Raw genomic sequence first — 141,195 nt, forward strand, 5'->3', positions numbered from 1 at the left:
CACTCTGCTCCACGCTGCATGTCCTCTGCAACCCCGAAAAAAGCCCAAATCTTAATACTATTATTTCCAGTCCTCTTCTGACTGGGACGATTACGAGCCTTCCCCGCACGCCCAGCCTTCTCTACCCTGCCATTGTACAGGGCTTGCTCGACACCCACACTCTACATCAGGGCTCCTGTAGAAACTAAAAAGACCTATAATTACCTGACAAAGGCAAAAAAGAGTCTCTTCTAAGAGGCTAGTTGGTTTTTGTCCTTGTAACACGCTATGAAGAATACACCTTCCTTCACTGGCGTGGCTCTGATTTTTGCAAAACCTTTTGGGACCTTGCTGTTAAACCTGTGCTTACGCATTTCCTATACATCTAGTTTGAGTGATGCACAAAATTATAGGGTTGTAATGATGAAAAAAATGGGGAGGGGGGAGCTCGCTGCCTAAGGGGAAAAAAATTAAAAAAAGAGCAAAGCCCTATTCAGCCCCTGAGCCAGCCAACCAAGTGAACCAGCTTCGCCTGTGTGCGAACACCCTACATCTTCCCCCTAAGAGTGTTTAACTTTTGCTATTGACACAACAAGCTAAACAAACAGAAGAAACCCTAAACTCACAGAACATTTCTGGAAAGAGTCAAAGAAAATAAGATAGTTCACGCTCTTAACATGTTTCTGCTCCAGTTCTGCGACTCTAGCATTTTGCATCATGATGTATATACCCTTGCCTAAATCTTTCCACCAGCCCCATGAACTCGAAGGAAATTTTCAGTTAAGTGCCTATCCCCTTTTACTGTTTCACCTGCACGTTATTGAACAGAGTGTGAATTGTTTTTAAAGGAGATTTATTTTTGCCTACGTAGTCTCACTTGGATTGTGGAAGTGGGCCACTGGAATTTAAACCCATCAGTAACAGTGTACATTAGTGCACACTGCAGAAAAGTCAGCGTGACATTGCAACGGAGGAAGAATTTGCAATTTTTCATATTAAAGTGACTAAAATAGTGGCAGGGTGCACACATATTATCCCTCACTAAGAACTGGAATAAAACAGTATATACCTTAGAGAGAGAGAGAGCATTAGCCACACACCACATCTCCAAGTCTGTAACTATCAGCACGATTATAACTCAGTAGCCCTCGTTCCAAAGTAAACCAAGAATGATATTTACTCGCGGTGGATTCATGGCTCTTTTAAATGCAATGCTCTTAGATCTCATAAAAGAAACACGCAGAGAAGTTCTTCTGCAACAATGCAACTGAAATTAATGGGGAATGGAGCAGATGTTGAAAAAGCAGAGCAAGACTTTCTTGGGTCTGTTGTAAAAAGTTATCGACTGCTTTGCGTCAAAAGCAGAAAGATGGCTTTAGAACTTGCAGTCCTGAGCAAATAGAAACTACAAAAGCAATAAATCACAATCATAAGTCAGCTTAAATGCCTTAACGCTAGCTGTGGCTATTGGCTTCAAAACCCTGTTTCTATGAACATCTTTATTAGTATTAATGGTCAAGTTAATGCTAAAACTACTGTTTAACAATTAACTTCTTGTATGTAGTTGGAAAACTAATTGATTCTTAAGAAAAGTAACTTCTTGACATGTCGATACCTTTTACAGGGTGTGCTTTGGGAAGGCAGGAGGGTGAATGAATCTTCCTAACTTCATGATGTCCTGAATCACAACTGAAAATGATTCCCTACCATTTATTTTGGAAAATACTTTTTTTTTGCTCTAGTAACATGATTATAAGTTTTCAAATACAAACTCAAATTATCTTGTAAGTAGCAGACACTTGATTTCCCCTGCCACCCCATATATTGCTTTGTTCCTTTTCTGGACTTTCAACATTGTGTTTTATTACTCTGATGACTTGGAGACCTGAAAGACTTTCTAGAAGAAAATATGGAGCTTATCAGTAGGTCTGCTACTGATTTTTCTGTGCTTTATACACATGGCTTCGAGCTGAACTGAAATTCCAAGCTCAGTAACAACAAACAGATTTGAGTTCATAATGTGCATTCATTAAGAGTGTGCCTTTGTACAACCTCTGGCATTAATAGCCACTCTTAGCATTAATGCTATTTAAAGTTACCTTTAGTATAAATAGATTTAGAGCTTTTTAGTGTCTTTCAAGTTTACGTTTATGTCACTTGTTAAGAGGTAAGGCTATCGCTCCCATGTGGAGACGAAATGGGAATCACCATATGATACAAGTATTTATTTCCTTGCTTCCTCCGAAGATTTGAAATCTGAGGGGATGCAGAGCTGTTTACCTACATCTGTGGGTCTGATAAAGTTGGTCTTTGATCAATTTGAAGCAGATAAAAAGAATACAGTTATCTACTGCAGTCTTGTGAAAGTAGTTCTGCTGAGTCTGAGTGCTGGGACATTTTAGGAATCCAAAATATCTCTGCACGAAAGGTTATAGATACATGCCATCGTAGGAAGGTCTGGTTATTCTTTCATATTATATTTTCGCTTATAATTCCCTATCCTAAGAGTGAATGGGCATTTGCAGTGACTTTTTTCTAGTTAAGATTTAAGCAGCCCATTAAGTCAACACAAAGAGCCCTTGTAGTCCTGTAATTGATGGCTGCTTTTAAAAGGTAGTAAAATATACTAATTGTACATCAGCGTCCAAAAAATAAGCAGGTAAATCTAGCAGGATTTTAAGCCGGTGCTGTATAATCCTCCCGCCCCAGGACTGCCGAAAGACAATGCTCGCTGTGGAAGGCTTTGCACTGCTGTTGTCAGAGGAACTATCGCAGCCCGGTTTCTAACAACCCTCCGTCATTAAACACCAGCCTACGTCCGGTGCTAACAAGGCCAGGAGAGACGAATACCTGCAGCTTGGTTAGGATCCCTTCTGCTGCACGCACTCAGACAAAAGTCAACTTTGCTAACATCGCCACAGCAGCTCAGCATTTCCAGTCGCAAAACACGCAGGACTCGCTGCGGAGCTCCTCAAGGAGGAGGCAAACAAACAAGCCACGATAAGCCATCCAGCACTGAAATGGCTCCAGCCGTCTATCTCTTGGCTTACAACTTTGATTTGGGAAGGAGTAATGGACAAAGAAATTCTCAACCTCTTTCACTCTCCAAATGACTGTGCATCCTTCCTGTTCCCCATGCCTTTATAAGGATCACTCTTACTCAGGTCCCATATACTTCTTTGTCTGCCCAGACACGCGCATTCACCAGCCACAGAAGATGAATAGAGCCAATCCAGAAAAATTCCAGCTAGGTTAAATATTTATCACAACAAAAATCTCATTCCGACAGATTTTTTTCTACATGCATGTCCCAGGCAAATAGTGGGTTTTTTTTTTTTTTGTTTTGTTTTGTTTTGTTTTTTTCTTCCTAGAGGCCAGCTGCAATTGGCAAGAAAGCGTCTCACGATAGACGGCACACTCTCCCGGGTTCTTACCTCTTAAAATCGCAAAGGGTTGAACTGAACTGTTCCCGGCTTCTGTCGGCCAAGCAGATCTGCGTTTTTCGGTGCACAGGCTCTCTGTAAACAAGTAACAAACAATGCCTTAAGGAGGAGTGCAGGGGGAGGTATCTACTCGTTCACAGGCAGGACGGGGTTTGCCCGGCTCCCCGGAAAGCCGCCGCGCGGCTGAGCATGCGGGAGCGGGACGCGGGCTCCTGGCGCGGCACCCTCAAACGCTGCTTTCCACCACAGTGAAGAGCACTGCTATCTGAGAAGTAAAAGCCTTTTTTTTTTTTTTTTTTTTTTTTTTTTTTTTTTTTCGTAGACAGCTATGCCTTCTGTCTCCAAGTGTTTGGAAATATTGTCATTCCAAACTCTTGTTATATGAATGTCTGCTTTATTTTCCTCTGGGAAACCTTTGTTTAGGATCATTTAATCAAGAACAGACATTAAACACAACTAGTGGTGTTCATCTCTGTTGAATAAAGCGCGGAAAGGGTTCCAGTTTAAATGCAGGGTGTATTGTGGTTGGGCTTTTATTCAAAGAGTTAGTCCGGGCCCGATCCTGGCATCACTTACGCAATGAGAGTTTAACAATTGACTTCACTGGAAACAGAATCGGGCCCCAAACTTTTTTTTTTTTTTTTTTTTTTTTTTTTTTTTAACATTGAAAGCCATTTAGGGAGGAAAAAGAAAAGAACTCCCCCCCCCCAAAAAAAAAACAACATTATATAATCCAGTAAGACAATAGGCAGATTATTCGGGCGTAACTATGTAACTTACTGAATCACGTTTACATATAAATTTGTCAGACATAATCATGTACTCCCGTATTCATTCTCACTAGTAAAAGCCATCTAAAACATCTTAAAATTGTCAGTAAATGTAAATGCTAATAATTAAATAACACAGTTTTCGTGGAAGGATGTCATCTGAGCCTTGGAAATATTAAGTCTGTCTTGGGAGAACTTTTAGAGTAGAGACTTTGCTTTGGTAATTTAGTAGTACCATAATTACTCTAATAATTTTAAATTTGGTGTTGAACTCCAGTCTACATAAAAATCACGCAATAATAGCCTACTAAGCTGTTTATTGCCGTCTCATAAATTTTAGTGCGCTGACTGCTAAAATCTACTGGCAAACACAAAAGAAAATTGAAAGTTCAATCTAAAATCTTCGAAGCTCCAGCGTTGCTGCCTGGGCTTACTCTTAGCTCTACCTTCCACGACACTTCACCAGCTCAGAGCGGCCACAGAGGGAACCCCGTGGCACTTTAGGCTCAAACTCATACCTTACCCGTTTTGATCCCTAATCAATAGTCATGTTACAAACGCCATAAACATTGATCAAGCATGTCTTGATTGGATCGCACCACTCGTGTTAAATATGGAGTGTGTATCTGAAAACGGTGCCAGCGACTTTCTGTTATTTATTTTGGAGCTATTAAGTCACACCACCATATTTTACACTGCCACGGTCCTTTAAACTATGCTTCTTCTTGAAAGAGTTGCTAAGTAGCAATAAAGCACTTTACAAACGCTATGACATTTTTTTTTAATTTGTTGTTATCCCAAACTCTAATATTCATTGCGGCACTTTAAGTTCGTACATAAATCGTTCAGACTAATGAGTCATAGAGAAATTCGCCCATGACTTTTCCTTTACAATGCTCGCTGCCTTTCCATTGCTTTTTTGGCCCTGCATTAGGAGCCGGTGATTTATTAACGCCAGGAAAATTGAACAAAGCAGGTCCTCCTGCACTGTGGCACCCAGCCTTCCACAGTGTGAATTAGAACATTATCAAATGTGTTTGCCTCGGTAACACTTAATCACCAAAAGCCATAATGTGACCACAAGGTAGCTAAAACAAAGATTTAACATTTCTAAATATTAAACTCGTTAAGCAAATGCTCAGCAGACAAAGCAAGCACAAACAATTAAAGTCATCAAGCTAGAAATATACGCTACCTACTTACCAACACAGACCCTACTGCTTGCTTAAGAAGTTTAGAATCTTTCAAGATAAATCAGGTGGGGTTTTTTAAAGGGAAAAAAAAAGAAAAAAAAAAGAAAAAAAAAAAGAAAGAAAGGAAAACAAACTCCAGTAATAAGGAGTTGAGTTTCACTTGTGAGAGAATCACTCCTAGTGAGGACTGACGGCCACAGATCCATTCCTGACTATCTGCATTAATTATTTAATGAGTCACGTGACCATAAAGATTAAAATTTCAATATCTCCACCAGAACAGACGCAACACCTTTATCTGCGAGCGCAGGGATCCTCGTACTTGGGTTCCCGAATCTCTGGGGGCTTTGACAGCTCCTGGCCATCTGAGGAGAGTTCTTGAACTGCAGTAATGAAGATTTGTCCCGCTTCGTATGCGAAATGGGGCAGCTCTGCAATCCCCCCCCCCCCCCAAAAAAAAATAGTCGTTTGAATCTAGACCTACATTTAGCATCGTGCGTTAACACGGCAGGGGGCGGGGGTAACACTTATGGCGTGGGGAAATAAGGTCGGATCAGGGACAGTGCCCCCGGGGCTGCCCTGCCAAGCGCGGGTCAGGCTAGCTTTGCGCGGGTCAGGCTTGCCTTGCGCGGGTCAAGATTGCTTTGCGCGGGTCAGGATGGCTTTGCGCGGGTCAAGATTGCCTTGCGCGGGTCAAGATTGCCTTACGCGGGTAAGGCTTGCAGGGGAGGGGCGGCCGCGGAGCAGGGCAGCGGGAGGAGCCGGTCACGGAGCTGCCCCCGACTCGCGCAGTCCTCGGCAAACCCAGGCAGCTCTCCGCCTGCCCCCACGCCGCGCCGGGGGGCTCCGCGGGCAGGCGCGGGCGGGCCGCGACGTGCGGCCGGCTGCAGCGGAGGTGTGGGAAAGGCGGGCGGGCCCGGGGCGCAGCGGTGGGGGCTCGCAGCCCGGGGGCAGGGGGGCTGCGGGGCAGACCCCCGAGGGAAGACGGGGTTCCCTCTGTCAAGATCCCTGCCCGTGCGAGGGCTCCCCCCACTTCCGAGTTTGCAAACTAAGTGTCCAGGGGACACCAAGTAGCCTGCAAAAAAAGAAAAAAAGTCATAGCTTTGGATGACCCTCCGATGCAGAATGGTTCTAGCTATTAAATACCGCTAGGTCCTTGTCACGGCTGAGCTTCCCTTGTAGTAAAAGACCAGGTATAGCAAGAGATTGCAGGAGAAACAAGGAGAGAGATCTTGGAAAACCACAATTTTTCTGGATGGATGGAGGGGAGGTGGGTACCGGGGTTAACGGCGTGGCCTTTCCTACGGCCATTAGGTTGACTCCGAGGTGATTTTGCCTTTCTTTGAAATATTGACAAACTTCCACTCGCAACATTTTGGGTCGCGCTCGCCTTTGTGGAGAGAGTAGATAAATACGTGTGTGAGAGACACCAGGAGAGCGAGCGAGAGGGAGGGAGAGAAAGAGACCTTTAGGTCCAAGTGCCGGATAAAAAAGAATACTGTCTTTAAAGGTCAAGGGTTTGAAGGGTCAGTCTGCTTCTCTAAAAAAAACAATTAATGGGATAGAAAATTTGTCCTCTCGGTGAACTCCTGGTTGCCTTAGCAAAGGGAGCACAATGCGAGAATTTAAACTGGACGATGTAATTTTCGAAGTTATTGTAAGACGGGCGGGATGGAACCGGGAGCTGAAGGGCTCCCATCCTGGGGACGTGGTGCCGCTCTGAGAAAGGGAGAGGGGGAAGGGAGTATAAAGGAAAAATTACCTTAAAGGATGATAATCTGCCATGAAATATTTTGCAGTCCGCGGTTCAATCTTCACCAACAGAGTGTACATTTTTTTAGCAGACAGCCAAGATGCTGTGTCTTTACACATGAGCACTTTTTTTTCCAGGAAAATCCTTTACGTCTTCACAGACTTTTCCAAGAGAATGCCTTTCAGAACCGCTGTTGAATTACAAAGAAGTATTTATTGTAGGAGGTGATTAATGATTCCCGCTAAAATTGCTATTTGCAGCGTGATTTCATTTCTCTTTACAATGGGAGCAAAACAGGTTTACACGCATAGGCTTTACTCTAAAGAAATTTCGCATTGCCAGTTAATATGTTTCAACTGGATTTTCGTTCAGTTGTGCTAATTTGCTCTAATTTTGGATTTAAATGAGGGATTCTTCAGTAATAAACAAAATGGGAGTTACACGACTGCAGACAGTTACCTCACTTACAGCTATATTCTGCTTCTTTTATAAGGTGGCAGCTGGCAGCTTAGGGTTTAGTAAACAGCAATATATGAGTTTAAGCACGCTTTTCGGGCTTGTTCGTTGGTCAGTTTTGGAGACAACAATGTTTGCTAAGTGTATTTGCAACCGCCACATCTTTGATGCTGAACATACTCTGCCAGCGACACGTTAAATTTTTCACTGAGATGGTGCGTGCTTCTTGGACAGGCAGTAACGTTCGGAATATTGCTGGGGCAGTGTGATTTCTTACTGGAGAGGGGGACACAAGGCACCCTCTCCTGGTGGTCTTACCCACGTGAAAAACAAAAACAAAAATAAAAAACAAAAACACGCATCCTGATAATTATTCTCGGAGATACTTGCGTGACTAAGCGTGTCTTGGCCTTCAGTCCTTTCCTGGAAGATTTACTAGCACTTGAGTTCATATCTATGACTTTGTCTACCTAGTGCAGTGCTACTCTCGAGAAAGTGTTGTGAAAACTCTTACAGGCCAGTGTGGTACACGCTCCCGGTTAGCATTTCCACTTCGGCTGTGTTCATTAGACAGCAAGAAGCACAGTCTGAATTAGAAGCACTTGAACCCCATTATGCCACAAGCATTTCGAGAATCTCTATCAAATAAACCTCGAGTTGTACCCAATTTCATATCGCTGCTGAGAATTTCTCAACGTGTTTCGAAATTGCTTAAAAAAGAAGAAGAAGAAAAAGAAAAAGGAGAAGAAGAAGAAACAGAAACAGAAACAGAAACAGAAACAGAAAAGGCAGCTAGAGAAACTTTAGGTTACCGCCCAAGTATTTTCCCTTCAAAAGTGCTAGCCAATTTAGAAGTCATAATAGGACAAAAATGGACAAATAAATCACGGCTGGCTGAAGATTTAAAGTGTTATCATGGGGAGCATGTGTGACTTCTCCTGCAGTAAAATCCGTCACGGGAGCTTACTGGCTCCCAGTGGAAGCTCAGTTTCTCTGTAACACAGTCGAAAATAGTCATATGCACAGAGATGGAGAGACAGAATAATTCTACCATACAGACGGCTAAAAAGAATACCATTCACCTTTACGACAAAACAACACCTCTCCTTGTCCTAGAGTGCTCTTTTCCCAGATAAGCAATTAGGAGTGAGCACGTTTTTCGCTATATTTAATACAAGCATTACGTTATTGACAAGATTAGGCCAAGTTAAAACAGTATCTTAAACCGTATTTTTTCCATCCCTGGCGCCAATACCATCAAAGCACAAGGTGTACGAAACAGCACTGAGTGGACTTGTGTTTCAAGCGTTTAATTCTTTTGTACAGAATAATCTTTATTACCAGCGTTTGGCACTGTATACATTACACCAAAAATCCACAAATTGTACATGGACCCAAACAATTTAGACGGTGCCGAATATGAAAACAGCAAGAGCCTTTATAGCAATATCTTTTAAATAAATGCGATAGGGAATGTGGAGAAAAACTAATATATCACAGCTACTGCAGGGGCTATACCTAAAACCAGTTAAGTTACCTTTGATACATAAAACGTTTTCTTTTAGACAGTGTAAGGGGAGAGTTTTCGTAAGTTGTAAGCGCCTGTGAATGTGTTCGCTCTCTTCTGCGTGTTTGTGTGTGTGCATGGGTGTATGTGCACCCTCACACCCGCACCCCCTCGACAATCCACGAACACGCCACCAAACAGCGCTATTCAAGTCAATGCCTTACACAAGTGTCTCACGAGGTCTTTGCTTTGTTTTAACAGTCTTTTATTTTTTAAGTGTTCTATACAAAAAAAAAAAAAAAAAAAAAAAAAAAAAAAAAAGTCCTTCTTAGGTACAGAGAATTCGTCCGTGACAGTTTCCAGCACTCTGGTACACCGAGGGCAACAGAGTGTTTCCATAAATAGAAAAAAAATGATGGGCATGGAACCATTATCTATATACAACGCAGACAATCGTCCGGGTTTTGGTTTCAACATGTACCCGTTCTTGGGCACGTCTCTTCTTCCTTTTCTGCTTCTGTTCTGTTTTGTTTTACAGAGTTATTTGGTCCAAATGGCCAGCCACCAGCTCGGGCAGCTGGAAAACCCCAATAGATAGGTAAATATATATATATATATATATATATATTAAAAAGAACGTAATATTTATAGCGCAGCTGCGTTGGGTGTAGCCCCATCGAGGGGATGGGGGTGGCCCTGTGTCTGTGCTTTGGATTGCTGGCTCAGTGTGGACTGGTTTGAGGAGCGCATCTTGGTGTTAGGCAGTTTATGGTCTTTCTTCCATTTCATGCGCCTGTTCTGAAACCAGATCTTGACCTGGCGCTCGGAGAGGCAGAGGGTGTGCGCGATCTCGATGCGTCGCCTCCTGGTCAGGTACCGGTTAAAGTGAAACTCCTTCTCCAGCTCCAGGACCTGCTGTCTGGTGTAGGCAGTGCGAGACCTCTTGGGCTCCCCTCCGTTGTAATTGGGATTGACTGAACGTGCACACGCGCGCACACACACACACACACACACACAGGGAAAGAAAGGGGGGGGGGAAGCGATTGAACATAATCATTATATAATAACTTGACATCAGGTTCAAATAAGATACATAACGGCAAGAAAAATTGTTTCACAGCCCCCACGACAGTGGGGACAATCGAGGAGCAATAAAAAATGGTGATGGGCATTTGGGTTAGAAGAAAAGCTTCAAAGACACATGGCCCAGAGCCACTGCAGGGCAATTAAATTTATGGGGGCTATAATTACTGCCCTAACAGTTTGGCGTCTCGTAAATCTTTTGATAAAGGACCCCGGATACAAAAGGTTTCTCACATTTTTTTTCTTTTGCTTTTTTATTAGGAACGCGGAGGGATAAGGAGGAAAAAAAAACCCCACACACGCAACAACCCGTCCCGGCCCTGGGAGCACCCTCCCCTCTTCCCTCCTCTGCAGGCGCATCCCAGCCTCCCCCTGGCAAGGGCAACTCACCCGTGCTCACATGGATCTTCTTCATCCAGGGGTAGACCACGGGCTCCTTGCCCTTGAGGCCGGGCAGGCTCTTGTCGGGCAGCAGCGGGCAGCCGGGCCCGGTGCCGGCCCCGGCGGCGGGGGCCGCTTCGCAGCGGCGCTGCAGGGCATGGCCTGGCAGCAGGGGCTGGCCCGGCCCGGGGTGGCCCTTGGCGGGCGGCGGCGGCGGCGAGGCGCCCGGGGGAGGCTGCTCGGGGCCCGGGGCGGCGCTGCCGGCGCCGCTGTAGCTGTAGGGCGCCTGGGGGTAGGAGGGTGCCTGCCCGGGGTAGAGCGCCTCGGGCGGCGGCGGCGGCCCCGGCGGCGCGGCCGGAGCCTGGTAGCCGGGCTCGCGGCGCGGCCGCGGAAAGTACTCGGGCAGCGGCGGGCCCGGGTGCGCGGCGTGCAGGTGCGGCGGCGGCGGCGGCGGCGGGGCGTGCGGGTGCGGGTGGTGCGGGTGGTAGCTGGCGGAGCTGCCGGCGCTGCCGCTGTGCTGCGTGTACTCCTCGCAGGGAGGGAATTTGGGCTCGATGTAGTTGGAGTTTATCAAAAACGAACTCATGGTCATTAATTTGTGAAGTGCAAAAATACTAATTTTTCTCGCGTTGTCGTTTTTCTGGGCTCGGCGAGGCCCCTCCCCTTCCCCCCTCCCTCCCCACCCTCTCTCTCCCCCTCCCGCTACTGTCAAGTGCTCTCCGCTGCCAAAGTTTGGGCCTCCAGCTTTCCCCCCCTCCCCGCCGCACTCCCCTCCCTTCCTCTCTTCCCACCCCTGGAGCGCGCACAACACGCACACGCACACACTCACACAACACACACACAAAACACACACACACACACACACACACACACACGGCACACTATCACCACCTGACCGCCAGCGCCAATTACCGCGCGGGGCCGCGGACCCCGGATCAGGAAATGGAAGGAGGGCGAGCGGCCGCAGGGGCGCAGGGCAGGTCCGCGCCCGCGGCCCCGCGCCCGCCCCGTCGCCGCCGCCCGGGCCGTCCCGCCGCGTGGCCCCGCACCAGCATCCCCGGCTGCTCCTACCCGGAGAACTGGAGCCAGGTCGAGCGGTGTCACGCAAGAAAAAAAAATCCTCCAGATCTGACATTTTTTCCCCCAACACTTTCTCCGTCGCTGGCCGTGCGGGAGAGTGTAGAAAACGCGGTGCGAAACCAAAGAGCAGCGCGGCCGCGGGACCCGCAGGGCGGCAGGCGCTGCACAAGCCGTTGCACAGTAGTTTTAAGCGAGTTCGTCTCCAGAAAGCCCCCAGCGGGGGGGTTGCGCGCTGCGCGGCCGCAGGCGCTGCCGGGTGCAGCTGCGCGCCCTTATCCCGCGCTGGGATGTGTCCCGCGGGCGCGCAAGTCTTGCCGAGCTCGCAGAGCTAGGACTTGTTCATCCTTTTGCACCTCTGAAGCCGTGAAAACTGGAGAAATAGATGCAAAAGTTAATATGAACGTCGCGGGAAGGCCGAAGAGTCTTTTTAAGTGTCTTGCGGGGTGTGAGGGATATAGAGAGCCTGGAAATAAAGGGGAGGAAAGGGGGAAGGGAGAGGGGGAAGAAGGACGCGTTGATATCAAATGCTTCCTCCCGACGGAAGGACTGGCAGCGAGCCTCTCTCCCCGCATAGCAGCGTTTTCCAAACTACGAATTTCAGGTTGCCGGTGTGCTATGCCTCGTGTTGGCTTTATTATTAATTTTTAATTCCACGAGAAATCGCCAGCGCATTCGCCGAAGTAACTCACAAACCCTGGCGTAGGAGGGAGAGGGCACTCTGGCACTTCTGCATTGCTAAAACTGAGGCTGTTAACGATATTTGCAGCTCAGAGGGAAAAGAGGCAACCGCCCTGACCTTAGGTAATTGAAATTTGATGGTTAAACTAATTAGACTCTTATTCTAAGGGGAGAAAATAGTTATTGAACATCATCTGCTCTTGTAGAAGCGAACTTTTCGGATTTTTTTCCTTTTTAGGGAAGCATATAAACGTACAGAAATATTTACCGCACCCTTCGAGAATATAATTGCTGAGTGTGTAATCTCATCTTCTGGTATGGGAAAATACATCTAATACATCAAACGTAAATATGATACGGTTTAGATCTTCCCCTCCTAAAGATATTACATTAACAGTTACCCTGGTTTAAATTCATATTATTGTCTTTTGCAGTTTTATAGATAATGGATACATGCAATAAAATTCTATTTGAATATATATTCTATCTAACTAGACACATATCGTATCGATTTATATTTTATACACATACACACGCACATTGCAGACGGCTTGTAATATGTTAGAACATTTCCAGCACTTGGGTATACTGGGGTACTTATCTAAACAATCACTCATTTCCTGCTCATATCGAATGTCCAATTTGTTAAGAGAGTTAAAACACATTTACTTACTCATTTCCAAAAGAACATCTATGGAGCTCTTTAACTGGTGTAATAGATAAGTTTCTCTATTTACTCTGCATAGAGAGGAAATGCGGTTACACACACGGAGACAGAGACAGCCGCAACTGTTCAGCAACGCACATTTGACAGAAAAGAGGAGATTGTTTTATTTTTTTAAAATGAAAAAGAATAAAGCTCCAACCTACATTGCTGTAAAAATAAAATATTCTCAAAGACCACCATGAGGAGAGAGCATTTTCCCGGCGTAAAGAGATACAACATGCACACATACAGACACATTCGTACAAATACCTGCTGGGCAGCACCAGATGAATTACACTGGATTATCGTAAATATTATCCTCGGCAAAAGGGAAGTCCTGAGACACCGTGGCTAGAACACAGTAGTAGATTACCCGACTTCCAAGCCACAGTGAAATCAACGAAAACTGGTACCTCAACTTGTACGCTCAGTGCTGTATTTGGAGAGCTGACCAGGTTCTGTTTCACAATATTTACCGTGATTAGATCTCAAAGTATACTTGTTTAACTGCACCTCTTTCTACTGTGTGTCTCTGGTGCTCGGTTAAACAGAGAAGGATGCAATTTTGTATACGACTGTAAATCTACAAGGTGACCTGAGCTGCTGAGCTTAAGTCTGTTTTTTTCGTGTGTCTCTATTAGTCCGCAAAGATGTGCTGAGGCAGGACCTCCAAAAGGCCTGTTCCATGTCTTTGTGGTTTTGTTATCATAAACAAGAACCCAGCCAAGACCACCAAGTGTTATCTTGCACACGGCCATTTCGACATTTTACTGCAAGATTTATGGCTGTAATAAACAATCTCGGAACCTTTTTTTTCCCCCAGTACTTCCCTTTACAAACTTGTAGCATCATCCTAACCGCTTACAGGGAGAAAAGGAAAGGAAAGAAAAAGAAAAAGCAGCTCAGGTTCCTTATTTTTATAGAAGGACTGAAGGCTCGATTTCACTGGTGAAGCAGACTTTAATCAGTTAATAAAGGACCGAGGGTTTACCGGCCGCATCGGGCCGAGGAAGAGATGGGGAGTCCACTGAAATTAAGTTGAGAGTGAGAGAGTTAATTTCCATGCACCAACAAGAGCCATCCTCATACATACCCAACAGTGGGACTGGGGGATCCCCCTGTTCCTTGGGAACAAGCAAGCACATCTGCTAGCTTCCACGTGCGCGGCTAAAACGCAATTGCCACGAAAGCGAAAATAATAACAATAATCGTAGTAGTAATAATAATTCAAGTCGACCTTTCGCTGAGCCCGGGCACCCTGCGCAGAAACTGGACGGAGGAGAAAGAATCGCACTAGCAGCCTGGTTTGAATTGGATTTGAACCATTTTGAATATATTTAGCCCCAGCTTTCCCCTCTTGAATACAAGGCTGTCCCAAGTTTCAAAGTGACCGAAAAGTGACACCGTGTGCATTTTGTTTCTTATTAATCTTACACATTGACAGTCTTTGTTAAATAACAAGGCGTGCCCTTCACCAGGCGACATTTTCATATTTGTTAGACGCGGTGACCTGAAGTTCACCTCGGCCTTGGACTTAGTTTTTCTAAAAGGTCTATAACAGTGTCTTTTAGATAGCAGGGTGCTTTGCCCAGGTCACTACTTCTAAGAGAAAATTAAGAAAAAATCGCGGGAAAATGTAAACGTTATGGAATGTATCGACTGTATCCCCGCCTTTGTTCCCGGCACGCCGAAAGCTCTCAAGACAGCTACTGCCTTTCGCCTTTGGAAGCGGGTGTTTTCCATGGTCGCTACTGGGGCAAGGCTCTCACGTTTTTACCCCAAGTTCGTCATTTTACAAAAGCGATGGCTTCGCTGGCATAGGATATGTTCTTAACAACTGGATGTTGGGCGGGCTCTGCTCGCTCTGTCCTGGCGTGGTTAAATAAACACATATAAAATGTGATTTGTGCTCGGGTTTTGAATGAATGGTCTTTTGACCAGACCTTCCACGCCAGAATGCAATGTGCTGAATGCAGAGAGTGAAAAGAAAGAAATTGTTCGTCTCAAATTAATAACTGTTCTGCTCCTTATTTTTTAAAGAGATAATTTGAACGACAATTCAGAAGAGTCAATATTTTTTGAAGTTGTTGTTTTAACTTCTTTGAGAATATTCTCATTGATATTTTTATTCTAAGCTAGATTGAAAATGTGGAATTCGAGGGACTAATTGTTTTCGTAAGGAAACATGTATTTCAGTCACCTACTCTTGAGTTACCCAGTTATAGTAACAGCTTTCGTTCGAGGAGTATCAAAGACACATTGTTATTCTTGGAAACAATCTGCCTACTATTCTTTAACAAAATAGATATTTGGCTGCAATTTTTAGCTTGTTATCAGACATGGCTCTTACACCAAATAAATGCGTTAGATGTGAAAGGTTGTAGAAAATCTCCAATGAGAAAAAGGTCCCCAAATGCGTAGTGCAGGGGCTCACTACAAGTTAACAGCAGCAGTATCTTGTGAACAATGTCTACATGCCGGGTAAATACATATGTACGATTTCTATGCTTCAGCAGGTACTTCAGGCAAAATCTCCAATAATAACTTTGGCTAATCTGAAATCTAACACCTCGCATATTTGTTCTCGAGAAATATCGTTAGAATGCCATGATCCAGCTGTGTCTCTGGCAGATAATTCACGTGTACCCAATATATACAGGACGGTATAGACGCCTGCCTTTTGGATCGAAAAGGCGCTACGCATGGATGGTGGTGAGGTGCGCTCTTGCTTCCTCATTGCACTGCCCCCTCCTCCACACCCTTCACATCTGTTTCTGAATATTTTGGAATATCCTTTCCCTCTTCCACAGACCCCGATCCGTACAATTTCAGCCTGAATCCGGAAGCAGTATACAGTTGTCTCCCCTCAAAATGAAATTCCATGTTAATATTATCCAGTTCTTCTTCCAGACACGCCTAACTGAGGAGTTAAAGCTTCAGCACTGAGGTGTCTTTGGAAACAACAAAAAAAAATCCAGCAACGTGGAAATAACTCCCTGCACAAAGAAATCCCACTAAACATTTTAGAGGGGAAAGGGGGCACCCATTTCATCGCGAAGCGCCGTCTCAGGGTGCTTCCAGCAGGCTCGGGGAGCCCCCGCATCGTGGGTAGGCGCAGGGGCGCCAGGTCCTCGGCGACATTCTCCGCCGGTAGCACAATATGGCCCCATCGCTCTGCATTTTAAACGAGCTGTTTGGACTAAATGTACAACCAGGCAGTATTATCTCCAGCATGTCCTGTTTAAGCACAGTTTAGTGGTCGCTACAGAAAAAAGAGCAAAAACAAAGACGCAGCTAGGATCGATACACACGTTAATAGCTTTGCTCCTATCTTATCTTCCTGCCATTTTGCAAAGTGAGAAGGCTTAACATTAAACCTCTTTAAGCAGGTTATTATATAATAAACAAGGGTGAAACGTTTTGCTACCTGACGCTTTGAGGAAGCAGCACCAGTGGCTGGTGAGGGGTAACATGCATGTTTACCTGCAGCGCGGAACCCGAGATATTCAGTCACGAATGTGACCGATAATTCAAGATGAAATACAACGTGTATTACTCTTGAAAAGAGGAATTTTCTATCCTTTCCTCGGTAATTGAGGTCATTCAGCCAGTAGGGTTCACCTGGAGTCCATACTGTGATACACACGTAACTCAAAGCTATTTTATCTTTTGTGCTGATAGTCAAGATCTCGGCTATAACATTGACATCAAACTCTGTCTGGGCGAATGACTAAGAGCGGTGCAAAACGTAAACTTTTGACCCTCAACTTTTTGACCTGCAGTTGTAACGCCCTTAACCACAAAGATATACAAAAGCTATGCAGCTTCTTTTAGGAGTAAGAGACTCGCACTGTTTGTTTCAATAGTTCTGCCGTTTCCCCCAGCTTTCTAAGGTGTTTTTTTCCTTCTTCTTCTTGTTACTGAGAAATCGGATACTTTTGAATTTTTAATTATTGCTTTTTTTTTTAATCTCTCAGCTTGGCAAAGTGCGATTAAATCAGTTTGCACACCCTTTCGCCAGCGTTGGAGGCAAGTCTGTTACTCAAAGGCGCTTTATGGTTACAATTGCAGGTGAAATGCTGGGTAAGTTTGGGGCGTGAGGCTGGAAGGAATGTAGCGACTAGCGTTGGGGGAAATGCTGGGGCTCTCTGCTGCTAGGGTCTTAGTCATTTCGCCTTGATTTAAACATAAAGAAACAACTCTAATTGTTTGCGAAGCCTTGTCTAGGCAAACGAGTTGACTGTGAACTTGGTCTAAAGCGAGCTCTGCTGGTGATTCCTAGGGTGTGCAGATTTATCTTTTCTGCATTTACTTAACCTGGCAGTGAACTGCACGGGCTGCCATTTGTTATCCAGAGACAGACTTCACCTCAAGCAAGGACTGTTCCACAAAATTGCAATAATTACCCAATAACCTTCATAGCAAATATTATTATTGAAAAGACATTTTGGGGGGAATATAGGAAAGATTCCTTCTGTGCGTTAGAAGGCGAAATCGTTGCAAATATTACACGCTGTCTGTGTCAGATCTGATATTATTTGTGCGTGTAGCTACACGAACATGTGACTCTGATGGTCCATGAGTATTTGCCTTGCAGAGAGACATTAGTGAGGATGCTTTAATTTAAAAGGGGTAATATTTTGAAAGATGATCAGGCGGCTGTGGGAGCTGTATTTCTGACTACCAACTCTAACAATATATTGGGAATATTTTAAGGGCAGGAGAGAGAAAGAGCTAAGAAAGCAAGGCGATGTCTTAACTTGGTCAGTAGATTTACTTATATCTGCTTTCAACGCGTTAAATCTGTATTTGCGGGGAGGGAAAAGGCATTGCTCCAGTATCCAGGGTTTGAAATCGAAACCTCCTGATCCGCCCCTCATGATCTGTTCCATTCAATTTCCCATGCAGCAGATTGCAAACCCTTCTATTGTCACCCTTCCACAGATACACACTTATTAAATGTAAGGAAATGGCAGAATAATAATTTCCCCATAATGTTCTGCAATTAGAGCGTTTGCAGGGCTTAGCCGACGCTACAGAGCTGTAATTTACGGATGACTTTCAAGCGAATTGTTATACTTCTGGTTTAGAGAAAGTTATGACTTATAAAGTCACTAGTTACACACATTAAGAGAGTTGCCTAATCTTTAATTGGCCTTGCGCTCAGACATGACACACTACACTCAAGTATTTCTTTCAAAGGATTAGGTAAAGTGTATTTCAAGGCACAGAACGCCACTTGCCATGCCTTAAGTAAAACAAACTCGCACGCATTAATCCCCAAAACACAGCAGAAAAATAACGTGCACAGATAAGAACTGTCTCTTGATTCCAAGCGATTATTCTCCATGACATTTTCACTCACAAAACGATTAGGACCTGGGAATATTTTATTTTATTTATATATATATATATATATATTTAGAGTTAGACCTTCTGAAGTTGTTTGAATTTTAAATTGCGAAGTGGATTATAAAAACTTAATACTTTGGTGGTTTTAAAGGACTTAAACTGTCCTGGTTAGGACAGGGCAGGGCCAGAGATATTGAAAAGTTGTCATTTCTAGCTAACTTTATTTTGTTGTTGCAGAGTTTCTTACACTACATGCCGGTTTATTTGCCTTTGAGGTTTTCTGATATTTTTCCTTTTCTACAGTTCTTGAATTTCTGTACACATATTACATACAATGTACTCTAGAAAATATATTCAAAAAATGTGAAAACATTAGTAGAAAATCCTTTTACTCTACTCAGTGAAAAATCACAATCTGAGATGATATGGAGATTTCTAAAATGTTAGTTGAACGTGTGTGGTTTTGTTTGTGTACATATCAGATATTTCTAATAATGCAATGTTGTTGAATATTGAGTAACGGTGAATAGTTCTCAGACAGTACATTTCTATGCAACAAGCAGAGGATTTTCCTTCAGAAAATAATAACCCGTATATAAAGGAAGTCAAAACTTTTAAAGCGTTTTTATACCTTTACCTCACACTATAAAATTTTAGGCGTACAATATAATCTACTACACACCTTCATATATAACTTTCTGGTATTCCTGTTGATAAAAGTGTGACAGCTAGTGTACTATAAAATCTCCAGCTGTTTATTATGGAAATGATTTTCAAATGTGCATTTGGATATGCACTTTTCAAGCCTTTCTAATTTTTTTAATCTAAAGTATATTCATACGCGCTTTGTTTAGTGCTCGTAGAAAGATACACAAACAAAGGCCTCAGAGTCCATTTATCTTACACAGGGGGGTGAGTCTAATTATTAAAAATTTGTAAAATTATTAAATCTTTTAGATGTACCAACATCAACTATTAGTGTTTCTTTAACATTAAAGGGGAATAAATTAAAAATAGAATCAGTCTGCAATGGCATTCTTGGACCCTGTGCAGACCATATAGAGGCACATAATAATCTTAATTATTCTCCCGTACCCCCAAAGCCTTTCTCTCATTTTGCTGGCAACACCATGTATGAAGTAAATTGCAATATTCAGACAAGGGAGCACTAGTAAAATAAAATAAAGCTCATATCACTTCCAAAAACCCAATTCTTCCTCAAACTCGAGTTTATGATACATGACTAAAAACAATGCAATCTGCCCAGACGTTTGTGTTGAATCACTTCTTCTCCAAACCTGAGCAGGATGCAAGATACTGACAGCTGGTTTGCATACATATATATTGAAGCTAATTCCTAAATCTCTTCCCTAGAACCCAACTAGTCCATCCGCACCCCTTGAGATTATTTGCTTAAATAAGAGTCATGTGGGTAAGGATCAGGCCTTAATGTTACCCAGAGAAAGCCAGAATTCCTTTCACCCTTTCATTCAAGTCCTGGAAATTCAAAGACTAAAGTTAAATCCGGCCATAAAGTTTATTGCTGAGTAATCACACTCTGGTGAGAACAGTCTACTTAAATAAAAAGAATGTTGAAGTAAACATGCAGCTGGGGCCTACCCTACAATAGGCAGCCAGCAATATAAGGAGAGAGGCAAAGCACAGAGCTATGGGGATATTTACAATCTTCAATAAACCAAGCCCGTATTTCATAATTTGCAGCACTCTAATGACCTGTAGTCTCTTATATTAATGCTACAAGTTACAGTCAATTGGGTCGCTTAAAAAAAAAAAAAAAAAAAGTCGCAATAACGTATCTAAGTATACACACACACCCCCTGTATACATAAACGCACTGATATTAGATACACATACGTGTGTGCACAGATTTAAACATGCATATGCATAGACGTGTACATACGTGCACACACACATATAATTTTTGTATCTATATTTATATTTATGTATTTATTTATATTCATATATAAGATCTGGAAAAAGTTACAACAACGTTATAAATGTGCATACCGAAACACACCACACACTCACAGATGGACATATATACATAACTAAAACTTCCTGCACAACCCAATGCAGAAAAGAGGAATCTTAAGCGCTCCAGTACATTCTATTCCACTTTAATACTAGCTCTGATGTAGAACATATTTTGCCAATCCAAAGATTATTACCATATCAGCACACCTCCAACTCAATCATGCCTCCATAAGACACTGCCCAGATAATATCAAGCCCTATCTATTTTGTTTCCCTTTTCTTAATCGCCTGCAGTAACTACTCCTTGCTAAACAAAACCTATCCAAACTTGGAGAGTCTATTGGAGCAAAGGAAGTAATTATCTTCTGCGGTAGTCAAAGTGATTAAAGCTAGGCCCCAAAATCCATCTCTGCCAAAGTCGCTTATTGTGGTTTACTTTGATTTGATCGTTAAAATAGAGAGCTAGCTGCTCAAGAGTGAAGGGATGGGCGAATTTTCAGCGCAACCTGCATCATGAGTGGTTGAATCTGCCTCTCGGGCTCGATGGGACAGTCCTGAAAAGCTCGAGGAGGAGAGAAAGGGAAAGGGAAAGGGAAAGGGAAAGGGAAAGGGAAAGGGAAAGGGAAAGGGAAAGGGAAAGGGAAAGAGAGAGAGAGAGAGAGAGAGAGAGAGAGAGAGCGAACCAGCGAGCGAGAACCTCGAGTTCCCAACTGAACAAATAAACTTTAAGGAACGTGTACACAAAACTTACCTTGACTTGCAAGGAGCCATTTTTCATACAGTATTGAGAACTTGTGGTTTGGATACTTCTGTACCTAAAACTGACAATTTGAATGGCCAGGAGGCACACGTAGCCTGCAAAAGAGTCAAATGAAGTCCAGCGTCAGTGAGATTATATGTTATGTGGTATATAATGTTGGATGTCAACTCCCCAAAACCATAAAACTTACTTTAATGGCACCACGTGACTTTTTATAGCCAGTGAGCCTATCTGTCTGTGCTATGGATGATTTTACGATCTAATTCATAGACAAAACCCTATTCATTTGGCACCCAAATGTCATATAGCCGGAACTGGGGCTTATAAAGTTTACTGTTTTATAACTTTTAAGGGAAGGCATCAATGTAACCAGTCAGTAAATGTGCAAATCTTTAGTTGCTCTTAGAAGCTCAGAAGAGTTAACCATTCAAGCTCTGATGGGGTAAGTAACATTGCGTTTATAGAAAACTAATTGTAGCGAAGAAAGCCAAAAATCTGTAAAGGGTGAAAAGTGGGATTGTGGCTATCGAGTGTTACTAATAGACGCAGAGGGCTCTGATGTGGCTGTCCTGCAAATATACTTAATGAAACCACAGGAGAAATTCTAGAGCGATGCAAACACGCCTAGGAGTTAGCAGTGTGTTTTAACAAAGCACATGTTTTTTTTCAACCATCAGCAAACAGCTAACAGTTGATTCACCCACAAAGGGTGTTGATTGTGGTCCTGTAATGCAGCTTTCCACCTAACGAGAAACCATCAAGGAGGAACTTATGGCGAAACTTTCAATTAAAAATACTGGTAGCGGACAATTGCAGCTCTATCATATGCAATGTGCAGCGTAAGCCAGGTAAAATATTATTGCAAAGTCTGCACGGATTCATATTTTTAAGAGGCAAATCAGGAAGCACAACTCCTTGCTTTGCACAAACCAGATCACGAAAACTTTACAATAGAAAGTTTATTTTTTTGTTGATTTCCAGTCAGTTTTTTAAAAAACAAATACAAAAAAAAAGCTGATCACAGTTTGCTCAAACAGCCAGACTTTGACTATATTTGTAACTTTGTTCACAAAAAACATACATCACAGAAGCTGCGCTTAATAAGAGCCACTTCTAAGAGTTCGTGCAAAGAGTCATATACAAAGGCACAGCAAGGACATACTGCTTGGAATCACAGTTTTCGTCACAGATTCACTATTCACTACACGTAGGACAAGTTCAGTTGATTTCATCATTTCACCTCTACAACAGCATTAATTACACAGGAATTATATAGGTAGTTTGAATAAAAATATTTTTAACAGCTTGGAGCTATACAGACATTAACACTTGACCACACATGCACAGTTAAGCAGGTTGAGTGCAACACATAACATTTGTACTAAACCGGGGGAGGGTTTCTTTCTCTCTCTCTCTCTCTTTTTTTTCTCTTTTTCTGTTCTTTTTTTTTTGCTTTGTTTTTTTTAACAGTTACTTCAAGTAACACAGCTCGCTTCATATAAATAAGTTAAAACATCTATTATTTTTTTCAAGACAAAGCCATTCAAGACAAAGAAATGTACGATAAAAGCAGATCTACTTATACACGCGAGAGAATGGTAATAAACAGGCTCATGATTAAAAGATGAATAAGGGCGACAAGAACAGGGTTTCTTCACAGAAGTAACACAAGGAAGTTTTAGAAAGTCAACTTAGTACTGACATGAGACGCAGGGTCAGCTAATACTGCTCAGTACTTTTAATTGATCAAAAGCTTAGGGACGGAATGCCCCTCCTGCAGCTGCCATGCTCATACTTTTCAGCTTATTATCCTTTTTCCATTTCATTCTCCTGTTTTGGAACCAGATCTTTATTTGTCTCTCTGAGAGGCAAAGAGCATGTGCTATTTCAATCCTTCTTCTGCGGGTCAGGTATCTATTGAAGTGAAATTCCTTTTCCAGCTCCAAGGTCTGATATCGGGTGTAAGCAGTCCGAGCCCTTTTCCCTTCTGGTCCCCCTATGTTGTCTGGAAGAGAAAAGTACATGATTTAGATTCTCAGCAGCGACTTGGAGCCTTCATGTCTTATTGCAGCTACGAGCAACCAGGACCGTTATTCTCAGTCCTGCTTGTTTTTTGTGCTGGTTTGGATAAATGCTCAACAAGTTCCCCCCTCCAGCCCCTTTTAGGAAAGGCTTGGGGGAGGGGGTTTTAGTGGTCGTGGTAAGTTTTCGCTCGGATTTTTATTTCATTTTATTTTATTTGAGACTGATCCCCACATGCCTCCCCCCAGAGAAGCTGGTGAGGAGGATGCCTCTGATGCTAGAGCTGGGTTTCCAGGGCTGTGAGAGCAAAGCTGAGGCGGGCAGCCCTTTCCCACGGCTGGGCTGGGGAAGGCGGTGGGAGGCAGCGAGCCCCTGGCTGCTCCCCCGGTGGCGGGGGCACGGCAGGTAGCCAGGTCGCAAAGTTGCTCGGCTCCCCCGCGCCCCTCACCCGGAGTTTGGGGCTGCTGCCCCCTCCCCCCCCAACCCCAGGGCTTCCCAGCAGTGAAAACTGCCCTCCTCGCCCTCTCCTATTCTCTTTTTAAGCATGGCTCGGGAAAAATAAATGGGGTCAGCAGCGCTGTTCCCAGTGGAGGATCCCCCTTAAAAAGGAGACCCAGGAGCAGCTTACCCTCACAGTCGCCCTCGCTAAGGCGGTTTCTGCTCCCCGGGTCCCTGCAAGGCTGGGGCGAGCCCGGGCTAGCGGCGGCAGCGAGACAGGCGCTATTTTGGGGGCCGGGTGTTTTTATTTTGGGGGGCACTTGCCCAGACAACGGACCTGGCTTCCCTGCGAGCAGCGTTGTGCGCGGAAGCTGCACGCTCTCACGCCCTCCTCTCCCCCTCTCCCCGACCTTGCTTAGCGCAGACACCCGGTTTACATTAAATCCTCCTTTTCCTCCAGAGAAATAAAGAAAGAACAGGGTATTTGCTTTACCATGACTTATGTGCAGTTTTCGCATCCAGGGGTAGATCTGGGGCTGTGAAGGCTGGGCTGTGCTTTGGTCGGTCGGGGCACTTGCCTGCTCGCTGCTTGCTGGAGTGTCTTCCTCAGTCCCAGACGAGGTGCCAACCCCGTCTCTGCTTATGTGCGTGGTGCTGCTGGAATTGGACGAAGTGCTGGTGGAGTTGGCGAGGGAGTTTTTCACCCCGTGGTGACTCTCGCTGACAGGAGAACCGGCCACGGCGGTGCAGGGCAGAGGGTCAGGTGGCGGCGAGTGGGAAGACGTCGCGGGCTGGTTGTACCTGGGCTCTGTCGAGGCAGAGGTGCTGTTGGCCGGGTAACTGCGGGATCTCTCACTGGCACCAAAGTGGGTGGAAGCAGAGCGCCCGACGCTGAGGTCCATGCCATTGTAGCCGTATCCGTACCTGCCGGAATGCATGCTGCCGGAGTCCCTGTATTGCTCGCTCACCGAGCTGTGATCTCCATAATTATGTAACTGGTAGTCCGGGCCATTTGGATAGCGACCGCAAAATGAGTTTACAAAATAAGAGCTCATTTGTTTTTTGATATGTGTGCTTGATTTGTGGCTCTTGGTCGTTTTGTGCGTCTATAGCACCCTTGCACAATTTATGATGAATTATGGAAATGACTGGGACATGTACTTGGTTCCCTCCTACGTAGGCACCCAAATATGGGGTACGGCTTCAAATCACGTGCTTTTGTTGTCCAGTCGTAAATCCTGCCTGATGACCTCTAGAGGTAAACTCGTGCACTGGTGGGGGAGCTGGGAGGGCGCGGGCGGCCCGGGGCGCGCCGCCGCCGCGCGCCGCCGCCGCCGCCGCCCGCCCGTCCGCCGGCCTCGAGCGCCACCCGCTGGCGGCGCGGGGGACGGCGCGGCCGCGGGGTCGGGACCGGGTGAGAAGCCCCCGACGGCGGCGCGGCCGCTCCGCTCCGCTCCGCGCGGCGCAGCGCCGCGGCGGCGGCGGGGCCCAACGGCGGGCGCGGCCGCGGCAGCGGCAGCGGCAGCGCGGCCGCGGCCCGCGCTCCCCCGCGGCGGCCTCCGCGGCCGGGCGCCTCCTGGCCGCCCTCCCCCGGGTTGCTGGAGACCCTGGAGCGCAGAAATCACGCCGCTGCATTTCTATTTTGTCTTCCGCGAGCGGCTTATTTGCACCAGTCCAGCAATACTATATAATAAATCCTCAGATGCTGGCAACGCTTATGTCCCTTCCCCCATTTTCTTTTTCTTTCTTTCTTTCTTTTTTTTTTTTTTTTTTTTTTTTTTTCCTGTGCGAGAGCTTTCGAGAGGCAAGCGGGTCCCGCCGATCTGAAATGGCAGGTACCTATGAAAGATAAATATTGTGCAGCATTTTTCTAACTAGAGGGTAAAATTCCAGGCGGCTTTATGGTCTGTGTTATTTTTCCGCCTCCCAGAAAAAATACAAATGCGATGGTAGCCATTTTGCACTAGTATTTTCACGATGTGGCTTTTAAAATATTTAGAGCGGTAGCCCAAATTACGCTTCCTTTCAAACAAAAGAGGCTTGATGCGTCTACATGTATATTTGTACACAGCTTCACACGCACACTCACACACTAATAATATATATAATGTATATATTAATCAATATTTCCACTGCGCTCATTTTGCTTAAAGGGAACTCGAAATGGAAGCATTTTATCGCAGCTGCTGCTCTTTACATTATATATATGTATATATATTCGAGTGCTAGGAAATGTGAATGTGAATTAAGATATCACAAAAGCGGGGAAGAACATCCCCGAGTCAATATGACGAACACTTTACTTTTAATTAAAAATAGAAAGAAAAAGAAAAAGAAAGAAATAACCAAGCCCACAAGTCCTCAAGAAATGCAAGAAATGTAGTGCATAATTCGGAGCCCCTCCGTGTAGAGCGGGGCTCAGGGAAATCTCAGTGTAAGCTCAACGGGAACCACGGAAATTCACCCGCCTTAAAACCTCTTCCCTTGCTTGTCCTAAAGTTTAACGCCGAGCTTTTACTTTAATACTAGTAGTGCAGATCACAGACAGTTCAGCGGCATTTATAAATCTCCCTGCGATTAATCTTTGCTTTAACTGCAAGTTCATACTCAGATTTTTATACAACGATTTTTTAAAATAAAATTTCTTCTTTTTGCTGTTTAAATAACTCATAAGTGTGTAAAACTTTTTTTTTCATACAAACCATAAACTCCCGAACACAACAGGAGGCGGCCCGAAGTAGCGGGAATTAGTGAAAACTTAAAGCCAAGATTTTTCTAAAATCTCTCGTATTTCTACAATATGAACAATAAACAATCCTAATTAAAAAAAAAGAAAGAAAACAAAACCTCGCTTATCTGTTCTCACACAGACACGCGATGAACACTCACCCGCACACAGATGCTCACCTCAAATATTAAAAAATCTGGGCCATTTCTCAAATACTTTAAGCAAAGCCATCTATGCTTTGGAGAGGTGTTTTTTTATATATATATATGTATCTATATGTACACGACATAGCTCGGAAGCTTAGATTTCTACATATATTAAAGAAAATCACAGTTGATTGTAAATGTACATCTCTTAACCAAGCCTTTGGGGAATTAATAGACTGTGACAAACCTATAGGAGTTTAGTAGCAGAAGGAACACAAGGTAAGAAATAATAATAATAATTGTAAACGCTAAGGAAAGGCCTGGTAGCGTTTATTAAATATGATTCTACTCCCCTGACTTTTCCTCTGTTTCTTCGCTGCTGGGCTGTGCGGAATTTATGAATTTGTTTTCTTTTTTCCATTTCATCCGCCTGTTTTGAAACCATATTTTAATCTGGCGTTCAGTAAGGCAGAGAGCGTTTGCAATCTCAATACGTCGTCTTCTGGTTAAGTATCTGTTAAAATGAAATTCCTTCTCTAACTCTAGCGTTTGGTATCTGGTGTAAGTTTGCCTCCCTCGTCTCCCATGAGTTCCATATACTGTACCTGTAGAAGTAAAGACAAAATGATCGCATTGGACAGGGCCCAGTGATTTCAGGTCGGAAAGAGTGGTTAGTATGTATATTCTGCTATTCTGCCTCCTTTTGCAGGCACTCTCACACGGGGGGAGGGGGTGCTCTGGTTTCCTGGAGGCTTTTTACACTTTTTTTTTTTTTTTTTTTTTTTTTTTTTTTTTTGCTTTCCTCCTGCCTGAAGAGTTGTAAATGCGGACGTGCACCGTGCTTAGGGTCGATGGGCTAACTCTGATACAAAGAGACTGTACGATGGACCTAGGAAAAGTGCAGTAGGTAACACCCTCACAGACCGCTGAACAGTGCTTACACTCTGCATGTTGAGAGCCTGTGCGCGCACGCACACACACACGCACATGCAAACACACTCACACACTTGTGCGACCCAGGGGGCTGCACGCATGTGTGTGTGCGTGTGCGTGCATATGTGTGTATGTGTGTGTTTACACAAACACCTTATATTGCCATGGCTATGCCAACAGAGGCTCTGTAATTTAGGTATAATTATAGGCATCAGCTAAAGATCATAGAACAGCCTTTGCCATTTGCTCCGGAATTTATTGCACTGAAATGCAAAGCAGCATCAGAATGGTCTTCCTAAAAGTTAAACTTTCCCTAAAAGAAAAGCTACCCAGAGTGCAGCAAACAGAAACCCTGGAGGAGGGGAGAGTAGGGGAGTCATTAGCAAACACTGGAAGTAAACGTGTTAATGGGATTATTAAAAATAAGTGCCACTCCAGTGCAATCTCCTCCTCCCCCCTCCCCAGCACCACTCCAAGACAGAATAGTTCAATTATGTGAAGTTCACTTGGAAGTCAGGGAAAATCCGCGATGCCATGGGAGTGCGCACACGGCCCCAGAAACGTGCTCTCAATATCCAATACTCACACGCTAATGAGTTGGGGGAGGGGGGCCAGGAGGAATGTGCCACAAATGCATTGGAGCCTCATTGCAGAGAGCATATTCCCTGCATCGCTCTCTGACAATGCGGCAGCAAAGCAGGGGCTTTAGAGTGGGTTAAGGAGAGTGGTAAACCAGCCCTGCTCCTTCCTTTCTCTTTTTCCCTCCCTGCTTCCTAAGGATTCCTCAGTACGTTTCACCAATGAACCCACAAGCTGGGCTCTCGGCCACTGTTCCCAGGGTGCCAATGTGCCAGGTCTAAAATAACCTGGGAAGGTTTCGTGTTACACATTGCCCTGCAGGAGACATTTCTCTCGAGCAGTCCGGACTTTATATAAGAAAATATATATATGTATATTGGGGAAAGAAACTTTTCCTCCCTCCCCCCCATGATTTCGTTCAAATGACTTACCAGCGCAGGAGTTCATCCGCTGCATCCAGGGGTAAACAGGACTCGTGTACTTCCGGTCGGTGCCTTCGTCATTTACAATTTTGGTTTGCACGCTGCTCGATTTGTATTGCTGATCGGGAGAAAAGTGCAGATAGTCCCCGTGTCCCCTCTGTTTGCCACTGCCGGAGGGAGAGGCGCTACTAATTTCCTTGTCCGAATAAAAACAGGAGGCTCCATACTCATAGGAAGCCCGATTGCAAGCAATGACGGTGTTGGACTGCTGGTAAAAACAAGGTGAGGTGTAAGTCTTGTCCTGCAGGCTGCTTGCCCCGTAAGAAGCCGGGAAATGCCTCAGAGCATCATAGCCAGCCGGATAAAGGGGGATCTGCCCGAGGAAAGAGTCCTGGCCACTGGGCAGGCTCCCAGGGAAAGTGGGATTCACGAAATAGGAACTCATTTGCTCGCCCCTCTCCCGGACCGTGATTTGTTGTGTATTAGTACATCTGGCTATAACTATTAGTAGTCATCGAAGTGGTTTGTTTCTGGATGGCCGAGCGCCAAAAGCGACAGCAGAAAATAGGAGCAGCTGACGGCGGCGCGGCCAATGGGAGCGCGCGCAGCGCCCGCTCCCCCGGGGCCGCCGCCACCGCGCCGCCAACTTACCGGCAGCCGCGGCCCCGCCGCGCCGCCCCGCGCCCGCCGCCGCCGCCGCGCACGGCGCCCGCGGGGGCGCCAACTCATTCACGGCGGAAAGGAGCGCGGAGCGGCGCTCTCCCCCACCCCCGGGGGGGAGGGGGGGGAGGCAGCCCTTAAAAGTTGGCACCCCCCCCCGAAGGAGAGGGGGAGGCGCACGGCGCCCCCGCGGGACCGCGCTGCCCCCGTGGGCAGGGCGGCGCGGCGGCCCCCGGCGGAGGGAGGCGATGATGGATGCTGCGCAGGGAAAGTTTGGAGTCGGGGAAGCACGTGAAAAGGGGGAGCGGAGCGCCGCGCAGCGCCGCGCAGGGCACCGGGCCGGGCGCTGCCGACGCGTGGGTGCCCGTGTCCGGCACTCCGGCATTTCCCCATCCCGGCGGAGCCCGCCTGCTTGGAGGCGATGTGCTGTGATCGCCCCCAAAGCGAGGTTTCCCTTCGGAGGCTTCCTTTCGGGGTGGGGAGCTCGCCCCTTCCCGAAACCCAGCTTTTGTGCGAGAGGCTACATCGAGGAGCAGCCTCCGTGGAGAGCCCTCGTGTCCTCACGAACACTCCGATAATCACCGCAGAGGTTACGACTGGAGCAGGAAACAGCGGCCTTCGGGAGGGGGGAGTATTTTTATTTTGTAAGCAGTGCCTAGAGAGAAGCCCTCGGAAGGGCTGGGCGAGGTCGCCGGCGCCCTCCGAGAGCCTCAGATAAAGTTTCACGTGTCTGTTTTCTCCAAGCCCCCCCTCCCCCCAGCAAAGTCGATCCGAGTGTATCAAACATGCAAATTCAGACACGAACCAGTAGGACTATTCCTAATTAATATAGCCCTGCTAATAAGTGGGCAGAAGCCAATCGTTTTCGTTGTTGTTCCAAATAATTTGATTAAACACGGATGTGTTTCTTTAAGAGAGAGGAAAAGATCGCGAAACAAACATTTCCACGTTCATTTTTCAACATGGCAGTTACCCCATGGCGGAAATATAATTCTTGGCCCAGGGCAGGGACAGTAACAGTGCTGATGAAATTCGCTGAGATGCTTTTAATTCAGCCGCAACCCTGCAGTTCCTTGAGATAACGTGAAGTTGTTCATTCCAAGCTGTGTTTACTCATAGTACGTGCCCATTACCACAGATTGAATAGCCTAATTTTAAATGTGCTCTGGTGGAAAGTGACATTCGTACGAGCTCTGTTTCCTAAAGTAGCTTTAAAACGAGACTTTTGTTGTTGTTGGAAGACTATTTATCTCATTTCCGGAGGCACATTATGATACCTATAAAACAGGAGTGAGTTAAAACATCTCTCCACAATAGTTTGTATTGTTCACAGTCTCAGCTGGACTTTCGCATTCAGATGTTGATTGCCTCCAATTTTTTTTCGACTTCCTTAACCTCTTCATCCAGGCTAATCCATAAACACACCTAGTAGAATTACATCTCTCTAGCTGCAGGCTTTGGGAGGGCATTTAGGAAACATGTATTTACTGAAAGCCAGCCCTCCCCAGAAAAGTTTTTTACTCTGTGCAAATAGAGCTAAAAAAGGAGGGGGGAAACAACAGCAAACAACTACACGATATAGTAAATACAACATCATATTTAAACGAACAGATTTTTGACAACATAGGTCAGTACGAAAATGTACCATGAAAACGTACCATGAAAATTTAATAGTCAGAGCGTGTGAAACCCACGGCCCAATACTTTAAAAAGTTGTTGCTAGACGGAATTTTGATTGAATTCATCACACACACAACAAAAAAAAAAATCGCGCGAGGCTTAGTCATATTCACATTTTATAGCATCGGCTACATATTGATTTGATTTTGTCTCTTTTTTTCCTGTTCCTTTTGGTTCTTTCTTTCTCTCTTCGAAGTTATTGCTTGCGTCCAAATCAGGCTGTCGAAAGCCTGACCACAGGCGATGGAAACATTTCTTCGTTGATCCCATAATATTAAAAGGACTGACATTTGCACATTTGCCTGCCTGGGTCTTGTTAGAGTTGTTACAGTGACAGCTAAACAATCTGCACTGCAATCTTCGCTTCAGTCACATCCATGCATCCTCTCTGCTCCTCCCCCTAGCCCCAGAAACCCCCCGAATTACAATAATCTGCAACCCCCGAGCACTGCCAGGAAAATGTCCTGGCTAGGCGCATTTCACAGCAGTTTTCTTTCACCATTTCCCGCCGGAAAGCCGAAAGGCAGCCGTTGCGTTTTACCATTGCGACAAAGTCACACTTTGCAACACCCATTTATTTCATCCGCCTTTTATTTGCTTGCGGAATGCCCCGCGCAGGGAGCGCCAGCGCCTGCTCCGCCTGGCGCTGCGCCTTGCTGCCCTCGCCGCGGCTGCGGCCGGCACCTCCAGCCGCCCTCGGGTACAGGTGCGGGGGCAGTTACCCTCTTAAGCTTAAAAGCCTCCTTCTCCTCGGATATAAATCCACTTAGAAATCCTTTTCATGCTCGGCAGTGTCACAGAAAACAACCTTTAACTAATAGCTTCTAATCCAAACAGTTTGGGCAATGCGAAGCATTGTTTAGACTGGACAAGTATTAGGGACCTCACTGGGGGGACGCGAGCTCATCCTACCCAGCCGGTTCCCAGTGTGATATTTTACAGTTGACACACATCAAGGTAAAACCGGAGGGGAAAGGGAGGGGGAAGAGCCAGCCCTGCCGGAATATCTTGTCCATGGGCGACCCGCGATTCACCCTTAGGTAAGATAGGCCGATATTTTATTTTTTTTCTTTTCTTTCTTTTTCCTTTTCTTTGGGGGGGGAGAGGGAGGGAGGAAGGGGGAGAATGTCTCCAGGAGCCCTGCAGCTCCCAGCGCTGCCCTTCCCAGGGGCCGCGGGGGCCGCTGCGCGCCCGCGCCCGCCTCCGCCTTTCCGCCACGCCGTGGCAGCACTGAGCACCCGCGGCCCCGCAATAAATAATCCGGCGCTCGCTGCAGCTCCAGTCCGGCGGATACCGCAATGCAATGCAAATGCAATGCTTTATCAGCCCGGCCGGCACCCACGGCGCCGCGGCCAGCATTTCACGCGCTCCCAGCGGCTCCTTCCTAAGCGCTGCCGCGGAAAGGCGGCCGCGGGCGCCCGGGCTCCGGGGCGCCTTTCCGGCCCCGCCGCCGCCGCCGCCCCGGCGCGGCACCATGACCGGCGCAGCGCGGAGCGCAACGCGAAAGCCTCGTCGCCGGCTCTCAAACAGGGCTGACAGCGAGCTGCCCGCGCCGGGATGCACACGCTACCTATGCAGGGAAGCGCCGGGAGTGCTGCTCCGCCGGACCCGCTGCCGGGCACAGCTATTTTGCAGGCAGGGCTTTCTCGGATAAAGACAACCAACAGGCGCATTCGCGCTGCTCTCCTGCTCTAGAAATAACCTTTCCCCTGAACGTGCCAGGCAGCAAGGAGATATTGTGCTGACTGTTTTTTTTTTTTCCTGAAATAGTCAGAAATAAATGCATCTACATTTATAGCTACGCAATTTAACTTCAAGTTAACGCTGAGAAATAAAAATTAGTGTTTGGGATTTTTTTCGTGCTGGAAAAAAAATCCTCTCTGGTTCATGCTGCAAACCTGAATTATTAGAAAACAATCCGAATGTCACAGCAGCCCTCTGGCAGATACAAACAGAAATAAACTTCGTGGAAAAAAAATGTCTTCCTTACTAAACAAGAGAAAGTAGGCATTTTATTTATGATTATTTTTGCATGCACAGGTTAAGTCAAAATAAACTGAGCTGCAGGCACATCTATTTTTGGCCGGTCACAATTCCATTTGGTACAATTGTACATATCTAATATTTAAAGGCATTAAAGCATGTTTCCCTGCTTACAGTAGTGTCATATACATTTCTCACCTTTTAGGTTCTGGCTCACAGGAGCCCCTGCGACTTTGACAGCTGTCGCTTTGGCTGCACAGGAGACGAATCGCCCTCCTTTTGGTGCCAGAAGAAGCAGGAAATTAGCCAGGTTGCAAGTTGAAAATCTGCCACGCCAGTGCTTTGAATCCAATATGCCACACCTTCCAGCGGGGGAACTGGAAATTGCCATCCCGGATCTGTGTTCTAGGCGGCTGCTTATGCCGAACCTCCGCACACTTTGCTCACTATTGCCTTACAAAGAACAAATGAAATGGGGATTGAAAGCCAGAGAGATCCGAAGCAGGACAGAGCTCAGCAAAAGAATGCGGCTCTATTCTCGCAAGGGAAATTATAAAAAAGTTCATGTTCACGGTTACCATCCACATGACCGACAACGACCAATGGAAAAACCGAACAACTCATAAAGTTGTATTGCAAAGTTGTAAATTTTCATAAACAACAACGGATTTATGGCCTTTTCCTCATCACTAAGAAGAGGCAGGTCTTAGAGAGGCGCCATCTTACCACAGAGGCAGCCCTAGAGTTTTTTTAAAAAAACTAGAGTTTGTACTAATTTTATTAAAATTACAATTAGTGCGTTGACCAGCAACTGAACATGGTAGAAATAGGCAAGTTCTGCGCAAATGATGCTCGCGTTCTACCTGTATTTATCTGGCCTTATAAGAGGACTTTCTGGCCTTTTTTTATTATTATTATTAAAAATATTTAATCCCGCTGATGTTCCGTGCTACCTGGCAAAAAATTATATATTTTCTTAATCAGGGTGATTTTTCTTCTTTTCAATCCCAACCTGATGCCCCCGCCCGGGGAAAGCCACACACAGAAGCCACACGCGTACCCGAACAGATCGTTTACACTTGCAAGTTTCGTATCGCACTTTCCGTTCATTACTAAATATTGTTTGACTGTCTGCGATTTCGGCTTGGTCACGGGCCGTCTGGATGGGGCTTATGATTTCAAAAGGACACTGGAACACAGTGGAAGGAAGCCCCCCCCCATAAAGAAGGCTTTCCGCTTTATTAATCAGCTGCGGTAAGGGGGAAAAAAATCACCAAGCCGAGATAGAGAAATTGACTGATTCCTATCAATTCATCACCTTAGATTTTTTTTCTTTCTGATTACAGTGGGGAAAAGAAGAGGATTTATATGATCTATTTTCTTTATTTATCTGTGTAAATTGTATTTTTTGCTTCCTTTGAACCGTTTACCTAATAAAGAAAAATAATTAATTGTCAACAAGCATATTTATTTTCTGTGTAACGTAAAACACATTTATCGTGGGAGATACTTAAACACGGTATCACTTCCAAAGAGAGTTCACAGACATTTTTTCCACTTCCAATACTTACACGGCATATCCAAATGTTCACAACGAACACATCGAAACACATTGTAACATACAATTTTTGAATAAACTTTAGCCAAACCTTCAAGACGGATTTATACAGAGTTCTTAACAATACATCATGCTACAAAGTTTCCAAATTAATTATATACTTCCCAATTTATGACATGATCTTAAAAATGAGTTTCAAGACAAATATAAATGACAAAAAAATCGTCCAAATATACAGTATCTGCTATTGTAGGAAATTTCACGGTATTACATATTAACACATTCGGGTAATCAGGACAAACAGGTTTTCTGAAAGGTGGCAACATGGTCCTTTAAATTCACTTTTCAAACAACACTTTCCGCTATAGTAAGTAAGATAAAACTAGAATAAGAAAACGGCTTTTAACAGAGACATTCAAAAGTAGAAGCCAACGGAAGATATTAAACCGCTTTGTACAATATTGGCGTGCGTTTGCTTCCTCACTCGGAACAGTAAAGAATCGAGAATAGAGATATATTGCAGCATATGTTTTTCATTTATAATTGCTTTGGAATAAATATATTATTTAGATTTAAATATATTCAGCATTTTCGGTACCAAATTCTATACCAAAGCTATTGATGCATGCTTCTCGAGCGACTACACTTACATTTCTAAAAGCATTTTGCGATTCACATTAGTATGTTATTTTCTTTTGACTACTAAAATACTGTATACTTTCGAAGATAGGTAGGCGGAGCAAGATATATAGGTAGTCTGGAAAATAGGTAGTACAAATCATTGCTGTAGATTGTAGTGGTTTGTGTAACATCTTCCCCCACACACACCCCACTTGCAGTTTAACCTTTTGTTAGTGTAGCTGTTAGTTATGATACTATTATAACAATAATTAAAAAATGAAGAAATAAACTAGGAGTGCAGAGCTACTTATTCAAAATTAGGTAGTTTTTCTTAATGTGAGCCTAATGCACTTTTCCCCTTTACAAATAATTGGGACTATTGAGTCAGGTAGTTACTTCGGAAGATCACGGTTTACTATATGTGCAAGCAGCAGTTCTCCCACTGAAATGTCCCCTGGACAAAGCCACCCCAGCGTGGGTGAACGAAAATCAAATGATTGTTGGATGCTTTTAGGAGATACTACCAACAGGTTCGGCACGGGACAGGTTTGGGGAGGATGGGAGAGTGGAGAGAGGGCTGGAAAACCAGCCCAGGAAACGTTTTCATGTTTGCAAACGCTCACTTGCGAGATACTTATTGAAGGGAACTGATTTTTTCTTTAAAATAAAACCAGTGAGTCTCTCTCTCTCTCTCTCTCTCTTTTTTTTTCCTTTAAAGGGAGCTTTTACAACTGTCACGTGCATACATTATACTAAGGGACTGATTCCTCGAATGGGACGCTTTAGTCCTCCTCTTCCTCGTCGTCTTCCACTTTCTCCACAGACGCTGCTGCTGACGTGGGCTCGTTGGGAGCTGGAGTGCTGGAGCTCTCCTCTTTATGCTCCTTCTTCCACTTCATCCTCCGGTTTTGGAACCAGATTTTGATCTGCCTCTCCGTGAGGCAGAGGGCATGGGCGATCTCTATCCTCCTCCGGCGAGTCAGATAGCGATTGAAGTGGAATTCCTTCTCCAGCTCCAAGGTCTGATAGCGGGTGTAGGTCTGGCGCCCTCGCTTCCTATCTGGACCTGAAAGCAGGCACACACGTCCAGCAGTTAGGCAGGAAGAGAGGTGGAAAGTTTTTTTCTCCTTTCTTTCCTTCTTTTTTTCCTTTTTCTTTCTCTCTCTTTTTTTTTAGAAACAACCGAACCAAACCAAACACAACGGCCAAGCGAGAGTCAATAATCTTCTCTCGCTTCCACCCCCCCCCCACACACACTTTGCCCTAACAAAGACATTTCTGCCACACGACCTGCTCTGCTCAGGCTGGGTAAAAATTAAGTTGCTCGAAACATCGCAAAAGTGGAGAGAAAGCATTCAGGAGAGGAGGTGGGGGGAGGAAATTGCTTTTGGGAGGAGGAACTTTCCCCCAGGCGAGGTATTTCCCTAAAACCTTCCAGACTTTCGCATTTCACAAGGGAAAATAAAAAGCTGGAGGGCTGGGCTGTATTTATTTTATTTTAATGTCAGGGGCTCCGCCACACCGCCTCCCCCGCCTGGATCGTAAACAATACATCGCATTTAGCTCCAGAAGAGCGCTCTCGTTTTTCACACAGTCTCGCCCCCAACCGCCCCCCCCCCCGCGTTTTCCTGTTTAGCGAATTTCTATAGATTTTTATCTCGATGCAAAGGGCAGGGGCACGAGAGTGACATGTCTCAGTAATGTGGGCTGCAAAACTCCTTGTCAGCCCGGGCCCCGCTCCTGAACGCCCCTCTCCCCTTCGCCTTCCCCTCCTTGCAGAATTTTTTGCCCAACTTGTGCCGTGGGCAGGGGAGACACCCGTGGGGGTTCTGAGAGCACGCAGCCAACTCTCCACATTTCTATAGCAAACAGCGCAAATCAACTCACTGCTAAAATTCCATAGCAAACGGAGTTAAACAAATTTACGAGGATCGAACCCATTAATTGGGCAATAAAAAGTTTTATGATACTCATTTACATACAATGCCACGGGCTTTCTACGCAATGGCGCCTCGGCTATAATTAAAACCATAAAGGCTGTGCTGACAGTAATTTTGGCGACACGCTTTGCCTGGCTGCCACAGCTCCAGCCCTCTCCGCTTGCCCCTACCTGAAGACCTCATCCAGGGGTATATCCGGAAATTAGCCTCAGCCTGGTTGTGCAGGTTGCTTTCCTCCGCTTTCTCACAGCTGGGTTTGGTTAGGTCATTGCAGAGGACGGGAATGTTCTGATCAAAAGAGGAACAATGCAGGTTGTAGGCATCAGAGCCCAGGCTGTATCCGGAAGAGAACGGGCTTTGATATATGGTACTGTTCACATTGTACAAGCCGGGCATGGAGGAGGCGAAGGCACCCGCGCCTGGTCCATAGCCGCTTCTCTGGGAGTTGCTTGCAAAGGAGCAAGAAGTAGGCTCTGCATTTTGGAAAAGAGAAGCCCCCGCCGTATATTTGCTAAAAAGCGCATTCACATAATACGAAGAACTCATAATTTTGACCTGTGATTTGTTGTCCGGCAGGCTTCAGTGTCGGTTTTACGAGGTAGCGTGATATATGATAACATTACACCCCCAGATTTACACCAAACCCCATTTTCTTTTGGACTGAGCTGCCTCCAGCACGTGACCGGTCATATGACGCCGCCCGCCAATCCCCGCCCGCCTCACAGGTGGTGCCGGCCGGGGGCCGCCGCCGCCGGGCATGGACGGGGCCGCCGCGCCGACGGCTCGGCCCGGCCCGGCGCGGCCCGGCCCGCCTCGGCTCGGCTCGGCTCGGCCCGGCCCCGGCTCGGCGAGCCGCCCCACTGCCGCCGACGGGGGGGGAGGGGGAGTGGGAGCGGCAGGACTGAGGCCATGTGCTCCCCGTGGGGAGGGGGCGAAAAGCGTCCTGCGAGCCCTTTCGTCACCCACGCGGGATTTTTCCCGCAGTGAGAAGAGTCGTGAAATCAGCCAGCACCGGGGCGGATCCATGGAGGGTGCCCCTCTCCCTCTGCCCCCCGTCGGCCGCCGCCGCGCCCCGAGGGAAAGGACAGCCAGGGCCGAGCTCCCCTGAAACCAAGGTCCCCCAATCCCAAGGCCCGCCAAAGGGTGAAGGACCCCCGAGGGAGAGGGCTTCACCCCGCCTCCGCACGGGCCCCGCCGCAGCCCCGCTCCCGCGGCCACCAACGCGCCCGCCGCCCCGGGGGCCGTTTCTCACTCTCTGCCTGAACCTTGAAAATCAAGGCTGCAGGCGCGCCGGCTTCGCTGCGTCTCCCAGAGTGAGCCCGTCCCTTCTCGCACCGATTTCCCCCGCTGGAGCAAAAAGAAAAACAAATAATAATAATAATAATAATAATAATAATAATAATAATAATAATAATAAAAGCAAACTGTAGTGAGGACGCTACTTTCTGAGCCCCTTCCCCCCCTAAAAAAAAAAAAAAAAAAAAAAAAAAAAAAAAGAGGGAGAAAAAAAATTAAAAAGATAAATTGAAGGAATTGCCTTTATAGTGCTGATTCGGATCTCATACACCTACTTAATGCCCATTTTATCCTTCCATTGTACATACCTTATAGTCCTAAGCTCGAGAAGGCAATGTTACACTTAGATCAGGGGTAACGTTGCCGTTTTCTAAACACTCAGCTTCTCAACAATGAGAACGGCTTTCCATTGAGGATGCTGCACCGTGCCCTTCCTTTAAACGGATCGTAAAATGAGTTTCCTACCCGCAGACAGGGAGTCCTGGTAAAGACAGCTTTTACTGCCTGCCTGTATTGCACATCATAAACTGGAAGGAGCACAATGGAATTGCCCCGGAAATTCTCCTTTCAATTATAGTTTGGTGCCCTGTGTACAAAGACTTTCTCACCAGTTAAAATTGTTCTTGGCGATATTTCGCATGGACCCTAAACTTTACTTTTTGCAACCGTGGAACACCCTTTCCCGCGCATACCCCCCTCCAGCACACACACATCCCCCTTTGGGACTCTTTATGCGCGGTTATTGCAACCCTATGAATATAGGCTTCTGACAGGAGCAAATAAATTCTCTAAGGCGAGATCCCTGCTATATTTGTGCTTCAGCGTATGCAAATTTTGTCCCTGTATTTAGATACTTGACAAGTGTTAAGCAGACGAAAATGCAGTTATTATTCGCAGGCGCAAGGGAGAATCTGGAGAAAGAGCCTTTCCTTCTTGTATCTGTTTAAATTCTCCAATATTAGACAACATCCCCGCGGTTGCAAAGCGCAATGTGGGAACATTTCGTCAGAAAAGGCTACTAGAAGGGAATAAAGGCCCAAGAAGTTAAACGAATGCGAAGCAAACAAGACAACGACTAAGAAGATCAAAGAAGCTGAAGTAGATGTCATTAGACCAATAAATTGCTCCTCTGGTGACAACATACCAAGATGCAAGAAGAAAGAAACAGCAAATATAACCAGTGTCTAGACTTAAATATTGATAATGCAGGACTGAATGGAATAGCTGAGCGTTTGTATTTGGGACTTTCTGCTGCTGTAATATATACATGTTTATGTATTTATCCTTGTGCTTGTACCGCCAGGTTTTGTTATCTTTCGCTTTCAACCCTTTCTGCCGACTCCTAAGATTTCTCAAGATCTCTTCACTGAATAAAACATACCAGGAGCCCTAGACATGGGTCCCCACCACCTTCTTTACTCCCTCCGTTCCCTACTCGCTCGCCAAACACCAGGATAATGCTACCTCTGAAATAACTCTTAAATATGTCATTCTGCCGCATATAAAAAACGTTGCGTCCCCGTGTCTGAAAATACACTTTTAATCTGAACATATTTTTGCACTCGCGGAAACCGTGAGCCACCACAAATCTCACTGTTTCAGTCATCGTAATATTCTGACACGCGTTAAAAAGACTCTTCTAGGCGGGATTAATTTTATTTATTTTTCGCATGAGTCTGGACTACTCCTCTTTGCATTCCGGGTTTTTCCGGGAAGTAAAATGTAGTGATAAAATGGTGCTCATAAGTTATAAGCGACCTGGGAGCACTGCAAGATTATGGTTTGTGTGTGAAGCAGTATCTTGATTTGGCTGATACTAGACAGCATTTTGTTGTTTTGAAATCTCTTCTCGCTGTAATTTAACCACGAATATAATGGAACATACTGTGCCAAGCTATTACTTAGTATGAAGAGGTATAAACATTTTTTAATCTCAATGTAATGTTACTGCTCACGAAAAAAAATAATTAATCATAACAAGTTTAACAATGCTATTGTAGACAAACACTTGATAGGAAGGCTCTTATTAGAAAGCAGGGAGTGGCTGTTACAGTTTATCCCTAGAAAGAAGTAAATCTTTGGAATGGTGTGTGGAAAAAAATAGCACAGTGTTCACATTCCTTCCCGATGCTGAATTTCGATGTAAAGAAATTGGCTTTGATTTAAGGAAATGTAAATAAAGCACAGAGAAAGTAGTTCTGTTACAGACTACTAGGCAGCGATTTATTTACTTGTCTCGCTTTAACTTGAAAAATATAACATTCATGCTTCAGACCATATTTTATGCTTCCCTTATTCCTGCCTTTATTTTCCTTTTTATTTTCCTTCCAAATAGTTCCCTCTCTCTATTTGGCAACTAAAATCCGAAAATAGGCTACCGTTCCCCTTTAAGCTTCATTCTCAAGACGTGAAGCTTAGCACAAACAAAACGGAAAAAAATATGAAAATGGTTTTGGGAAATCAAAATAAAAGGCTAGGAGAAGTTCAGAATGACTTTGAGAAACAAGTCAAGTTTGCAGAGCATCAGGCTGTTAGCATCTGTATAATATAACTACAACGGGTCTCACAGAGCTGCAAATGCTGGGGACACAAACAGGGCTTTTTATTTGTATCAAAGACAGCTGTTGCAGAATCTCACCCGACGGTAAATAATTTTCAAATTAAGATTTCTAATGCTGCCGTTTCTGTGCACCATCCTCCACGCGGGTATGTTTTGAGCTCCTCAGGGTGGCTTCATTTATTTGGGAAAAAAAAATCATGTTCATCACTCCTCGCTCTCCATGTGAAGCTGCCCCCTGGCAGACCCACCTGGGGGGCTGGCTAGGGGGGCCCCGGGAAGCAGTGGGGAACCGGCGGTGACTTTCCTGCCATCCTGCCCGAGCCCTGAAATTTCCCCTTCTCCAAATATTACATTTCTCACCAGCCCTGCAGGAGACCAGGACATTGTCTGCAGGCGCAGAGGTTCATCAGGGAGCGGCTGATATTTTTGGAAAGGGGAAGATAAGCTGGCAGCTCGCCACTGCGCCAGAGCTCCCTCCGCGCTCTAATAAGAAGCACCTCGGTGTTTTGAGGATAATAAATGCAGGATGCGTCCACAGAGTAAGCTTTGCCTTTGCAACAGCCACCTCGCAATGCAGCAAATGCAACGCTAACCGCGGCCCGGGGAAAAGAAAAATACAGCAAAAGAAAAGGAGAGGAAAAACGGGGCGGGGGAGAATCAAGGAAACCCCCGGGGCCTTTGTTAAAATCAAATCAGCGCTTTCGACCCCAGTTATGCTCCCATAAAGTCGACATTTTAGGAGGGCGGCGGGGCGGCGGCGGCGCGCTGATGGCGGCGGCGGGCGCCGTTTCGCGGGCGCGCAGCGCCACCTGCCGCCGCGCGCCGCGCCGCGCAGCGCCGCGCCCCGCCGCGCAGCGCCCCGCGCCCCGCGCAGCCGGCGCCCGCGGAGCCGCGCCGCGGCCCGCCAGCGCGCGCAAAGATAAATGTCCACCGCCCAGCCGCGATTTAAGAAGGGGAAGGCCAATAAAAGGTTGTTATTTCCGCTCGCCCGCTTTATCTAAAACAGCCAGACAAAACAAATGAAAAGGCTTTTGTAGAAAATCTTAATTGTGGCTGGACAGTTGTAAACTCATTAAGAGCCGAATTCCAGACAGTTTGCAGACCCGTCATTTATTACACACTCTTAATGCTGATTCTTTGAAGTTGCCTCTGTCTGCAACAACAGAGGGCGTCCCAGCATCCCCAAATACTGGCTCGGGGATCAATTAGGGTCCTTTTTGTGTGTGCGCGCACCAGGACGAGATCCCTTGCACTAATTAGAACTCATCGCATCTTACCCCGGATTTCTTTTATTATTATTTTTTAAGGCGAAATAAAATTAATCCCCCCCCCCGCGGTTCTGCACATCTGTAAACATCTTGCCGGCTCCCTAAGTTTTTGTCTTCAGCCCTGCAGCGTTTTACACCCCATAAACAGTTACAGCAGTCATTTTCTTTTATTGCACTGCATGTCTCCGAATTTTCCTAACAACAACTTCTGCCAAGAACATAAATGTGTTCCGTCCTATTTTGCTTTAAATATATGTGTTTGTAGGTATGTGCCCGTATAACAGCAAGGCGTTCATCATTCGACATATTCGCAAACACAGTACGGTGTTGTGCAGGACTGTGTTGGGGATCATATTATGGAGGATAGCTGCTCTGAGCAGTAAGATGTCCGCCCAAAACAAGGGTAAATTTAAGCAAACTCACAGACTTCGCTATTTTCTCTTGTTGCTTAGATTAGTTTGGCTTGGGGCGGCGGGGGAGGGGTGGGTGCAATGAGGGTGTGTGTGGAAATCTTCCACCCGAAAGAAGCCCTTTTTATGCTTTTTTGTTTGTTTGTTTGTTTTTTACTCTTTTGCCTTCTCTGCTCTAGCCCGCTTCCTTCGGCTTAGTCAGCGAGTAAAACTGACACCATAAATTCTACGATAATTGTCAGTAAACTTTAATATACGTGTGTATATATATGAGCATATATAAGCTGAGGCGCTAGTAAAATACATGATATTTTTATTTGCCATGGGGCATTTGAAAGGGGAAAAAATCACGAATGTGAAAGCAAGGGAAGAAAAAAATGGGTGACGCTTTAAATAACATATTTTGCATGGGCAATTATCTCTAGAAGGGGATTTAAAATGGACGTAGTGGTAAGGCGAGCCTTTTGACAAAGCTTGTTGAAGCATACTTCGTTCTGGACGTTTTATCGTGGACTAATTAACCATCCCAGCTTAAATGTCGCTGTCTAATCTGATTTACATTACTGCCCACACTAAGAACATTGGACATTTTGATTTGGTCTTAAATATCCCCGCTCTGCCAGATAAATTTATTAAAAATGTGTTAACTTAAAAGCATGCTCCCCTACATATCCGAAAGGGCTTCCTTTTTATTTTGCTAAGCACCAGCTTACGAAATTATATCCGGGAGGGGCGAGCTATGCCTCCTCTCAGTGAAGTAAACACATTTAGGGCTTAAATCCGCCCAAATGATCATCTCGTCTGCGTTTATAGAGCCGTTTGCCTTGGCTTAGAAATAATAACAACAATACTCCCCTCTACAGCTGCCCTACCACTGCCTCGCCTGCTGGCTGATATTCGCAGTGATATAGAACCCCTTCTTAATAATCTTAAAACATCACAAAATATAAAAGAATCAATATATTTTATTTGGCAAAAAGTTAAATATCATTTCAACACAACGATTTGGTCAGTAGGCCATGAGGTAACTATTTCAAAATAGACAGTGTACGTTCTGCATCAACATAACTTCCCAGATTTATTTTGTTATAATCGATACAAATTTACAATAACCAAATGCAGGTTTTCATAGTGTATAATTTATTATCAATAAAATTAACCTTCATTACAATAACCATCAAATTATTTGATTAAAATTAAAACGTAAACGATAGGTAGTTACCTTTTTCACATATACGTATAGCTCCGAAATCAGATAACTCAGATGCTCACTGGTGCAAAAACAATATTTAAGCTAGTCTGCTTATTTACTTTTTTAATATATAGATTATATATACAACTGACAAAGACAGTACTATATATATCAACTGTGCATACTAAAATGACTTGCTTCGAAATATTTTGAGAACCGTAATTCCTAGACATTCCGGACAAAACTTATTTTTCTACTTTTTTGTGTTTAAATTGCTGTATATATATATAATATATATTCTTACAATCAAAGGTTAACTGTCTAATTATACAGAAAAGACTTAATACACTACAGAGCTATACTCTATGCAATTTTTATAATAAACAACCTGAGTTCAAATTGAATTCTAGCTTACACAATTACATCCGGTACAGCACCCAAGCACATAAATTGAGTCACAAACATAATTACCACAATAAAACACAGTGTTCAAGTATTAAAGCAGAGCTCTCTCTGCCGCGCAAAGAGCGAATAAAATTAACTACGTAGACTAAACTATACAGTCCGTAAATAGTTGTGCATTATGAAAAGGTAGTTTTTTTGTGATTTTTTTTGTTTGTTTGTTTTCTTTTTTTTCCATAAGTGAAGAAACAGGTAGATTTATACAAGCCAGCTAAACAGCCTTTTCGTGCTAATGCCCCCTTTTGCTTTCCTATTAGAAAATTAAAAGTCTTACTGTACCTCTCCTGGCAAACTGGCCTCTCCATGCTATTGTGACAATCAGAGTACAATCATAACCAGAATTTTGCCATGGGAAAAAAAAATGAGGCCTGGACCCAGACGCATTGTATGGAAGGGCTCGAGAGGAGGAAATTTTTTGTTGTTCTTTTTAACTTTTGTTGTTTCTTTTAATTTGTGAGGTTTCAATTTAACCCGCATATCACCATCATTCGTCCTTTGCTCGGTCTTTGTTGATTTTCTTCATTTTCATCCTCCTGTTCTGAAACCAGATTTTCACTTGTCTCTCAGTTAAGTTAAGGAGTCTGGCCACCTCGTATCTACGGTCCCTAGTGAGATACATATTGAACAGAAACTCCTTTTCCAGTTCGAGCGTTTGATGCTTGGTGTAAGGGCACCGCTTTTTCCTGGTGGACCTTGCGTGAAGCCAGTTTGCAGCTGGATTATCTACAGGAAAAATAGAAGCAGAAGTTCAGACTTGGGGTGTGGGGGGATTCGAAGTGGGGGGATTAGGGAGAGAAAACCACACAGCTCCGCAGTTTGGTGTTGTGGCTGCAAACCGTCTAGGTATCCCGATATCGGGGTTTACGACATTCCTTTCATTTCCCCAGACATACAGGACGGTGGGACACAATGGGATCAAAATACAGACGCATGGAGAGGTCACACGCAACCACACGCGGTGGAGCCCCTCTGCCCCCGCCTCCTCTTGCCTTTTTTATTGTTTGTAGGATGCAATTTTAAAATCTCCTTTTGCCTCCTCTCCCTCGCCCTGTTTCTCTCTGCCAGCTCCCTCCCTCTTTCCTGTCCTCTTCCTCCCTCTCCCCCCCCCCCACTACACACACACCTCAGACTGCCAGCCCGGGGAGTGACCAGCCGGAGCAGCATGTCATCGAAATTATTTCATTTTTTTTAATTTTGACCTTCTCCCGTGTCATCACGGGCAAAACCCAAGGAGCTGGCGACTCAGTCTACAGCTGGCATAATTAAAGCCTCGACTGCTTAGGACCCTTATTTGCATGGCGTTATTAGCAATAGCAATTCCGCGGTGCTTTACTCTCTATCTAGCAGTCCTGGGAGCATCCAGGATTTTCCACTGAGAAGAAGAGGAAGGAGGTGGGAGTACATGGTGGTGGTGCTGGGGGATGGGGTGGGTATCAAGCCACCGACGAGGTTTGTATTCTCAGCCCCAGCATAAGCACCCTCGCCCGAGAGTGGCCACAAAAGATCAGCCTCACATCCAGGGCTCCCCGAAACACTTTGCCCGCAGCCTGCCCACGTCTGTGAGCGCAGGCGAAGCAGGAGGCTGTGGACACGTCCTGCGGAGTTTGCTCTGGGCGAACGGGTCTGAGGCTGGGTAGGTTTTTATTATTATTATTATTATTATTATTATTATTATTATTATTATTATTATTATTATTTCCTAAGATGTTGTTGAAGATTTTCGCTTTCCTTTCCGCCTGGAAAGCTGGAGCCCTCCCAGTTCCCCTTTAGCAGCCTCAGAAAGACACCGCAGGCTTTCCAGACCCCGCACCGCACTCAGCGGGAGCAGCAGCAGCAGCAGCAGCAGCAGCAGCAGCCGGTGCTTAGCCACGTAATTAGCCCGGCACCTCGGCACCTCCCCGCGGCCAGCGCAGCGCCCTGAAGTCCATTACCCCTGCAGTCCCACTTACTTGGATCAATCTGTGGTTTCTCTCCGTTTGCCTCACTTTCTCCATTGCTTTCAGAGAATGCGCCTTCGTGGCTTTGCTTATCCCTATCAGCTGGAGGAGAACCACAAGCATAATCAGACAGAGACAAAGTGTGAGTGTCAAACGTGGTACAGTCACCCCTTCTGGCCGCCAGCGGTTCAGGTTTAATGCCGTAATGCCTGCTGGTAGGTAACCCGGGGAAAGACAAGGAGCCCGGCACAGGCTCAAGCCACGAACGCATGTACCTGCCGTCGGGCGGTGCCACGGGCGCCTGGTGGTGCGCGTAGGGGTGGTAGACGGCGGGGACGCCGCTGGCGCCGGCGGGGTGCGCGGGGCTCCAGGGGGGGCCGAAGACGGGCGCCTTGGGCTGGAAGCTGCAGGGGGCCAGCTCGGGGTGCTCGGCGAGCGCCGCCGGCCGCGGCGGCGGCCCCAGCGGCGCGGGCGCGTAGCGGGGCGCCGCCAGCTCGTCCCCCTCCTGCACCAGGAAGGAGTCCACGTAGTAAGTGCCGAGCGTCCCGGGAGCCGACATGGCGCGGGCGCGGGGCGCCGGACCCGCCGCAATTACGGGGCTGCGGGTTTCGCCTAACAACTTGGTCCGGGCGAAGAAGTAGAGTCACTAATAAGTTGAGGGCTGCCCGCGAGCCCATTGGCTGCGCGCGTCACGTGGCGGCGCGGCAGAACAATAAAGTATAAATCAGTCCGCAGGCTATTAATGGGTCACTGTTTTCCAGCCGTAATTTTTATAGCCAGGCCATATGTTTTTATGCAAGGGGAATATTTGAGCTACACGGCAAAGTTTGTTTTAATTGTGGCCAACCGAGATTAAAAGATCGGATTCCCTATTACAGCCACCCCCCCTTCTTTCTTTCTTTCTTTTTTTGCTTCCCCCCCCCCTTTCTTTCTTTCCTAAGCGGACTATTTTATATCATAATTAATCATCCCATCAGTGGGTCGCGTTCCCTGTGAAAAAAAAAAAAAAGCCCTTCTGATCGGAGACCTTCACATAAAATTATACAATAATTGAAGCAATAAAAAAGCAAACTAGCATTTGCGGTATACTGTATTTAAATATATATTTATTATATTTCATAAGGAGTTATTGTTTCAGGAGCCACGGGGTTGTTATTAAGTCAGTAACTATGAGCATACTCATTTGCATCGCTGTGTTTCACAGCAGTAAAAATTTACGAGTGCTTGGAAAGGTTAAATTATACTATTGTGTTTAGTTTGGGAACTCACTGTAAATAATACTGTTCCGCTTGGTTCAGAGCTAACTAGGGCCCTCGATGAAAAGTCAAATTCAACATATCCTCTTCCCGAAACTGCTCGGCAGTGCCTGCCCTCGCCACCCCGCCGGGGGACGAGCAGGGAGCACCTTCCCGAATGGATACGGCGAATTCCCACTTCGGCCGACGTCAAACTCGCCGCCGACCCGCGCGTCCTCCCCGCGCCGGCTGCCGCCGGCGGGCACCGCACTGCGCTTCCCCAGCGGGCTGAAAGCGGCAGTGACCGACCCCCCGCTCCCTCCCTCCCCGCCGCCGCCGCCCCCGCATCCTCGCCGCCGCCCGTGCCCTTGGCCGGGCCGGCGGCTCCGCGGCGCGGGGCTGCGCGGGGCTCTGCGGCGCGGCGGCAGCTGTCGGCGGCTCCTCCGTGGCTCCGCCTCGGCGCAACGGGGCTGCCGCCCGCGGCGGGACGGAGCGGGGAGCGAGGCAGCAGGGCGGGCGGGGGGGGAGGGGGGCCGCGCGCATCCAGCCTCTGCCTCCTTAAACAGGCACCAAAGCAACAGGGGGAAAGCGGGGGAAAAGCCCTGCCTTGCCCGCCGCCGTGAGGCTGTAAAAGGGGCGCTTGCTTTTGCTCGTACCGCATTCTGGTGAACTATTTCTATGTGCAAATATAATTATTTATTTGCTGGCACGTCCTTTGACTCCAGGACACACGCTAGCATCATCAGGAGCCCAGCGGAGGGTTACAGTCCTCTGCAGAAAGAAGGGAGGGTGTGCGGGGGAAAGTAAGCCGCGGCCAGATCCAAGTCCAGTGTTATGAATTAAAGTGGTGGCTGGACATTTTGCAAATACGACTGTGGACTTCGTGATTTTCGCCGGCGGACATGCACGCTGTTTATTGCCTGTTGTTTGCAAAGAAGTGTGGTCAATGAGATGCAGGGGGGGACAAAAATCTCCGTAAGAGGCTCAATTTACTAGAAAGATTTTTTATTGAAAATAGAGCCCAGCAAATGTTAGGGACGGCTGGCTAATGATTAAAATCATGTGTAAATATTGTGCATGCAAAAGTGTGTTTCTAATTAGTTTTACATCGCTATATGGGCTGCCTCTCTCTCTCTGTCTCTCCCTCTCTCTCCCCCTCTCTCCTTCTCTCTTTCTTTTCCTTTTAATGTCTTCCCAACAGTTTAATCAGAAATCTTACAGACATCCTATTTTAACAACCCTCTCTCTCCCCTTTCGGGATTGTAAACGCCCGTAATGAAACTATTATCCCTCCCTTAGAGTTAGAAAATTACGGAACTGTTAAAAGATCTCCACGAAAAAGTTGTCCGTTATTTTCTAAGAATTAAAAAAAAAGCAAATAAAGATCTCCTCGGCTATTTTTGTGGCCATTGTATAGACACGCCGTGATAGAAAAAAAATTATATTTCTTTCCTGGAAAGACGGAACTCGACGTCATTTGTATTTATTATTAAGAGTCAGCTGTGGTGAAATGTGATTGTAGAACTTCCTTTTTCCATTCAGAAAAAATAATCTTAGCTGCAGGAGTCCTGGATGTTTATATTCGAATTTGGGTTCTCAACTTGTAGCGGGTTTCATTTTTTTGGTTCCTCACCAAAAATAATAGCAAATGAATAACAATAACAATAACGTTTAAAAGAACGTGTCTGTATTTTTATTTCCCTGTGTTTTTCTTATTTTTTTCACTGCCAGCATCCAAGTGTCAGGAAAGGGTGCACAGAAAGCAAGAGTTAAAACATAGCAAATAATTACAGACATTTTTCACGCGATCAAGCTTTTGATAGCAGCATTCGAGCTTTCGCCTCTCTTTTTGTCTTTTTACAGCGAGTTTTCCCGAAGTATATTTTACATATGGGCCACGAGGCTTGTGAGGGACGGCATCAGCCTCGTACAGCCTCGTATGCGTTTCAAATAGCTTAAGGATCACGATGACTTACACAGCTGCAACAGACCACAGACAGGGCAAAAATACACGTTCAAATCAAATCGTAATATGAAATCGGAATAGTTAGGAATGAAGCACTCTTTTAGCAATCATGGCTAAATAAAAATACTCCCTGAGCTCCATCCCGGCATAATCAAATTAGCAAAGCTACAATTCCGCTGACTATTACTCCCAACTGCAACAGGAAGAACATCGTCATTTTTAAGTAAGGGGCATCAGTAAGTGCTATTTCATTAGCCGTACACTACAGAGCGAGTACATAGGCTTGGGGCTTTGGGGGAGGATTCTGCAGGCATTTGCGATCTCTATTGAACTGGAAGTTCAGGATCGCCTTTTCCCAGCGTTTCCTGCTATTGCAAACCTTTCTTACGGACTCGCCCGTTCTGCAAATATTTTGGCACAGCGGACAGAAAAAAAAAATGATTCAGATTTTTTGTGGGGTGCAATCCAAAATCAGAATGATGGGATTCAAATAGGAAATACCGCACAGAGGCAAACCTATGTACAAGTGCTATATAGGCAGGCACGTACACACATATCTACCATTAATACACTCCCTGTATGTACACAGACGTAGCAGAAACCCCGTCAGACGCGCAATGTGTATAGAGACAGACCCAGGCGGTTATATTTGACTGCAGCGCAAAGATCTGCTCCTGCCTCAAGCAAAGCGTCTCCTTTCACAAGGATCCAGCTAGGGAACCCGCTAAAATCCGCTTTCCAAACTCCTCCGAGTTTCTGCAGCTCGACTGGGAATTTTTAAAAAGTTTTTGCTTTTTTAAAAGGGTAAAATCACCATCGTGAAAAAGAAAAAAAAAAGAAAAGAAAAACCCCGAACGAGTGATTTTTTTCCTACTCTTTTTTTATTTGTTCTGCTCTTTTTTTTTTCCCCGAGGGTGTTTCCGTCTCCGAGGCTCTCCCCGCCGACCCAAGTCCTGTCCGCCGGGAGCGGTGCCGCTCGCTCGGCGTGAGCGGAGCCGAGGGCAGCTCCCGCTCCGGGGCGCGCCGCGGACACAAAAGGCGGCGGCGGCGGCGGCCGCGGGCCCGGAGAGGTCGCTGTTGCCCGTTCCGCCGCGGCGGAGCGCGGGCCGCGGGCTCGCCGCAGTCGTGATCGTCACCGAGGCCTTGCGGGCCACGGGCCGCCGCTGCGCGCGGGGCGCCCCGGGGGAGCGGGCCCGACGGGCGGCCGCGCATCGACCCGGCTCCCCGGTGCGGCCCGACCTCCCCCCCCTCCGTTTCCCATCCTCCCCCTCCCCCCCCCGCGGCGGAGGGGGCGAGGGCAATGAGCAGGGCCAAGCACGGTGGCGGCTGCCCGGCCGCTCGCTCTGCGCTCCGGGGCCTTGCTTGTGTTGGCACTCGGCGTGGGGCAGGCTTGATCTCTTTCCCCTCCACCGGGCAGCAGACAGCCTTTTGCTTTCTCTTTTTAAATAAATCCAGGCAGAACCAAAAAAAAAAAAAAAAAAAAAAAAGAAGAAGAAAAAGATACCCCCCCCCCACCCGCCACTCGGCCGCTGAAGCTCGACCCACGCCGAGCAGAATGCAAAATCGCACCTGACCTTGAATGCAGCCTGCAAGAGATATTAAAATCCCATAAGCAGGCAGGGACTCGCTTAGGAGCTAGCTAACCTTGAATAACTTGTCAGGCTTCCCCCCTTGGCTGCCGTGTTTATCTGAGGAATCAAAGGAGCCTCCGTTGCAGATGGGGAACAATGGCATTGGGACTTGACGCCTAGAGATAACTTCGGCGTTAAGATTTCTTCGGGCACAAAGGACCCTCGCACCAAGCATACCTGGTGATGATATCAACTGAAGTAATTAAGGCAGTTTCGTGCTGTAGAGAGAAAGGTGGAGCCCCAACAACATGAAACTACCTAAACCACAGAGCAGTTCTCAGGCGCTAATTATCACTTTCCCCATAGCTGTGGTCTTTAACGCAAGGATCCCGCTACGAAAATAAAACCAGAAACGTGACTAAAACATCCCTCTCGCCCGCCCGCACACCCAGCCGGCACCCCTCCGCACCCCCAGCCAGCCCTGATGGGTTAATAAAAATAAGAGAAATATAATAATAACCTCCCCTACGGGCAGCTTTCGCCTCTCCATGCAGATGCAAACGGGAAGAAAAGGCCGTGCACGACAATGTTACATCATAAAAAGCTAACGGCTCCCAATAAGCCCGGGTTCAAAGTCTATCCCCCCTCCTCCTCCTCCTCCTCCCAGCGCACACATACCCTGGAAGAAAGCATTAGCTGTCGCTCTTACCCCAGCCCTCGTTTTGCCTTCCCTTTGTGCACGACCCTACTAGACAAACATGCAGCAAAGAAGGGAGGGAGGATGTAAAAAGCAGCATCGGTTAAATAAGCTCTTCTGCATGCAGCCAGGTAGGGAACAGCCTTGTTTGAGGGGGCTGGAAGCGGCCCGGTGGCAGCAGGGAGACTCTGCTATCCCCCCTCCCCATGTGCTCACCTTTACGATTTCTTCTGAGCCCTGAGATCAAGCTAGAGTTTTGTCACTGTCCTCTGGAGTTAAAGATCTCCGCACATTTGTAGGTGTTGATTAAAAAAAAAAAATCACTTCTCTACCCTCAAGAAATAGTAATTTGCTTCCTCAGTCTATGCAGCTCCTCAGTCAACTGAAACCACTCGTTCAAGACAGCAACAATCCAGATATACTAGCAAGTCATAAAACTGAACAAAAGCCGACAAACCTTAGAGCACCATCGCTATATGGCCCAGACAAATTACGACCGTCTAGGTAATATTTAAATAGATTCCTAAAGTAATTGCAGGGGGTTTAGGCAACTATTCCTGTTGTAAAAGTTCTTGAAGACATAAAGTAGAACCTGAGGATAAACAGTCACAAAAAGAGGTAAAATTAAAAGGATTCATTCCACGTTTTTTATTCTTCTATGAGAACATAAACATCGTCTTTTTCACGCACAGCAGCATTACAATATTAATTTATTCCGATTTAAGGTAAGAACTAGATATAGCTAGAACTAACATTTATAATAACGATAGAATGCATTTGCTTAAAACAGTATCGGCATTTTCATAATAATAGACATTTATACATATCTGTATTTATAGTTTTTCCCCTTCTTTTTTTTCACCTATATGTTTGACCCTTTAATGCATGTAACTTCACAGTATAAAGGAAGATGGACATATTCTTCCTTGCTATCGTAGACTCTGGCTCAGAAAATCCTCCTAATGTTCAGGATAGAAACTTTTGAGTAAAATTACTGAGGAAAAAGTGACTATTTTTTTCTCAAGGGGGAATGTTGTGTGCTTGTCATGTGTTACCAACGGTAACGTTATTTATAGACAAAATTTCACTAATTCCACATATTTAAGCAAAACTACATTAAGTAAATATCTACAACCAGAAAGAGAGAGAGAGATTCAGAGGTAAGTGTCATAATTTAGTCCATAAGCAACACGAACTCTTTTATACCTTTAAAGAGAAGAGATTTCATTTTCCTGGCCAATTTTAAAGCTGTATTATTGACTTTAAAGGGAAAGCAGAGGGGGAAAAAACACTCTTAACACTAGGTCCCATGAAGTCCTTTTAAAGTATGCCTGCATTTCATTATTGTAAGTCCTGCTTTTCCAAGGAAAAGAGGGGGGAGGGGGAGAAAAGGGAAACAGAGGGGGGAAAGCTGAGCATCCAATATATAGAGATACGGCAAGGCTTAAATTATGAATTCTGCAGCTACATACAGTCCAAGTTACATCATCTATAATTTAAAAGAATGCACCTTTAACCGAGACTGTTTACTTTTCAGAGAGATATAGAGGGGGTAGATGATATTTGCAGCTCCTGAAATAATATTTCTTTGTTTCAAGCCTTAAAGAGGACAATTCAGACCCGGGGAAATCTGAAGGAACGAGGGAAGTTCATACATGGCATTTTGTGCATTAGCATGGCTTACCCCCCCCCCCGCGCCCCCCGCCCCCAGAAGTAGCTATAAAGAGGTTAAGGACATACTGAGAATGTCTAAAATCGTTAATCCATACAGGTGCGGATGTCTACAGCCTAGGAAAATGATACTGGCTCTTTAAACCATAAAGATGTGTTTATAGGTTCATCAAGAGAAATTAAAGTTGGCTGTGAGCTCCCGAATTCTATTCTCTCTGTTCATTTTCTTCAGTTTCATTCTGCGGTTCTGAAACCAGATTTTAACTTGTCTGTCTGTGAGGTGGACTGTGCGGCTGATCTCTAGGCGACGCTCACGAGTCAGGTACATATTGAATAGAAACTCCTTTTCCAGCTCGAGAGTTTGATGCTTGGTATAGGGGCACCGTTTCTTTCTGCCACTTTTTGCGGTTAGCCAGTTTGCTGCATTTTCTCCTTTTGAATTGCCTAGTTTTAAGAAAGTAAAAAAGGGACATTACTAGCGGGTACGAGGCAAAGAGCTGAGGAAGGAGAGGGTGGAAAGAGTGTGTGCGGATGCGCAGGGCTTCACTCTTCCAGCTGCGGCCCCGGGCATCGTTTAGATGAAGGGAGTCCGCGTGGGAACCTCGATTCCCTGGGCTTCAAAGTAGCTCTGAAAGGCCCGACAACTCGCTGGAAAAAGCTTGCCTCTGCCCCAAAACACAGGGGAGCCTCCGGCGGACAGTTCATCTCGGATCCCCCCAAAACAGGATTTTACCGGCTTCCCCTCGGCTGCTCCCAGCCCACAGTTACCGGGAGGCGGCCTGGGGGCTGGTCTGGGGGCACTTCCTTCCCCCAGACACCTGTTTCCAAAAAAACAAAGCCTGCGGATCAGAACTTCGTAAGGGTGCTCTGGTGGCGGAAAACAAGGTGAGCTGCAGAGCCGGAGCCTCCCTGTCTCTAGTCCCCCTGCCTTCCCGGAAAGCTTCGCCCTGGCTCTCTGTTTCCAAACGATTTCGTGAGGGAAAACAAACAAACAACAAAAAAAAACCTCCCTTGCAGGGTGTTTATTTCTATTACTGAAACGGGATGGGAATGAATAATACCGATCCCTTGATGGCTCAGAGTGGTTCGTGGGTTTGGGGCTGACTCTCTAGTTGTTTTCTGCTTGCCTTTTGTTTTGCTCTTGTTATTTTCCAACGGGACGCCTAAAGGAATAACAGGGAGTCTGAAATGCGGCCAGAGAGAAGCGTCTGAAAAGTCTGCAGCTCAGGGAAGGGGAGTTTTTTTTTTTTTTTTTTTTTTTTTTTTTGCCTTGAGGATCAGAAAGGGAAATACACAGGCAAATGAATAAATAACAACCCTGTTATCTAGAGTAGACGCTGAAGGATACTCGTGGTGCATTCATCAGTCTAATTTGATAGCAGTTCATAGACGGCACATTTCAGCACGGCTGTTATTCCGAAAAGCATTCTGGATCGTAAAATATAACTTACCGCGTTAATAGGTTTATTTATTGGCACTGCCTATTGCTTATTTTGGATGCCTTACAAATATCTCTGTTATCTGGTAGGCACCTTCACATCACTGGGAAAAGATAGATCTTGTTTTCCTATATGTTTAAGCTGCATGCCGGCTAAAGTTGCCCACAGCGGAGGGTCTAAGCGTTTTTAACTATAGGATGTACATTAATTTTTACTGCAACCCTATGCCCGAATATTACAAAGTTCAGAAGGTCAGTCTGAGCAGCGCTTCTTGGCAGTCTGCAGGGCTGCTGGGATCCTCCTTTTGCACTGTGATGCCACTATGATCCTCAATTACTTTTCTCTCTCTCTTTTTTTTTCTTTTTTTCGTTCCTATCATCATCACCATAATGACCACCTCCACCACCACCACCATCATCATCATTGTTTGCTTACCTATGGGCTCTTTCTCAGGAGAGGCTTTGCTGCTCTCTGACGGAGCTGGCGAGAGCTCCTCTGCCGTCGAAGATGAAGCCTGAGTCTCTTCCTCCCTCTGGGAGACGCACGCCAAGGGGCTGGGGGAGCGCTCCTCGTCCTCGGTCCTCCCGGCGCCCGGCACGGAAGGCAGAGGCGGGGGCGCCTCGAAGCGGCCCGGAGGCCGCGGCGGGAAGGGGGCGGCGGCGGCGGCGGCGGGCCCCGCGCCGCAGCTCCGCGCCGCGCCGTACGCCTGCGACAGGCGGAAATAGCCCGGCACCGGCACCCCGCCGCCGGGGCTGGCCGAGCCGGCCTCGGCGCTCAGCCGCGGGAACGGAGCGGGCTCGGCGGCGGCCGAGCCCTTGGGGCATTTTTCTGAGTCATACAGGCAGTAGGAGTTCTCCTCTTTAATGTTTTGAGCAAAGGAGCACGAGGTGGCCTGCTGGCTCTCCGGCTCTTCCATGCGGCAGGACCGCGGGGGGTCTAGCCACACTTCCATGCCGGACACGTAGGGGTGCGAGGTGGGGACCATGCTTGGAGAAGTACCTTCATTGCGTTTGCCCAAAACGGGGAAAAGTCCGCAGCTTTGCAACCCGTAGGACAGATCGGACGCTTGTGGCAGGTAGATCCCACTGTTGGGATAGTAGCCGCCTCCGCCTCCGCCTCCGCCTCCTGCTCCCGCCGCTTCCCCTCTGCCCGAGCTGATCAGGGAGTCTACCAAAAAAGAGTTTGCAGCCGGGCTCTCTGAGCATGACATTGTTGTGGAATAATTTGGCGAAGGGAGCAGATAGCCCTTTCTGGCTGACATTTCTTGTGCAAAACATGCTGAATATGATTAGAGATACCCCCGCACCACGGCAAATGCTTGCAGCCAATGGAAACCCGGGCCTCCCCAGCAACCCCTCCCAGTCTGGTTTCGTATGCACGGAGCTGCTCTCAGGTCGACCTCTGAATTTGGGATATATATGTATATAAATGTGCGATATGGATTTCTGTACACACACGCGCGCACACTTCGTGCACATGTGTGTGTGCCTGCGCCTGTGCGGAGAACTGCGCTCCGGCAAAGCGCACAGAGCGCGTTTTGGTGGCACTTACTCCAAGTTTCGCTCCCCTGTTATCACACGCACCACTATAAAATAGCCAGGCGGTCTTGATGTTTATTATACCTAGGATGAAGCGGTATACAGATGAAGCTTTTATTATCACTTCTATTCCCGCAGTCGGGCTTTCGAGAAGCAATGTATGCTCACCTCACTGCACAGCCTATGTTTGTCACGAAATTAATAAAGCCACGGCACCCCCTGCTTTGCATGCCTAGGTTCTGCGCGTTTTATTTGATTGTCTCATTTTTAAGAAATAAAAGACATGTTATTGTTTATCATGGATCATTGGAAACTGTAAACGGGCCTCGTGTCGCTAGCATTAAGCTACTGATGAATGGGCTGTTTCCAACCTAACATCACCACCAAAACCCCAGGCTAGACTTAAATTTACTAGAAATAAAATGTTCGCTGCTGCGCTGAAGAATCTATTAGGAACCGATGCCACTCTGGGAGGATTGATTGTGTGGCTGCAGCTTCCAAAGCTTTAGTTAACGCTGGACTCTTCCCGAGGTCTGATCGCCACTTAAAATATAAAGCCAGACATATGCCACAGAAAGAATCCAGACGTGAGCAGTTCAAATGGATTCTCACAGGATGCTACACACCCTGTTTATTGATGTGTTTATATTTGGGCGATCATTTTTATGTCCCCCCTCCCCATTTGGATCATTCACTTTTCGTCTCTTCAAAAGCACCGTCTCTTTCACAAGCAAAGTACTAAATAATGGAAAGAATAAGTAGATGAATCCAGAGATACTAGACATCTCTGTCCAGTCAATGTGCAATTGTGGCGGAGCTAGCAGACAGATAGCAGACAGACAGGCATGCAGACAGAGAGACAGATAGATTTTCTAATGAATCGCTAAATGATCCTTGCTTTCACTTCCCCATCATCTCTCGCTTATGCTATTCCGAAGTCGTCTAACTGCCTGGCCCGGAGGATTAAGGGTTCTTTAGTCGAAACAGTCTGGGGCTGCTCAGGGCTTTCCCAGCGTCTGCTCCCCATCCCTGCCGCCGAGCAGGGCTGGCGCCCCCGTTTCAGCCCCTCCGCCCGGAGGACCGCGGTGGCCTGGGCTCTGCTTCCAGAAGGGGGGGCGGGGGTGGCCAGAGGGGAGGGAGAGGTCGGAGCCGGGGTGGGGGGAGCCTTTGGCAACCGAGGCCTGCCGGGGCCGTGCCGGGGCTGCTGCCCGCCGCAGGCGGCTGTCCGGAGGCTGCTGCCGCCCCGCAGCGCGGCCGCGGCTCCGGCGCGGCGGGCGGCGCGGCCCCGCTCCGCGCCGCTCCGCGCCGCTCCGCTCCGCTCCCCTTGGCGTTCACACGGCCCAGCAGCACTGCTCCCGCTGCCAGCCCCGGCGGTGCTCGGGCCGCTTCCCCTCCAGCCTATCGATCTGTCAAGCCTCACGTGGTTTCCCATTTTAGTGGTTGCCTCCGACAAGCAAATTCTTTCTTTTTTTTTTTTTTTTTTTTTTTTTTTTTTTTTTTTGTTGTTTTTCCCCCCGCATTTTGACATTCCACTAGACAAGTTATTCTGAAACGTGCTGAAGACAGCGGGACGCAAATGTGAGTTTCCGTAGGCAAGTTAAGCTGGTGGGGCCCTCCCTAGGCTGCGTCCTTGTCAGATGGAAACGCTGGAGCAGAGAGAGGTTGTAACAACTTGGCAATACCCATAAAACCTTTATGGAAAGGCGTCTTATTTTTCCAGTGTTAGCAAATGCGCGTTATAGCACAGCTTACTTATGAGTGCTAAGCGGGTCTTGCCTGTCGGATGCGGTGATAGGAGTAGCTCCAACAGCCTATAGAAACCCTTCGATTTTTCCCGCATTTCCTTCTGTAATGTTGTTTGTATTTCCCAAACCCGACTTGCCCCACAATGTGTTAATGTGTGATGGACAAACCCTTATCAGATTCCTATGAGGGCCATATCACTGCTAACAAAATTAATACCATATAAGGAACCATTTTATTGGCTAGTATACAGGAAAGCTATTATCAATAGGCTTAACGTTATAAATACAGATCTAAATAAAATGAAATGTGAGCCCGAACTCCACGTTCCAAATACATTTCTCTACACAAGTCAGGTATAAAAATTACTCCGGGGAAGTCCGCTCTTGCGGTATGTTTATTTTGCATTTGCCAAATTAAATAGAAATGGATTGCAAACCTAAAACCCATACGGAATCGAGGAGTAACACTTGAAATCCTTCCAAAGCTGTTTTTAAAATAAGCAGCTCTCTTTTAAAAATTGGATTAAAGGGGGAAAAGGCCTATAAAATTACGTTACAATCCTCGTCAGCCTAAAAAAAAATAAGACTCAAAACGTATCGGAACAAATACGAGTTGGCTTCTCCTTCCTCTTTGAAAGCTGATGCAGAGAAATCAGACAAAAGACACAGTGGCTAGTGGTATTCGGAAGAAGAAAACTATTTTTTTTTTACTTAACTTTTCTTCCGCCCCCCTATAGGTTTTGTGGCAAAAGATTCGCCATGCACGGGCTCAGTTTTAGCTCTCGGTTACTTTGACCGAAAGGAGAGTGCCTGGGTCTTGCAGAAGCTGCCATCGGAAGAAACGGTCTGTGCCCTTTTTTGTTTTGTTTTGTTTATAATAATGAGCAGTGTTGGTTTGATGGTCAAGGCACTCCGTCTAGATCATGAACTCAGCTCGGCGGTGTATTATTCTTTCTTTCTTTAATCGCTAACAAGGCCAAGGCAAATAGTAACCAGCATCATCAAACCCAGTGAAGTAAAACTAATAATGTTCGCTTGATTCTTAACTATAAAAGATAATGGTCAATTCTGACTAAACTGAGCTAATTTGGCACGCTTTGTGTGTAGCTACCGCGTTTCCAGCGGTTAGCAATGCGTCCCTTGGAGCTTAACCCCTATTTAAAAGAATTTTTAAAGAATATTGTGGACGCCAGGGGACAAAAGATACTTTCTTTTAAATTCTACTTTTGTAAGTAAAGCTATCCGAGGGTCCATAAATTCGAGCAAATAAAATTCTTATAAATATCAAAACCAGAAATAAGGTGGTTTCGGGCGAATCTAAATTCATGGCGTACATTGACAACACTATCAAAATAAAACTTTATTGATCTAAGAAAAATATAATAGATGCATTAATAGAGTTGTTAACCTGCTTTATTGGTTTGACTAAAATTAAAAACAAAAAGGGAATAAATAAAACCCGACAGCTCAGCTTATGCAAACTCTGGCTGGAAATTTCAAAATGCATCATGTTAAATCATGATTTATCCATTTATTATACCCTGTATGGACCAAAAGATACTACATTGTTAATCAAGAGACGCATATTGTAGGCTAATTAAAATATGTTCTCATTTATAGACATGGGAAAACTGCAATCTGTAAAAATGTAAATGGTCTTGCAGTTTGTTATAGGAGTGCATGCGCCGCCTATCTGAGGATATGGCTACAGATTGCATTTTATACTTCGCCAAAAAATTAATGCAATCAGAGTATAGTTATTTAATATTGGAACTGTCAGTTGTCAGGAACGTGCATGTGTGCCAAAATATATTTTTTTTTCTTTTTCCCTGGATTTGCTCCAAAGAAGGCGGAATTCGAACAGGAGGTTTAGGATCTGCGTCCGTGCCAAGTTAGGTGACAAGTGACGGCTCCACTAATTTTATCTTTACTAGAAATTCTTTCAAAATGGGGGGGTGGCTTGTTGTGGCGTATTATTCTGTTAAAAATTAGGGTGAGATTTAATTTTATTCTAGCTATTCCAGCCATCCAGAGGCCTGTTCTCCTAAATATATTTTATACTATATGTGCATCATTTTACTCATTTGGATTCGGAACATATTTTGCAAGTAATTCTGGCGAGCTCCGAATTCTAGTATGCAGGGAAACAAAATACCACCCAAATAATTTAGTAAGGGTTTATCTCGTCGTCATTCCTACGTCTCTGTTAAGAAGAACGGTGATTCCTATTGTCTGTATAGCCTTAAATACCGTCCAGAAGCAACAGTGATATCAGGTTATTCATGTATGGGTAAAATCTTAAATTTATGGGCCTGTCTTTTAGGTGTACCCTTATTGAGAGAAATTAGCCATACAGCTATATTAAGCATTTGGAACTGTATCACTTCTCCCCTTTTTGTGGCAGTCTTTTCTTTAAATAAGATCTGGATACAAAAATAAATATCTTTCGGGGGTTGCATTATAGCTTGTCTCTCAGACACATACGTTGGCCTGAAGTTTCGATTTTTAGAGCCTTTAATGAAAACATTATGACAACAACAACAAAAAAAAAAAAAGACAACAAAACACAAACCCCAAAAGCTTATGAAAAAGCCTCCCAGGGGTTTGCATGTGGTATGTGAACTGAAGTTGAGTACACGATTAATTAAACACAGTGTAGACACTGAGCTGGCTTCGCCTCTTCCCTCCAAAACATGCAAACCCAAATCATGTGAAATAATAAACAGTTATTGTAAGAAGCAAGCTTGTTTTTTTAAAATATTATCCTATGACCGCGGCCGTCAGTAAACAATTCGTAACCAGAGGGCGCTTTAACTGCTGCTGGGGGCCCTTTGATTTATTCTGTTGAGCATTGAATGGGGCAGGGAAACAACAAGGGGAAAAATAAATATTTGATCAAATATGCTGAGTTTAACTTGACTGGTGTAAAATGAAATTTAGCAAAGGGTCCCTCGGCAATTGCCCTGCTCCTCCTTGAGACGTGACTTCTTAAGCCCTGACACTTCCGAGGAGAGGTCAAAAGAGATCAAAATCCCCGAGCTTTTAATGGAACATCTTTGATGAAATCGATAGGTTCCGATAACCATCTCAAAACTGCTCTCTACTGACCGAACATGTGCTTTTAACTATACTTTCAACAGTTTCTTGTAAGCACAGATTGAAAGGACATTTTCTTAAAAAAATACTGCAGGCATGTTCCATTAGTTTACAAATGAAGGCGCGCAGGGGAACAAGGACAAAATGATCCCCTTTTCGGACAGATATTTAAATATTGCATACTCTCTCGAAAGAAATGCGTGGATTAAAATATGCAGTCAAACCTGTATGTCCATATAACACCATCTCCCCCCTTCTTCTCAAATGGAGACATAAGAAAAACATGTGAAACTTTTATGGGCGAGAAAAGTAACCTAGAGTTAGAGATACTCGTAGCGAGGATAGAGTTTCAAAGCTACAACCCAGAGCAGCCCCCAGCACATGAGAATGTGTGACTATTGTTTGTTTACAACACTGGTGCTATTTGAGATAGATAGATAGATAGATAGATAGATAGATATCCAAATCTGTTTTTACCAGACTATTGACTTAATATGCAACCAAATACGTAGTTTTAGCATAAGTACGTCAAACTTTGTTTGCCACAATCTGTGTCCAGCTGCGATGAAACAACTAGACTTAAAGTTACCAAACTACCCTTATTGAACTACAGTTCAAGTCCAATAAGATCGTCAGGATTGTCTGTCATTTGCAGTCTGTGCTGCCATAGATCTATTTGATTGAAGACACCTACTGTTCCACACATAAATGTCAAGTTTCATAATATTTCCAGTGCTACGATTTTTATAACTGGAAGAAATCTACAAGTTTCTCTGAAAAAAAAAATATTTCCAGATAACGTGGATTTTCCACGCCGCTGGCCAAAACTTTACGAAGAGAAAGAAAAAGGTCAACTGAAACTCAGAAAGTTCCTTAAATATTGTTTCACCTCGTAAGTTTAATCATCAACTTTTTGAACCGCTTCCCCTCCCTATGGTTCTCTTCCAAAGTGCTTAATTGAAACAAAGTCGAAGCTGGGGCCATCCAAACTCTCTAAGAACCACTCTGATAACAGCACATTCCTCTCATTGCTCCACGCAGGGTACAGAGAAAGCACTTACCTTCGTGCATTGCCCACCCCAGAGCCAAGCGGCTCTAACTCCTCAGACAGGCCTTGGGGAAGGTTTCGCTGGGGTTCACAAACGAGCCAGCGGTCGCCGCTACTTGTGCAAACCCTGGCCCGGAAAGTGAAATAATTTAACGTGCGGCTCCTAGGATGTAAAGTGAACAAAGGCCAAGATTTTCCAGGGCTGCTCCCCTCGCCCGGGGCGGCTTTGACATTGATCTGAAGATCGCCATCTCGTGGCAAGCCGGGCCCTGCGCCGCCCCGGCCCGGGCCCGGCCCCGGCCCCGGCCCCGGCCGCGGCCCCGCGGCGGGCAGCGCCGGCCCCGCGGCGGGGCGGCCGCGGCCCCGCTGTGCGGATCTCCTTCCCAGCCGCGCAGACGCGGCTGCGCAACCTCCGCGGCGTTTATAGCCGGGCATTCGGCATATGCAAGCGGACGAGTCACGGACACTTTTTATGGCCACATTGTCACAGCGGCACAGAGGATGAGATTTTATTGGGCTAGGAAATCAAACCCCAACCAGAGAAACTCCATGGTTTAACTGTCTCCAGGATTGGCTATGAATGCCAGTTAATTTTTAACCAGGAAAGGAAGCTTTCTTGCTAAACTTTCATTGCCATTCAGCTCTTCAGCTCTCCATCCATTCCTCTGTCTCTCCCCGGCCGCCTGCCTGTGTCTGTCCATCCGTCCACCTCTTTTTAACGTGCGTGCCACTGTAGCACGCCAGACAAACAAACAAACAAGCAAAGTCCGCTTTTCCCCCCCTCGCTTTTTTAACATTTCCTTTGGCTAGACGTTGTCTGACTGGGTGGCAGTTGTCAACAAAAGCCCAAAGTCAGTAAGTCCTTCACCTCAAGGTTATGGGTGATGTCCAAGCAATACAGAAGTTCAAAGCCAGTAAACAATACGAAAACAGAATGTACTTTCTTTTCCTGATTAGAATTAGGGTCAACATTAAAGATTCAAACACTCTTCCCAAAACACATTTCCATCTCAGCTATTGTTTTCTTTGGGGTTCCCCCCCTTCTAACTTTCTCCCTGTACGCCCACCCCCACCCCCTCAGCCCACCCCCGCCTTGCCTTGGAGATCAAGGACAATTTCAAACAGACCATTTCCACCACACCGCCATGCGGAATTTTTTTTCAAAGACAACAATTTTCTTAGGGCTCTCACGCTACTAAACACACACAGCGGCCCGCTTGTACCTTTGCTTTGGTGGAGGCATTATAAAATATGCCCCAGCCGCTACGGCCACTACCAGCAATTCAAAAGTAGCTCTCCTGAACACATGTGGTCTGAAGCAAACAGCAATGTCACATCAACCCCCGGAACACAAGACCTTTCCCTGCCTGCTTCGTACAAAGGATAAGGCAAGGGCTATTCATGTAGTGAGATATGAATATTCTTTATTTCCATTTTTTCCCTCTGTAACTCGCTCAAAAGATGCTTGAGCAAGGTTGGGTTCACTTGTTCATTCCCCACTAAAACGTGAAGATTCATAAAGGAATCATAATTAGTCCCAAATGACTAAACAAGGCCATGAAGAATTTCGGATCCTAAACTTACATCATATAAAGTAATATGCAGTAAGGTAACACCAGAGTAAAAATATAAAGTTTCCATTTTTTTTTATTTTCCTTGTGCGCTGTTTCACTGTATACATGCAACCAAATACTTTCGCATATTAAAAGAAAACTGTATATACATATAGATGATACATATTGAAAACAGTGATGTCATATAAAGATATTGCATTTTGTGAACTGTGTCAAAGAAATTACATCTATTTGGTAAATTTATTGTTCAGAAAACATTCTTATCACCACGTTGTTGCACATGTAAAGAAATCCCACATCCTCTAGCCTCAAAGGAAAAAAATATGAAAAAAAAGCATTTGAACAAAATAGGTCATGGGTTCTTCTTTTATTATTTACAAGTCTTGTAAAACACCGTTCATGTATGAAATATACATTCAGATATTCTCAACAGCAAATTACCTTAACGATAGAACACCTTATCCTTTGTAAACTGATATAGAATTTTAAATATTTTCCTTTTTTTTCTTTTTCTTTTTAAATTGCATTTTTTTCACGCTTTGGTTCCTGCAGGGAAATATATATATTTATAGATATTTAAAATAACTCCAAACAACTCTCCATTCTTTGCATATGTCGACTGTGCGACAAAGTAGAGCTCGTGACATTTAAAGTAGACAACAACAAAATTACCATATTTACATTGTTTGGCTTCTGATTAAACTCCTCGCTAGTCACCTTCTAAAGAACATGCGATTCAGTTATTTTAATGATCCAATGTTAGTGCATTGCACAACTCCAAGTTTCAATTAAGTGTTGTGTGGTATTTGCCAAACTGTCGTTCTCCACAGGTATTTCCTGAAGAAAGTTTGTGAGTCAGAAGCCAGAAGGTTAGTTTCCTTTACGTATTTGTTTCTCTTAAAACATTGAAATTCACACTTTTTTTACCATTTTATTTTTAGCATTCATATATGATTTGTCTCCAAAAAGATGGCAACACACAGTCAGTTGTCATAAATAAAACGTGAGCTAATTAAAATTTGCTAAATCTTTGCTTTTTTCAGTGATTGTTTCTTTACGATATATGGCAAATTTATACCTGATATTCTTAAAGTGAATAATTAAGCCTTTCATTTACTTCTCTTTCTTTCCTCTACCCATTCCTTACCACCCTTACCCCCAAGGAAACACGATTATACCCATCACTACATCCATATTACAACTGCTAGTGACTGGCCTCATGAAGGTGTAGATATGTCATTTTTCCCTCTTTAATTCTCTTTCCCCCTCCTTTAATTCTCCTTTCAAACCAATGGTTAAGGGAGCACTGCCTCTAACACAGACATTTTCCTCTAGGAAGGACAAAATATTATTTCTCAAAGTTTGTATACTGCAGTGGTCCTCGTTACGTCAGCTCGACATGGGAAATCTCCATAAGCGTGTTCCACAGCAAACCCGGGGATTAGGACAGACAGACAGACCCCGGCTAGTCAGTGTACACAGAGGTGCCGTCCCCACTCGTGACTCCCGGAAGCCTTAGCAGGGTGAACCGCAGTGCTTGGAAAGGTAAGAGGTATGGATTTTGCACTCAGAGGTGACGTGCACGTTAGAAATGGATGCCATGTGTGTCAAAATCAAATCGATTCCAGTTGATATGTAAATATATAAAAAAATCATTAAAAGTCCAGAGTAGATTTACATTTATGTAAAACCTTGGATTCTTCTAGTCCCGTCAGATACACACCTCCTTTCTCCATGTAACCCCGTGGCTTGACCTTGTCAAGGGCGAAATCTGAATTTAATCTCGTCTTGAAAAACGCTATGAGTTTTAAAGTAGTGGATTAGCTGAGTAATATTGTAATCGGTCCCTGTTAATTTTTTTTTCTTTCATTCTTCTGTTTTGAAACCATATTTTTACTTGGCGGTCGGTCAGATTGAGCATTCGGGAGAGCTGCAGGCGTTTCTCTTTGTTTATGTAGACACTGAAGAAGAATTCCCTTTCTAGCTCTCTAATCTGATATTTGGTGTAGGGGCATCTCTTTTTACGGGTGCGTTGTCCACCTGTGGAGCGAAAAAAGGTAGAGGCGTTTGAGACTGCCGGAGGTGGGGGCTGAGCACAGCGGCGACGCGTAGGGCGAAACGCTCCCGTAGGGAAAACGCGCGTTTTGCCCGCTTCGCGGCCCGCGCTGGCAGGTCCCTCGCCGGGCGCCAGCCCTCCGCGGCCGCGGGGCTGTGGGGAGCGCGGGGCCGGGCCGCTCCCCCCCCCACCCCCCCCTGCGCAGCGCAGCGCAGCGCGGTGCAGCGCCGCGGCCGCGGGCCCCTGGAGGGCAGAGCCCGCGCGGCCCCCCGCTCCGCGCAGCCTCCCCTCGGGCGGAGGGTGCCTGCGCGGCCCTTTGTGCGCTGCTCCGCGGGGTTGCCGCGCACACCGAGCTACCCGCGGACAAGGGCGCAACCCTCACCTGGTTGCCTTCAACCAGCCGGCGCGGTATCAAGCGTAAGGGACGCGTTTCCGAGCCCTGCCTGCCTCGACACCGCACCCACACGGATTTCTTTCTCATTCTCTAAACCAAGCCCGGCTACACCTTCCCAGCAGAGAAAAAGCCACTAAGCCTGCTACTAAGTCCCTGCATTCTCCCTCCGACTGCAATTTTAAAGCACGCTCTCCACGATATCAAGGTATTCTCCTCTCGATTAGCCATTACCATTTTAAAGTTCATTAAGCAGAATATAAAAGGTTTCAAGGTTCAGAAGCCCTTTACATTAAATATAGCTGCTTTCCCTTTAAAAGCTTCCTTTTCTGGTACAGTTCATTGTCGAGGTATTTTTTCCCCGAGCTGTATACTAGCTTTGCCTTTTAAAAAGCCCACATAAAAAATCAGACTTTGACAGATTGAATAACAATTGTAAGTAACAAACTGTTGGACAGAAGGCAACACGTAATTGCCACAGTGCCTTAGTAAAATGGCTTCCTTTAGACAAAAAGGCCAGCTTTAGGTTAATTTGTTTCTTTTAATATATTGCTACAGTTCAGGCGGCTACTTTATCTGTTAAACACTATTCTAGTGCAACCGTTAAAACGGCGATGGCTTTGAATTCAGCTCCTAACTAGACTTCTGGTGCAACACATGGCTTTTATAAAATCACTGGATTACATTGATATCAAAGGAGTCAGGATCTCCTTTTTTTTGCCGAATTTACAGGCACCAAACATACGTTATTATATTTTCGAGAGTTGACCACAGAGCTCTTTTTTTTATTATTATTAAAAAAAAAGAGAGGAAGGAGAAAGATTTTTTTTAAGGCATCCATTGCCCGGTGGGTATTTCACGGCCAATTTCAGCACTAAACACGTGATCTCGCCTTTTATAACAAAGTTTTGTTGGGGGAAATCTAAAGGCCCTTCATAAACCTTATATGCTTATAAAACAGCATATAAAAATTTAACAGCGGTGGTGCGCTAGATTTCAACCTCCCTTTCATAAAGCGCTCGGGCGCTGCCTTTATACGTACTGGAGCTGCCGGATTTCTCCTCATTGTTGCCGGAAGATGACTCGGGGCTGCTGCTGCTCTCCGGCCGCCTCCGCCTCTCCTTCTCGGCGCCCGCCGCCGCCGCCGCCGCCGCCGCCGCCGCCCGGCCGCAGCCGCCCTCCGAACTTGAAGTTGCCGCCGTCGCCCCGGCGGCCGCGGGCGCCTTCTCGCCACTCTTGTCTCCTGCATAGTCCGCCGCGGCCAGGTTTTCCGTGGTGCCATAAGCCGTCTCGAAAAACTGGTCGAAAGCCTGAGGCAGGACCCCGTTCCTGCCCACCGTGCTATAGAAATTGGAGGAGACGTTGGTGCTGGGGTGGTAGACGTTAGCTGTGTTTTTGCCGAACATCTCGCCCATGCTAGCAGTGTTGGTGGAAGGCAAGCAGTCTCTGTGCATGATCTCCTCTGCGGAGTAGCAGTGGGGCAGATTGTTCCTGGGGTGCCATTTACTGGAGGGATCAATGGCATATTCCCTGAAGGTAACTTCTCTCACAGGTTGGACCTGGGGTAGGTTGGAAGAGTAGGAGTATGTCATAGGGCGAGAAGACGGGGTCTGGGGCAAAAAAGAAGGGAGGCTGGAAAAATCAGGACCCGAGACGTAGTAAGTACAACTTGGCAAATACATGTTAGAGGAACAAGGAACACGCTCATCAAAATCCATCATTAGGGCTACCTCGGGCTCTCCGCATTAGCTGAGCTTAACATGATTCTCTAATGCAGCTGCCTCTTTGAAGCAGATCCGTGAAGTAAGAAATTTGGAGACGTAAGCTGACGTGGAAAGCTATCCCCATCCTTAGCAGGGAGGTGCTGGCCACGTGACGCCGCGCTGCAGTTGACAAGCTGCGCGCACGGGCCCTCCGCTCTTTGTAGCCATCTCAGGGGAAGCAACAGATCGTCACTTCGCTAGTCTCCCCCAAAAAGCACGCAACCTCTAACGCCCCCCAGGTCCGCCTTGGGTACCCTTAGAGGACAGAAAGGCGCATGCCTCTTCCCCATACTTGGCCGCCCGGCCAGTTGCACCCAGGCGCTCTGGAGTAGAGAGAATTAGAAATTCCCACAGTGTTAGGTGAGACCTTTTCGCTTGTTTGTTTGCTTGCTTGCTTGTGTGTGTGTTTGCTCGTTGGCATTCTCGAAAAGGAGAAGAACAGGAAAAATTAGGTAACGATTTGTTCTCGAAAGCTGCTTCCGAGCTGAAAACGTTCCTTAAGAAATCGGTCGGATTTTCTTTTCTTCTTCTTCTTTTTTATTTATTTTTCTTTAATTATTTACTTTGATTTGCTTTCCACCCACCCCCCACCCCAGAAAAAGAAAAGAAAAAAAAAGAAAGAAAAAAAGCCCTCACCCTGCAGGGTTTTCTGGAAACGGTACTAGGAAGAATGTGCCAGGGTCAAGTCTGTACTGATTTTCATGGTGAATAGATTACATGCTTGCATTCATGTTCACTTCCGAAGCGCTTAGTGTCTTCCTTCCCTTACTTACATATTAACCTCAGATACCCTGCGCGGCTTCATCCAAGCTTTACTAGAGGTAGTTAACAATATCTGATCCCCAGAACGCAAGTTCTCTTTCTTCATGCCCTCCAAACCGTTCCTTGCTTTATTTGCAGTGCCAGAAAGTCCTTTAAATAGCAGACCACTGATCAAAAAAGTGTTTGCTGATCTCCTCGCCTCAACAGTGCTGCTAAATACTTGGGAAACCAGTGGATGTTGGGCTATCCCTCTTTGACAAATATTCTAAGTTTAATTGCCAGAAGCCTAGTTAAAATTATTTGACATACTATTAACCCCTAGCAACAAACTTGCAGCACAAAGATACTTTCCTTTTTGCTTCATACCGTCGCTGAAGGCTGAGACCCAGGGAGACCTATTTTAAAAACGTGGTTAAACTTTTACTATTGTTGCATGAAAGGGATGATATAGAAAGCGGATTGTACAGGGCAGAGACTAAAAAGTACTTCTCTGCCAATAAAAATGCACACCCCACCGAATGTGTAGAGCCAAAGAAAACAGAGAAATACGCCAAAGAATACAGCACCTTTAGAGGCATGGACATCCTTAGGCTGTTGGAAAAAAATATTTTTTTGCTATTCTGATGCTCGATTTCAGAAAAGAAATATTTGGGTTCCGGCTGGATTTAATCAAAATAGAAAAACAGAACTGCAAACAACTACTATGAAGCTGGTGATCTTATTAAATTAGACGTATTTCAAGACCCAAGCCATTTTGGAGACTAATGGGAGGGAAAGTAAAATGTTAAGGAAATAATATTTGGATATGACCCCCCACACCCGCTCCTCTGCAGTGCTGTAGAAGTATTTATATATCCGGAGAAAGTTCTATAGTAAATTCTGGAGAACTTCGGTATTTAAATGTCAACATCGATTTGTTTATTTATTGCTTAGCTTATCGTAACTGACTCAATAACAAATCTAATCATGTTGTGCACAGAGAAAATATTCTCATTATGTATTTTCCCTACATTATAGTTAACTATTTCATTTGGATTCAAGTTGTAAATATCAATATTATCAAGTAATTACTTTGTAGTGGAGTAAACTAATTTATTAGCATTAATGTTTATATGCCTTTTTCTTATTTTACAAGGGTTACCATTCACAAATCAAATGCTCTGGACGTATCCCTGTAATGAACTCTCTATTTTGGTTTGCTGCAAGAACTTCTTATGCTTGCTCCGTGTTTGGTTGCTGAACTTGAAATTAATGAAATAATCTTCGAGTTTGACATATTTGCTAGAAAGTGGATGGAAAGAGATCGCATGTCGTCAAAACTGCTAGCAGAAGACTGCATTGTCGTTAAGGGATTGTAAAAGTGTTTGAGGCTTTTCTCTCTGTCTGTCTGTCTTTCTGTCTTTCTGTCTCTCTCTCTCTCTCTCTTTTTTTTTTTTTTTTTTAGATGGGGGTGTGTGTTCAAGATCGCTGGCTGGCTTTTTGCTCAACGCTATAATTCTACTCGCATTTACTTTCTCCCCTAGACTTTTTTCTTTCTTTCCTTTTATTTTATTTTCTTTTTTCTTTTCTCTCTCTCTCTCCCTCTCTCTCTCTCTCTCTCTCTCTCTTTTTTTTTTTTTTTTTTTTTTTAAGGAGGATGTTGGAAGTCCTCTTTTGGTATCCGAGCACTGCTTATTTTTTCCCATCTTCACCCCACCCTTCCATATGTATATGAAAAAATCAGTGCCCCCACCCTGCTCGCACACACACACACACCCCTCCCTTCAAACAAAAAGGAATGTATAAGGATTTCAGTGACTTTGAGATAACAAAGGCGCCACCATTGCAGAGACTCGCCCCGCCTCTGTGTGATGGCAAACAAATTCTTGCACTTGTATTAGGGCTTTTAAGGCTATAATTGAACACGGCGCGTCTAGGAGAACCGAAAACAGTTCTAGACTGACCTGTGGTTTTATAGCACTTTGGCAGTCAACTTCAGCTTGTGTCAGAGCAGACACGACAGAGCTGCCCGACGGTTAATCGCGGGACGCCACCTACTTGGACTCACTGCAGTTCCCCCCTCTTGCATTAAATAAATTTCAAACCTTGGGGATAGAAATGGGGAGCAAAGCTGGCAAAGGTTTGTATGTGGCTATTTCCTGCTCCTCTTTGCACTCGGGGCTGTTGCGCCGTGCGAGGCTCTGCCTTGCCAGAGGTCGTGGCTGCCTCTGGGAAACAAAGGGAAATTAAGGCAAGGAGGGCGAAAAGGCAGCTGAAGTCCGGCGACCCTTCTGCCAAAGTAGACGCAGCGTGTGCATGTGTGCATGGGCATATGTGTGCTTGCACAGCGTGCACACGTGCAGCGCCTCTGCCCAATTTTGCATTGATCGTGCTGTGTGTGCATGCGGGTGTGTATGTGCATGTGTGTGTGCCTGTGTGTTACCCCCCACCCCACCCTCCCCCCAAAAAAGAAGAAGTGGTAGATTTGTTCAGTCCAGCTTTCCACGCGAAGGGACCCAAAAATGCCTCTTGGTTCCGTCTGCAGAGCAATTAGGGAGGGCGACGGGGAAGGCTGCGAGGGGCGCAGCTCGCCCGAGAGGGAGTAGACACCCGAGGCACAGACAGTTCTCCGCTTTATTTGCTGTTAAGTGAAACAGAGATAATGTACGCTTAAAGCCCCGGAATGTGTGGGTAATTGCAGGGAGCCTGCTGTTAAGTTGCTGTGTTCAGCACAATTATCAATGTTGATTATTTGGTCTAATGTTGAATTGCTCTTTTAATACAGTAATTGGGACTTCCGCGTTGAGGAAGGGGGAAAATCGAGCCTTCCCCTTGCTAACCTCAGTGAAAACAACATAAACAAAGGGAGGCATTTCATTTTGAGAAGCAAAATGCATTCGTTACGCCTTCCCCAGTATTTCGGCTGGATTAGAGAGGGTAACGTGGCTAAAAATGTTATGAATTCTGCAGCTCTGCTGCAGAAAATTTTGTAAAGGACAAATGTAGCCAAGAGGTGGAGAGTCTCCGAGCACATTTACCCATAGCTAAGCTAAACAAAGCGAGGAAAAAGATACATCTCTTCTTTGCAGGAACATAAACAAAGCTAGGATGCCTCGATAGCCAGCTTTTATATATACAGATCGCGTGCAAAGGGAACTGTTTAACTTACTACCGCTGTTCTTTTAAAGGTCAAGTTCTATAGTATCTAAATTGTTGTCTTTCCGTACAGTGTTTTGTTTTAAACATTTTAAGCCTACCTTGCCAAGAGGGTGGGTGTCTAATTAGCAGGAGAAGCGTGTACAGAAGGGAATTTATTTAAAGAACTAATTAAAACATTACACGAGTGTTGGTTTTAATCTTTTATATTCCATACGTATAAAAACGATGAGAATTGTTACGACTCGAACATGAGAAGATATCACAAGAATTACGATAGAGTTTTGTAAACGCACGATTGGATTACATTATACAAAGGATTGTTAGAAAAACGTAATCGTAGGGAATTTGCAACGTTTTTGCCAACGAAAATCACATCAACTTTCCCCTTTCCAAAGAAAATAACGCCTTATGGCTACAATTATTTGCAAAATGTGCCAAGAATGCAGCTTCCGAAAAGTGTGATTATTGTTTTGATTTTAAATATTTCAGACACAAAAGTTCTTAATAGGCGTTTGCTCTTTCCTGTTTGCCTTTTCGTCCGTTATGGTAAGGAGCTATACAAATTCGTCTGTATTCTTTCTTTCTTTATATGTATATATATAACTTGTCTATGTTTCCTTAACTCTGTAGTAGAATGACTTTTTGCAATATTTAGATAATTTTTTCAAATATTAATCTACTTCATGATTCAAATAATAGGTGATTTCTGTTAGCGGCAAGATGAAATCTCAGTCTTGTGATATGGACTATTGAGTACTATTGAAAACCTGAGGCAGCATGGTTGTGATTTCGCTAGGAAACTGCTGAATATGTATAAAGAGAAAGCGCTAATGTTATCAGCATTCAACTACATGTTATTCTGGCTTTTTGGTATGTTTAATCGCATTAAATTATTTCAGAGGCATGAATTTGACAAAATTCTGTGCTCATCTGGGCTGGAATATTTTAGACTGATTTTTAATATCAATTATCGAAGTCCTTTCCTTTCTTTTGCTCTGTCACCGTCTCTTCCCTTTTAAACTGCTGAGACGGAAAAGTTTGAGGGGGGTGTTGTTTTTCACGCCCTCCCCGGTTAGTTTGAACATTAGGATTAAACGCTTAGAGACCTAAAGAGATCTACCCATCTTTGGCGGCCAACCATGATATTTTATATCCGATTCAGACGATAAACATTAGAGCGCTATAGCTGAAATTAGACCCTGATTCTGATAATTGCAACAAACAGAAATATCGAAGACTTTTTTTTTTTTTTTCAAACTAGGAAGCTGATTCCAGAAAGATAACTTGTCTTTCTCAAGAACTATTTTCTTGCCCTTTTGTGGCCAAAAGATTTGTTGTTGTAACACACTCCCAGCATCTTTACAAGCGCGGAGAGTTTCTCATAACTGTGTGTGTGTTCAAAAACCCTGATTCTCTAAGCACTTTGCGCCCTAAGCTCTGTTTCCTTGAAGCCCCTCTAAATTTTGCCTTTATTTAGTGTTACTAGCTTGCCTCCAGATAGAGAGTCGGGGAGGACTCAGGAATAAGGTGGGCATAAGGAGGTATTATCTTAGACGGCCAACAATTTCGGGAATTGATTGACTGACGATGCTGCCATAAATGTCTGCTTTTCTCCCCCTTGAATGCCCCGCGAGACTTATCCCAACACTTCAAAACGTGCATTAATTCATTAATTCCTTTCCCTGTGCCCATATACAGGTGCAAGAGACCTCTAGCAAAAATATAGTGCCGAAAGGGGTGCCTAGACCAAGAGGCAGGCTCTAAAATGCCTGCAAAAGGGGATGTCTCTGGTTATAATCCCTCGATACAGAAAATCGACCATTTTCTACCGACTTTCACCCAGACCCATAGAGAACAGGAGTCATTAATATCGGTTGCAGTAATCAGGTTTCTGTCACGTTTTATGTAGGGAGTATATATATATTTTTTTTTTTTTTTTTTTTTTTTTTTTTGTGGAAATAAGCCGGGCAGTTTAGCGAATATTATATGCAAGAGCCGAGCTACTAAACAACGGCGTTATCCTATAGAAGGCAACATCTCAAGCGATGTTCCCATGCAAAATCCACACACGGGACAGAGGCTTCAGTGCTGCTTTCCTACACATAAAAACAAACAAAAAAAGTCCACCGAAACATTCCCATGCCGACTTACATCTAAAAGTATTGCTACAACTGATGCCTTGAACTTGACCTTAGATTTGTTAATCCAGGAAATATATGCAGTGAGAGAGGGAGAGAGAGAGAGAGAAAAAAAGAGGCAATTGCGTTGCTCCCAGCAAACGAGTATTTTTCTACCTATAAATTCAGAATGCTAAAACCAAGACATCTAAAATATATAATTCTCTACATTAAGAGCAGAAAGAAACACAAAGCAAAATGCCTCAAAGCCGAGACAAACTCATTCTGTTTAGATTGTTCCTGTGATGTCAAGACCCAGAGTTTGCTGCATTCGGTACAAAAACTCAAGTCCAGATAATCGACCGGGATTCACAGCTAAACTGAAATTTGTAGGATATAAATCTCTAAGGTTTATTTTTAACTGTTATTTATTGAGGCTCCCCCCGCCAGCTCACCAAGAAATAGCTCCGATTTTGCTGTACTATGCAGCTTATTTTATAGGAGAGACTTATTCACATATAGCGAAACCTACCGAAGTAGAGACATTTCTTCATCAAGAATTGTTTTAGGGGGCGGATACAGGAAGTATCACTATACCGGGGCTGTCAAATCAACGACTTTAAATCCTGAACTTTACATTTTGGATGGGCTCTTAGAACTGCATTATAATAAACGTACCTGTACTTGTGTAACTTTTACAGTAATCTGTTTGTCTGATATTGGCTTAAAACAGGATCTGGAATTCAAAATGTAGCCGTATTCCCACGCGCATATCAGCCTGCTTGTTGTCTATTCTATCATACGTTATGCAAAGATATGATGAAAATAGCTCTCCCGCTAATCCTAATATGGCTGCTTTGACTATACTGGGGTCCAAATATGCCCAATGCACCATTTATTTTTCATTCCCAGGCCTTCAAAACACACGGATTTCGACTATCGCTTTTGATTCAAATTGAGGTGCATCTACACATCAAATCCACATTGCAGAGGTCAGAGAAGTATTGGCAAAATTACTCAAATCAGATAAAGCGGGGTGTGCGGATTAAAGGTCCTTTCTCTTTCGTTTTTGTTTTCCCTTCAAGTTTCCCTTTTCCCTTCCCTTTCCAGACAGTTTTTTTTTTCGTTTTATTCAAACTGACATATATAGATATACGCCAACCATGATTGTTTTACGTTTAATACCGTCCAAGATTGCTTTACATTAAAATTTAGCTATTTGTATGCCTACTCGAGGCACCCCGAAGTCTAAAACCAGAGTGACTTAAAATACCCTGCTTTTCGATTACTCCTAACCCAAGCCGACTAGAGAGGCCGATTTATACGATCTGAAATAAATAAGAGCACTTTGCTCAATGCATTCCAATCAAGGCGATTACGACGAAGTTCAGATTAATTCAAACTGGCAGGTTACAACGCCCGGCTGGCATTTTTTCTCTCTAGATACAGTCATGCAATGGAGAAAAGCAGACAGGTTAAACAGCCACTTCGAGGGGATACCTCCTTCCCTGGTTGGCTCCACACAGAGCAGTCGACCCTGCTCCTCGTCTCATGAAAGATTAAAATTAATACATTAATACAGAGGCGAACACGTATAGACAACCGAGGATAAAATCCAGGAGCCGCTTTCCAATGCAGCCTGACCCAACTCTGCCGCAAATCCAGCGCAATAGGAATCCAAGCACCCAGTAGCTCTACCGACCAGCTTGCCCGCACCTTGGGCTCTGCCCCCAGCCTCTTCTGACCCTCTTGCCTGCCAAGAGCCCTCCTTGCTTTCCACCTAGGCGAGGCTGGGAGCAGCATCTCTGCGAAAGGTGGAGCTAGGACCCAAGCTAGCACAAGGAATCTTACTTTTCTAAACGGGCTCTTCGTCCCCTATTATCATGGTCCCAGCCTGCCTTCTTCACCCAGGTCCCCGGAGCAGCAGCTTGGCTCACACGGGAGAGAGGGAGCCGGGTGGGTGGCTGGGGATGTGGGCCGGGGAGGGGGGGGGGAGCAGGGGCCTGGGAAACCCTCCACAAAGGCCTCCCAAATGGCTCTGCTCCGGCCACGCACGGGGCTTTGCCAGGGGGACGAGGCGGTTGTTTGTTGTTTGCTTGTTTGCTTAATTCACCACCAAGCACGGGGAGAGCAGAAACATTCAGCCACTTCCAGGAAGAGCATGAAAATCTTACCCCAGCATCCAGAAGTCTCTCGCCTGTGCAAAAATATATCCCCACGGAGACTGACAGCTAGGATCCCGCGCTGGGCTGGAGACCTCCATGTCAATAAGGATGAACTGCACATTTTTTGTTTTCCTCCCCTACAGATTATATATACCCGGTCCATAAAACATTCCTTCTCGAGCTTTCAGTAACTTGGGTTGTTGTTATTTTTTTTTTTTTTTACCTTTTTTTTGTTCTAGTTGTTGTTTGTCTGCCTTTAATTGAACAGAGAAATATCTAGCCACTAGGGCACATCGTCCTTCCTACAAGCTTCAGCCTCTCTGCAAAATAAACCAATATCACAGGCTAATTATTATAATGGCTGTTATTAATACTGTTATTACTGCTATTTATTTTTCCTCTCTCTCTCTCTCTCTCTCTATCCCCTAGTATTTCCGATGGCGATTTGCACACAAACAAGGTGATTGCAGGAGGCTAAAACGCTGTCTAATTCCATGGATTCCCATCGCAGGAGAAGAAAAAAAAAAGTCCAAGTGTTTTTGATCACGGGACACCCGGCCGTTCCTCCCCAGTACACCCAGGGTCACAGTACAGTAATGACCGTGGGTTGTGCGTTGTAGGACTTGACCTTTCCTACGTAGAAGAGGGCGCTTTCTTTCCCGCTGCGGGGAGGGAAGGGAGGGGGAGCGGCAGGAGGAAGGGAGATGCTTTCTTTGGGGATGTTTAATCACAATTCAGATCTAGGAACGGGCAAATCTCCTGCCTTTCAGCACGCCATGTTGAAGCTATTCACTGGAGGAAAAAAAAATATATATATATATATATATATATATGTTTGTTTTTTTTTTTTTTTTTTTTTTTTTTTTTTTTGCAGGGGGGATGGAGAGGCGGGAGGGAGGCCGGAGGGAGGAAGGAGGGAGGAAAGACTTAATGAACATTTGCATTTCGTACCCTAGTTCATGAATCAACTGCATTCAAAGGGGAGGGGGCCAGGTCGGGGGGGGGGCAGGGACAGGCCCACGGCGCGGAGGAGCCCCCGCGGCCGCCGCTGCGGCCGGGCTGCGGGCAGCCTAGGCACCCGGCTCCCACCGCCCCCGCCGGGGGAGGGCAAGAGCCGCCTCCCGACTCCCCCACTTCTTTTTTGGACTCCTTTACCGGCCGAGTGCGCGCAAGGCCATCTCTTCAAACCGTCATTAAAGTGCATTAAAACGCATCTAAAAGTTATGAATGGCAACAAACGGCCTTTTAGCGCCTGCCAATATTTTTTTTTGTATTAAACGCTGTCTTGATTTTATTGCGAGCACTGCCCACGGAGAATGCTGAAATGTACGAGGGATGGAGTTTTGTTTAAGCCATAGCCAGCTTTTTAAAAACTTTAATTTATAGGCTAAAGGCCAAGATGCTTACCCATTTGTTCAGACAAATGCAAAATAAAGTCACCGCTCTGGAAGCAAAATGCGATTTTCTTTTCCGATCATTTCAATGTCAAGCAGCATATTTTTTTTCCTCTTTGCTTCAGAAGGACTTTTTAGAGCCTGAGCATTTTTAAGCGGAAATCTTTCCGAGAAAAAGGAGGGGGAAAGACAGATACAGCTCTGCAGTTCTACTTATCATTCTTTTTCGGAAATATGCTCCTGTCAAGGTTTATTTCCCATAGCAAACCACCTTTGCTACTGCCAAGAGCTCTAGACGGGGATAGATTAAATACCAGATTATTCTCTTGGTGGAAAAAAATACAAAACATTTGCGGTACCCTTCCATCCGCATTAACAGATTAAGTTCCCTCTCTGTTCATGGAAATTTCAAATTTAAGCGACAGAGGACGCCAGGAATCAGGCGATTATAAATCTATATATCCAGATACTTGGAATTAAAGTATATGTCTCTGAATTCTGCATGAATTATTTCGAATGAAACGGAGTTAATCTTTTTTTATCTTTAATTATGTTTAGCATTTTACACTGGTACAGAAATATTACCCTGACATTCATATTTCGACAAATTCGCTAAAAATGCATTATTAAATTCTTCCCTCTGTCCTTTGCTTCCTTCTACACATCCCTTTCTGTATGCAACATTTTTTTTTCAATGGAGACGAGAAAATGGAGTGTCGATTTTGTTTGTGTGTGGTTTGTTCTTTACTTTTATGCTTGTTTTGCTTTCAAATACTTGTTCCGGGACAATTTTTTAATGTCTGCAAATAAAACTCCTCGCATATATATATCCCCCACACAAGCCAGGCACAATCACTTTTCCACGACTGTTTTAAGAAATTTTGGATAACGAAGGGAATATAAATAATAAATTTCTTCGAGCCGCGTGCATATGCGGACGTTGTGAAGTAATGTATCATGTAGGTTAATTATTTTCGCTGCTGATATACATACTTATAAAACATATTAGGGATATATTTTAGGACGCTGGAGGGGGATTGGTGAGAGGATAATATGTAATACAACAGCAATTTGTACTTGAAAATGTATGTGCCAACAGCTTTTGGACGCTAAATGACGGCAATAAATAATGCGAACACACACCCCGACGCACGGCTCTCCGCACGCTGCGCGGCCGCGGCGGAGGGCCGGGGGGATGCGCGGCGCGGCGCACCGACGGCAGCGCCGAGGAGCGCGCAGGCAGGCACGGAAGGGCCACGGGCGCGACGTGTTCCGCGAACGAGACGACGTGGCCGTCCCTCCTTTGGTGTCCCCCGGCCCCCAAACGCTGCAGCGGAGGGTCGCGCCCGAAGGGCCGCCGGTGCCCCGGGCCCGATCCCGTTGCCGGCCCGGGGCTCTCCGCGGGCCGCCGCGCAGGGCCAGCAGGGGCCCTGCCCGCTGGGAATCACGACCGGCCCCTGCTGCTGAAGCCTGCGGGAACCTCGACGCTGACTTACGTGCTAGCGCGGGTCCGATCCAAAACGTTACCTTACTCCCGGCCAGCTATCGCAAGCCCAACGCTCCCCTTCTTTACGCTGCGAAATATATATGTGGTGCAGCTATTTGAACAGTAGTGGGAATTGGAATTTGCCACTCCACGCTCAGTTTAGAAAAACTTAGCAAATTTGAAGGGCAAGCAGTTCAGTGTGAAAGTATAATATTCAAACGCTAGCTCCGATTAACAGTTACCTTTAAAAAAGAGCTGTTATTTTACTAAAGTCGGCCATATTCCCGTTGTGGGTTTCTCTCCAGACGCCCCTCAGCTGTATCGCTCTGGGGCACGGTGTGAAAAAAGAAGATACTTCTAATAACACACTAAAACAGTCATCACTGACTGTCGCTAATGAAATGCAACTCGAAGCATGCAGGTCACCCACACCTCCGACCTGAAACACATGTAATTTGCGGTGTGTCTCATACAATAATTACCCAGCTTGCGAAACAGAAAGGAATAAATAGAAATATTCACCTGGAGCCGGAGCAAGTGTAATGCACAAGTGACTTTCTCCAAGTAAATTAGCTCCTTCAGGAGAAGGTGTTGTAGTGAAAGGGAGAAAAGGTGCCTGCCCCAGCTCTGCCAGCGAGGCAGACCGCCAGGTAGCTGCCTGCGGGCAGCAGGTACGGTCAGGACAGCCGGGCCACCGAGGGGCCGCAGCCCGCGGGCTGGAGCCCGGGCCCGGCCGGCCAGCTCGTTCCCTTCCCCTCGGGATGATGCTCCCAGGAGAAGTGACCGTCTGCGGCTCCAGACAGCCCCAAAGTGGGATTTTGCTGCACCGCTGAAAATGCCCCTAAGGCCAGGGCAGGCCGCGGAGGTGCGCGGCGCAGCTGCGGGCCTGCTCGGCGCCCTCCCGGCCTTGTTGAGCCTCTGGGCTTCGCTTTCACTCTCTTGGCCGCCCGATGGGCGAGCTGTGCCGTACCATGCTGTGGGAACTGCTTCCCCGTCCCCTCACAGACACGGAGACCCTCTCCAGGGCAGAGTCCGACTGCAAGGCCTCATAACCGGCGATCACATATGCACCTCTCCTCCGTAATTTTCATAACAAGGCCAGGGAAATATGATTCAGAAAGTCCCTCACTGGTCCCTGAAGGGATGACACAGATATTCCCACGTTCAGTGGCTGCAGGTCACATCGCAGCTTTGCTCCACTTGAAAAATCTCGGCGTTCCGCAGACCTGATAGACCCTAAGACCTGCAAGCGGGAAGCCCAATAACGCCCGGAACATCTGCTGCGCCCTGCTGCTCTCGGAAAATCCGCACGCATTCGGAAATGCTGAAACAAAACGAGCGAAAGGCCCCATATACTACAGCTTCCTGGAAAACAGATATTTCTCCTTCAGGTACTTTTCATGTAAGTTATTACACGCAGGCGTTACAGGCAGATCTGAGTGTCAGAACGCTCTCTGTGCTGATCCCCGCAGAGGTAGGTCCTTTTGAATTTCAGAAATGTAAGTCTAGAAGTCTACGGTTAGCGCGGTATATGATACTTTTAAAATTTACCGTAAAGGTTTCCCAATAACTCTAATTAGAGACGCAGACCACCACAGGAGAAGGAGGCTGGCGGGGAGGGGGGGGGGTAAAAGAGGCAGAAGCAAACCTCTCTTTGTGCCCGGCAAAACTCGCTGGCCGCTCACGCAACGGTCAGACACGCTCCTCACCTCAAACCGAGATTCCCCCAGCAGGGCGCCGCCGGACCAAAGATATGCGCCAGAAACCAGGCTCACCAGTCTCCTGCCAGCCTCGACAAAGAAGGAAAGAGTGACATAGCCTGTTCCAAGCCTTACATATCCCTAAGGCCCGTAATAGCGTGTGTGTGTATATATGTGTGTGTGTGTGTATACATATATATATATATATATATATATGTACATATACATATATATGTTTCTGCAGAGATGCATATGCACAGTGCCGGGCAGCCCGGGCCGGTTCCGCGCGCGCAGGTGCACGCGCGCACACGGGCGGGCGATGCGCGGGGCAGCGCGGCGGCGGCGGCGCTGGCGGCGGCGGCGCTGGCGGCGGCCGCGAGGTGGCGCCCTCGGCCCGCGAATACCGGCGGCGGCGGCGGCGCCGCGAGCTGTCAAAAGTCAAGGTCACAAATTGCCTCCCCCCCTTCCCCCCCCCGTCAAGGTCAAGGTTTAAGGCCTTCCTAGCCCTGACGCTGCAACCGATACCCGCGCAGGCATCGTCAGGCTCGGCGATAAACCTCCAGCGCCGCAGTCCCCGCGTTAGAGGGGCCGGCGGCTGGTTTTCATTTTCCGACAAGAGCTGCAGCACTACATTGATATCATCTCTCTCTTTCTTTCTTTCGTTTTTTTTTCCCTCCCCTATCCCCTAGTCCCTCTTCAAAATACCTGACTCTTTAACATTACTAAATAATTTACAACTTAGAAAAGCTGGTTATCAGGCCTGCTGCCCCACATTAATACCATCAATAATATATATATATATATATATATATACACATACAGATACACACACACACACACACATACACACACACACACACACACATATATATCAACTACATAATGGAAGACAGCAATATTACAGTTACAAGGTAGATATATTGTATTTCTTTACGAAATGCACTTAGGTATCGAAAAATAAAGAGTATTTCTTTCAGGTTTTATTACAGTGACTATTTTATTAACAGTATTAATACTACTATACCTATCTACACGTCTTGGATTTCCATTTTTTTCAGTAGAAATATAAAAAAAAATGAGGGTGCACAAGTACATTTTCACAGTGCGCTGATTTTTTTTTATTTACAAGATAGCTTCTTATAGTGAATAAAAACAAAATAATGTGCTGGTTGAAATAACTGATTGGATTAAAAGGTGCTGTAAAAAGAATCCCTAAACGTTCTAATGCGGCCTCATAACAGACAATAAACAAGGAGAAACGACTAATTACTTATAGATCAAAATATAGATTATATAAATCAAAATACTTCTGGGGAAAAATGTATTTCAGTTCGAAGTTCTCGGATTTTTTTTCCAGAAAGCATTTTTTTTTTACTATAACGTAATGCCAATGCTCATGTTTTTGTATCCACCCAGAGTCAAACATTTAAAATTTTCCGGGGACTTACAATATTAATTCTTGAAGATCATTTGAGGTTTAAAATAGGCAGAGTCTTTAAAAAAGGAGCTATTGTACGGTCTGCAGGAAAAAAAAAAAACAGTTCAGATGAAATCATCTACTGAAAATAAAAAATAAAAAAGAACAAAAACAAAAGAAAGATATCTCCAAGCAAATATTTTCCTTTCTATCCCCAATAGTTTGCGATGTTCTTATTTTGCTATCAAGATAAATCCTCCAGAGCTTCCTTCATTACTGATGTCTCTGAAATCCTTATTCAGTACCATCGAGGTTTATTATTACTTTTTTTTTTTACATTAAATGCATTGCTTAAAAACATACAGTAATTGTACTTTTCTTTCACTGTGGTTTACCTGAGCAGTCATTCAACAGACAGTTTGGATTGCAATGGAAGAAAAAAAAAGCTTATGTGTACACATCGACCTCCTCACTGTAACCAGCTCTCAGATCGTGGCCACGAAGAGTGTTCTAAAATAGCAAAGTCGTAGAAGTACTTACAAGTTTCTCACAAAATTGTATGTCTTAACTGAAAGTGAATCTCTCAGGGCTGGGTTTTGGGGATTTACAGTTTGTCAGTTACACTGTCTGCTTTGGATTTCGGGAGAACTGTCAGTTTTAACCATTTGCTACAGCAATATTAAAAAAATGCTATAATTCCAAAGATACAGATCTCTTGTTCTGAAAGAAGAGGTTCATTGTCTTTTCTTTTTTTAATTATTATTAATAATTATTTTAATCTGAACACCAAAAAAGTCCTTTTTGTCGTGAGCTGCTGCTTCTCCATTTTAATCCATTAACTGGTAGTCTTCAATTTGTTGATAACTTTTTTCTCTTTGACCCTTCTGTTTTGGAACCAGATTGTGACCTGTCTCTCTGACAGATTTGTAGTTGCCGATATCCTTCTTCGTTTGTCTTTGGTTATGAATTTATTTGTAGCATATTCCCTTTCGAGTTCTTTTAACTGAACCTTTGTATAAGGTACTCGTTTCTTTCTCCCACGTCTGTAAGAGTTCGCATCTGAGGGATGCGAAACGACGTCTGGAACAGAAAAACCATGCACGCAAGCGTTATAAAATCGTTATAGCTGATTGGGACATCTTCATATGGTACAGAGGTTAGCGTTACCGTGCACTTCTACGTCTGCCTGCTCTCTAGGCTTAGTTTAGCTGCAGAAGCATTGCTCAGCATTTGAAATTTCTCTTTTTCTTTGCTACAGCAAGCAGCTTTTAGGTGTGGAAAGCCCTGCTGCTGTCAGACAGACAACCATAATAAAAACCCGTGAAGTCCCGAGAAGGGGGCTAGGAGAAACTCTACCCGGTCGCTGCAATTTTGCAAGGGTGCAGGCTGCAGTGTTTACGGAAAAATCTCGCTAGGCGCGAATACTTCATACCTTTAGCAGCCTTTTTTCAGCTGTTTCCTTTCCTAGGGCGCTCGGCACTTGGGGCGGGCTGGGCTCCCCGGGTGTTTGGGGAGGGGGGACCGGGGGGAACATTAGTGCCCTGCCAGCCGGCGCCGGGGCATGTGCGCGCAGCCGGCGGGGGCCGGGGTCAGCCCGCAGGTTATCTCGCAAAATAAGCGAGCGGGGCGAGCCGGGGTCGGGGGCGAGGGCCGGGGGGGGGGGAGGGGCCGAGCGGTACCGGGGCCCGGGGCGGGGGGCCGGGGGCCATGCAGGTGTATTACCCGGGAGGGCGGATTTCCAGAGGTGCGGCGGCTGGCTCTGCTCCTTGGGGCAGTACACTTGCCCGTTCCACCCGTTGGTGATGGCCCACGGCTGGTAGCTGTCCATGGGGAGCAGGGGGTCGTGCCTCGGCTCGCCGGGGCCGCCGATGGTGGGCACGACGGGCATATCCAGGTAGCCGGGCACCGGCTGGTAGGGCCCGGCGGCGTAGCCCTGGTAGAAGGCGAACTCCTTGGCCCGCGACGTGAAGTCCTCGCCGGAGACGGAGGTGTCCATGTACTTGTCGGCGAACGTGGAGGCGGGCTGGGCGCAGGACTTGATGGCGTTGTGGTGGGTCATGCGGCACGGGTAGTAGCCGCTGCCGAAGTAGCCGTAGGGCAGCGCGGGGCCGGAGGAGCTCTGCACGGCGGCGGAGCAGGGGCTGCACTGCTTGACAGCGGGCTCGGCCATGCCGGCGGCGGGGGCCTCGCTCGACGTGTAGGCGGCGGCGCTGGGGGCGGCCAGGGGCGCGGGGTGAGCCATCAGGTTGCGGCAGGGGTTGGCGGCCGCCGCCGCCGCCGCGAAGTTGCTGCCCGCGTGAAACCCGTCCATGTTCTTATTGATCTCATCCAGGCTGTTGTCGTAGAGGAACATGACGGGCTCGATCCAGCGGGGGTGGAGGAGCACGGAGGCTGTCATAGCCCGATCCGCATTGAGACTAGTGGCTCTTTTTTAAAAGCCCCAAAGACTGAAAAAAGAGATACTAAATCTCCGGGACTTGACCGAGGCTGACGCGCCAGCGCCGCGCCAGGCGCGCGCCCATTGGGCCGCCCGCCCCCACGTGATATGCAAAGCAGCTGATAAACATCTGAAGGGATAAAGTGGAGATAATTAAAGCGGGCAATAACCGGGCCGGGGCCGCCGTCGGGGCCGCGGCGGGCGCCGGGGCCGCGGGCAGCGCCCCGCGCCGCGGCACGCCTGCCCTCCGCCTCCCTCCCCGCGGCACCCGGCCGCCGGCGTTTCGGCCCTGTTGCTGCCGCGACGCGTTCCCCGAGGTGCAGGGCTCCCCCTCCCCGCCCCGGCACCCCCCTTGCGTGTGTGTGAGGGGGCTGCCTTGCTCGGCTTGATTTTGTTGTGTGTTCCCCCCCACACACACCCGCCTCGGACAGGGGGCGGCTGGGCTGCCTCCTTCCTTCCCTCTCTCTGCGTCTTAGACGCCGGCCCGAGGAGCCACCTCGCCCCGGAGAGGGTTGGCGGCGCCCCGGGCAGGTACGAGCGCGCGGGATGCTGGCACGCAGGCCCTGCCGCGGACCTTGGCGGAAATTGCTCCCAAGGCCGCACGCCGGACCAGATAAGGGGTTGCAAGCTCCAGGGGTACTTACTTTCTTTATTTCTTTCTTTTCTTTCTTTTTCTTTTTCCTTCCTGCCCATCGAAAACCAAAGCCCCATGTCGCTTCTCTTGCCACAAAGCCTCCGAAGTCAGATAAGACTGACTGGAAACTCAGATTTCTCAGGATGGGCTCGGGGAACGGGAGGGTTAAATGGAACTCCGTCGTAACTCTGCTGTATTATTTGTTACAGTAATAATAAAAGCCGGGGCCTACAATTCGGCTTGAAGCTTCTTTGGCTGTAAAATATCATGTCGGATTGTATAGCGTGCGTATGGACCCACGATGCTCTTTTGTGCTGGGAAAGACAGTTTCTTGACTGAAAATGCTTTCTTGATGTTGTTGTTCTTTTTTTTTTTCCTTTTAATGGTCGTATCTCTATGTGAAAGAGATCTAGAAAATATTTTAATTCTTTTTCACGAAAATAAAGTTCGGAATTTTTCAAGAGAGAAAAAAAATCCAGATTTAATATTCACCACCCTTCCCACCGACGCGGATGCGTTTCCCCTCAGTATTCAATTATTTGCACACAGCCTTGAACTCAAACTGCTCTATCACAGAGCTACCAATAAACTTGACCTAGAGCGGCATTCGTCTCATCCTTAACAGCTCTCAGCCTTAATGCGTGTGGACAAAACATCCCCAATTCTCCCATATTGAAAACTAATTTTTGCAATTGCATGTTGCTTTGTTTTGCGCCTGACAGCTCGGCGTATTTATTATACTATTGTGCTTCCCATTGACGTTGTAGCATTGTTTTGCCCGCATTGCTACAAGCGTGGAGTGGTCCTGGGACGTACATTGTTACGGGCAGGCTTTTCCTTGACCATCGCAGGCAGCACATCTGCCAGCTGTGTGAAATATCCCTTTGGCACCCATGTATTTTTCAAGGTGGTTTTTACGTGCGATTGGTTGGGATATGTGAAGTTACTGTCATTCCTCTGGTAATTTAGCAATATTTTAGCAACTTTTCCCTTAATTGTAGCCAATAAACAGTTCCCATTTTGACTTTGCTTACTCTTTTCCGCATTCTTTCTGATGGCCAAAAGCAAATATTTATTCCCCGCATATTTTCCCTTTTCTTTCAGGCTCCAGTTTTGAAACCTGTGGATTCCCCCGGTCAAACATTGCTTGACTGCCATGAATTGGGCCGGTTTGTTTTCCTCTGGTTTCTCGAGCTGCTTTTCAAAAACGCCTTGCAGGGGGGCGGGGTGGGGGGAGAAGGGAGGGAGGCAGGCCAGCTCTATGGGGCAGCGCTGCTTTACATGCGGGTTAGACACGGCTAGAGGCCAAGGTCAAGTTGAAAGTTGCAGTGTAGCCAATGTGAGAACTGTCATTCACAGCCTGAAGACCCGTCTGATTTGTTAAAAACGGGTAGCCATGAGAGCAGTGATCTGCCCGGCTAGGTTCTCTCCCCCCCCCCCCCGCCCCCCCCAGCCCTCCCCCCTTCCCAAACTCTCCTCTCTCCTGGCTGCAGAGCGGTGCTTGCTTATCTGCCTCACTTTTCAAGCCTCTTTCCATAGGCAGGGAGAAGCTCTGCGAAAATGTAACTTAGAGACCCGGTGCAGGGGGGGGAGTGGAGGAGGGGGGCATCCGGTCTGCTACGTCTTGGTGGTTGTTTTTTTTGTTTTGTTTACCCACTTGGATTTGCTCCAACTCTGTGTGCAAAAGGGAGAAGAGAGATTAGATTAAAGAGGTCCCTCTTTCCGTTGTTGTGGGGTTCTTTGTGTTTTGTTTTGTTTTTTTTTTTCTCTTCCACATATCTCTCTCACTCTGGAGTTGTCTTTATCATTAGGAAAGACGACCATGCCTCTGACTGCTGATAAGGGAAATGATACAACAGTACCCTTCCCTTGTCTGCTGTGACGTGGGTGGGAATCGCGTAATTATACCATTTTCTCAAAATAGTGAAAGAAATGACATCTGCATGGTGCATATTCATTACCACAAAGAAAAAAAGTTATCAGATTGAGGAGCTTATGCGTTTGTTTTGCTGTCCTAATTTTGTGATGACTGACCTATAACAAATTATTGACACCGGAAAGGGAGAAAAGCTTCATCCTTAAAAAAAAAAAAAAAAAAAAAAAAAAAAAAAAAAAAAACTTTTTTTCCCCCCTCTAATGCCCAGTTTTCATTCTCCAGCTATGGGGCTGTAATTCCTTCCTGCCTTAATGGGTATCTGCCTTTCAATATTAGAAAGGAACCGTGAGGGCTGAAGGCATTGAGCAGAACAGATGTTATTCGAAAATCATGGACCCTGTAATGAACACCAGGGATAAAAATATGTTTGAGCCATTCCCCTCGCCTTAAACATATACTATTCCCTGCCATTTCTTCGATAGCTTTTATTTTTTTTCCCCAGTACAAGCTCACTAAATCAACCAAAATTAAGCAAGAACTTACTTGAATCCATGGATTGGATTTGGTCATTCTCTACAAACGGTTAATTTGGGAAAATTAATTTGATAACCGATTACTTCCATTTATGTAACCTAAAGACCAATCGAAAGCTTCTTCCATTTTCCCGTTTTTTATTGATGAGTAAAATTAGGGTATACCAAATACAAGTGTATGATAGAACCTCAACATTTTTCAAGAGGTTTGATGCAAACTTCCGTAGTGCTTTGCATTTGTATGGCGTGTAAAACATCTTGGAGAGAAATACACCAGTGAAATCGTTTCATCTGAAGTGAGTATCAATTCCTTAGGGGGCAAGAGAATGAAGAACCGTTATTAACAGGAGAATTTTAAAAAGTGCTGAATTTTTTCAGTAACAGGCAATTTCTAACTGATTTTGATATTCACAGGGCTGGCAACCCTCGCAGCGCACAGCCATGACCACTTCACATATGTAGAATATGTGTATAGTGCCATGTTCTTCCTTTGGCTGCGCTTCACTCTGCTCACAGGTGTAGGCAAAGGCAGAATTTGGACCTTATAAAAACTTTGGACCAAGACACTTCGTGTTCCTGATGCCATGAAGCCAATGACAGTCTTACCACAGTGAAGACTGAAGGATTTTGGCCTTAAACCAATATATACAAAAGATTTGTAAATCTTCCCATATGATGGGAATATGGCCACTAATTTTTCTAAAGAGGCCTTTAAACTTCTCTCTTCTTAGAGAAACAGCAAGTACTTTCAGCTGAATGTCTTTTTTTTTTTTTTTTTTTTTTTTGGCAAAAAAGAAGTTGGTCGGCACAGAATATCTAGAAGGCTTTTTAAAAACAAGCCTTTGTGTGATAACACACGTGTCCTCCCAAGAGCGCTGCCGCAGGAAAGCTCTGCGGAGAGGAGCTTAAATTTCTGGTAGGATAATCAAAATCGTACGAATACAGATGAAAACCTATGGTTAATCAAAGGAAATACACTCCTACTTTTCCATTCATTGCTTAGAGTCAGTTAATGAGCGTTAAGAAAAATTAGTATTCATTTCTGAAAATATAGCCACAGTTAAATCTCTCTAAAGCCGCTAAAAGATCTTAGCTGATAATAGAGGGGCTAGAGGGTGATCTTAGTTACTAATAATAATCTACTTCTTCACAGCCCAGAAGTTTTGGAAGACATGGGGTAAAACGAGAGTAGGAGCAAGATCCTTAATCGAATTTGATTTTCATGAGCAAATGAAATTTACCTGCCAGAAGGTTAATTTGGAGCTGTCCTGTCACCGCTGTTTTCTTCCATAATTTCTAAAGCATCAACTATCGAGATAAACATTCCCGAGTCCGTTTTAAAGACACTTTGTATTTCAGGATATTCATGTGTTTCTAATGGAACTAAGCAGCTTTACGAGCAGGGTTCGCAGGACATCTTAACTCTCTCCCTCCCACTGAGTGCTGGGGGGGTCCGAGATAATTACGAAAAAAAGAAAAATTCGTAAAAGAAAACGCAGAAATCCTGGAGTTTACCAGGAAAATTTGCTTAGGGCTTAATCCTACATTTCTCTTAGGTGTAAAAGTGACTCAAAAAGCCTCATGCGTGCATTAGATACAAATCTACCTATTACAGTCAACTCCAACGTTTAAACTGCAATCTACTATAAACAAGGTGTGCTCGAAAATAATGTAACTGCTTTCATCCGAAGTACAGGACATGGACTAATCTTTATGAACGAATTCTTAAAAGGTCCCTTCGCTCGGTATTATTTTTATGTTTCAGTTCTAGAAAGCACGCTGGAGGTATTTCCAGCGATTAAACTTAAAAGGGGAATGATCTTGACTTCTGTCTCACGGACAAGGTCTCTTTTTTTGTTGATTTATTTTATTTTTTTCTGTAATATATTCCCAAACGTATTTCCAGAGGGATGTGATAAATTTCTGTTCATGTCTGACGGAGGAAAGCAATAGAAGTCTGTCGTTACGTGCTGGTAGGTAGCAGAAAAATATTTTACCAAACTGTCGTGTAAATAAACCGATGAACGGGAGCCCTTGCAGACTTTCTGTCAGCCACAGACTGTTTGAACGCAGTGGTAAAGTCCCACCTACAATCTCAATTAATTTTGCCTTGCCTTGCAAACTGAGACGGATTCCTTCGCAATCAAGCCTGCCCGTTCACACAAAAGGAGCCGAGAATATTTTTATTTCACTCTTAGTAAATTCTGACAAGAGAGGAGGCCAGGCTGTCTGTGCAGATACAGTAGTTTTATCAGTTCAGTTGAATCTGCCTGTTAAAAACGTCCTAGTATGAACGTGCAGTAGCAATAAATAACAAAATATTACTCAAGTGTAATATTCATTGATATTGCAGGGCTCTTCTCCGATTTTCAAGGTTTAACGTTTCGAGTACAGAATTCCTCTTTCGCCTTATCTATCAGTGAGTCACAATTTTGAAAAAGAAAATAAACCCAGGGTACAGTGAGCTGTAATAGCATATCCTCTCTATTTCTGCTGGAAGCTTGTAATAATTGCTACCACATGATCACATGGTGTATTGTTGCAGCCTGATTACAATTAAACTTATCCCTCCACCTTTTTCATTAGAAAAAAAAAAAATCTTCCAGAGCTTCAGGCCCACTTTGTGTTGCTTTATTTCCCTTTGAAAAGCTGTCGGAGAGAAGCTGAAGTCGCTCTTTCCTTAACAATGAGAGAGAAATCGTTTCCACAAAGCCCTTCTCACCATAACATTCCTGTAATAGCGTGACATTTACATAGCGTCCTGTTAGGAGGGCTCAGTAGCAGAAGTGGATGTTGCTGTTGTCTGCAGAAGCAGCAGGGTCTTTATTTTTTCATGTTGTCTCTAAAGTCGTATCTTCACCTAGGGAAAAAACGAGGGTCTCGGTGCTAAAGGCGATTGCACGCAGTATCTAGAGAAAGAAAGGGAGAAAAAAATCATACAGGAAATATTGGACATGTTTGCCTTTACTGGAAGACAGCTGTTTGAGTACATTCTCCAAGCGTGTTTTTTGGTTCCCTTTTCAGAAGTGGTTTCAGTGATTAAAACATTGACTTGATGGAGGCAGTTTATCTCTAATGACTGGGTCTGTGTAACAGCTCTTTTTCCTCACTTTTCCAGCCCTTTGCTCAGATAACGCTGTACATTCCCGAGGATATAACCGCGGCTATCTTAAGAATTAATCCTCCAAGATAGGGGGACTCACCATACTGGCAGGAGTGGAGGGTGACTTTTGAGGAGACTCTAGCTGGAAGTTACCTGAGCCAGGAGTCTTCCTACCTTTCCCGCGGAAAAACAAAACAAAACAGAACAAATCTTGCCATGTTGGATCTTCTGCACTTTTATCAAAAGTGGTGGGAACGGGGGCAAAGCCGGCAGCCCTTCCTCCCGGCCGCTAGCCCCTTTTAGCCACCACCTCCGGCTGCAAGGGCTCCTCCAGCAGGCCGGGTCGCTGCGGGGCCGCCGCGGCGCTCCCGTCCCGCCGCTCGGGGCGTCGCGGCCCTGCCGCGCTCCGCTCCGCTCCGCGGCCCCGGCTCGCCACGGCCCCGGTTTGCCCCTGGCAATGAGCACAGGCCCTGCGAGGCTCGGTGGCGGCTGGGTGGCAGACGGGGCAAGGCTGCCCCAGACACCCGGAGCTCCCCGCCCCGCCGACGTCCCGGACAAGCCAGCTCGGGTGGCCTTGAGGGGCGCTGGGCTCAAGGCCACCCGAGGCCAAGGCTGGGCCTTTCGGACCCGCCTGGTGCTGGGGCCGGGACTCCGGCAGCACACCTGCACCGCGTCCTACCAACAGGTCGCCCAAGAGCCCTCTTGTGCCCGCCCCGCAGTGGGGATCCGGCTCTTTTCCGCGGCTTTCCAGCACGGAGGTATGCTCTCTGCTGCCTGCAGCTCCCTGTTTTCCCTTGGCCCATTTCATGTAGCTCTCTCTCACTCACTTTTTTTCACTTTCTGCTCCCTCCGCTCCGCTGCAACCCGGGAGCAGCCCACGTTGAGTTCATCATTAACACTGTCACTGGAGAAAAATACACGCGGAATATGGGGAGGGAGGTTGTTCAGATTGCACGGGGCTGCCGAGGGTGCGGGCTCGAGCCCAGCCTAGGCGGGTCCCTTGTCGCCTTGCCTTGCCTTTGCGGAGTGTGTGCGTGTGACCACACGCGTGCCTTCCGCCTTTCGACGCCTTATGTTCATCCCTCCGTTGGAAAAGTCACGCTGGGGCACCCCACTACTTCCCAGCAGCCTCCCCCCTCCCGCGTCCCTGGCGAGTCCCCCCGCGCGTGGATGTCCCCGCAGGGCCAGGACAGGGCCAGCGGAGCGTGGTCCGTAAGGAGGAACGCGCCATCTGCACGGGTCTGTGAACAGTTGGTTTCGGCTCAGTCCTTTAGCAGTATTTAAATGCTCTTCGTTTATGTTGTGGGTGCTCCCTGTATCACTCACCTCCCAGCAGAAAGTTACTCGGTACCGTGATGTGATCCCCTATTCTCCAGTTAGCTTTACATTTCATCGTGCACATGCATTTCTCTTCAAATTATATTCAGTAAAAACTAGTAAAGCTAAGGTCTCGAAAATGCTTTCTAGTGACTGGAGTACATTTCTCAGGTGTATATATTACGTACTGTCTTTAATAACAAGAGACATTTGCTACTTTTCATGTTAGATTGAACTAACGTCTTTCTATCCATACCGTGAACACATTCCTTAAATAGGAATTATACAGTATTTTCCTTTAAACATAACACCAGCCAAATGCAGACTAGCTGATAACTTGCATCTCTGGGTAAGTAAATTACTCCTTTTATTTTTGCTGAATCATGAATTTTTCCAAAGCTTATTGTATTTTATGTCTTCTTTAGATAAGCGGTTACATATGTAGCCCTGTTGAAGACTAAATCCAATTCTTAAATATGCGACAGCTGACTGTACTTCCAAGCTGTTGTTTACTCTGGAATCGACTTAAAGCACTGCCTTGGAGACACAGAGTTCATCAATAAAATCGGTAGCGGAGCCAGTCCTTAATTAACCTGCACACAGCACACTCAATCAGTTCCCATCTGACCGCACCTATGCAGGATTGCTCACAGCTTTATTTGCCTTGAGTTAAGGCTTCTAATCTAGGGTAGGGACTTGTTCTGCTTGAACGCACGGGATCCCGTTTTGATGGGGGTCTTTGATCCCCCAAACGCCATTCGTCGTCCGTGCCCCTAAATCCACGCGCGGGCGTGCGCTAAGCGCGGACACGCGCAAACAATGGGCCGGGCTCTCCTGTTGTCCCGCCGGGAGGGGCGACAGAGGGAGGCGGCCCGAGCTCAGCGAGAGCAGCTCTCAGGCAGCGCTGGAAGCCTTCTGAGACATACCCACGGAGAAGGAGTGAAGGTTGTGCCAAGTGGGTAGCGTGGAGCCGAGGGCACACGCCAAGGTTCCCACGCTCTGCAGACAATTCGGAATGTCCCAGGGGCCAAAGTATATTTAGTCCAATAATGGCACAGAGAAAAGGGAGCGGTTTCATAGCAACCTCTGTGACATGTAAAATAACGAGAAGCTAAACAATAAAGGTTAGTCTCTAGTCAAGCGTGCCCCCTAGTCTTTTAGCACGGACACCTAAAGGAAGAAGTTCCGCAGTCTCCTTGCACGCAACCCGAGGCGGCTTTCCTGCAGATTTAACTGCCGTTGTGGCAGCGACTAAATATCCTTGCTCCGAGCCACTTCCTTCCCGTTGTGAGGAAGATACTTGCTGCTTGCCAGTAATTGCCAATTGTCATCTACTTTCACAAAACCGTATTTCTTTGCAATTCCTCTTGCTGAGCGTGGGGACCTCGTCAAATTATCTGTCATCTCCTGGCGTAGCCCGCTGCCACCGCCCCCCCAAAAATAAAATAAAATAAAAACTAGCTGGATGTAACACAAAACTACATCTCGCAGGTCATGTTGCAAAGGAAACATAAAGGTTGATGTGCCTTTGCTTAGCAGAGGTATCCATATCCGCCGGACGCGAGTTCCCGCTGTTTTCAGGTCAACAAATTCTCAGCGAGAATTTGACTCTACCTGGGGAAAAGACTTTACCTGGGAAAGTATGGACATGCCGTTTGGGCCACAAATGCCGTATGAAACCTGTGTGCGCAGCCATAAGAAGCTGGCAAAATTGAGCTGGTCAGGCCAGAGGTGTACGGGCAACTTGATGCTAGTGCGCGGCTGGGAAGAGGACGCTCCCCGCAAGGAGCTGTGGAGCGTCTCCCGGAGTGCGCACATGCAGAGCCCACCTGCTGCTCGGGGAACTCTTCGCTCCCAGTGCTATAACCCGCCAGGAAGTTTTACCCACAAGGAACAATTCCAGCGTGAAGTGATGAAGGCACGAACAGACACGTCATCACCACTTTGCGTGATGGAAGTATTTGGCAAATAAAGGAGAGGGAGCTTGGCGGACAAATTAATTTTATCGGGGGGGGGGGGGAGGAGGGAGAGTGTTTCCGGGTCTGTAAGTACCTTAGGGTTCACTAAAAGAGAGGTCAGAAGTTTGTGCTGAAGTTCGTCTGAAGTTTGGACCCTACCTAAGGAAGCAACCGTCGTTTCGTAATGAAGCAACCGTCGTTTCGTAATTAACTTTCACTCGAGGTCTCGTCTTCAGTGGGAGGGCAAGACGACAGCGAAAGAAAACAAATTATTTACCAATTTAGCTGGAAAGAAGATTATGCATACAATTACGCTAATGAGACAATTAAGGTGAATGTTGCGTTTATAGGGAGGGGAGGAATATGATGGATTGTGCTAATTTTTAACAATACCTGCAGGATCGAAACCTTAAAAACTGCGAGCAAGAATAACCCAGTGAACTTAAAAGTTGCCTGTATATAAAAAGAGAAGCCCATGTAACTCCACAGCGGAAATCGGTTAGCAAGTATCTTCTGCCCGTTTGCAAACATCAAATGTTCCTACCGTATGTCCATTCTTATTTGTTCACCAGCTCAGAAGCCTGAAACGTATATATGCGATATTAAAAATGAACATGAAAGATCTTCTCAGAAATCTGTGAGGGGGGATGTAGGTATGAAGTGGCGAATAAAGGAGTGAAAAACAAGTGATACTATTGCTAAAAGTTTTTATATTGAACAACACAGCTGAAGCTTTTATCGTAGTATGAAATTTACAGCCTAACAATTCAAACCCATAGGCTCATAGCAAGCTGTCCCGGCTCCTGTCGGAGCACCCAAAGACACCCCGTTTGCAACGAGGTGAGGAGCATCCACACAAGCCAGGGAAATCACTGGGGACTGCAGGTGACAGGTAATATGAGAGAGGTGGGAGAAGAAAAGGAAGGAAAAGATGATGACGATGTAATATCCAAAGTGAATTCCAATACTTCGGATGGAAATAAATAAATAAATAAAAGTGACCTCTAAGGAAATCACTGAAGGAACTGAAAGACAGCGAAAACTTTCCCTGGAGAAAAAGAAGCAAAATCAGAGAAATATGTATGGGCTGTAAGACCTCGAAGCCCCCTCCTCTACATCCTCATCATTTGAGCAGGTGACACCACCTTCCCACGTATCAGTGGCTACACGATTAGGTACCAAGTAAGAAGCTGGAAGTGATCTGAACTCCTTGAGAAAAGGAGGAGGGTGGGACAGGGGGAGACGAGCATTCTTCATCGAGTTTAGCAAAAACCCACCCCCCTGCTCCATCTTCCGAGGGAACAGGAGTAATTCTGGGGTCGCTGGGACTCGCTGCAGCTTAGAAAATGTCTTACGCTCCCCAGAAAAGGCTACCTGCTTGGCGGGAGCAGCCTGAAGTCCCCTCCATCACGGGAGGGTGGATAGCTTCAGGTGGCAAAGCATGTTTCAGAGCTCAAGGCCAACGCCTCCCCCTTCCCTCCTCCCTCCTTCCCGGGATACTCCGTTCTCTTCCCGCAGCCGGCGGGGGGGATGGAGACGTCGGTTTCTGCCGCGGGACCGGGGCAGCCTGGAGCCGCGCTCGCTCGTGTGGTTCAGAGACTCCACTGCCTTCTCCCAGCCCGCTCCTGGCGCGAAGTGTATCAAAAAAAACCCAAACAAACAAAAAAACCCACCCCAAAACAAAAAAAGAAAACACTCAAACGAACAGAAAAAGAAGCGGCAGAAAGTTTTTAGGCAGCCTCGGGTGCCCGCGATGCCGCCGGAGCGGCGGGGAGCAGCCCCCGCCGTGCCCTCGCTCGCTCGGGCTCTCCGCGGAGCGCCGGGAAACGCTCCCGTCCGTCGTTATCGATCGCGATCAGATCTCTGCAAGGGTAAACAGGGACCCGGGGCCGGCGGGGGGAGGGGGATAGCCTTGCTGCCTTGCGAGCACCGCCCGTGGCACACGGAGCGCGGCACCGGGCGGAGCAGCACGCCGAGCCGCGGGCAGAGGCGCCGCCGCCGCCGCAGCGCGCCGGGCCGGGCCGGGCCGGGCCGGTACCGGCGGCTCCCGGCGCGGCTCCCGGCGCGGCTCCCGGCGGCCCGGCGGGCGGCAGCGGCAGCAGCGCGGAGCAGGCGGCCGGAGCCGAGGACGGAGCGGTGCGGGCGAGGAGCCGGGTAAGCGCCGCGCCGCCGGGTGGAGGAGGGCGAGCTGCAGTTGCGAGGGTTTCCCGCTAGATGTCTGCACAGCTAATGATAATTGAAGGCTCTGTCCTTCCCCGGGTGTATTCCCGAGAGCCCGGCCCTGCAGGCTCTTTGAAGTCTGCCATCCCCTGCAGGAACTGAACCCCTTTTCCCCTTCCATCCTGCGTTTTTTTGTCTCTGCTTCCTTTTTCTTTAAAGAGCATTCTGGAGTTTAGGCTGGAATAAAATACGGATCTCTCCACAGAGAAAGCTCTCTGGTGTACGACTCATGCTGTTGGAATCCTTTTATTACCTTTGATGTGTTTAAATAACACGGTAAAGCTGTGCACACACCTCGGATTAAACTTTAATCATCCGAAGTCAAGGACGTCCAGGTGGTAAACGACTTTACTTTGACATTTCTACTTTTGAACAATATATGATCCCAGTCGCAGGTCAGAGAGACGTTCCCAGTCCCCTGAGTCTTAGAAGCGCAAATATGCTTTTACCAACGAAGATCAGAAACTCGTCGTTCCTTTTACTTTATTATTATTATTTTTTAATCAAGGCTCCTAGAATTCTAGTTCACCATATCATGTATCTATGGACTTCCTAGAAGACTGGGAAAACTTCCTCACTGTTAAGCGCCACGCTGCGTCTCTAGGGACGTGTTTGTATAATGAAGTATACATAAAACTAGACATGTTTTGTATACGAAAGGATCAAAATATCCTTTTCTCTCGAAAATACATGTATACATACACGTATACATATACACGAAGACACAAACATATTTTTTAAAATTAAAATTACCAAGGTTTCCTTTCGAATTTCAGCTAACGATTCTATATTTTTAAATGTTTCCTCGTTAAGACGTCCTTCCCTTCGAAAATTATGTTGCTGATGATTGCTTAAAAAAATACCCTACATAATTTCTTTCTAGCCCCAGTGCAGTGCAGGTACCTCGTGAGAGCCCAGAGTGAGCTTGATTCCTCACGATAATAATAATAATAATAATAATAATAATAATGTAAGTATGCTTAAGAGAAATCTGGAACTCTTTATTTGCTACGCTCCTAGCACCTGGTTTTAAATCAGACATCTTTTGGTTAACACGTACAATCGAGGAGGATTTGTGGGCCTTTTTATTGCCAATCAATCTGTGACAACTAATATTTTGCGTTGATTTTTACCAACGAATCCTTCTTAGCCTCGACTTAATGCTTTACTTGGAAGCTGTGGAGCGCAGGGAGCTAAAGCCAAGGCTTTCGCATGGAGTTTTAGGTCCTAGACACAGTTATGAGAAAGGCCTAACTATCGCAAATCCCATGCATTTTTTTTTCATTCCTTTTCATCCCCGGTTTGATCCACTGGGGTTTTATACTCTCCCTGAAGGAAATTTTAAAAAATGGTTAATCGGTAGATAAATTTTAAATGAAACTAGCAGGAGGGAAATAGGCTCGGGCAGACCATTTTAAGGAGCCGGCTAGAAAAGGGTCCAGGTAGCGCAGGTCTCACAGGGGATAGGGTGAGACTTCGCCTCCCCTCGGGAGTGGGGGCAAGTTTAATTGCTCGGGGACAAAGTCCTCGCACCCGGCTGCCCTGTGCGGCCCAGAGAGCAATGGAATGAACGGGGCACGGCAAGCAGAGACGGGAAAGGACATCGCTGTCCTCCTCCCGGGGTCTGCCCCAGCCCCCGGCCGCGGGGTGCCACCGCTGCGGGGGGGTAGCGGAGCGGAGCGGGGCTCGCCGTCCGGAAGGGCTGGCGCAGTGAGCTGAAGCTCTCCGCGGACTTTGCGAAATGCCTCGGAGTTTTGCCTTAGTCATTTCAAGAAGTTTGGAGGCATTAAGCGAGCAAGAAGTATCTTTGCGAAGTTTCTTGTGATAGCGCTACAAATTGCAGGAGCGAAAAAAGCTGCTCTCCTCTCCCTTCCCAGCCATTTGTTGCACATAAGCGTGTCACTTAGCTGGGCTATTATAGGCGGCGTTATTGCGTTATGTATCGCTGCTATTTAGTGGAGATAAATCTAAGCTAGGAGAAACAGTCGCCATAATCACAGCTCACTACAAGACAAAAGACTGTTCATTTATTTCTGCACAGTCTCGAAAAAACTTTCTTTAAAATACCCAAATCCGATTATTTAACGGTCCATCCTGTCCTCCGCTTGCAATTATGAACTCAAGATGTTTAATGTTGGAAAAATACATCGGTTGTTTTATACCCGGACAGAGCTTTTACTTGTGAAACTCACTTCTAAAAAAAAAAAAAAAAAAAAAATCTGGAAATAATTAACTCGTACAGTTGAGAACATTATGTTGCTTATACTGTAAACGTGTCCTTACACCTTTACAAGACGTTACAGAGGACTTACTCAACTAATTGAAACTGTTATATAGCAGCGCTATGTATTCAACATACTCGTTACATTTCATCTTTATGGACTTAGGGTTTTATTCCTTTCACAGTCTTGTGATTTTTTTTTCCAGCAGCCAGTTGCTTAATCTGCAAGAAGGAGAGATACTCGGACGCTTATGAAAAGAGAAGCAATTTAGTACTATTTTCTCTGTGGCAGGGCGAGATGGATAACACCAGCACGGGCGGAGGATTTGGAAAGGAGCTAGCTCAGAAAATATCAGCTGCAACAGAGCCTAAACACATCTTCCCCATCCCAACACCCCTGGAGAAATGCATGTATGTGTACTGGCTAGTTTCTACTCTAACTCGCTAGGGTGGCGGGAGTCTTGCTTTCCAATAAATAAATAGTAATAAAAGCGACTTAAGGAGCTGCATCAGCTGTCTCCTTAAGCGGGGGAAAGGTGGGTGGGCAGGGAGCAAGGGGCACGCATCCTGCTGCGGAGCGGCGTGGGGTGGCCCCGGACAGGGACTGCGGGGCGCCCTGTGGGCCGCCCACGGGGAAGATCCTCTTGTGGGTCCTGGGAGCCGTCACGGTGGTGTGGAGCGTGTGTGTGCTTGTGTGTGTGAGAGAGTTCGTGTGTGAGTGTACACGCATGAAGAGCTGCGGGAATCCTTGCCGCGGCATCCCGCGCGCGACCCTTTCCTCGTGCCCTCTGCCCACTCTGCCCGCCGCTGTGGCATGTCCCTTTCGTGGCCGAGGGCGACTGGCTTTCGCAGACGATTTGCCGCTCATGCCAATAGCCAGCGAGCCCACAATGAACTGTTTTCACTGCTCCCACCAGTGTGATGGCTTGAGGAGCTGATGGAGACTTTTGTTCAGTCCGGAATAACTAGCACTCACATAGGTTAATACAAACGCCTGATTCACGGGGCAGCCGGAATCAGGACCAGGATGTGGGTTGCAGTCTAGGCTCTGATTTGTGCTGAAGACACAGTCCTGCAGTTACTATATTATGTTATTTTCAGTGCAGAGGGCAGGGGCTACTTCAAATGAGTAAATTCGGCTCCCGCAGAGATCGCCTCGACCCCCCCCCCCCCCGACTAATGTTTACTGGCAGAACCTGACATGTCAGGAAGACGACAAACTGGAGAAATCTTCTACTAGCCAGAAGGATTACTTCTAGGAAGGAGATATGTGATACACTGACGCTCCCGTGTGCAAGCTAATCTGCATGTACCCGCACAGCCGTGTTGGTAAATGACAGAGGGGCTGCGTGTCTGAAAATACGTTTTATGAAGAAATGTTTCCAGAGGTCTGGAAGAGGGATGCCAATGCGGCAATGTAACATTCAACTATGCCCTGAGCATGGCTTTTCGCCCAGAAATCAAAACTGTATCCCTCCCTTTCCTTTCACTTCGCTATCAGACGGCCCCAGCGAGCCGGAGATAAATCTGCTTCTATAGAGGCGTTCAGGTCTCTATCCTGTCTATTTTACAGTGCGGTCCGTGGCGACGGGCGGAGGGCGGGAGCAAAGGGAGCTGGTAAAGGACCAACGGACAGTGCCGCAGAGCAGCGCGGCGGTACCGCGGTGGCGGCTCCGCGGCTGGGGCGGCAGTACCGGGCCGGCTCCCGCCCGCCGCTGCCCGCGGTGCGCGGCGGCCGCGGTTGCAGGTGCCGCCCGCTCCGCCGGCGCGCAGGGCCGCGCTGCGCGGCGCTGCGCTGCCCTGTCCTGCGCGGCCCGCGGTGCGGAGGAGCCGGCGCAGGGCCTGCGCCTCCGAGTCCACCGCCGCATGTGCGCTGCCCGCCCCGGCGCGGGTTCCTCCTGGCAGAGGGGACGAGTGATCCCTGCGGGCGAGCGGGCCCCCCCACTGCCGCCCGGGCCGGCTCCCCCTCCCTTTCCTCCTCCCCTGCCGCCGCCGCCTCCCCGGGTCCTTCGCTGGTTGCAATAAAAGGCAGCATCTGAGCTTTCTCCCCTTCAGCTCCGAGGTGCTGCGATTGGCTGAAACGAGGGGCAGATGGGGTATTTTCAAAGATATTTCCCAACAATATGGAGCCGAGACGGCCGAAGTTTCTCGGGAAGTGAGCATTGTCTAGTAAAACAATGCCAGCAAATAAATCAGTCATCGGGGTCCCCGTCGGCATCCTGGGGTTTTTTAGCCAGGGTTGGTGATTCGCCTTCCCCGGCTCTCTACTCATTAGAAAGTTAATAGGAGGCGCCGGAGATTTACCCCGGGGTAACGGAGGGCGGGAAAGGACTGCAAAGGCCGAGGCACCGGGGACAGCTTTGCTAACAGCCGTCTGGCAAACGAGACTCCCGCGGAAAGCCGCGCACCGCGCAGCGCCGCGCCGCGCACTCGGCGCGGCGGGGAGGCGCGCCCGGGCTGCAGCGCCCTGCACGGGCGAGGGCGAGCCGCGGGAGGCTTGGCCCGGCCTGGGGCTGTTGCTTCGTGTGGGTCTGGATTTGTGCTGGGGTTTGTTTGTCTGTTTTCGCAAGACTGTTTTGCTATGGCCAAAGCTTTTCCAGAAGGTTAAGCGGGTGAAAAGCAAGATTTATAGGCCTCCGTGAAGATGTGAAAATTATAACAAGCCTTTCAGGTATAAAATACATTCCAGAAATAAAGTTTCTAGATTTATTTGCTCAATTTTTAGTTGATAAACTCCATATTGCTCCAAAGGGAAAAACTTCCTCTGGATTATTATGTGCACAAGGTAAGATTTACACTCGCACTGAGAAATCATATTCGGAAAGAGACGGCAAAGCCTTTAAGTCCTTTTGAACACGACCTTTTCAGTCCAGCAGTTGACTGTCTCCTAGAATAGTGTGAATTTTCTGCTGTCTTAGTTAAATGGAAGTAAAAGTTTTTATGGCCTCTGCGGCGGCTTCAGTTGAAAAGTTTTGCATGAAAGACAGAGAGGTTAGTGCCCCAGAGCTAGATTTTCTGCTGAAAAAGTTGGAGTCCTGCACAGTCCCGATGTTTTACTAGTCAGTATGCTTTTTACTGCAGAGTTTGTGTGCTCTATCGAATGCGATTCCTGGATTTTTTTTTTTTTTTTTTTTTTGAGGGGGGGGGAGGGCGCGCTGGCGCGCTGGTTTTACTTTTACGTGATCCCTGATTTTAAACTTTGCAAGACTCAAAATCAACGGATAGCCGCTTAGTGAAAAATAACTGCAGCGCTCTACTGTTAATGGACTGAAATTATTCCGCTTTCATCTCGCTCCCCAGAAATACTTTTACTTAGAGAGGACTGGCTGCTAATTAGGGTGCGTAGTTCCCTTTAATCTCTAACACAACACTTGGAACCTACCCAGAATGAATTAAAATAAGTCTGATAAACAAGAAGTAGACATGGCTTCCCAGTAAAACTCGTTTTATGATCACAGCTTGTGTGCCACCTCAAAATATTAAGTTTAGGAATTTAGGGTGTAAAGAATAAAACCCGTTTCCAAGGTCACTAATGCTCACATTTGATACCATTTTAATCGTCTGTATTAGAGTTACAAAAGAGGAATATATTTGTGTTTAGTAATACACTGTAGATGGAGTACAAATTTGTGTATTTACGTGCGTCCCCCGAACGTACGAATAAAGTATGTGTAATTCTTCTGAAAACAGACTGCAGAAGAGTAACAGAGTTCATCATAGCAGAGTTCTCTCTCGTCTTCTTTATCCCTGCTAGCAAGTCGAAAGAGCAGTGTGTGTGTGTGTGTGTGTGTGTGTGTGTGTGTGTGTGTGTGTGTGTTTGTGGAAGAGGGTGTACGGCAGGGAGCTCTGCCACACAGTTTCGCAGGCTTTTAGATTTATGCATAACGAGATGGGTCGGCTTGTAGGAATTACAGCACGGAAAAGCTTTGGTTGAGTAAGCTGTAGATCATGGTTTCATTACAGCTCAGCAACTTCCAAGAAAAAAGACCCCAGACGTGGAAATGGCTCTCATAAAGCCCATGTCATATGGTTTGTAGTGTAGAAGTAAACTCTGCACTGAACACCTACAGCTCCCAAAATCGCCGACTCCCGTTCCCACTGCAGAAACCTAGTCGAGTTTGCATGGTGGGAAGTGCCATGTGCTTGTTTTCTTGCTTATTTGTCCTATTTATAGACATTTCTGCCGAGCTCATCCTCGGAGCATCTGCATGCCCACTGGAGTGAGATCTGATTTCCTAGGCGAAGCTGCATCCTTATTCAGCAGCAGTGTTTTGGAAAAGTCTGCTAAAGAAAGAGTGAACTCGATCCATGCCATGCACAGCCTTCAGTGCTCCTGTTAGACACCCAAGTGGGGTTTTCTTTCCCCCAGTATGCTTCCACACAGGAACACAGAGCAATTAAACCAGCCTGAAAGCCACCCAAAGTTGCAATGACTAGGTGAAATGCTCTATGTTTGTCAAAGGATTTCAGAAAACAGGTGAAGAATTAAGATAGGAATTAATGTCCTGCTTATCGCATGTAAATGAAATATTTAATCTGCCATTTCATCTCTTATGTGTGCTCGAACACCTCCAAAAGTTCTTTGAACAAATATTTAGTTTCCAAGCTATAAATTCATCTTGTGCAAAGAGAAAGCTTTTAGGATCTCCAGTTTGAACTCGTTCTTACTGCTTGTTGTGGTGCTGAGAATTATCAAACTGGTCAGCTTACCTTTCCCAGGAGTCGTAATCAAAAGAGAACTTGGAGAGGGGGGAAAAAAGGAAGAATAACAGCATTCCAAAAAAATGTGAGTTCACCAGTTGTGACTAGCATTCTTCTTAGTTCATTTATTTCTTCACTTAACTCCCATTCTTCTCTCCAGTACCCCTTCAGCAGCTCTGCTTTTAGAGTAACTCCACAGCATTTTAACAACCTTTAATAATGTCACTCTGAGAAAGAAAAATAGAGAAGTGAAACTGCTAAGGAGTGAAACTGATGAGGTATTCCCTAGTCTGTCAGAGGAGTTGTCTTGAACAAGAGCTGCTTCATCATATTCTCTCCTGAGCTCCGAGGAAAGCACTTGGAGATTGACTGGTCTTTTTGCACACTGGGCTGAGATGAGATGGAGTGGGAAAGGGAGAGGAAAAGGATGGTCCTTCTGAAAAACTTCCCTGGAGGCAAGTTCTCTCTTCCAGGGAGGAGGAAGCTGGCTATGGTGACAGTGAGCGAGTGGCATTTGGCAGGCAGGTGGGGGCCCATTGCCAGCCACAGCCTTTAGGTGGGGGGTGGAGGAGGAACCTTTCCCAGTGGCCCTACGCTACTTAGACAGCATTTATGGATGGATAAAGCTGAACATTGGACAGGACTCCCTGAAGGAAAAGAACCTTTCAGTGGAGCCATCAACCTGTCATCACTGCAATAAAGGTGTAACACACAGGAGTGCTGGTAAGAGCCCAGGGTTTATTTCCTGGCCCTGTCACATGACAAGGGGCCAGGGTTACTGAAGGTTACCCCCTCACATGGAAAGGATCAGTGGCCATCCAGTCTAGCAGCTGCTTCTCCCTCCTCCTGTCTCATTTTGTGTTTTAACTCATTCCTGCGTCTTTTTCAAAATGCAAAGCTAACAACCATGTTCAGTTACAAACTCATATAGGCAATGAATAACACACTTGCATACAGCCCTGAAGCACCAGCCAGGTCAAAGCCAAAGGCTTGAACCCCGTCATGCATCCACCACATGTCCCTGGAAGAGTTCCTTTTCCCAGCTGATGGAGACATGCCAGAGGGTCCTATCACTGCACTGCAATGTTTTTCCAAGCAATTTGCTTGCTGCCTTCCAAAACAGTCCCTCTGCAATGATCTGTTTACCCAATAATGTGAAATCTGCTGACTGGCCTCTGGATTTTGCAGTGTCATATTTTCATGAGTATGACACAGTGAAACCAGCAGCAGGACTTTAGTGAGAAAGTTAGACACAGCCTTTGGTCATATCATTCTTTGTTACACAGTTCCTTGCCACACGAGAGATGCAAGGTCTATTACAGCCTTCAAGTCAGTGCCTATGGGCATAATGGGATCCAAAAGAAGGAAGACTTGGAATCAAGGACATGGAATGGAAGTAACCAGAGACTATAGAATTAACGAGAAAGCTGTTTTCCACAAAAAGCTGGTTACCATAGCTTTGCTGTGGTTTCCTCCAGACAGACACTTGTCAGACAACACTGTCCTACCCAGGATGTGGGTGTAGCTAAATGGCTTTCTATGAAGCCTTGCAATAAAACATACACCAGAACATAAGAGAGTGCAAAGCATTAGTTTTAGATCTTGGAGGTTTACATTACTTTTATAGAGGATTTGGGGTATAGTTTAGATTTATTTAGTGCCCACAGAGCTAAGCAGCAGTGTTGCAGACAGAAAATAGTTGCCACCTCTGAAGAGCTGAAACTATGGCTGGGTTTCTTGATTCGGCTTCTCACTCTCCCTAATAAACACTGGAGCAAGGGTGTCCAGGATTGTCCCTACTCCTGAACAGATCCAACATACCACACAGAGCAGAGCACAGACCCTTACTAGGCTGACAGCAAAGGGCCTCTAGACCCTGCTCCAGTGGCAAGGAAGTGTTAGGGGTAAGGATTCCTTAATCACAACTCTTTATCATTATTATTATCATTATCAATCCTCCTTAGCACTGTAAGCAGGGAACAGGCCACAAACTGTGAAGTGCTGAGAAAGCAGAGAGCACCAAGATATTCCCTGCCCCAGAGAGTTTACCAGGGAAGTGAAGGATAAGGGATGGCAAATGAACATTGGAAGGAACTAAGAAACACAAGAGTAGCAGCTTATCTGACCAATATCTGGCCTGGGAGATAGGAGACAGACAGCTTTGAATAGAGCTGACAACAAACATTCCCCCCCCCAGTGAAAAAGGACAACAAACAACCTTTCCCCCCAATGAAAAAGATCTTAAATGAACACATTAAATTTACTGTGTTTTGGGATTTTCCTTCTTTTTTTTTTTTTTTTTTTTTTTTTGTGAGAGGGAAAGGAGCTTCTTTATGGTCAAAATGAGGAGAAAGAAAAAGTGACACAAAAAAATAGAAGTATGAGAGAAAAACATAAAGCCTATCATTAAAAAATACTATTTTTCTTCCAGTCAGAATCTGTTCTAATCAAAACTGGGTTATTTCCACTTCAGATGTTAAACAGCAGCTGTATAATGCCTGGGATGCCCCTAAGCAGATGAATTGGATTACAAAGTAGATTTGTTCCTTTTCCAAAGAAAGACTTGTGGAGGAGTACTGTAAAGTGATCCTAATGATTAGGGTAAGGGGATGTCTGGCTCTTATCTTATTACCACAAAATACTAGTATGAACAGCAAGGGTATTGTTCCACTATAAAATACTATTGGCAATAATATTCAAAATTTTCTTTACTGTAGGAAAACTGCTAACTGGTCACTACTTCAGTCATTGCCACAAAGCAACAAGTATTACCCCTGTTTCACAGGGAAGTGAAATCAGAAAGATTAGGGCTTGCCCAAGGTCACAGAGCCAGGAGTCAGGCGGGAAGAGAACTGCAGATTTCCTGGCTCCCACTCTCCTCCTAAATTCATCATCCACACTCCAACAACTTCTAAACAGTGTTTTCTAAGATAAAAAAATATATATATAAAAAAAATCTCTCTTTAACTGCCCTACAGTTCTGCCCAAAATCCATCCTGTAGAGTCAAGTGCTGCTGGAATATGATTTAGCATCTATAATGCCTTGCACAATGGGACACAATGTTTCAGTGCCATTTAAAAACTGTCCTAATGCTATATCTGACCAGTCTTTGATGTCTGAGTTAACCAAAACAGTCTACCTGGGAGAGCTGCAATGTGAGACAGTGTAAGTCAGAACCGATGAGAGAACAAGCTTATAAGAGCATGTATAACATCTAATTTACTGTGGAGGATTCAGGCCTTTCCTGTAACAAAAAGGCTTTTCAGTTCAACTAATGTTTTGCCTGCACATCAAATTGCATAGGCTAAACAACAAGCAATGGTTGGTTAAGCTATTCCATAGGTAATATACCGATTCTTGAGCCATCATAAACTCAGCATATTGATTCCCCTCTATCTGATTAAAAATCTTTTTATACAAAAATGAGTCACTTAAGCTGGAATAAGAGTATCCGCACAACACAGCATTTCACTGAGGGCTGTGATTGATGATTTATCTTAGATTTAGCTGATGTAGCTGAAAAAGTTACTGCTGTTGGCTCCAGCTGTAAAACAGGAGTGTCTGCTCCTCAGCTATGGTGTTTGGTGTGTTAATTTAAACTGAAATCATGTTAGGTTAATTAATAGCAGTAACTGTGAATGAAGCAGCTGAAGGTAGACATCTCTTCTGCCCTGTCAGCAAAGCTGTCAGGGCTTAGGAATTGGAGACTCTAATTAACATGTGTTCCAGCAGTGGTTTCTATAAACCTATTTTCCATTTCATTGCAGTGGACTAAGAGGTGCCATTCCCATCAGCTGTGCTGTCATAGCTATGAGGTGGTAACTTACAGTTGAGCGCATCATCATTACTTAAGTCTGTCAGGCACACTGGGGGTGACCTGGTCTTCCCTGCTCACATGAGACCTACTCAGTTTCAAAAGAAATTAGTTTCAACTCTTTACATCAAGCCACTATGCAGAGCTGAAATGCACAAGGCTATGGTTTAAGCTGGAAATCTATGCAAAGACTTACAGGCCTCCTCTATATCAGTTGAATTCTATTTGATAGCATTTAGATTAGATGAATTTGGGGTAAATCAAAACAAGACACTCTTGCTACAATAGAAAATTATCGGAAGAGTTGCACTGTGTTAATGAACTCATACTTTTGAAAGCTCATGCAAGTTAAGATAGGATCTGATTTTGCAAAACAGTGGCCCTCCCTGAGTACCTCCATATTTGAACACTCCTATTCTGAGCAAGATCTTGTGTTCTTCCTATCTTGACGGGGAAGGAGGGTTTGTCTAACAAGGAAACACACCTAGGCTGAGATGGGGTTTGAATCTGAGGTGCAGCAGCAAGTCCTGTGTGGATCTTCATAAGCATTTCCATGTATGAACAAGTCTTTAGCCTCCAGTCACAGATGTCATCAAGAATAGCTCTGTATGCTGAGTTATATCACCCAGGCTCTACAGATTACAGAGTACAAATGGTCAAACTTAGCATTATGGTGCCATTTTACCCACTAAAAGGTGGCAGTTATCCCAATAGCCTACCACTGTTTTGATTGTGAGGTATACTGATTGTACGACTTGCCTCAATTCACTTCTGCTGTGCAAAGGGTACGCCAAACCTTCCAGGCAGGCAGCAGAGAAAGAGAGAGAAGGTACAATCCTTTATTTTATCCTTTATTTTAATTAATGCATCCAGAAGTGCATCTAAACGCAAGTGCTCAGGAAACATCAGTTGTTGGACGTCAGCAGGAGATTCCTGCTCCTTAGGAAGGGTCTCTTACTAGTGTGAAGGCTTGATGCTATGGAAAATATGGTCTACGGGCAGCACATCTGCTTTTCATATAGTGCTGGTTCCTTTCACCAGCACTGGAGCCAGAAGCTCACAGGCACTTGGCTAAGCAGCTCCCTTCTCCTTCCTGGCCAGCTTTTCCAGTTCTTTTGGTTCATACTTGTCCTGTTTTGAGATATCCTAACAGGCACTTTATACTTTGCTGAAAGTCCAAGACCACTCACTTCACAGAATGGACTGGAAAACACCATATTTTCATTGGGAACATCCTTAACTCATCCATACACTCCTGGCTTAAAAGAGAGGCTTTGGGTCCAGAGTATTTTTACTGAGACATATGCAATTCTCCTTCTATCTGCTGGAAGATTTCCTCCCCCACTCACTGCCTTCTTTGGAGTTTATCCTATGGAGTTCTTCTGTAGAGCCATCTCTTGTGGGGAAGGGAGAGACCTACTCTTTTCTTAATGTCATACTATCATCCGGAAAACACTTGGCAAACATGGAGCTTGGGAGTAGAGAAGAGAGTGGAATAACATTGTTGTATAGATGATTTGAGAATTTCCCTCTGCTCAGAGAACTCTCAGCTTTAGGACACTTCTTTTGTGATTCTTGTCCTCATCTCCACTTGCATGTGTTTCCTTTAAGTTGGATGATGCCTGGATTGGGCCTTAACTTTTGGAAAACTCAGACTCTTTAGCCATCTCAGCAGCTGCTCTTCCACTGTCTGATTTTCATGCTGATGTATCCATTTGATTTCATCCTAATCCACACAAAGTTCAGGTTTCTTAGCACTGGGAGAGTTTTGACCCAGCAGGCACCAGAGTGGTTATTATACGGGATTAATGCATCTGCCATGCAAAGATTCTTTCAACACTATTCAGTTTGGGGGGTTTGGGTTTTCCCCCCTCCTTTTATAGTGTGCACTATATCATATTTTAACCCTTCTTTGGCAAGATGGTGTGTGTTTGTGTGTGAGCGTGTGGCTAACCCCTAACATAAGTGCAACAAGTTAAGGGTATGCTTTACAAATCCACATTTCCAAAGCTTTGGAAATCTGCATGGATCTTGCTCAGATTTGGCATTGAAACCTCTAAGAGCAGCCAGAAATCAAGTCCTCTCTGCTCCCACCCTTTTTATTTCTGTGAATGAATATGTAAGAGACCTATAAATCTAAAACTGTGCAGGCGTGGAGGAAATCATAAGAGTCAGTCTGGTGATATTACCATGGGGAGCTGTGAAATCACCGAGGATTTATGCAAGCATACACGGCGATGTTGTCATTAAAAAGGGGGGGGGGGGGAAGGGAAAAACGAAATGGGAAGATGGCTGTTTTGTTCTGTGTTGTGTGTGGTGGTCGCTTCTGACACATGGTTTCTGTACCTCCCCTCTGTGCTCTACTGGGAACTGTCAATCCCACAGCAGAAACTTCTGCAGTCCCACCACCCATTTGGAAAACAGCCCTTTCTGGGGCAGTATCAAGTAAACCAGCTCTGGGTTGGAGTCCTTGGCATTTGGGGAGGGGCTGTAGGTGGGGGGAAGTTGGGGGGAGGTCATTTCTGCTGCCACATCCAAAGTTGCCTGGACACTGAGGCCAGACCTTGGCCCAGCCTGGCCAACCGTCGGGGCTCCCGAGGCCACGCAGGGAGGGGTGGAGGGACACCGGGGAACCCCAGCTGCCTGCCCAGGGCTACTGGCCCAGCTTCAAGGGAATGGCATCTTCACAGGATTTGTCGTATTTATAGGATCGGCGATTATCTTGTCTCCACTGATACTGCTCGTGGCCCAACGGGGAAAATATGGCCCGGGGCAGCCGGCTACATCCTCCTCTGTGCCTTGGCTGCTGTCGGTGCCCCAGGTCAGGGCTGGCGAGTGGAGGAGCCCCAGCAGCAGCCCGACGCGAGAGCGGCAGAGGCTCAGGACAGAGATTTCAACCTACCTTTCTCCACCCTAAGGCCACTGCGGAGCTGGCCCACTCCCCCCTCTTGAAAGAAGATGCCTTAGTAGCAGATAACGCCCTCGATTTCAAAGGTCACCCCCGTCTCCCCAGAGCTCTGCCCGGGGTGAGGGGGCCGGTTTGATCCCGTGAGCTCGGTCTCTCGCTCCCGGCTCGGGCTCGCAGCGCTGCGGGGTTGGCAACGCTTCCTTCAGCCCAGCGCTGGCCGCCGGAGCCGCTTTCCCAGGGCGCTCCGTGCCGGAGCCTGCTGGGAAACCCCTGCAGGGGCTTAGCAGCACCCTCTGCCTGCGGCCCCGCCGGTTTCGGGGTCCGTGGGGGGAGATCTGAACAGTCGCACTGGGAGGGGGGTGACATAACAGTCTCCAGGCAATTAAAAATACCCTCGCTCCCTTATGGCTGGCGTCTTCTCTCCCCCGGGCCCTCCCCCGAAGAGGCTGCTCTGCAGGGCACGGTTTGCAGCCCGCTCTGGGTGGAGCTCGCTGCCGCTGACAGTCAGATCGTGTTTGCGGTTTGATCTTCCCCGTGCAAAACCCAGGCGTGTTTGGCCACCCAAGAAATGGCAAACCACGAGCCCCCAACCTAGCAGGGCATTGCCCTCTGCGGCTCCGGAGCTCCCTCTCCACACACGCAGGGTATCCGGGGGGGCAGGCTCCCGCTCTCTGGCAGGGACCGCGCCCGCGGTCCTGCGTAAGGGGAAAGGGTCAGAAACGGCTGGAAGAGGGAAGATACTCAAATCTAAAGGCGTTTGAAAGTTTTCCCTGCTGCACCATATTGCCACACCGATGCCCTGCGCGGGAAGCTAAGCCGATAAGGATAACGCCGGTCTCGCTTCGTACTGAGCACTAGCCAGGGCCAGCAAGGAAAAAAAAAAAAAAAAAAAAAAAAAAACCCAGACATCATATCCCCGCAACAAATACAAATGAGAAAAAAACAGCACACAGAGTGTGTTCTGCATGCTTTTATTTTTTTAATGATGGTTGGCAGCAAGACTAAAATCATTCAAAATGGGTTTTGTGTATTGGAGATGAAAACCTCCCACGGGTTGCCGTGTACACGTAGTAGGAGGCATGTGCTGGCGCATCGATGTAGTCTTTCCGGATCTGGGCAGCGTTTTCGAAACGCTGTGAGTTATAGAGGGAGAGCAAGGGAGAGAAGAACATGTCTATGCCCATATATGCAAAAAAAAAATGTGTATGTACGTACATACTTACATACATATATGTGTATGTATGTATGAGAGAGGATATCGTATATGATACACCCCACGGATCTAAACGAGGAGTGCAGTTAATGGCTCAGAAGACGATGAGTTCGATTAAAGCACTAGGGCATATTTATTTCTATGTATTCAGGCTACGCACATCTAAATCCTTGGCCGCCCGTGGGAAACATTCATTTTGCGGAGTCCCGCCGAGAGACTCGCCCGTGCGGAACAGGCACAAGAGAGCACGGCAGGTAGAAACACACGGCCCCGGCCAAGCTGGTGCCATGTGCAGCGAATTTTCCCAGGTACCACCCCAGCGGGGTCTGCTGGAGTTCATTGCCTGCGGATTTCGCCTGCAGCAGTGACCTCTCTCCGCAGACGTGTTTCCAACAGTTTTAAGTTGGCCCGGGCAAAATACTCTTGACCTCGAGGAAGGATGGGGATGATGACGATGGTAACGATGCCGCTGGTGTCATCTTCGCACCGAGGCAGCTCCGAGGCGGAGAGGGTGTGCCCTCGGGGAGGGGAGGCGCGGTGCTGCCCGCGCTGCCCCCGTGCCCGCACCCCGCACCCCGCGGGGGGCCACCCGGGAGCCGCCGGCACCGGGCGGCGCCGCTGGGGCTGCGGCGCGCTGGCTCCCTCTCCCGCACGCTGCCCGGGGAGGGAAAGAGGGGGAGGGGAAAAAAGGAAAAAAAAAAAAAAAAGAAAAAAAAAAGGGGGGGGGGAAGGGCGAGCCGACTGGCTTGGCTCCTTTCATCTCTGCGGCCCATCAGCAGTGGGGGGCGCAAGAAGACAGCAGTTAGTGCAGGGCCGCGGTGATCACAGCGAGGGACCGCGGGCTGGGAGGGAGGGATGGGGGGGAGGATGCTGCTGTTGGCGCTGGAGGGAGGAGGGATGCGGATGGGAGAACGGGAAGGGGAGCTGTGGCAGAGAGAGGCCGACCAGGGAAGGCAGGTACACCTTCCTGGAAAGGTCTCTGGCATCCAGGTCTCCTTGGATCCCCTTCCTTGGATCATCTTTGTCTCTTTTTTTGATGCTGCTTGTCTGGGGCTTCACTACTAGCCCCTGGGAGATCCATCCCCGCAAGTGTGTATTCCAAGCCAGCAGGGAAATAGATCCATCCCGTATGCATAAGGCATTCACAGGCAAACCCTGGCATCAGCAGCTAGCCCCTGTGTCTCATGATTTCCCTCTGGCACAGACTACCTGCTGCCCTCTTCATGCTATTAGCCTTGCACAGTACTTTCCTTCCCAAGAAAAAGGCCCTCATCTTTCTCTGTCAGGGTTTCCTAGAATTTGCAAATTTCCTCTTTCAGAAATAGCCACTGGCTTGGCTTCTGACATCTTTTCTCATGCCCATTTTCAGACAGTAAAGTAGGCAATTGCATGAATATGTCTAGATTCCTCTTCCCATGAAACACTGATATTCTCCCAAATTCTGGCAGAAAAATGGCTGTCTGTCTGCTGTGGGTTTTCTGCAGTGCTGTCCCTGCATCCCAGCCTTCTGCATGCTGCTTGGGTGCCTGGTGCTTTGGACAGGAGTTCCAGCTAGGCCTTGGAAAAACAAATGCACAAGTGACAAGGGCAAATGCTTTTCACTTGTTGCCCATGCAATCTGTTCTCTGAGCCTGGGAGAAACATGGTCAAAATTGAACTTGTCTAGGGATCACTTGGGAGGCAAATTTCTTCTGTTCAGTCCCACCTGGAAAGCAGGAGCCCTGACAGACAGGCTGTACCTGATGAAGGCCCTTGCTATACATTGCCAGAGTGTTAAGGCTGGATAGGGAAGAAAGGAGAGCATACACAAGGGTGATACTCAGTATCACTGTTACTCATGTCTCAGGGGTTAAGGTGTCTGTGAGGAGTGATACAGTAATGAGGGGTAATTCATATTGTCTCTTCTCTCCTTTATCCTTTCAGTATTTCAGGGCCTCAGTGACTGAAAATTACGTTAATAAGAAATGTTAATAAGAAAGCACTGCTACTAAATAGAGAAAAGACCAAAAGTCAGTCAGTAGTTCAATGAAAATCTCTAGGTTCTTCCTAAGTAAGACTAGATCATGCAGGAAAAACATGAGCATAAATGAATTTGCTTCAAGAGACTTCTTTTCCCCAGTGTGAGTTTTTTAGACAAACTCCCAGAAAGCAGTGAGTTATTTCTAGGTTGAATTCAGTGCCCTCTCACAGAAGCACATCACTTGCACTGGAAGTTGCCTATTCCCCAGCTTTCCCCTTGTTTATCATCTCATATGCCCCCTAGTCATCTGAGACATGTTGTTGTGTGATGTGTCCAGAGCTGAGCTCTGAGCATTCAGAGGGCAAAAATAGGCAGTGAGAGAGGGATCCTCATCAGCAGTTGAGTTGCTCATAGGGCTTGGTGCAGACTCTCTGCTGTTCCATGCTCACCTGGGCCACCTCTCAGCCTTGTCCCTGGCCAGGGGACCATGGCCTAGTGGAGTGGAAAGGTGATGGTGGTGAAGAAGTGCTGGGGAGCCAGTCCCAGGGTGCAAAACCTGGGCATTTCTGTGGTGGGTAGCAGTGCTGAAGCCCTTGGTCACTCCTTAAGGAGTCTGGACAGAGATTTTGCTTTTGTGGAATAAACTCAGCCCGAGGATAAACTTCTTCAACCCTGAAGCTGTATGCAGAAGTCTTGTGTCTCAAATAAACAAGGCAACCAAACCTGCTGTAAAGACAGACCACAAACATCTAATGATGCCATCTCAGCCTGGCTAGCTGTAGCCAAAATTCCCTAGAGGTGGGACTGGGGCTTTAGGGGTTAAGTTTTTACTCTTGCTAGCCAAAATTGGGTAGCTTCTCATACAACATGGCCTAACAGCTCTATTTCTGAGGTTTTCTATGTGTTTGTTCCAGGGAAAGTTTGAATGACACAGAGATGGACACAAACAGAGCAGAACTTGGGCATCAGCATAAGCACTTTCTTAGGACATACAACCCCAGTGTGGAAAAGGGTAATTGTCACTGAGGTGCTCATGATAGGTTGCTGTGTTTTTTGTATTTTATTTTTGTATTGCTTGTTTCATATATTATCTTCCTTTCCACCCTCCTCAAATGGAATCTTTTTTACATGCCTGTAGCTTTTTCACATGAGGTCATATTTGCTGCTGTTTGAATTGAAGAGAAACTTGCCCTTCACTACAAGACGATCAGAACAGGGTTTCCAAAGCAAGATGCTGAATTCTGTTGGTTCAAAAAGTGCTTAAACAACTACTCCTCAAGCTGAGAAATGTCCCTCAAAAGATTCTGTACCCTGTAGATGCCCATATTTCCAAAGGAATCCTCCATAGGGATTTCTCACCCCCTTCCTGGGTCAGAGTGGAGGAATGATGAGAAAACTCTATGGAGATCCCCTCCCAGGATCTAATATATGCACTGGGACTTTTGCATCCATTTTATTCCAAGCAGATGGTGATTCAACTCCCAGTGTCAATCCTGATGCTCTGAACCACAGGTATGCCTCTCTCCACACTTTCTGGCAGCAGTTAATGTTAAAACAGGTTCTACTCAGTGAGAATACTGAGATTTGGCCTAAAAGGGGGCCTAAAAAAGACAGTATGGCTAGAAAGCAAGGGGCTGCAAGGAGACGCAGACAGTCGCTGCCTGTGACCATGAGCTGCTTGTTTACAACAGACACAAATGGAACTGTGCATTGCAAACGTCTCTTCCTTCAGCCATTTCCTCCTGGGAAGAGCAAGGAGATGGTCTGTCTCTCACACAGTGGTGCTTGGCAGCCTGAGAGTGAAGGGGAGATGCTGGGTGTCCCTGCTGGGGCAGCCAGCATGGGGCTTCGCAGCTCTCCCAGAAGCCTGGCAGGGGCCCCATGCATCACAGCTTCTCCTGTGTTGCCGGTTTGTTTCTATAAAGTGTGACATGGAGTTTCATCAGACGGAGTTGTGACACGTGTTGATTTATTATTATTATTTCTTTCCCTCTAGGTTAAATCCAGGAGGTGAAATCCCTGGTGATTTCTGTGGAAAGGGGACGAGGGGAGGGGAGAAATGCAAAGGGAAGAAAAGAGCCAGGTTGAGACACAGGAAGAAAACAGGAAAAATACCAACCACCGTTGCACATCTGAAGCAAAATACTAAATGCAGTGAAAGGCTTTTTTTACCACTGGTATTCCTGCAGATTTCTTTGGTGACGTTCCGTCCTTCTGAAATGACCTTCTCTGGGGCAATTTTAGGCACCTGGGAACAGGGGATTGCACCTCTGAAAACCCTCTGTGTTTCTACTTGTTTCTGTCAGGGATGCTCAGGCGCGCCAGGGCACAGACGATGCAAGCAATCACAGGGCGATTTCACAGAGATGCGCAGAGTGGAGAGCTGTGAACACAAATTATTGTTAAATAAAATGTAAAGGAAAAAGGCCTCGTCCAAGGCACCACTGAAATACTGTTGATTTCCGTTTATCTGTCCTTTACACCGAATTAAATTCACACTACAAATATCTTTCTACGTTAAAATCAGTGAGCTTATCACGCAGGTCGCTACTCATTTTAATATAAAAGGATGCCGCAGTTTTATGGTCCTCGAAGACTCTGGAAACTATGGCAATTAAAATCGAACCCCCAAATACCTGCACGGTTTACTCACTGCAATCGGTAAAGAATCAGATATAGTTTCCACGGCCAAACTTACACTGAACGTTCTGGAAGCAGGATCGGGACCTAATATATCACGTTTTGATTTAACAAGCCAAAAATCTCCAGAGCCTTCTGCAGTGACAGAGAAGAGCTGCTTCCAGCAGCCAACAGGTAAAAAACCCAAAGGACAGGCAGGCGTCCTCCACGGAAAAGTTGGAATCCGATATTTAGAGCAGCAGAGAGGCTGAGATGTGTCATGGATCAGATCCTGCAAATACTCTTAAATGCTTTCCTGGACACATCCCACTCACAGGTCTGTTCTCTCTCTCTCTCTCTCCTTAACGCCACTTACCTGATATTTGTTGTCACTGTGTCAGCTTGTCTTTACACCCTAGAATAACGCGCCCATTATTCTCTTTTCTCCAAGCTTCCACCTCTAACCATGTCGTAAAAAATAGCCTTAATAAAACAGTGATAATTACGCCATTATTGTTAACACTACTCATTAAATTTTTAAAAATAGGCTTTCTGGTTTTGTCACCCATTTGTACCGTGTATCACTTATTTCGGCACTAAATCGTTGCATGGTATGTTAAAACTCTCTTCTTTTAAAGACGGCGAGACTTACGTTTTAGGTAAACTGGAGGTGCATCATGAGCTCACAGTCAAAACTGGATAGTATCGGTCAAAAGTTATTGACTCCGTGCTGTCCGGTGAAGAAAAAATGATATCCTGCGAGTACAAAGTGTGTGATGTGCTTTTCCTTCCAGAAATTTAGCACTTTCAAGGGAAACGTTTGATTTATGAGTATATCACCCTAACAATATTTTAATGTTCCACTGTTATTTCCAAGTCTCGGGAAGGGAGTGATTCGTTTGCTTTCGGTATACAGAGCACCTTCAGCAGCGGTGAAACAGAAATCGGCATATTACCCTTTTGAACGCAGTCGCCCTCGTATCCCCTCGGCCATATATCAGCAAAGAAAGCTGTAAACTCGAAGGAATAAATCAGTTTGAAAAGTTTTAAGAATAGTTGTGACATCCTGGCTGTGACCAACAGAGCAAAGGAGACTTAATAGGTTTTAAATCTCGGTCTGGAACATGCAGGAAAAAAAAAAAAAAAAAAAAAAAAAAAAAAAAACTCGCAGAGATACACTTTCCAATCTGCTTGGAAATTAATCCCAAATGAGGGAGTCTCCTTCCAAATCGGACTTGACAGATCTGTGGGAAACACTAGACAGAGAGCAGAGAGCCGGTCCCTGCATTCCCTGCGAATCCAACCTCCCGTCCACGCCAGGGAGGGAGAAGGACGGGGGCTCATCGCAGACATTTGCTTTATCACAGCGTTGTCGACGTAAAACGGGTTATTCACCGTGATATTTCGACTTACTAGAGAATGTAAAATAAATGCAGTGTAGGATCCTGTATACTATTCTCATCTAAATCGACACCAAAACTTTCTTTGAGTTTAACAGTTTTTTTCCACTCAGGCCCTTCACTCTCTGTGTTTACTCTTGGCAAGTAACTGTGTGTACTATGTATTTGTGTGCGTGTGTGTTTCTGTCTGTCTGCCCGTTTGCATGTGTGTGCATCCCAGTCCGTATTGCTGCAGGCTGAGTCAGACCGTCCGTGACAATGGCATCGTCTTTTAAACAAAAACTCCAAGTCGAGGTATATGAAGGGTGAGATCCTGGTGGGAAGGGATTAAGAAAGGGGAGAGGAAGGAGGGAGTAGCGGCTCGTAAACGAAAATGATAAAGCTGGTGGGGATCGGCTAGCACAGTGCAAGGGAATCATCTTCAGGGGTTCCATCTGCAAGGAAGAATTTCCCACAAACTTCCCTGCAGCCTTGCTCCTAGCCCGCTCCGGGAGCGTGCCTTCGTATTCCGAATTCAGCCCCCGATTACTGGTTTATTTGGAAAGAGACGTATCTGTGCCACGCTTGCGAAGGAAATCTTTCTCCTTGCCGCCTCAAAAGTCGTAGAGATGGAGGAAAACAAAAACCCAAACCAAAAATCCTCCAAATGCTCCGCCACAGCCAGCCCCCTGCGACGTGGCTACCTTGCCGAGAAAGCGGGGGAGCCTGGAGGTGAGTTCCCCCTTGGAGCTCAGGCTGTAGCGGGCCTCGGCGGAGGCCAAACCTTCACCGCCGGCGGGACAAGCAGCCGACCCCCGGCAAAGCGCAGCGGGCCGCGGGCACAGCCCGGTGCCGACCCCCGCCTCGCCTCGCCTCGCCGCGCCGCGGCCGCGCCGCCGGGCCGCTGCCCGCCTTACCCCGTCCATGCACCCGCCCGGCAGCCGGGCCTGATCCTGCCCTCCGCCCCCAGCGCAGGGAGGCCTCCCGGGCTGCCCGCGGCGCCGCTCCGCACGGCCCCCGGGGCAGCGGCTCGCCCCGCCCGAGGAGCGGAGCGCGGCAGCGGCAGGGCGGCGGCGCATCCTCGCCCAGGGCGGGAAGGGCAGGGGCTCAGGGCTGGCACGGGAAAGGAAGGGAAGGGAATTCAGCAGTGAGTTTTCGGGAAACAAGCAAGCTTCCGTGCAGCGCGCACCCCACACATTTGATGAAAAGCCGCGCAGTCCCTCGGCGCCCCCGGCGTGCTTGCGCACGGTGTGTGTGTGTGTGTGTGCCTGTAAACAGGCATGCATATCTACGCGGAGAGAGCGAGAGTTGTGGCGGTAGCCCTGCAAAAATTCCGATTTTGTGTCCCCCCCCCCCCGCCCCGAAATTATGCGTTTTGTTGGGAACACCATTTTATCCCTGCACCGAGCGCAGCAGGAAGCCTGTTTGTCTGTCTATTTACTTGTTTCCCTGCATCGTGACCATCCTCAAACTGCGTCTTGCTCGCAGGGCTCTAAAGAAAATCCCAGCGTGTTTCCTATTGCGCTGCCTGCTCTCCACCAAAGCAACGTCACCTCAAATATGCCAGTAAATTCCTTACCGGGTCGGAAATGTAATTGGTTGAATGTTTTCTGTAACCTGACTAGCCAATAACACTCGTAGAAAAAAATTTAGAACAATCTAGTTACGACAGATGGTGAAAATGATTTGACATTACACGTTTGAGTCAATATTAAATATAGATGAGATACTTCCCGTACTAAAAATACATCTAAGAGACTACATGTGGGGCTATATTTACGCTATAAGGTCCCTTATCTTCAGACAAGTGCTGTCCAAATGGTTGCCCTTGTCATTTCTATTTTAACAACATCTGCTAGTTGGCATAAGCTGTGGCCTTGATAACTTGAATTTCTCTGAGTCTGAATTATTAGCAGACCTTCTTCTGGCAGTTTTTCTCCTCCTGAAAGCAGATAATATTTTATGCAAAACAATTAATTACAATGAAGAAAGGGAAAGAAACAGAAAAACCTTAAAACGCAAAAATCATCCAACAAATGGAAACTGTGAAGGAAGAGATAACAGTAAATGATAAGCAGCGGATAGTCGGAACATCTACAGTTACGAAAAGTGAAGTAGCATTATCTTTTCAGTTGTAGAACGCAATAAGTAACCGCGATTCCAAATTGTAACCAAACGTTTTAATCAATATAAAGCAAATAACAATTGTACGAATAGGAACCGATACAGAACCAGAACAAAAAGTTAAGGCTATTTCTACATTCAAAGGTAGCTGCTCATTTCCTTATCCTCAAGTTTGCAAAGGATTTTTACAGCCTTATATATGCAGTTATGCAGAAGCTGATTGCCAGCAATAAATAATGCATCGAGGGAACAGGCTTGAGCAAGTATCTTCTCACTTCCAAGATGCAGCTAGGGATCTTCGCCTCAATTTTACATCAAGGTTGTGCCTTAAAGCAATCAAAAGGCTACTTAATTGTCAAGCAAGGCTTCCCACTGCGGAACTCTATCCGCATATTACAACCTCTTTGCAGCTCAACTCCATATGCATCTCTTTTTCACACTTCCCTCTCCATCTCGGGCTCCTACACCTGGTGCATCACGCATTTAGCCCATTAGCTCCGGCTCTTCCTTTCATCTTCCCCATGGCAGACGTTTCTATTTATCCACTGGCAATCAATGTGTGGCGTCACCGGTGGTACTGTAATGACGACTGCACCATTGAGGATGACAGCTTAGAAAGAAGAGGGCAATGGTGATCCCTCCCAGAGCAGCACAGCACAGTGTAGCGCTCGCATCACAAGGTCACCCTATCTCACCGCCTGCTCCTCTGCTTTGGCAGGAGAGGGCTGCTGGGTTTGCACAAGGCTGGGGCGGGAGTGGGAGGGAGGGGGGGGGAAGAGATCGGGATTTTTTTCCCCCCTCCCTTAAGCAAAGCCACAATGGAAACCAGGAAGGAGATGGTGATGTTTCTGGAAGGGACACAACTTGGCGCTCTAGTTGGCAAGAGGGTGCCTAATTTGTCCGAAGCAGTGGGGAGCCCCGCTCAAGAGCCACAGGAAAAGATGATCCATCGGAACTGCCTCAGCCCCAGACCTGGCCCCTTGTCGTCCCGGGAGAGAGGAGGAGGAGGAGGAGGAGGTGGCGGAGGCGAAGAAGAAGAGGAGGTCGAGGTGCTGCCAGGGACAGGGACGGTGGCGGAGAGCCGCTCGGCGGCGGCAGCACTGCTCTCGGCCGGACAGCAGCCCCCCGCCCCGGAGCACCCCTCCAGCAAAGGGCAGCAGAGCAGCTCGGACACCGAGTCGGATTTCTATGAGGAAATCGAGGTGAGCTGCACCCCGGACTGCGCCACGGGGAGCGCCGAGTACCAGCACAGCAAAGGTACCCAACTCCTTCCCATGCCTTGAGCCCCCTCCTCCCTCCCGGACTCGGGTGCCAGCACTCGGGGGCGGGGGGGTCTGCTCCCGGGAGTCTTCCCCACTTCAGCTGAGAAGGAGGCAGTGAAGTAGGGGTTGGGGGGGCTAATTTCGTTTCCTGCTTGATTTTTCGGCCCCTCAGCTCCCAGTAATGGGGAGGCTTGTCTGGGAGTCAGAGGACGTGTCACCAGGCAGCCCCCGCGTCCCTGGAGGGGAGTCAGGCTTCCCAGCGTGCGTGCATCAGGTCTGCAGCTTGCCCTGTAGGACCCCCCTTGGCCTAGACCACTACCCACACCCCCTCCCGCCCTGATCTCTTTTTAATTTTTTTATTCTTTCCCATTCCCTGGACAGTGCATGCCCCAGGAAATACCTTCCGATCCTCCCTACCGGCGGGGTTTTCTCTGTGAAAGAGGCGTCGGGGGGGGGGGGGGGGGGGCAAGATCAAACGGTTTTTCTGGCCGAGAGCTGTTTGTGGTTTTGCAGGGTGAAATGTGCCCGGGCGAGTGCGGAAGCGGCCATAAAGACCGTAAAATTGCTCGCCGACTCCTGCCTGCCCAAAATGCAACAGCGAGGTCCTTGTTTGCAAGTTGGGTTAAAAAAAAAAAAGAAAAAAAAAGAAAGAAAGGAAAAAAAGAAAGAAAAAAAAGAAAGAAAAAAAAGAAAGAAAAAAAAAGAAAGAAAAAAAGAGGAGAGATCCAAATTACCTTGTCACTTCTATGTCTCGGTGGCGCCAGCTCGGAAATGGTCCCAATGAATTAATTGCCTTTGGTCTCGGGCACAATGAGGGAGAGTTGCATTTGAAAGCAAACGCAGAGGCCATCCCCCCTACCCCCCTGCCCCCACTCGTATTCCCACCTTAGCAGCCGGGCAGAGCTCCCCCCCAGACCCCTAAATAACACCCTTCTCCCCCCTCCATCACTCAAAAGAGGAACCGGGAAGCACGGACAGCGCTGTCTGCTGTCTCTCTTCCCCCACAGGCTCCCTGGGAATATCCCATCCTTGGCTTCGGCGGCTGAGGGGGGAGTCCCCGCGGCCTGACCTCCCCCTGGAGGGAGCAGGGTGCCTGCGCCCCACTTGCCTCCCCTCCCCCGGCTGCAGGAAGGGGCTGCGGAGCCCCGCGGCCCGGGCGCACCTGCGCGCCCGCGCTGCGCAGGGCCGGGGATGCTGCGGCGGCCGCCGGCCTCGCAATGCGGGAAGGGAGCGGGGCGCCCGAGCAGGCGCTCCCAGGGCGCTGTGTGCGGGTGTGTGCGGGTGTGTGCGTGTGGCTGGCGGGGGTTACCTTCCAGCCGAGTGGAGGCACACCGGCTAACCCCTTTCCCTTTGCTGCACCCTCTTCTTCCACCCACCTCTTGCTCATCTGCCACAGCATCCTCAGCCCCTGGGGAGCGGCGGAGGAAATGCAAGGTGTGTGGGGGGAAATCGATGGGGAGGCGGGCGGGGGCACGGCTTGGTGCCCGCCTGCCTGCGAGCGTGTGTCACGCGTGTGTCTCTGCTCCGGGTCCCCCGCGCAGGGCCGTGCTCCGAGGCGCTGGCCGGCAGCCCCAGCAGCGGCGGGGAGCACCCCAAGGGCGGCGGAGGCAGCGGCGGCTCCCAGGGCTCGCTGGCCTGCAGCGCCAGCGACCAGATGCGCCGCTACCGCACCGCCTTCACCCGCGAGCAGATCGCCCGGCTGGAGAAGGAGTTTTACCGGGAGAACTACGTGTCCAGGCCCCGGAGATGTGAACTGGCGGCTGCTCTAAATCTGCCAGAAACCACCATCAAGGTACACACAGCTCGGACATGTTTCCAATTAGCACGATATAAATCTATATGGCCAAACTTCCTTTCAAAACTCGGGAAAGCACTTCGGCAACACAGCCCCCCCCACCCCCACCCGCCCGCCCCTTTCCTGGCCCTGCCTGCACCCTGCAGCAAGCAGCAGTGCGGGAGAGGCTCCCAGAGCCGTCCCAGCCAGCACCGCTAATCCGGCCTCTGTTTACCAGATTATTTTGAATCCTCTCTTCAGTACAATACAAAACTCGTCCAGTTTTTGGGGGAGGGAAGAAGAAGCAGCTCCCGATCCCATTTCCTCTTACTTTTTTTTTGCCTTAAAAAAATAAATAATCATAATAATGCCAGGTAGTTCTTTCTGCAAGAAGGCAGGAAGGAGTAAGAGCTGCTGGGCTTGCCTGGAGCCCTGGGACCTGGAGAGTTCAGCAGGACAAGCCTTATGAGGAAGAAGGGAAAAAGCGCTAAAAAAAGCTGCTCCAGTGGGTCTCTCTGTAGATTTATAGTGACCTAAATGATCCCTCTGTACTTGATGACAACTCTTCCTGTGAGCGAGAGCTTCTCGTTCTGGCCTCTCAGCTGGGCCAGGAAGAGCCCGTGGACCCCCGTGGCCAGCAGGCCCGCGGCCGCCCGCGGCGTGTGCAGGGCGGTCGGGCCCCCGGCGCGCAGGCTGCGCGGCCCGGCGCGGAGGGGTGACGGCTCTCCCCGCTCTCTTCCCCAGGTCTGGTTCCAGAACCGCAGGATGAAGGACAAGCGGCAGCGCCTGGCCATGACCTGGCCTCACCCAGCAGACCCGGCTTTTTACACCTACATGATGAGCCACGCCGCGGCCACCGGCAACCTGCCCTACCCTTTCCCGTCCCACCTGCCCCTTCCTTACTACTCCCACATGGGCATCGGGGCCACGTCGGCCTCTGCCGCCGCTCCTTTCAGTACCCCGCTGAGGCCGCTGGATACCTTTAGGGTCCTGTCCCACCCCTACCCGCGACCAGAACTGCTGTGCGCGTTCAGACACCCGTCCCTGTACCCGGCCCCGGCTCACGGACTCAGCGGCGCCGGGGGCAACCCCTGCTCCTGCCTGGCTTGCCATAGCAGCCAGTCCAGCGGGCTGGCACAGAGACCCTCCGGCTCAGACTTTACCTGTTCGGCCACAACCAGGACTGACTCTTTCCTCACTTTCACGCCCTCTGTACTGAGCAAAGCCACCTCAGTTTCTATGGACCAGCGAGAAGAAGTACCTTTAACAAGATAGACGTTCGTCTCAGGTTTATTAAAAATGCGCCTTTCCTGGGCTCCCTTCGAGTTAATGTACCTACATCCGATGCTTATTTAATAGTGTTCTCTCCCCAGAAGTGGACACATATGGAAAAAAAAGACTAAAAAAATAGCTCAGTCTTACAAGGATTGAAATTCCAAGGAGGAAAAAAAAGATAATAAAAGAAATTACAAGCGATGTATCTCTAAGAAGGATTTCAGGCACAGATGAGAAAGAAAAAACAAACCGAATGAAATACACTTCAATAACCCGTATAAATGGGCTGGGACTTTCTTTTCCACGGATAGACTTCCTACCAAGGGCTGAGACTTCTGCGGATCACAAGAACAAACCTTATGCACAAACCTACAAGACTGAGAAAGAAAATCTGAAATACTTGAAAGAAACATTATCCTGACAACGAAATGGCTTGTGCACATGAAGAAAGCAAAGATGTAATCTACCAGAGTGTTCAGATAATAAAAACAACGAGCAAACAGCAAAAACAAAAGGTTTCTGGATTGCAGCTCAACAATATTGTCCAGTTATTTCTATAGAGAAAAATAATGCTTTACCATAAAGAAAAACTGACATTCTGTACATTACTTTCGTGGTTTAATTGCATTCTTTACCACCCCGTTGTCTCCTCCTTCGTTCTGAGTAGAAATCCAGCATTTCGTCTCCTCTTTCATTGCAACTTTTGTTTTTAAGAGGCAGGCTGGAATTGGCAGGGAAAAATACGAGCTCCTGCCTCTTTATGGGTCAGAGCTATTTGTCCTTTAAATAACAATGTCCTATTATCAGTCGCCGAAATGTGCACACGCTGACGAAATTAGCAAGTGATGTATATGTAAGGCGGAATTTTGAATATCGAATGTATAATGTTGGCTGAGCAGAGACCTTGTGCCAAACGTTAACAAGCCGCCAAGGGAAGAGATTAGGTGACAGGGAGCAGAACTCCTTCAGACAATCACTAGTCTGCAAATTGGAGCGAAGGCGATTTCTCCTCCTTTGTACTTCAGCCTTTAGTTCCCTCACTGACTTTTCTTTGCTGTTTTTTTTTTTTTTTTTTTTTTTTTTTTTTTTAATTCAGGTATTGGGTTTTATGTTTCCTTCTCCACCTCTAATCTTTGCATTGCTGATATGTCCTTCACACTACTCGCCCTTCCTTCTTGGGGATAATTTCTTTCAGTAGCCCTCCCCCATCACCTTTTCCCTTCAGGTATTTCGGAAAGAAGTAGCACTATTGCTTTTTCGTGGATTCCTGCCCCTGTGGAATACAACTGTCAACCCCAAATTTTAAAAACAAACACAGACACTAGACTGGGCTACCGGGCTAGTAACTTCTTCCAAACCCGAAATCGTTTATTTGACTCTATTTTTAAATAGCCTAAAGAATATACTGATACAATTTCTTACTATGTCGCAATAAAAATTATAACAACAATAACAACAACAATAGTAATAATGACAGGCATTTTAACAACGCATCACCCACATTTTATTGTGCTTCATTAAAAAAAAGTAAAAATGTTGCTTAAGACGAATTTCACCTTCGTCTAGTTCAACAAGCAGGAAAATAAATCCTGGACAGAACAAAGACGTGTTGACACCTCCGCTACCTACTTTGTATTAAATGACTAAAGACCTTCGAGTTTGTTGTCACACGGGAGACTTTTTGTCTCTAGGACAGAGAGCGAATAGCAGCATCTCCTTATAGTGGATGGGAAGCAGGCAAGAGACACGGGCGTGCCAGGATATATTAAAAAAATCAAAAATTGTTTATTAGGGCTTTTAAAAAGCTGATCCAAAGTTACCATCTTTAAATAATTAAGAGCAGCTTGTTCCGCCCTTTCTGAATGAGATGTCCTCATGGACACGGAAACTTATGGCCCTTTCTGAACACTCACAAACAGATACTTTCACCCCTTTGGGAAAAAAAAAACAACAAAAACCCCAGTTGTAAACAGCATCCAAGGGCAGCGCTAAGCAAATTCGACCTTTCCAACGTTTCTTCCCCCCCCCCCCGCCCGTACTTTATATTTTAGCAGACATGAGAAGAACCAGTCCGACAAAAAAGGGGCAAAGCCCCTAGCGACGCCGGGGCGTGGGAGCACTGAGGCGGCCCGGGGCAGCTGAGCGCCGCGCGGTAAAGTCGGGGGGTCCTGGCTGGCCCCCGGCCCCCTCCCGGCAAGGCGGGGGCGGTGGCCGGGCCACCTCGCCCGCGTAAAGACCGCAGTGTCAGCTGGCACTTGCAAATGCACCAGTTTGCGAAATGCAATCCTCTTCGGCTAAATCGCCTGGCATATGTGTATTTTAGAAACATATGTATATTTTATATATGTATAGGTAGGGGTGTATGTGTGTATTTAAGCCCCTCAGTTCCATTCCCACGCTCCAAGGGGACATTCCCCGTCGCTTGGTGAGCGTAGGGAGGTAGAGGCAGGAGCAGGGGACACGGGTTGCCCAGAGCCGTCGCGGTCCGCGCCGTCGCCCTCTGCTCCGCGCAGCTTTTGCCTCCTTCCTAATTCTGCTTCCTCGGAGAAGGCTGCGGCAAAGGCTCACTGTGAATTTCTCTGTGGCTCGGTCACAGGGCAGAGATTGCCTGCGACAGGTAAATAGGCTCCGGGTCGCAGCAATGCCAGGAGTATTTTCAGTTAATAGGGGAGGGAAAATGAGGTGTCTGGAGCGATATTGGAAAATACAAGATCGATGATCCCTCCTCGTGTCCAATCAGCAGCCTTTAATTGACTGTATTTTCTAGGTAATTGAGCCGCTGTGCTCCTAAATTGAAGTGGAAGATATAACAATACATCTCGCTGCGAAGAATTACTCATTATTTCATAATGAAATTTTTCTTTTGCTGCACGGGACCGGTGCGGTTGAGGCGTTCGCCGCCGGTGGCGGCTGCCCGGGGCAGGGGAGACTCGCAGACCCCACGCAGGACGCCAGCTCCCGGGCACACGTGGGGGATGGCCAGGTGATGGGCGGCAGCCATGGGCCCTGGAGCCGTGCCATGCAGGGAAGAGATGCCCTTGCTGCTGTGCAAGGCGATGCTCTTGCTGGTGCAGTGCCCGAGCACGGCCCCTGGAGCCCACCTGCCGCCCCCCGTCCGTGTCGGGGCTATTTTCGGGGTGCCTCGTGTGCTACAGGGCTTTGCTGCCTATCCAGCCAAATTCAACTCTGAAAGGCCTTCCCCGCCTTGTTAGCATTTGATTGATTGCCTTATTAAAGCGTGTTCTTGTAAGTGTGACCGAGCTGATTGCACTGCATATGTTTGGGATAATGCTCATTTTAAACAACTGAATAATAATAATACTAATAAAAAAGGGGACCAGAAGAGGAGGAAGATGAGCTCTAGAGAATGGGTCAAGCCTAAAGGATCCCGGGGAGCTGTGTTCCAACTCGCACATTAAATTGCTTCGCTACCATCAAATCACTCACCCCTTTTCGGCTCTAGGCAGACCATCTTTGTTGTGTTTTATGTGTCACCTTCTGTACCATTAAGTGAGATAGCACCGAGACTGTCGCTTACTTTCCCCTCTCAGGCTATACGTTTTTATTAAGGTTATATGATTAAACTGGATCGGATCTGCTTTCCCAGCACTATTCTTTACTCCAGCGTCCATATTACCAGAAAATCGGCTGTCCGTATTTCACGTTTTCTGCTTGGTTGTTAAGTCGTTTTCCAGCACCTGCAGAAAGACGTGCTGCTCCTTTCGCTTTTTGCTTGTATATCTGAAGGTTCCTTTTGTTTTCTGCTATTCTCCTGCGCGCCTGGGTACCTTGTTTTACTGCTGAGTTTAGCTCCAGCAAACACCCTCCACCATATGTCACCCCAGGGCCCACTGTTCTGCCACTTACAATAGCGTCACCCTAGGGCAAAACCAACGTCAAGATGAGTTGGAGTCTCGCTAACATAAATGGCTTCATTTACGTGCATCAAGTTCCTACATGGGTATAGGAGGGGAGGGAGGCGAGTCCACGTCCCTTTGCCGCATCCTTCACACTTGAGCCCTTCATTTGTTGCCTGCTCCCTCCAGACCTCTTGCTGGTTGCTTTTGCAAGCCGAGCTGGGTCCCTCGAGGTCCCGGAGGGAGCGCTCAGCCCTGCGAGTGTGGAGAGCTGCGGCCGGGGAAGGCGGCGCCTCTCGGGGTGGTGATGGGCTCGGGGGTGAGATTAGGGGAGATCCGGCCGGAATGGGTCTCTGTCTTTGCCAAGTGCTTTTTATTTTTCTTTATCCTTTCTTTTATTTTTAGTGGGGAGGTGAAAAGACCGCTAGTTCAGGATCTTCAAACAAGAAAACATATAAATCACAACATCTGGACTCTAAGTCACTGTCTTTTTTTTTTTCTTTAACAATCTAACTGAATTTGCCTACGACCAAGCACGTAGTGCAGGTTTACACTAATATTTACAAAATCTATTTTAAAGAATAGTCATCGGTGTATTGCAAGTACATATACACACAAAGCAAACACACAAAGTGATTTTTCCCTGCTGCCCTCTCTGCAAAGAAGTGCCTAGGACTTCAGAGGCAGAAATTGCCACTTAAGAACATCACATGAAAGTATTAAGTAATTATTTAAAACAAGGCTGTTTAGAAAAATATTTGTATTTATTGCAGCTGCTCAATTGGCCTCGTTAAAGCTGGAGAGCATTTAAATTGTGTTACAGTCTCATTTAAATCCAGTTTCGTTCCAGCAGGCTGCAGAGCCTGAATAGAACCAATCACTCCATAATGATGATGAATGAGAAATTAATTCAGATACAAGCAAGACAATTTAGGCCTTCATCTGTTTAAATAGCCTTCCAAGATTATTCGCAATTGCAGGTCACAGATTTAATCAATTGTCCAATCTTGTGAAAGTCATATCCTTGCATCTTCATCGGGATTATTTATAGCGCGACGAAGCCCAGTGAAAGGTATACGCTCTTAACAGGAACAATTACTTAAAGGGAAGCGTTTGCAAAATGAAAAACAAATGCCTCCGTGGGCAGTAAATGATCAAACGCGTTCTCGCTCTCCCGGCACATCCTCCCCAGTCTGCGGACAGGAACCTCTTGATAGAAGGGAAACGGAGCTGTAGTTAGAATAAAAAAAGAGACAACTGCTAAACTCTAGTTCTGTCGCATCAGCTGTTACACTCTTTACTGAAATCATCCGCGTAAGCTCCTTTACGGACTGCCCAGAGCCACCTCCAGCGGGCTCTGCGGGGCTTATTTTGCTCCCGAGGGCGATGCCAAAAGAAAACAGACATTTTATAAATCAGCTTTCAAATAAACAGTAACGCACGAATCACGCTGCTGCTCGGGTTGGGGATCCCAGCCCCGGCTGCAGGGTGGACTGTCCCTTTCTGCCAGTGTCTGCCTTTCCGCCACCGCGGAGATTCCAGAATTTATTAAAAAACACGCAAACAATCAAAGATCCCAGAAATTTACAGGCAGACGGATGGACCGGCGGCGTGCGCAGGCGGCTCTCTAACGCCCCGATCCTGCCTGCACGACTTCCGCGTGTCAGCAAGGCGAGCCTGGCACGTTACAAACCTCAGCCCCGGGCGGGGGGAGCCGCCGCGTGTTGCCCATTTCTCCCCTCGGCCGGGGGCAGCAGCCACCTCCCTAAAAATGACACCGAGGGATCCTCGGCGGCTCTCCTGCAAACGCCGCCTCTCCCCCGCGTCTTGGCGAGCTGCCCCTGGAGAAGGCTGAGGCCGCGGTGAGCGCAGGGTTAATCACACCTCTTCGAAAGCTGGAGCAGGGCGTTTGGTACTCGGGAGAGTCGCTGCATCTCTCGGACCTGGGAAGCAGGGGAGAGGCCTTGTTTATTCGTCAGGGTCCCAGTGCAGCTGCAACTCTCTCCTCCTCCAAACACGAACCTATTTACCTCGAGCGTTAAAAATCCCTCGGCCCCGAGGAGCGCTGTCTGGAAGGGCCGTGTCAAGCTCCGGGCCGACCCAGACCCCGGCCGCGCTCGGAGAGACACCTGCTTCCCGGGGGCGGCTCGGCCCCATGCAGGGGCGGCGAGCGCGGGGGAAGCGCTTGGGGACTGGCTTGCCCACGGAGAGGGGGGTTTCCCGGGTGGGAGTGCGAGGAGAGAGAGCTGGGAGCCCATGTCGATAGTTTTCCCGACCCTCGTCTTGAAAAGGCAGGGGCACCTGCGCCCCGCAGCGCGGCTCCGCGGCCGCGCCGAGCCGAGCCGAGCCGGGCCGGGCCGGGCCGGCCGGGCCGGGGAAAGGCGAGGATTTCGGTGAGCGGGGGGCAGCGAGGGAGCCTGGCCTGCGTGTGTGTGTGTGCGCGTGTCCCTGCTCCCTCCCACCCGACACGGGAAAACCGGGTGCAACGCTGGCGTGTATAACAAAAGCCTGACTAAAGGACTCCCGAAGCTCCGAGGAACCAGTCTCAGGAGCGGACTTTGATGTATTGCTGTCCAATTAGTGCCTTTAATTGGTGTCCTCCGGGACAGGCAACCCAGGAGCGGGGACAGCGAGCGCTCTCCCAGCACACCCTGCCCGCTCACAGGATAGCAAATAAATACCGGGGCGGTGCGGCACGGATCCTGCGTCCCTGGGAGCGGGCGCGGAGCCGGGCGCTGCCGCTGCCGCCTTGTCGGCCCCAGGGCACCTGCCCGGGAACCTTGTTGGGGCTCCGCACCCGCGGCCGGGGCCCCCCGCGTATTGCAGCGTTTACACTAGCCCATGCCATCAAATTCCTCTTTCGCTCCGGATGATGGTTCATCAACGTGGAAACGACGCTGTTTAAAACATATCGCACGTCCCTTCCAATTTGGCTAATGAAGGTCGTCTGTTAAGCGTAATTTTAGAGGTTAAATGAGGCTGACTGTAGATTTAAATATGGTTGATAAAACGTTTTATTTAAATGACACGTACTGTATGTATAGATACCATTACAGCGGTCTAGATTTACCTTGGGGGAGGAGGAAACAAAACAAATAAACAGGCAGAGAGGAAAGAACACCACCAATTTATTTCTAACTAAAAATGCCCAGTCGAAAAATAAATTGATCGCTTCATCCATCAAACGTATAAAATATATTTCTGACATCAGAAGTCATCCTAAAAGAAAGAGAGGGAGAAGGGGGAAAAAGCTCTTTCTTGACAAGAACCCTCAAAAGGGGCATGCTAGAAAAAAACGAAGGGAATAAAAGACAGCTGTCACTGTAAATTCACTCTATCACAATTATTTTTTTTCTTTCTCTTTTTCCTCCTCATTTTCTCTCCAGGTAGCTCTACAACACTTCAAGAGAAATTCACCTGAAGACAGAGGTAGATGAGATTTTTGATTAATAAGGAAATAAACTTGGCAGAACGGAAAGCGATACTAACTTCTCAAAACAGATTTTAATGGAGAAGTCTCTGGGGAAGGTAGTCAGTGTGAGGCTGACTCTGGAGTCATAAATCCCTACTACCTGGGCACATCTCGAAACTCAGTCAGAAGACTTTCTGCAGGAAAGCATCTCTGATCGATATTTGTAAGTTGAACTGTTTTATTTGCTGTTCTGCAATTGCTTTTTCAGCATTAAAATATTGTCATTTTGCCACATTCTTCTCAAGAAGCAATAAAGTGTTACATTAGGGGCACCATTTATGTCTAGTCCCCAGAAACTAAGACCCAGATATGTGTCATACATTGCCACCAAAAACCACATCCTGAAAATGCTGCTCCCCCACTTCATGGAGAGACTCTAATTTGCACCAGGGTGAGCGCACTCAAATTCTCTTCCAAAAGAAAAGACTCTAAGTGTCTGTTTGGTCGGTTCTCCCAATAGCTCAGTTTCACCTTGCTGAATTTTCATTACGAAACTTTCACACTTTCCACCTTGGTTGCCTGGAACCAAACCCTGAAGATCCTACCTTGCTTCAAAATGCATTTTTGCCTCCTTAGGGGAGGTTTGCACACTGCTACTGCACTGCAAGATCCAAGACAAATTACAGAGTAAATAAAGCAACTATTATTACTAGGTCCACACGATTAAGATGTGGCCTTGTGCTCCCATAGACTATGAATCACTCCTGGGAATGGAGCACAATTATTCTAATGTTTAAATCAAGCCTGTGCACTTTAGGGAGGGAAGTTCTCTCTAATGTGGAGAAATTGAGTCATAGGTTCCAAAATTGCTTTCCACAAGTAATGTGACACAAAGTAAAATTTAACCTGAAACCAAAAGGTTTGATTTACTAAACCTTCAGAGAGAAAGGAGTATAGACTTGCCCACTTCAACAACTACAATTTAAGTAGAAAATCAGACAGAAGAGATGAGGGGGAAGACAGAGGAAAACCTAGATTTGTCAGTGTTTATACTTGCCCCCCCCCCCCAGCCAGTTAAAATATGGACTGGGATCTATTCCAGATGCAGAAGCACACTCAGTCAGTTGGCAGGGACTTACATGGCTCCAAATGATGTTCCTAGTACACTGCTTGTTCAGTGGCATTGTGGATTTGGATGCATGGACAAGGCTGAGTGTCTTAGCTGTTCGCAGTCAGGAGCACAGTGTGCTGTCCATTAACACTTGCTCATAAGGTAGACGAACATAAGAGTACATGATCCCATACCCTTCCCTCTGTTTTGACTTTCAGAGCTTCCTGTCTGAAAGTCTGTGTGTTGCCTTGGTCACCAAGGCAATTTTTTTCAGCAGAGCTGTACAGCAGTACTGAACATCTGAATCACTGTTGACAACAAGGCATTTACTCCAATGTCATTTTAGTCCACTCAGTCTAATCTAATGGGTCCTCCAAGAGAAAAAGAAGTAACACCACTAATTACAATTCCCTGTTTCTGATGTCAACAGGGCATCTGCACACAGTCTATGCACATCTATCCATTTTTGTATTATAACGTACCCTGGTTGCCCAGGGACTGTGCCCAAGCATTTCTAAGCTAATAATGCAAGACAGATAGGAAAATGGGCAACATCATTTTCAGGTGTTGCTCCATGGATGAAAAGCCACATTCATCAGTGCCACATTTGATGTGTGACCTCTCATGAGAGACCTGGACACAGGAACTAGAGACATTCATACTAACTCTGCTGATCTCCCTGCTGTTGTCCACGGTATGAGTAACAGTCAGAACTACCCAAAACACAATCACCTGGCCCAACTAAAATCACATTTAGCTCTGTATGAGGGCAGTCACCTGAATTTCAGAGCCAGGAATCACCAGCAATATCGCACATGTTCTGCATATCCAGAATGTCATATATTTCCTACATCTAATGCAAATGTTGTGCTTGGATGCTTTGTCTTCAGTGCCAGCCTTCCTCCTTTCTCCCACAAGAAAGGCATGCCAAGCTCTGATTTTCTACTTCTCAATACCAAGATAGGCAGTTAGGGTGAAATTTCTACACCATGATGCATTGCTTCATAACACCATAACATTTGCATAAAACTCAACCAAGAGCCTGATAGCCCAAATCACTTTTTTTTTATACAGGAGCATAATTCACACGGAGTCTTCTCCTTGAAAAACTGTTGTAAAATTGAGCATCTCTGTGTCTATTGTTTCAGCTTTTCATATACCACTTCAGGAAGGGGCATTACTTGCATCATATCTACTGCAATCACCCATACCAGTAAGAAAGAAAGAGTTCTGTTAACTCCTCATATTGACACTCTTTAATTAAGTTTCCAAGAAGAACTTATTTTCAAGACTCATTAGAAGTTGCTTTAAAAAATCAATAGTTTAACAGCAGAAGAACATACTAGCTTGATTGGTACATCATAGACCATCAGATTTCTCCCAGTTATTTTTAACTGAGCTCAATATCGTGCATTTGACAGCAAAAATCTTTTGAAAAAGGTGCCTGATTTGTTTTGACATAGCACATGGAGAATCATGGTAATATATGCCAGCCATGATTCACCCTCGCTGGAAAAAGCAAACATAATAGCCCAGAAGTAAATAAATGAATAAAAAGTGTGCCTCATTTCTAATAAAAAGTGTTCATCTATTTATTCTTCTGCCCTTCTGCATTAAATTACTGAACTTTTATTATCCTATGTTTTCCATGAGAGAAGTTTACATGCTGCAGTAAACTGCTTCTCTGTCTTTACTCTGACAACATAAGCAAATGAAATTTGTGTGATCTGTCAATGTGAGGCACTTTCTTAAGTTATTGAACCCTTAGTGAAGCTTTTCCCTGCACCACCTTCAATTTTTCAGTTGCCTTTTTTGAAGCATGGAGCCATGACTAACTCTACAGTAAGAGGGTATTTAATACTTGTTCCAGTAGTCTGTCATTCACATTTTATCTTTGTACCTCTTTTTAATATTTCCTGCCCAGGCAGCCAAGAATTGCAATATCCCTAATGCAGTTGGGGCACTGCAGCACTGTAATGGGACCTTATGTTCCCACATTTCCCCCCAGGATGTTGCTTTTTTTTAATTTTATTTTATTTTTATTTTTATTTTTATTATTATTATTACTGTCTTCTAGGACATGTTCCCCCAGTTTGTAAGGATAACTTGCATTCCTTGTTCCTAAATGTGTAATTTTGCATTTTGCAATATTTAAAATACATTTGTTTGACAGGCCTAATTTCTCTCTAACATTTGTGCAGCTTGGCTGCAGATCTACATCGTCACTTAGATTAACAGATTTACTACAGGAAATAAAGAGGATTGTAGCTCCCCCGACAGCTCTGCTCTGTGCACTGTCTTCTTGTCACAGACATGGTAATGGCAACATAAGTATGCAGGTGCTGCATACAGAGTGCGGCTTATTCATCCTTGATGCAAATTTGGTCAGAGTTGAGTATATACACACTCCTGGCTAGCTGATCAAGACAGGAGTGGTGCTCAATATGCCACTCTATAAGTAACCCATTTCCTGATAATTTCTATGCTGGTAACCCTGTTTTGAGATCTGTTGGCTAGCCAATTCTTAACTTGCTTAAAGTACAATTTAGTGATACTGTGTAATACAGTAAAATTAGAATGTCATGTGGTAACTTCCATGATGGAAGTCTAAGGTCTAGGCTGAGAAGTTCATAAACCAGACTCATAATCTCATCAAAATAAATCATATGTGCAATGTCAAAATCTATTTTCATAAAACTACATTGACTGACATAATTTATATTCCTCTGCTGAATTCTTTATTAAATGTCAGTTTTGCCTTTATTTCCTTTTATACTGGTGTTATGCTAATCAGACCACAGTTACTGGGTCATCTCCTTCACTCTTCCTGAATAGAAGCATAACATTATCTCCTCAGAAATTTCAATAGTATTCCAAGATTTCTTGCAAATTAATATCAGAGTTCTCAGCCACTTCTTTAAAGACTCTGCAGATTCATTGATTATTACTCCTCTATCCCCTTAGGCACTGTTTAACATTATCTTTAGTTATTAATCATGTTAGAAGGACTTAATCTTCCTCTTTTGTTAAGATTACATCATCCTGCTTCCAAATGCAGATTAAAACATAGATTTTCCACTTCCTCCTAATATCAAATCTACTTTAAAGCTTTGTCTTACTGCGCTTCTGCATGTTACCCCAGCTTTTCCTATTTTCCTTAGCTTCTCTTACCAGTTTTCTGCTTTCATAACTTCCAGTGTATACTAATTGTTATATATCACATTTCCCTCTGCATATTTTACTGTGATTTTTTCTTTTTCACTTATTTGCATCATCTCACTATCTCCTACAATATTCTGCAGTTAAAAGCACTGTCCTCTATGTAGATATTTTACAATGTTGCTCATATTGAATGCAATTTCCAGTCTCTAACTAGCCACCAGTTTCCAGCCCAATGATTAATTAATCATATCAAGGTCCGAAAAAACAGGTTTTACATGCTAGACACCATGCCTTTCAAGTTGGGAAACTATCCATCATTTTTAGAAACTATCAGTGGTGGTTTGCTTTTAGCTGCATAAGAAACTAGTATGCTGAATTTCTCTAGATGCTTCTATTTTTATTTCTAGATATTGCATACAAATGTTTAAGAAGCAATTCAGTCCATTCGCTGGCTTGATTTGGTCATTTGTGACAGACCTTTGTCAGCATTCCTGGCCTTTGTTAGTTAGTGTGTCATTCCATATGCACTTGAGAGCTTTTAGTTTTGAATTATAATTATCAAATTGGCCTTCCTTCTTTTCATTCAGTGCTTTTACTTACAGTATCTGTGTAACTGAATTTGGTGTTGAACTCACATGACTTATCCCACCAGGTGCTAGTAATGTTTTTCATCAGTGAGAATTTCCTTTTCCTCATCTCTGTTATCTACCCACCCTACTATTGCTATGGAGGAATCTGACAGATTCCTCTCTTCATGTCATTTGTTACAGTGGCTCAAAGTTTGTTCTCTTTATTACACCATATTTGCAGCTGGAACCATATTTGTATCTTCAGCTGTCTTCCCTGGCATCATTGAATTAATACTCTTCTATTTTTCTAGCTAAATTCCCGCCAAGAGGACTAGCTCCACTCCCTTACCCAGGAACAAGCTACACTATTCGCACAGCCTCTCTCCATTCATCCATCAAAGCAAACGTTCAGCTTCAGAGCAGGAGTGAAGTCCTGAGCCCACTTCAGATTTTCTGCTTTCGGTAACTTGTAAGCCTCGAAGGATCTCCAGAAGGTTCATATGAATCTTCATCTAGCCTTTCCTCCTGCTTCCTTCTCAAATCCCCAAAGTCTTTTAGTAACACCCTGACACTAATTTCAGGGGCTATCAGAATGAGCATTTTTATAAGATGATATCATAGTCATGTCTACTTATACAGAGTATTGACTCTCATTTTTTAACATAACCATTTGGTAACTTCCATGGCTTATTTGCTGTTTGTAGTCTAACAGAGATCTAATTGTAATTTTTCAGTCTCAGCATGCTATTTTAATCCATGCTTTGGAAAGTCTGTGGAACTAAGCATTTATTTTAGCAAAGGATAGCTACAACCCTGTATGATCAATGGAAAAATAAGGGATTTGTTGATCTCAGTTTATTTCAGATTCAGTCCTTTTCTGACAACTTTTTCATTACCTAAAGCTTTCAGTCATCTCAGGCTATTCTGTGCCACCATGGAGAGAATCTTTAGTGCAACTATTAGCAATGATGAATTAGAAGCGATGGTATCTGGATGCATTGAAACAAATCTTAAATTGAAAGTTTCGTTCTGAATTATTCTTCTAGTACTTTTCTGAATCTTTTCTCATTCTGTCTGCACCCTCTCCAAAGTGAAGATGGTATCCCGTTAATGGACTTATAATACATACAGCTAACAAAATAGCTCTGTACTTGCTATCTCTATCTGAATTACCCCTATTAGCTACCACATCACCCTGTGAATTCACGTTCAATGATTCTCTCTCAGTCTTTCAGAGGCTTCAGCCCTTTTAGCCACTGGCTGCCCCACATCCACATCCTGTGAATAAGTCAAATGTGAGATCGAATGTGGGGCCATTTACCATGCAACCCAAATAATTTAGTCAAAATGACATATCCTTAAAATTTATTCATGTTCCAAAAAATTTGCATTCTTTTCCAGTAATTATTTGCCCTCAAAATATTAATACAGTTACTGAGCAGTAGGAAGACTCCTGAAGGATATGTGATAATACACCCTCAGGTGAGGACTGCTTCTTTTGCTGACCTATCAGTTATCTGTTTTTCAAGCCATTTAATATGTGTTATATTGATCTCATACAATATTACTTTTTTTTTTTTTTACATCAAGATCTGGATTAAATCAAAAGGCTTTTAGAGTCTGCTAATGAAATGCAGTTATCTTTGCCTGAAATACAGTTATCTTTGCCAGCCAAAAGTATTATCACTTAAGAAAAGTCAGATTTGTTTAAGAAAAGCTATTCTTCCTTAATAAAGCAAACAAAAACAGCATTTTGTGTTGTTGTCTTCTCGTTCTCTATTGGTTGTATCTTACATTAGATTTTCTATGGATCTGTCCGGTATCAGCTATTCATTTTGACTTTGGTACGCTGAATCTTTTCCATGCTCTTTGAAACTGCCTCAGAAATCGCCATGCTTTTACTACATCCTGAATTATTCAATGTTTCATGGCATTATTTGAAAGGAAATCTAGAATTCAATTCCATAGATAGCTTACCTACTTGATCTGATCATCTGCATTTGCAGACTGCTCTTCAGTCAAGCACACCTGGGACTTTTTATTCCACTATTTCAAACTCCTCTATCTGTTAGTAGACATGCCAGAACAGCTTTGCCAAATGGACTCATTTTTATCTTGCTATTTCAGATGTGCAGAGCTCTGAATTTTAACCTTGGGCACAGCACTTGCTGTGATTACGTTGTATTCAGCTCCAATATCTATTTGGAATTCACTTTTTAGCCATTTCTTTCCAGTGTCAGAAGCCAATCTGCTATAGAATCTACCAGTATCGATTTAGTTAAGAGGCTCAGTAAAGCACTTGGTTTCATCATCAGAGCTTCATTCTCCAGCTGCATTTTTACACGTGCACTTTGCTGTTGGAGACCCAATGCCAATGCCTTTGCAAGGCGTTGATTCTCTCTAGGATTACTGCAAACAAACCTGGTCTCAACAGTGTCCTTCCCAGTGCATTCGCTCTTTAAGTTTGGGCATGTGTTTTCAATTGTATGCTTCATTCCTTCGGCACTTATTAGATACTTAGATTAGAAAAACATGCTTTCTGATGTGTTTCAAATACCTTTGTGACTTCAAATTTGTCTCTTGCATTAAAGTGGCTGTAGCCTAGTTATCCTTTATTTTGTCATAGATTAGTTTTATTTAGTCTGTTAGTCTGTTAACATTCTTGCCATTTGGCTTTACTACACAGGCTGATGACTTAATGGGTCAATCATTTCAAAAAGTAGGTAGTTTCTGCAAAACAGAATTTATTTCTTCAAAAGAGTTGTTTTTCAGTTGTGCCTTCTCTTTGTTGCTTTGCATAATTCACCATATTCCCCCTTTATTTATCTTACGCATTTTGAAAATCTGCAAGAAAACTTTTCCAGAATGATTTCTAATTATTTATTACTTTTGCTTTCATTCTGCTTCTGCTGTCTCCTATTTAGTAACACAGTGTTGCAGGTAAGAGCACACTACTGCTTTTCTCTCATGTTGTAACATTTTCAGAATTACCATTTATATAATTCCTTCTGGCTGTCATATAAAGCTTACATACAGGTCAATGAAGTTACCTCAGCATTAACTCTCTGCAGAGCTGAGGTACTTCAGCTCAAGACAAACTTGATTCAGCAGTTGCTCAACCCCCAAAACATTTTATTCAGCTGCTGCCAGATTCCAATTACTAATCCAAAGAGGATCGAGGGAACGAGGATTAGGAACTAGGGATCCCAAACAGCTTGAGAAACTAAGCTGTACACAGTTGTCTGGATTTTTTCTAAATGAAACAGTCATGCACAGGCAAAAAGGAGGTACGATGTGGTCCAGCTGGCCCCCGATGGAGAGAGAGAGATGCATCAGCACAGCAGCCTTGTCCCAGGGTGCAGGCTCAACTGCAGGAGGGGAGGGCTCCCCATACTCACCCCCTCCTCTGCATTCTTGGAGGTCTCCAGAGAGAGTCCTGGTACCTAACGAAAGTTGTGGATTTGCTGCTGGAGGTCAGAGACACTTCAGCTCTCTCTGGCGCTCCTACTACTTTTTTATAGTTGCTTTGGTATGCAATGAGCATTTGTAGCAAATCATGTGATACTCAACCTTCCTGTTCTGTCAGATGCTCGAGGCACGGTTTTTAAAATTGTACGTGCACTGCAACTGCGCTTACATTATTCCTAGTAAATACATACTTTAGAATTTAGTCATGATCTTTTCATCTTAATCAGATTCAGTTCTGTGCAATATTCATTCATCTCCCTTGAAGAGGTATTGAGTTTGGAGTCCAAATTATTGGGTCTCGAACAACTTTTTCCAGTTTTTATGACAACATTTGCATTTGAAATAGTTGATTTTCAGTAGTCTGTCTGCAAGCCTCAACATTACACATAACAAATTCTGAAGTAAATGGATAAATACACTAGCTTGTGGATCACCCCTGAAGCTTTCACAGGAACAGCAGAAGCAAACAATTTAAACAAATTTGGGTAAAGCAGGACTTAAGTGCAACATTTCCCTCTCTAGATACAAGCCTTCTGTAAGGGAAATTAATGACTGTTGTTAATAGCAAAATCTAATTTATAAAAAAGCCAACTTAAGAAAATCATGAGGGAATGAGATAAATAATCAGCTGAAACAATAAAGATCAGTTGTGACATAATTGCAGAACAGCATTCAAGGGCTCGGGAGATCTAGTGCCTTTCTCTTCATTAATCAAAGTAAATATAACATTACAGATGTTACTTATTCAGAGACTGGTGTGTGTGTGTGTGTGTAAGTGTGTGTAAGCGCATACAGCACGCCTCTGAGAGCAGATGCGAAATGGAATATACATAGCTTTCCTATTATCTTCTACATCTAGAACAGACTTGATTTTTTTTGTAGCAGAATTCGTAAGAACTTAGAAGTTCAGAAAAAGCTGTTTTTAAGCAAATAAATTGCTTTGGTGGGTACAATAAAACACAGCTTTCATGTTTTAAGTGTTGAGGAAGAACACTTGCTCAAAAGTGTTCTCCCCCAAATCTCCCCCAAAAGACAAATTAAAATAGAAGTGACTGCAATAACTCAATTCATCTTGTAGCACTCTTGCGTGGGGAAACTCAGTAAGGTTCTACCTGAAAACTATACAGTCCATCCTGGAGACACTTAAGCAATGTAATACTTGCCTGCAGTATTAAAGTGAGACTCTCATACCCATTACTAACAACTCTACACCTTACATTCTCTGTGTATGTCAATAAAACTCCAAATGTGTTTCTCTCTAAACTGGGAGTAGCTAACTATTTCCACATAACCATCAGCTAGGGCATCTCCTTACCTCCTTAAACCAGTAGCTCTTTGTATAGGCACCACCCCTCTTCCCAGATGCCTGTATGTTACATAAGGTTCGAGCACGTATGTCCTCATACCTTTTATACTGAACTTCACCTGGGCCTCAGCATCACCCAGGCAGCTGAATTAAGAGTCTGTCTCTGCCCTCTCCTAATTAGGAGAAGGAATCCTTAACCAGTTATGCTGTAGGACTAGCTGAAAAACACATATGGGACTCCACATGGGTAAGACTGACTATTTCACATTATTTGCCCCTACTTTCAAGACCTTTGTCCAGCTGACAGCTTAATCTCAGGAAAAATGTTCTTGTCATCCTCTTGGAAGTGAAGTTTCTGGCCTGCAGGTCATTTTTTCTTACAGGCAGCAAAAATATATATTTTCCTCCTAAGGAGCAGAGATCTGCTATGTATTCCCTTTCCCCATCTTGCTTTTTCTCACTAGCTCCTTGCTGAAACATGTGGTCACTGATGTGAAACAGAAAATCTGCCAGTGCACGATGCTCTCCAGCCATATGTTTTGTTATAGGCAGGGCTGATAGCTCTGCCTATTATTGTGGTTGCCTGACATTTCCCATGATATAATCCTACTCAGAGTTACTTTTAACTTTGCTGAACTTCTTAGAAATTTTCTATGCTGGATGAATTAATGGTGAATTTATATATATATGCATATACTTAAGCAGAAAAAAGCGGTCACTTCTAAGAAGAAGTATGGAGAAAAACGTGGTGTTCTTCCCATGCTAAAAATGCCTTCTGGCCTTTTATTTGGAAAAAAAATAGGTCATCTCTCCCCCATCTTGAAATCTGGCAGTCTTTATTCATTTGCAGCCTTTACTCAAGGCCTTTTATCACTCCTTTGAGACGCTCCCCGAACTTGCCATTGTACTAGCCTTTGAAAAATAATGTCTCTCAGGAGCTCAATAGGAGAATTTAAGTCTGATTGGGCTACGAAGCCATGCTCCCTCTTGGACCCTCACTCTTTGACCCACTGAATCTTGACTTCTTCCCTGCACAGTGAC

General features: G+C 46.3%; 9 protein-coding genes across 9 annotated transcripts; 1 reads left to right on the forward strand and 8 right to left on the reverse strand.

The window, feature by feature from the left end:
- Positions 1–9,433: 9,433 nt before the first annotated feature.
- HOXA4 (homeobox A4) lies at positions 9,434–11,157 on the reverse strand. Its single transcript, XM_062567816.1, has 2 exons — positions 10,575–11,157; positions 9,434–10,075 (listed from the first exon to the last, which is right to left on the reverse strand). The coding sequence occupies exons 1-2, from the start codon at positions 11,155–11,157 to the stop codon at positions 9,747–9,749; spliced, it is 912 nt and encodes a 303-aa protein (XP_062423800.1). The 3' UTR covers positions 9,434–9,746.
- Positions 11,158–22,717: 11,560 nt separating this feature from the next.
- On the reverse strand, positions 22,718–24,774 carry HOXA5 (homeobox A5). Its single transcript, XM_062567817.1, has 2 exons — positions 24,090–24,774; positions 22,718–23,141 (listed from the first exon to the last, which is right to left on the reverse strand). Exons 1-2 carry the CDS (start codon positions 24,649–24,651, stop codon positions 22,891–22,893), a joined length of 813 nt encoding a protein of 270 aa, XP_062423801.1. The 5' UTR covers positions 24,652–24,774; the 3' UTR covers positions 22,718–22,890.
- A 1,907-nt stretch (positions 24,775–26,681) lies between these two features.
- Positions 26,682–28,849, reverse strand: HOXA6 (homeobox A6). Its single transcript, XM_062567818.1, has 2 exons — positions 28,414–28,849; positions 26,682–27,075 (listed from the first exon to the last, which is right to left on the reverse strand). The coding sequence occupies exons 1-2, from the start codon at positions 28,847–28,849 to the stop codon at positions 26,816–26,818; spliced, it is 696 nt and encodes a 231-aa protein (XP_062423802.1). The 3' UTR covers positions 26,682–26,815.
- A 6,766-nt stretch (positions 28,850–35,615) lies between these two features.
- Positions 35,616–37,392, reverse strand: HOXA7 (homeobox A7). The gene is made up of 2 exons (XM_062567819.1): positions 37,017–37,392; positions 35,616–35,972 (listed from the first exon to the last, which is right to left on the reverse strand). Exons 1-2 carry the CDS (start codon positions 37,390–37,392, stop codon positions 35,689–35,691), a joined length of 660 nt encoding a protein of 219 aa, XP_062423803.1. The 3' UTR covers positions 35,616–35,688.
- A 7,126-nt stretch (positions 37,393–44,518) lies between these two features.
- Positions 44,519–46,530, reverse strand: HOXA9 (homeobox A9). Its single transcript, XM_062567820.1, has 2 exons — positions 45,984–46,530; positions 44,519–44,757 (listed from the first exon to the last, which is right to left on the reverse strand). Exons 1-2 carry the CDS (start codon positions 46,528–46,530, stop codon positions 44,519–44,521), a joined length of 786 nt encoding a protein of 261 aa, XP_062423804.1.
- Positions 46,531–53,280: 6,750 nt separating this feature from the next.
- Positions 53,281–55,811, reverse strand: HOXA10 (homeobox A10). The gene is made up of 2 exons (XM_062569252.1): positions 54,986–55,811; positions 53,281–53,555 (listed from the first exon to the last, which is right to left on the reverse strand). The coding sequence occupies exons 1-2, from the start codon at positions 55,809–55,811 to the stop codon at positions 53,281–53,283; spliced, it is 1,101 nt and encodes a 366-aa protein (XP_062425236.1).
- A 9,547-nt stretch (positions 55,812–65,358) lies between these two features.
- HOXA11 (homeobox A11) lies at positions 65,359–67,719 on the reverse strand. The gene is made up of 2 exons (XM_062567821.1): positions 67,041–67,719; positions 65,359–65,591 (listed from the first exon to the last, which is right to left on the reverse strand). The coding sequence occupies exons 1-2, from the start codon at positions 67,717–67,719 to the stop codon at positions 65,359–65,361; spliced, it is 912 nt and encodes a 303-aa protein (XP_062423805.1).
- Positions 67,720–82,775: 15,056 nt separating this feature from the next.
- On the reverse strand, positions 82,776–84,338 carry HOXA13 (homeobox A13). The gene is made up of 2 exons (XM_062567823.1): positions 83,663–84,338; positions 82,776–83,020 (listed from the first exon to the last, which is right to left on the reverse strand). The coding sequence occupies exons 1-2, from the start codon at positions 84,336–84,338 to the stop codon at positions 82,776–82,778; spliced, it is 921 nt and encodes a 306-aa protein (XP_062423807.1).
- A 35,438-nt stretch (positions 84,339–119,776) lies between these two features.
- Positions 119,777–123,269, forward strand: EVX1 (even-skipped homeobox 1). Its single transcript, XM_062567824.1, has 3 exons — positions 119,777–120,215; positions 121,762–122,012; positions 122,739–123,269. Exons 1-3 carry the CDS (start codon positions 119,777–119,779, stop codon positions 123,267–123,269), a joined length of 1,221 nt encoding a protein of 406 aa, XP_062423808.1.
- Positions 123,270–141,195: the final 17,926 nt, after the last annotated feature.

Source organism: Rhea pennata, chromosome 2 (assembly GCF_028389875.1).
Source record: "Rhea pennata isolate bPtePen1 chromosome 2, bPtePen1.pri, whole genome shotgun sequence".
In the NCBI taxonomy this organism is placed as follows: Eukaryota; Metazoa; Chordata; class Aves; order Rheiformes; family Rheidae; genus Rhea; species Rhea pennata.

Excerpts from the sequence above, each read along its gene's own strand:
- HOXA7 (XM_062567819.1), bottom strand. The coding sequence starts at position 37,392 with ATGAGTTCTTCGTATTATGTGAATGCGCTTTTTAGCAAATATACGGCG. Across the intron at positions 35,973-37,016 it reads CCCCTGGATGAGGTCTTCAG|GTCCAGATAGGAAGCGAGGG; the intron begins GTAGGGGCAAGC and ends GCCTGCTTTCAG.
- HOXA4 (XM_062567816.1), bottom strand. The coding sequence starts at position 11,157 with ATGACCATGAGTTCGTTTTTGATAAACTCCAACTACATCGAGCCCAAA. Across the intron at positions 10,076-10,574 it reads GAAGATCCATGTGAGCACGG|TCAATCCCAATTACAACGGA; the intron begins GTGAGTTGCCCT and ends GTGCACGTTCAG.
- HOXA6 (XM_062567818.1), bottom strand. The coding sequence starts at position 28,849 with ATGAGTTCCTATTTCGTGAATCCCACTTTCCCTGGGAGCCTGCCCAGT. Across the intron at positions 27,076-28,413 it reads GCGGATGAACTCCTGCGCTG|GTACAGTATATGGAACTCAT; the intron begins GTAAGTCATTTG and ends TTACTTCTACAG.
- EVX1 (XM_062567824.1), top strand. The coding sequence starts at position 119,777 with ATGGAAACCAGGAAGGAGATGGTGATGTTTCTGGAAGGGACACAACTT. Across the intron at positions 120,216-121,761 it reads CGAGTACCAGCACAGCAAAG|GGCCGTGCTCCGAGGCGCTG; the intron begins GTACCCAACTCC and ends TCCCCCGCGCAG. Across the intron at positions 122,013-122,738 it reads TGCCAGAAACCACCATCAAG|GTCTGGTTCCAGAACCGCAG; the intron begins GTACACACAGCT and ends TCTCTTCCCCAG.
- HOXA5 (XM_062567817.1), bottom strand. The coding sequence starts at position 24,651 with ATGAGCTCTTATTTTGTAAACTCATTTTGCGGTCGCTATCCAAATGGC. Across the intron at positions 23,142-24,089 it reads AAAACTGCACATAAGTCATG|ACAACATAGGGGGACCAGAA; the intron begins GTAAAGCAAATA and ends TTTCTCTTCCAG.
- HOXA10 (XM_062569252.1), bottom strand. The coding sequence starts at position 55,811 with ATGTCAGCCAGAAAGGGCTATCTGCTCCCTTCGCCAAATTATTCCACA. Across the intron at positions 53,556-54,985 it reads TCCTGAGAAAGAGCCCATAG|GCAATTCAAAAGGAGAAAAT; the intron begins GTAAGCAAACAA and ends TCTTAAAACTAG.
- HOXA13 (XM_062567823.1), bottom strand. The coding sequence starts at position 84,338 with ATGACAGCCTCCGTGCTCCTCCACCCCCGCTGGATCGAGCCCGTCATG. Across the intron at positions 83,021-83,662 it reads CTGGAAATCCGCCCTCCCGG|ACGTCGTTTCGCATCCCTCA; the intron begins GTAATACACCTG and ends TTTCTGTTCCAG.
- HOXA11 (XM_062567821.1), bottom strand. The coding sequence starts at position 67,719 with ATGATGGATTTTGATGAGCGTGTTCCTTGTTCCTCTAACATGTATTTG. Across the intron at positions 65,592-67,040 it reads GGAGAAATCCGGCAGCTCCA|GTGGACAACGCACCCGTAAA; the intron begins GTACGTATAAAG and ends TTCGCTCCACAG.
- HOXA9 (XM_062567820.1), bottom strand. The coding sequence starts at position 46,530 with ATGTCGGCTCCCGGGACGCTCGGCACTTACTACGTGGACTCCTTCCTG. Across the intron at positions 44,758-45,983 it reads GAAACCACAGATTGATCCAA|ATAATCCAGCTGCAAACTGG; the intron begins GTAAGTGGGACT and ends TTTTTCCTGTAG.